The sequence below is a fragment of the Cyprinodon tularosa genome, unplaced genomic scaffold, assembly GCF_016077235.1.
Source record: "Cyprinodon tularosa strain WSP-4 unplaced genomic scaffold, ASM1607723v1 ctg109, whole genome shotgun sequence".
Classification (NCBI taxonomy): Eukaryota; Metazoa; Chordata; class Actinopteri; order Cyprinodontiformes; family Cyprinodontidae; genus Cyprinodon; species Cyprinodon tularosa.
In genome coordinates, this window is record NW_024037882.1 from 1700126 (window position 1) to 1844304 (window position 144179).

General features: G+C 37.5%; 4 protein-coding genes across 7 annotated transcripts; 1 reads left to right on the plus strand and 3 right to left on the minus strand.

The window, feature by feature from the left end:
- Positions 1-18754: 18754 nt before the first annotated feature.
- On the minus strand, positions 18755-22488 carry zgc:112294 (transmembrane protein 17A). Of its 3 annotated transcripts, XM_038293724.1 has the most exons (5): positions 22147-22488; positions 21502-21608; positions 20547-20660; positions 19351-19695; positions 18755-19316 (listed from the first exon to the last, which is right to left on the minus strand). In XM_038293724.1, the coding sequence occupies exons 1-4, from the start codon at positions 22271-22273 to the stop codon at positions 19375-19377; spliced, it is 669 nt and encodes a 222-aa protein (XP_038149652.1). In that variant the 5' UTR covers positions 22274-22488; the 3' UTR covers positions 18755-19316; positions 19351-19374. The 3 variants fall into 3 exon arrangements, with proteins under 3 accessions (XP_038149652.1, XP_038149643.1, XP_038149660.1); XM_038293715.1 differs by having other exon boundaries at positions 18755-19695; positions 22147-22486; XM_038293732.1 differs by having other exon boundaries at positions 18755-19695; positions 22130-22267.
- Positions 22489-22677: 189 nt separating this feature from the next.
- Positions 22678-25974, minus strand: selenoe (selenoprotein e). The gene is made up of 4 exons (XM_038293744.1): positions 25792-25974; positions 25424-25500; positions 25191-25269; positions 22678-23011 (listed from the first exon to the last, which is right to left on the minus strand). The coding sequence occupies exons 1-4, from the start codon at positions 25897-25899 to the stop codon at positions 22868-22870; spliced, it is 408 nt and encodes a 135-aa protein (XP_038149672.1). The 5' UTR covers positions 25900-25974; the 3' UTR covers positions 22678-22867.
- A 16293-nt stretch (positions 25975-42267) lies between these two features.
- Positions 42268-68359, minus strand: scarf2 (scavenger receptor class F, member 2). 2 transcript variants are annotated; one of them, XM_038293763.1, is made up of 11 exons: positions 67665-68359; positions 63455-63513; positions 63259-63360; positions 59799-60318; positions 58539-58757; positions 58329-58457; positions 57928-58031; positions 51412-51526; positions 51039-51136; positions 44874-45026; positions 42268-43819 (listed from the first exon to the last, which is right to left on the minus strand). In XM_038293763.1, the coding sequence occupies exons 1-11, from the start codon at positions 67772-67774 to the stop codon at positions 42597-42599; spliced, it is 2832 nt and encodes a 943-aa protein (XP_038149691.1). In that variant the 5' UTR covers positions 67775-68359; the 3' UTR covers positions 42268-42596. The 2 variants fall into 2 exon arrangements, with proteins under 2 accessions (XP_038149691.1, XP_038149683.1); XM_038293755.1 differs by having other exon boundaries at positions 44874-45029; positions 67665-68356.
- A 3534-nt stretch (positions 68360-71893) lies between these two features.
- prodhb (proline dehydrogenase (oxidase) 1b) lies at positions 71894-92416 on the plus strand. Its single transcript, XM_038293798.1, is given in 18 exon segments — positions 71894-71966; positions 74082-74340; positions 75855-75861; positions 76964-77022; positions 77025-77165; positions 82442-82474; positions 84837-84866; positions 84869-84959; positions 85094-85172; positions 85275-85378; positions 86108-86199; positions 86893-87053; positions 87371-87398; positions 87401-87516; positions 87673-87848; positions 88606-88705; positions 88837-88916; positions 92027-92416. Coding segments are annotated over 18 exon segments (1761 nt in total). The 5' UTR covers positions 71894-71945; the 3' UTR covers positions 92211-92416.
- The last annotated feature ends 51763 nt before the right edge of the window (positions 92417-144179 follow it).

Genomic DNA, 144179 nt, shown 5'->3' on the forward strand with positions numbered 1-144179 from the left:
TTTTTTTCAGCTTAACTTTGAGGTGTTCACTGAAATCAGGTTTTTTTTTGTAATGTTCAGGACATGTTCAGCAATACTTCAGCACCTCTTGTTGGTATGTTGGTTTGTTGTTCTTGAGAATGTACTTTAATTTGTCTATTGTATTTATTTATTTTTTCCTAAACAAAAATACAAAATCAACATTTTACAAAATAATCATTTCGTAAAGTTTCATACATAGACAACTTTTATTGTCATTTTGTATACACAGAGTAAATATTTCGTTTATTACAGCTTTTCAGATGGTAAACGAACATATCCATTCCATAAAGTGCAGCAGTGATCGAATGTAAACAAATAAAATCTAAACATTGAAATGAAAAAAAAAAAAAGTCCCAAGGGACTCAACAGTTCTTGACAAAACATTCTAATATATCCACCTCTAATCATAGCATATGTGACACACTAATCTGTATTCACATTATTTGTTTGATTTTAAGAGAAAGACTAACTTTGGGTAATAATTTGTTTAAGTTGTAGTTGCACACTCACACCAGAAGGTGGCACATTACTGAGGTAATAGGCTTTACTTCTTCAATAAGAAGAATTCTCCTGTTTCACAGGTTAGTAAAAGAGTATAAACCGGAGCATGTAAATGGGGCGGAGCGCTGCACAATTCCCGCTTACCGCTCAGGAGGATGTTCGCTCATTTGCTCCGCCACTCAAAGTTGCGCCAGGATGTTCCAATTAAAATCTGCTCTCCGCTCAAAACCTGCTCCGCACTCGCCTTTTTTTCCTGACGCTCCGGCGAAATTGCTCCACGCTTGCTTTTCAGGAAAAGGCATTTCTGACATTTTTCCTTCATGTAATTATGCCAGGGCCCTGGGACACACGGGTAGACTACATATTTTACTAACCTACATTAACAAAGGTCACTTTGCATCCCATTGCAAATGAGACAGTAGTTTATAATGCATGTATGTGATCCATTTTTAAAAAACCACAACGATCACTTTATGTAAATCCACTCTGTATTGTTGAGTATAGTTAGTGTATGTTTTTATGATATTTTATCCCACTATTTATCACACAATATGCAATCCTCATCTCGGCGATTCAGTGGTAAAGTTGAAAAATAGACTGAAACAGATTATAGGCACAGACTACAGCAAAGGCATTAGCCTAGGTTTTAAGTCAAACATGAATTTAAATACAGTCAGTACGAACTGAAGAGAAGAGAAATCCTCACTCCGGCCTTTGAATTGAAAACTGCATTGCGCTCCACCATATTTCTTCCACCTCGCTCCACCACTCGCTCCACGCTCCGCTCTGCTCACATGCTCTGGTACAAACCAAATGAAATGGGTAAGAAAGTACTTTTGAGAAACACAGCTAAATGTGACTTTATAAATCAGTCGATAAACACTATATTTTTGTAGAGTTTTGGGTATGTGAAAAGATGTGAAAAAAAACAAAGTCAAGGCAACGCCGCTGGTGTCATTTAGTCAATTTTGTGTTTGCTGTATATTTTATTGAAAGCTCCTTTTTGGTCATCTGCTCCTAGTTGTACCCCTACATTGTTTAAAGCGTGATATACTGTAATCAGAGATAAATATGCGTTTACTTATCAAAAAAAGCATTAAGTGAAAGTTGAAATTCGAAGCTAAGCCTGCCGATATGCATGTTTTACTACCATGGAGTTCATGAGCCGTTAAACTACATGGAGTTAAAGATAAAGCTAGTTAAGCTATCTGTTAAAAAGCAGCCCAGCTGTGATTGTAAAAAAGTCACAAGGGAGGCATGGAAAAACTTCACCTGCCGCCTGTCTCATTCTCTTGTTTTATAGGAACATTTAATCTGCCAAAGGTCTGTTACAAATAGCAAATTTAGTAATGATAACATATCCATCTCTACTTTACTGTTGATGCATATTATAACCTTTGGGGGAATTAAATATATTGGCCTTCCATTCCCCCCACCAGAATAATCAGATGCAAATTGAAATCATCCTGTTGTCAATATCAGCTCTGACTGTAAATACCGTATGTCCAATTGACAGTTTGATCTTGCATTCTCTGCTTGCTGTAAAGGTGGATATAGCACAAGCTTGAGAATGCTTGAGAATGATATTTTAATTCCATGGTTCAATATCAGTTAGATTTTTTGTCCTGGGCAATTTCTGGTCTGTATCTGTACAAGGCAATTTTGCTTATTTTGGTTTAAAAGGTATGAGCAGTTAGGTTGTGGAAAGAGCATCAGGTAATGGAAGAAACAAGATTCATTCCCAGCAACTGTTGAACTGCTATATTTAAGTGAACATTACCAACCTGGGAAAATAAGTGAGGTGGATAAAGTAATGTCTCTGGGGTTATTTTCCTCTATTTTGCTGGTACAAACAGGGTGGAAAGGTTTGCTATTAAATAAATTACTTCGAACTTTCCTGCATACCAAATCTAAGTTGCAACGTGCAGATATCTTGAAGCGGTAGAACAAGCTGAAAGAAAAACAACCAATCAATAGCATGTCCTTCCATTACAGGTGGATTTTATTTCAGGTTGTCAGATTACCTTTAACATTTGAACTGTGGTGGGCGGTCAGGGCCCTAAAAGCCTTCTGTGCTTGCCTAAAATCAATCACTAACCTATATTCACAAGCAAAACTTAAATTTTCTTCTGTCTAACCTCATTGATTTATTCCAAACAATCCATTTTCCTAATTCTGTAGCGTTTCTCCTGGCTGCGCTGCGTCCATTAGATTTATGTGGTTTCTATATTTTTTGTCCAATCAGATTCCAGCTAGTCCGTTGTTATGTCAATCAAATCTGCCTAAGGCATTCAGAATCAGTAGTGCTGGGTGTTTTGACCTTAACAATATTAATGAAGAACATTTTATTTTTTCCAATCAAGCCAGCTAGAGGGCTCGCCCAAACATTGCCATTCTGTCCTCTGATTGGTCAGTTAGAGAAAATAATTTACAGCCATGTAAATCTAGCGACTATCAGCTTTTTAGATTTACTTTTTTAAAAGGTTTTTCTGGCTTCAATGGCTGATACTAAATTGAGATACAAAGACAGAAAGATGGATTGTGTTTATAGATAATTAGCATCTCTGGTGAGTGTGATATATTTTTACTTTCATGCTTTATGCGCTATTTTATCTAGTAATTAGATGCATATTGAATCTGAACAGCTACTGATGATGTAAATATTTCAGAGCCGTGGTGATGGAGTAGAGGATTGCTATAATCTTAACTGGGCTTCTTGCTTATTTGATCTCTGTATTCACCCTCACAGATATCTTTGTCTCAGTTATACATTCGCTTTTTATATTTCATATTTAATACTATTCGTGGTTTCTTTATTAAAATGTGAAAGTGGTGATATTAAGAAGCAGAGTAAGTTGAGGGGTGGCCACTGAAGGCCTAGGTACCAGATGCACCACCCACCCCTCCATTTGAACTTGATGTACAGTAACGCTGAAGGTGTGTGAAAACTTTTCTGCATGCATGTAGTTGTATGAGGGTGTGCAGAGATCCTCCCAAGGCAAATGTAAATGAAAATGCGACTTAAACTCATACTTCCCATTACAGGTGCCATAGTAGATCTTGAAAAAACAGTTCCAGCAAGCTATATTTCTGAATATACACAACCATGCCTCTCCCTTCAGACCACCCATCGAAACCACGCCTTCAAAACACTTGAACATGCATGCTGTCTGTCGAGGTTTTCGGATGTTTCCGAGATCGAGAACGAAACAAGCCGAGACCGAGTGCTCGTGACACTAGCTTTACCAAGTTGAAGGCAGTCTTGACAGCGATGTTGCGATACAGGAGTGAGCAGCTCGAGCAGCATCGCTTGCGTTTTGCTAACCAAAGCCATGTAGGAAACCGAGCATAAACCTACCCAAACAAGCAAAACATATACCGACAAGACTTTTTTTTTTTTTTTCCAAAGCATTACATTTACAGCATGGGCTTTGATGGCCAAAGCCATGTTTACTTGAACATACAGTACTTACTTCATGGGCCGGAGAGTGAAGCCAGGATAACAGACAGGGGTGGAGGTGGGGGTGTTGCTTTGTAGGTGTTGAGCTGGGTAGTTGCTGGCCGATCGCATTGTCCTAACTAACACAAAACATACAAGAATCCCAATTTGTACCGGTCCTCGTGCCTGCACAAGCATTAAGGTGTCGATTCGTTCACATATCAGGGTACGCACACACAGGGGGGGAGAAGCAGATGACCCTGATTGATGAGTGAGGAACCAATAGTGTACAACAGACCGTGTTTTGTGATTGGAGGGGGTTAGTCATTGATTTCACACTGTAACGGGGACCATTTTCTTTCATTTCACTTCCAGACCTTCTATTTCACTGCTTGCTAAGCGGCTGTGGGGAGGTCTTCAAGCCACATGGTAAAAAATGTGTCAGAAAGGATCTCCTGCTACACCTTTAAGAGATTCTTCATATTTTTATCACTCTGTAGACATTGCCGCAATGGGATGCTAAACAGTTATTCTCAAATTTACTGTCTCTTTTTATTCATACTCTCTCTCTCTCTCTCTCTCTCTCTCTCTCTCTCTATGTTCGGAAAAAAAAATAGTTTTATTCAAACACATTGATAGACTGTAAATTTTGGTTTGCTTCAGAATTTAGAAGGGGACCTGAAGATAGTGCCCTAGATGGAGGCAGCTGCTCAGCTCTCCGAGCTTTAAGTGTTTTCATTGTTTTATGGCTTTATTTAGGTGGATTTAATCTTCCACAAGTTCTGTAAGGGAGCTGGAAATAATTTAGTAGTGGGTGCAAGGACAGGAAAGAATTATTCTTCCTCGCTTATTACCACCTAAACATAATAATCAAACAAAATTTACAGTTTTCTTTTCCAGCAACACATTTTACTGTATGGAAGGAAGGCTATATTAAGCTTGGTATTTTACAAAGTCTTACAGTAGTCATAACGGTTGAAAATACAGTTTTAATCTTTTCTATATATTAGCAATTATAGCTAAGCTTAATGTTGAATCTAAGTAAGAGTTTATATTCATGAATGAATGAGTCAGCTGGATTGTAGGTCCAAGGCTTCTTATAAGGATGTCCTCCTTTTACCCTTTTTTATATTAAGCTGGATTTATTTCACTGCAGCTATGAAAAACATTGCTTAATTTCTGAGTTTTAATCCTTTAATGGTTACATTGTGTATTTGCACATCACCTCACATTTTATGAATGGAAAGAACTGAGGATAAGGGTTAAGACTAGTTGTGCAATCCCATTTGGGATTAAGAGGACGGGAGCATATCCAACTGTCTTGGCAGCAGCGGTGAGCCACCTTGAAGGATTACCGAAACAAGCCACAAGGATGTCCCTGAGATGTCTCGGATATTGCATCTCACTGGTGCTTAACACAACCTAGACGGTCACATTTTGTGATTACCTTTGAGCTATACCCCGACATAATTAGCCTGATGAGAAGCTCAATATAGCCAAGTTCTACTTTCATATGTGGAAAGAGACTTCAGCAAAAAAACTTCAGCAAAAGCTTAAAAAGTGTTTGGGTCTTATCTGTCTGCAATAAAGGTTCATCATTCTTTAAATAAAAGCTATTTGACTAAGGTACATGATGTTGATTGATGCAAAAGAAATGACAAATGCTATGAAATGTATCTTTTTAATTTATCTTTTATATTAAAAGGCAAAAACATTTAATGTTGGATAGACAATGGGTGAACATGATGTCTTGTGTTTTGTTAGATTGAAGGAGAACACAGATTGTGTCCCTTTCCGATTAGTAATCACAAAGAAAGATGTCTCAATTCTCTCCATCATACTTAGTTTTTTGTTTGCTAATTGTTGATTTCAAATGAGAACTTGACCAAAACCAACTCCTGCAAAAGATATTTTGAATAGCACATTTAAAAATTTGAGTCAATATTTTTCCAGCTCTCATCAGGCTAGCCTTTTCTCATTTTCACACAAACTTTTTAAATATGCATGGATAATTGAGGTAAATATTCAGAGCTTCTCTCCATTTCTGGGGCCTAAAAATGTAATAAATGTCCCATTTTAAAGCTCAGCCTGTGGAGCTTACTTTGACCATGGAAATACACAATTTGTGTGAAACACTTAATACCAGGGGGGTTCAATCCTGGTTTCAAGGACCGGCTGTCCTGCATGTTTTGGTGTTCCCCTTTCCTTTATGCAGAACATGAATGAATGGATGATTAACAGCCTTCTGCTGCCTTTTATGGGTGTTGTGGATGGATTGCATTTATTTCATTTAGTTGTTTAGTGACACACCTAAAACATGGAGAACGATGAGTTCTAAAATCCAGGGTTGGAAAAACATTGCTTTCTAGTGTTGTGAATTCTTTAACTGAACGTGAATGACTCACATCCCTTAAAATCCTGTAGTGTTTTTTTTTTCTTTTTTAACAGGGACTATGTAGCAACTATCATATACAGTATGTATGAACAACACATTTGTAAAAGACAAACTGCTTTTATCAAATAAACTTCTAATTATGTATCCTCTTTACATTTTCAGGTTAATTTAAACAGAGTCAGTATTTATTGAAGGCACCATTAAGCCAATCAATAATACTGCAGTAATTGTGAATATCACAAATTATATCCCAACGATTTCTTCCCCCTTGTCCTTCAGCAGGTTAAAGTGAAAAAAAAAAAGTGTTAAGAATTTAAAGCAGATATTTCAATACACTACATGAAAAGACAAAACATGTTATTTTGCATCGGAATTGAATCTGTTAGAACATTTTCTGTTTTAGGTCTATTATGACTGATCACTAAAACTGTTCACTTTATACACCTTGACACATACCTCAGTTCTTTATAAAGAACAAAATTGTATGACTCTCTCAGCATTTTATTAATAAATCACTTTAAATCATAGATTTAGATCATAAGTTAAGTTACCAGAGAAGACAATGTTCTGTTGATTTTGTTGTAACAATTGGTGGATTTCTCTCAAGGATTTGGTTGTTTGATCTATCCGATTAACAAAGATTATTATGTTGCTTTGCTTAAGTACCTTTGTTTCAGGTCTGACTGGCACTCTAGCTTTATGAAAAGCCAATTTGTTGAAGTGTGTTCAGTTTTTGTGCTGATCACTCTTGCCCTTGTTTTCCTCATTATATTCCTGTCAATACTCATTGTATCTGTCTTTCCAAGTTAACCGTTCAGTTTTGTTTCATTACAGCTGAACATTTTAGCCAAATAATTATCCTTCTTTTAATGACATTATATTTGTTTCTATATCCTCATCTCCTAATAGATATGGATTTCAGTGCAGATAAACGGAAAAAAGTGACTTTGTAAAATCAGCTCAAAGTTAAATTGCTAGCATATTTCCTTGACCCACTGGATAATTACAATTTTTTATCTTATTGGGGTTTTTGTTTCTGTTTCTAGCTGGTTCTGCTCAGATCTAATGGGTTGTACTTTTTCAGTATTCTAGATCAACATTTTTGTTCCGAAACGCATGAAAGGTTTTACCTCATGTTTTCTGAATCCTGTTTGACCTCTTCTCTTTACTGGCTTTGCAGCTGTTGTCCATCTGTATCCTTCCTCCTGGCCTGCTGCCAGTTTTATTCTAGCTTCTCTATCATTTAAACTGACAAGTTCCTTTTGCTGTGGGCCTGATTATTAAATATTTAATGTCTTCACAAGTAAAAAATCCTGCTCACTTTATTTTAACCTGTAACAAATCTATTTGTAAATGAATTAGAAATGTGTGTGAAAGCTGCAGTTCAACACCTGCACCAAAGAATCTGGAAAGGAAAATATAAACATTTTTAAGCTACAAAATCTGATTGCTTAGAGGAATTGTTACGTATACATTTGAGTGCTTTTGATTAACACAGGAATAGGCAGAATCCCTTATTCTTAGCCCGACTGTGTTGTAAATTGACTCTTTTTTGCCCCCAAATCTTAACCCTAAATCTATTCAAATCTGATCCTCACAATATAATTAAACAGTACAATGGGGTCTGCAATCTTCATTTTTTTTTCTTTTTTTTAAATCATTGTGTCCTAACACCTGTGCAGCCCTGGGAAGAAAGCCATTTGTTACAAGTCATAAAACACCACATTTTATGGGCTTCTGGAACCACTGCTGATTATTATATAAGAAATTAAAGAATGAATTAAGCAAATTTTTTCCAAATGCTTAATAGTGGCACAGTTTCGAACATTGTTGTCTTGCAGGAAAAAGGTCCTAGCATATCCTGCCTATGGTCTTTTTCAATGCTTGCCATGTGCATTTGTGCATCCAGGCAACCTTAACAGAAAAAATATATATATATATTTGCTAGGTCTCGTCTCTTGGTTACACTAAATTGAAAATGTGTATATGTGTGCATGGTTTTTTATTCTGTTTGTACCTCTCTAGACAGAAGTTTGTACTTCCCTACACACACTCACACACACACACACACACACACACACACACACACACACACATATATATATATATATATATATATATATATATATATATATATATATATATATATATATATATATATATATATATATAATATCTATATATCTTTATTTGTATAGATATATATACACAGAGAGCGAGAGAGGGAGAACAAGACAGACAGACAAAATTTTTTTTTAATAAAGAGATAAATTATTAGACCAACTTAATTTTCCTCATTTCTTGTTCTAATGGTACTGTTTACTACTTTAAAATGTGCAAAAAAACCCCAAAAAAATTATGATGGTCCATTTCTTTTTCAAGAGTTGTATATTTTTTATTGAATCCATTCAATGTAATTCTTCTTAATGGTTGGCACGGTGGCTCCTGTTTCCTTAAAGCTATGAAAAAAGTGGTTTCAGCAACCTTTTTACTCTGCGTGATTATGGAGATGCTCTGTTTATGAATGCTTCAGCCAAATGTCATAAGTCATTTAATACTGTTTATCATTCGCCTTGAGGTTTGTAACTGGCTGCAGACATCTCACGCATCACTGTGAGTTGCACACCGAAGCTGATTGGCGTCCTCTGGGTATAAGGAGATGTATTCATCTGATGACTTTGATCTATGAAATTCTGCTTGGCTAGACTCCAACTTACTTAAACTCTCTCTCACAGAATAAATATCTAGTACTGGCTATTATCTTTGCTCTTACAACATTTCCTTTCTTTCTGTTGCAAGGGTTTGAGTCACAAAATAGAACAAAAACATTCATTGTTATTGCTCCTAAAGTATGAAAGTACACTATATTGCCAAAAGTATTTGCTCACCTGCCTTGACTCACATATGAGCTTAAGTGACATCCCGTTCCTAATCCATAGGGTTCAATATGACGTCGGTCCACCCTTTGCAGCTAGAACAGCTTCAACTCTTCTGGGAAGGCTGTCCACAAGGTTTAGGAGTGTGTTTATGGGAATTTTTGACCATTCTTCCAGAAGCGCATTTGTGAGGTCGCACACTGATGTTGGACGAGAAGGCCTGGCTCTCAGTCTCCGCTCTAATTCATCCCAAAGGTGTTCTATCGGGTTGAGGTCAGGACTCTGTGCAGGCCAGTCAAGTTCATCCACACCAGACTCTGTCATCCATGTCTTTATGGACCTTGCTTTGTGCACTGGTGCACAGTCATGTTGGAAGAGGAAGGGGCCAGCTCCAAACTGTTCCCACAAAGTTGGGAGCATGGAATTGTCCAAAATGTCTTGGTATGCTGAAGCATTCAGAGTTCCTTTCACTGGAACTAAGGGGCCAAGCCCAGCTCCTGAAAAACAACCTCACACCATAATCCCCCCTCCACCAAACTTTACACTCGGCACAATGCAGTCAGACAAGTACCGTTCTCCTGGCAACCGCCAAACCCAGACCCGTCCATCAGATTGCCAGATGGAGAAGCGCGATTCGTCACTCCAGAGAACGCGTCTCCACTGCTCTAGAGTCCAGTGGCGGCGTGCTTTACACCACCGCATCCGACGCTTTGCATTGCACTTGGTGATGTATGGCTTGGATGCAGCTGCTCGACCATGGAAACCCATTCCATGAAGCTCTCTGCGCACTGTTCTTGAGCTAATCTGAAGGCCACATGAAGTTTGGAGGTCTGTAGTGATTGACTCTGCAGAAAGTTGGCGACCTCTTCGCACTATGCGCGTCAGCATCCGCTGACCCCGCTCCGTCAGTTTACGTGGCCTACCACTTCGTGGCTGAGTTGCTGTCGTTCCCAAACACTTCCATTTTCTTATAATACAGCTGACAGTTGACCGTGGAATATTTAGGAGCGAGGAAATTTCACGACTGGATTTGTTGCACAGGTGGCATCCTATCACAGTTCCACGCTGGAATTCACTGAGCTCCTGAGAGCGACCCATTCTTTCACAAATGTTTGTAAAAACAGTCTGCATGCCTAGGTGCTTGAATTTATACACCTGTGGCCATGGAAGTGATTGGAACACCTGATTCCAATAATTTGGATGGGTGAGCAAATACTTTTGGCAATATAGTGTATCTTAAGTCTAAAGTCAAGATACTGGGTCTTATTTATTTGAAATTATTTCTCTAAGAACTTTATAGAGAAATTTCAATCAGATCATGCAGTGAGATTGATTTAAAGATTTCTATCTAAGAAAACCCAGCTGACTGCATCAAGTCATTGACTTTGTTTGATTTGCTCCTACTGGATGAGCATGTGGCAACAGTCATTTGCATTGTGCTTCTTGGTTCTACAGCAATCCCTCACACCAGGCATGCATGCAACAATAGCAGAGACAACCTCCCTTTTTAACTGGAAAAACCTCCAGCAGAACAAGGCTCAGTCTGCTTGGCTTTCTGCTGACACAGACTGGGAGTTCCAGGAGACAGAAGAAGACATACAATAGGAATATAGACATACGGATGTGTGGCAAGTTATGGAATGAGGGCCCAGTGAGGATTTGATCCTACAGACTTCCAGGTGAAAGTCATTCTCGTTTACCAGTAAACCAAAGGGATTCCCTTGTGGCCACAATAAGTCGGACTCCCACCACCATTTTCGAATCCATGGACCACTTACCGGCATTGCACATGGATCCCACTTCGAAGAACGAATTGTGGCAAGATGCTCAAAGGAGGTTGATTGGATTTTTGATCACACAAGAAACCTGGGTAAGAGTTATGTTTGGTCAAGTAGCCAGGAAGCATGATCAATCGGAGGCATAATGACAGGACCACACTGCCTCCCACTCATGCCTCTGTTCCATACCTTGACACATGCTAGAAAAGGTACTGTAACGGTAAATAAGCTCCATTGGTGGCTATGTCTAGGAAAGAAGTAAAAGTAGGTCAGCTTTGAGATAATGTTTTTATACAAAAAGGGATGAAAGACACCACATAAAGTTAGTAGCAGTAAAAGCTGAGCCCATAACTCTGTATAGGAGAGAAACAGGACGGCTGATATTTCATTCCAGGATGATGCTACTGTGATAAGAAAAAGCAGAGGGGACAGTAAGTTAGGAGTTGAACTAACAAACATTGCAGAATGGGAGAATGGAGATATAGTAGAATAAAACAGAATGATGAATAGTTGTCCCCATATCCTCCAGCAGTCTAAGATTATTGCAGCATTACTATAGAGATAGTCTGATAAATAAAGGATCTACCTTCCATTCTACTTTTACAGATTCTAGAAGCCTCTACTAAACCTGCAGATTGAGAATGAAGTGATCTGTAAGGAACATAAAAAAATATTCAGAAATATGAAATGGACCCTGGTCATGTAGAAATAATAATAATTATTATTTGTTAGAAGGAGGACTTTAAATTGGCAATCTCGATTTACCATTAAGCCAATAAGGGGAAACTAGACTAGGCGAAATGTGATCTCTCTTTAATTTTCATTAGAACTTGCTCCTGCTGAACACAAATCTGCTAATCAATGCTAATGCTCTTAAATTGTTTTCTGTAGTTTTTTCTTTCTTTAATTTTTGTTTAATGAGCCTAAAGCCTTGACCATGGTTTTCTGGGCTTGTTCCTTATAAACAGGCTCAGAAACCTCATGGTCATGTTTGATCACGCTATTAATAATCATTGTTTTCAGCTGATCAAGACATTGTCCCTATAATCTTAGAAATATCTCTTCAGTAAGAAGAATTGTTAAGATTTGAAAGTAACATCTATGCTTGCCTCTCATCTCAATTATTGCAATTTCATTTCCAGTTGTTTCAATAAGTACGCTCTGATCAGACATCAAATGGCACAAAGTTCTTGTACCAAACTTGACAATTTAATCTTGAATGTTTCACATCACTCAAGTTTTATCTGCTTTTCACAGACCTTCTGTCAAAATACATATTGACTTTAAAATTTTGGTTCCAAATTTCCTTGCCCTACATAAAGGAGTCAGACCCCTCAGTGCATCCCTGGCCTTTTGTGTCCCATTCTTCACACCACACCTTTTGGCCGTCAAGCCAGTTTCTCTTAAAAGTCAAAAAGACTTAATATAAAGCCCAAGGAAACTCTCCTTTCAGGTTGTACAGTAGACTGTGCAACGACTTTCCCCTGTTCCTTTGTTTGGCTGACTAAGACTTTGTTATACAGGAAAAACTTTGGCTGGTGTATTTCAACTTTTGATTCATATTTATTTATTGTCCCCAATATTCAGTCTTTTTATGCCATTATGTGATTCTTATCTCTGGAAAGGGCTTTACTGTATACATAAACTTTACTTATTCAATGGAGTTTTAATCTGAACAAATAAAGGAAATGAATGTTAACTTAGAAGATATTTCTTCCTTTTCTAAGAAAAGATTTTTGCTACCATAGTTTTCTAGTTACCTTAGTTCTGCACTAGAAAAGTGAGAAAAAATATATAATAGGTTATTATTTTTGCTTATTCTCACAGCTGCATTATTTTATTGTGTCCCTGCACAAGAGGAAGCTAGCTGGTTCATTACCACAATTGGTCCCTGTTTTCTAAGTTTTAAAGGTCACAGAAATGAATCTCAAATTAGGTTGAAAGGTGCTATGATTGCTGTATAGATTTGAGATATTCAGAGAATTGTTTGTTTGTTAGGCTTGTGAGAAAACATTATTAATGCTTTTTCAAATTTTGGGTTTAAGAAATTGCAGTGTCTAAGGTGTTTATCTATGATGTATACATTTTTTACTTTGTCTCGATTGTTTGTTTTTTTTTTATTTAATTTTCATTCCATTGAGAATCCAAAAACAACTGCAGTAGTTGTTTCCTACAGCTAAAATGAACCAGAAAAAGCATAAGATTTAACAAACACTGTAGCTCCAATATAAGCAACTTGTTAAAAGTTAGTGAATGACTATCTACTGTATTTCTTTTCTGTAATGAAAAAAAATTAGTAATCATTTTCAAGTGACTGAAATGAGCTTGTCAATAATGACAAAAATATGCAATGGCTTTCCATGTAAGCTGAACCTTAAATTTTAAATCATCAGATAATACATTTTGTTCTGCTGTAGAGAGGGCTAACCTTTCTTCCTCTGCCAGAGGCTTTCCCTATCTGGACATGTGCTGCATGACAATTCTTCCGCACTGGACTATGCAGCACTATCAGATGCTTCACCAACTTCTTTTGATCTGTGACTGCCACTCTGTGGTCATAAATATTTAACAGTTTTCCACACTGTCTTTGAAAATGATTTCTGCATCTCATGTATGAAAAGGTGAGCTTAAGATAATATACTATAAGTACAATAAAAGTGTGGATGTTTATTTCACTCTTGGTAAGTATTTGTTAAAAGTGCTAAGATAAATGCATTTTTTCTTTTTTTTAATACAACCTTTAATTTGACTAAATTTGTTAATTAATCACAAGGTCAAAACCAATAGAGAGAATGATTTTAAATAGTCTTCTTTTCAATTATTTCTTATGTTTTGTTTTTGTAAGATCTTCTGTCAGTTTTGTCTCAGGAAATAAGGCATATTGATCATGCAGACCATAGGGGAAGGTGACTTGTCTCTTTGTTGATTTTAGCAGATGTTTTTAATCTTTATCCATATAAATTACCATCAAAAATAGGATTACAAGCTATTCTGTTTCAGGGGTGACCCAATTATTATTTTTACATTTCTTGGCATTTACTACAGTTTAAGGTGCAAAATACTTTTAGGACATTCTTAGTGCTTTTTCTTTAGCACTAAAAAATCTCCACCATACTTAAGAATCCTTAATTGCTTTAATTCCTAACCTATTCTTTGGTGTTGACAAGCTCAATTGTATACCTATTTCACACTATTCTGCCTTTTTGCTTTAGTGATGTTGCTATTATACAACAAAGACATTTTGTTTTGTTAAACATTTAAGAATGTTGATCACACAGTTTGAATGCCACAGTGAAGTCCAGGCTGTCACATATGTTTTTGGGGAAAAGTAAAAAAAAACCCTGCCCTGTACAGTAAGAGCTTCATTCTCATACATGGTGTGAAACCTACATCTAGACCCCTGCTGCAGAATTAATACAACACAAAGGTAACAACAATGACTCACTGACTTTGCTTATCTCACACAATGGTTATTCAGATGCTTCATTCATCTTAACTTGTTCAAAGATTGAAACTGAAATTAAGACTGGTCTGTCTGTTATTGGGTATAAAAAAAGTAAATACCTTTAGTAAAAAGGTCCTGTCACAATGCAGATGCAGAAACTAAAGCAGATTGTCATGGTTGCTACCCTGATAGCTGACCTAATTGCTCATTTGACTTACCTGCCTAACTCTGCCCTGTTAACAATCATCACTAATCTCATCCACCTGCTCCCGCTGCTTTATATACAGCTCAGTCCCAGGTATCGGGGCCAGATCATTGACATTCAATTCAATTCAGTTTATTTATATAGCGCCGATTACCAAAACTTGTCATCTCAAGGCACTTTACAGTTCAACCAGATCATACAATCAAATTGATTCAAAGTTTTCTATCTAAGGAAAACCAGTTGATTTCATCGACTCATTGATTCGAAGGCAATCCCTCACACTAAGCCTGCTTGTAACGACAGTGGAGAGGAGGTAACACTTTCTTTTAATAGGAAGAAACCTCCAGCAGAACCAGACTCAGTGTGAGGGGTCATCTGCTGAGGCCAACTGGGCAACTGTAAACCAGCTCCACACGTGGCCTCGTCCAGGAAACACACAGCCAGTCAGACAAGCCCTGTGGCAGCTCCTATGTCAGAGGATGAAGAGAGCAATTCTAGTCAGTCATAGTCAGAGAAACAGGACTAATCTGAAGAACAGGCCTGTCTTGAACATCTATAAACAAAGGTGTTGATGGCAGCAGCAGCAAACTTAACAAACGTTGTTTGTTGAGTTTGAAGTTGAGATCATTACAGATTCCATAGTTCATGTTCTCATTCTTGGGGGCCAGAGGTTTTTAGTTATCGTAGTGTTTCTGATCATGTCCAGTCTCTTATCCAGTGAGCATGCCCTGGTCCTGTTCTTGGATCAGTGTAGGGAGTGAGTTTTAAAGTACCTTAGTTTTCCTGTCATCATGCCTTGTTCTGCCTCTCAACTACTGAGCTTGACTGTTCCCAAATGAATGTTCTGCCTGAACTCTTTATTCGACTCATGGAACTCTGAACCTGCCTGAACTCTCTGTAGATTTTAATGGTCACACGGAGCCTGGTTCTGCTGGAGGTTTCTTCCTGTTAAAAGGGAGTTTTTCCTCTCTACTGTCGCTACAAGCATGCTTAGTGTGAGGGATTGTATTTGAGTCAATGCAATCAACTGGTTTTCCTTAGATAGAAAACTTTGTATCAATTTGACTGTATGATCTGGTTGAACTGTGAAGTGCCTTGAGATGACATGTGTTGTGAATTTGGCACTATATAAATAAACTGAATTGAATTGAATTGAATTGAACTTACCTGTGCTCTCCCTAACCAGAGTGCCAGGGATGGGCGGTCCCCTAGCCTCCTCCACTGCCGCTGCAGATCCACAGCCCCAAGTCCTGATTATTTTTTAAAAAACTTTCTGAATTCGTCTTCTGGCTGTCTCGCCTCGAATACTGGGTCCTAATTTCCGAGCTCGTTACACAGATAAAAGGGTTGTACACATTTCAAAGTGTGTACTTAAATATTTTTTTTTTTAGTCACTTGAAGGTCATTAAACAACTTACAATTTCACAATATCTCAAGGTGCTGGTATGGACAGGATATGTTGGACACATGGAAGGTGAGATATATCCTGAAAGGAGTAAAAGGAGGACACTGGATGGACTGAGCAGAGAATTTAGCTCTTGCCTTACACTGCAAAATCTCGGAAAATGAGTAACCTTTTCTCAAAATAATTGTATTTACTCTTAATTTGAGTAGGTAAGTAATGAGTATGTGGAATGAGTAGTCTCTACTCTTAAATTACGAGTACTAGATATTTGGCATTTGAGTTCATTTTTCTTCTTTTAAATGTAAATTGTCTTATTCCATTTCCAAAATCTCTAATCTGCTCAGTTCAAGAAAAAATGCACTTATTTTAAGAAAAAATAACTTACTTAGATTTCAGTTGTTTCGCAGTGTAGAAATGCATTTTAATGCTATGTTCACACTGGACGCAGCAGGCGCAGCAAAATCGCGTCTGCTGCTTAATTTTTGCTGCTTGTACCAGTTAGTTCTGATGCATGGCTGAAGCAGCTTTGCTGCTCTGGCTGCGCGGTGCAAAAGTGGTCTGACATGCGTTGGGCTGAGCTTCAATCCTTTCTCTGCCTTGCAGCTATATTTGCGGTGATCAGTGGGAATAAAGTAGTTTTGATATGTTTTTAAGTGAGAAACTCCTCCTGAAAACTTAATCAGTGCAGTCAGTTCATCCAGATTACCATTTCTGTCTGAGCCACTCAGAGCCCCACATACCAGCGGTGCACTGTCAGTAGGAATCCTATTCATCAGCAGCCTCTGGCCTGGTCCCCTCCTCGCGGTTCACTGCGGTGGCTGGTAGGTGTTTTTCATCTAAATAATCCAAACTGCAGGCACCAGGATTATAAAAGCGAACATATTCTGCCGGCAGATTTCTGCATTTTAAGTTAATTTAGGCGTCAATAAACTGTTTCAGAGGAGTGATCACAGCGCTCTGTATCATCAGCGTTCTCTCTCCCAGCCAGCTCCCAGATCAGCTCCTCTGATTGGTTGATGCGGCGCGTTGACCAGCAAAAGTTCAATTTTTCAATCTCGAGCAGCAGCGCGTTTGCGGCACGTCACGCGCGTCAGATGCTTAAACGCTCCTGATGCGCTGCTTCAGCTGCTCAGATGCGGTGTGCCTGCTGCTCAAAAACACGCTGTGGGACCTTTCGCTGCGCCTTTACGCGCGCCAACCATTGACTTTGCATGTAAACTCGCTGCTTCTGCTGCGCTTGCTGCGTCCAGTGTGAACGTAGCATAATGGAGGTTCTATTGGTTAACCAAACCTTCTGATCGGAGGAGTATTGTGGAGCTTGGAGTTTCATCTTTTTTCAGCTAACCTTTAATTTTAAGCAGATATGTGGTTAATTGTGTTGATAGTGTTGCTCCAAACCTGTTTGCAACGTCAAATGTGAAGTGACAGACAAATATCCTTCTCGTTAGCAGGGAAAAGAGGTGGCTGCTAACCAAAGGGGATTTTAAATGGGGAAAGTCCAGCTTTAAATGAAGGGTGAGAATTATAATTATATTCCACCCAGGGGAGATGCTGATTCAGTTCACATGGATTGTTCTTCATGAGACAACGGGGGAGGCTTCTAGTTCCTGGTTTAGTCATTCTAAACGATTAAAGGTGGGTAATAACCTTAGGGAGAAAGACCTTTGGTCTGAATCAATGCAGAAACTGCTTTCTAGTCTGAGGGAGGAACTGGGGTCCACGTTCATACTGCAAACACTATCTACCTCTCTATAAATTAGTAAAAAGTCCTTAAAATAAGTGTATTGAACCTTAATTTGAGTAGGTATATAAAATGATCTGCCAATGGAATTAGTCTTTTTACACCTAAAATAAGATAATTAGATATTATTATCTTGGAATAAGATAATGCAGTTGTTTTTTTTTTCTTATTTCAAATGTACTTTGTATTATTCTATTGGCAAAGAGTCTCACTTACTGGCTTAATAAAAAAAAATTTACCTATTTAAAAAAATATATATATTTTTTGTAGTGTAGACACAACTTTCCCTGGCATGCCATTGGTCTGAATACATGCCTGATCAATAGTAGTAGTATGAAGAACTGAAGGAAGTCTGAAAAGATACCAAGTGGCAGGGTTTAGAAAAGTGGTTAGTGATGGTTAGAATTGTGGACATAAATAGTGATGTTGGAAGTCCAGATGTAAACTATACATCATTTTAAAGAGCTCTAAACATGCTGTGTTTCCTTAGTTAAATATCTATATTGTTTTGTATTATCACAGTTATTTTTATAAACTGGACCAAATGAAGATTCATAGCTACTTCAGTGGAAACTAATTGGGATTGTAATTAATAAATAAAAATGTTCTAATGACTGAAAAATAACGTGCAAAATGCTTTGATCAACTAAACTAAATGTTAAAGTGTAATTTACAAAAATGTTCTGATATCAACAAATTAAAGGTGGATTTTGTGTTTTGTTTTTTTACACTTTTTTTCTTTTTTTTTCCAGTGTTCAGTTATGCTTCTATACTGTTATTATGCATACCATTAAATGTAAAAAATGCAGGTAAAGAAAACATCAGCTTTTTTATCTGTCCTTGCATGTTTTTATTTTTTTTATTCAACTTTTAAATATTGTTACACAACAAAAATGCAGGTAAAAAAAAGACAAAACATCAGATTTCTATATCTGTTCTGGTAAAAAAAATAATAGACACAAAAATAAAAAATAAATGTTTTGGCAATTCTCCATCCTAACAAAATCTTTTCTCATGACAACACTGAAGTCATAACTATTTGATTCTATAGAAAATAGTCAGTGTACTGTTTGTAAATTAATATACAATTACATATATGTCCCCCCCAAGATAGCTGAATACAGGGGGATTAATATCTAAACAAAATGTGCCCAATTAACCAGTTTCTCTCCCTAGAGTCATGCAGCTCATCAGCAATTTAGTAGGTCTCAGGTGTGTGCTGATTTATTTTCTGTTGACAGCAAATGTACACTGTTACACAAGCTGCACACAAAGGGTCATATCTTTAGTGTTGTCCCATTAAAAAGGCATAAAATTATACAGTGGTGTACTCAACTTGGAAACTGTATTTAAGCACACCTTTACATCCCACACAATAATGATCTGTTGGATAAAACCCTTAAAATCAGGCAAATCAAACGCTTGCTAAGTATGTTAAAACTAAAATGATCATGCTGATTTCATGGGGTGACTTCCATTTTAAATGAGGATTGAAACTTTTATTTTTAAACCCAGTTTTCTTTTAATAAAGTCTTTTGAGATTAACTGAGAAAATATGTTTTATGTCTTTAATGGTAGATCTCATGGGTGGGTGATATTGGGAGCCCACTGCGGTTGTAAGGAAGTCCGTAAATCGGGCTCATCTCTGCATGCCTCAAGCTCTCCACTTTCCCAAATTGCCGCAGGTGGAAGAGAAGGGTGAGCTTTCGGGTCATGGTACGAAGCGCCAAGAAGGAAGCCAGGATTTGAGCAAGTAGAAAAAAGAGGTAGATAGAGTGGACAGCTCTCTCCAGAGGCAGAATGATAACGCCTTCATCAGTGATGAAGAACAGCAGTATTGGTGTTTGGAACGTCAAAGACAGGAGCCAGAAGGCTGCCAGTGCTGGGACCTGATGACAGGGAGAAAAGGGACTGAGCCTGGTGCATGGGCATTATTTAAAGATGTTGTTCTTATGTTACTTTCACTGTTACAAGCACACTAAGAACAGCACTATTTCAAAAACTGTGTACAATTTATTTATATAGCACTTCATTAAATCCAACATGTATTAACATCACTTAAACATCCCTAAAGTTTGTGATAGACCAACACAAAATATTGAGAAATTAAAGGGAAAACAATACATGTTGTATAAATGTGTTTACATATTAAACTGAATATAATTTTTTTTTTTTGGACTCTTTTGCCTTTTATTTTCAATTTAGTCACAGTTTAACTACAGCAGTTCGGCTTTGGCTTTACAGACTTTTTTTTACCAAGCATTACTGATTCATGGTAAGTTTAAGACTATTATGAGGGTTAAGATAAATAAAAAACAGGCATGGAGACAAGAAGCGAACAAAATAAACTAGTGAAAAATGACAAAACTAAGGGCTTAAGTAAAGTTAGATGTCTCCATTGAGTGGAACTAAATCTGTTTCCCAAAGATGAAAGGACGTTTCTGTCTAAGTGTCATAGTGGGGGCATACAATTGAAAAAAATCTAGTTTTTATTGCAAAGGTGTTTCTAACTATATTGAATCAGAAATGATGAATTTCTATAAACATTTTAATGGCAAATGTTTTGTTTTCTATTACTTTATGTTGGTCTGTCATCAAATTTTGATACAATGAAGTTTAAGATTAAAGCTTAATAACAAAGTGAAAATTTCTTTGAGGTATTAATACAGATGCATGTCAAGGCATACGGTATAATCAGAGCTTTTTGTTGTGGTTTAGAGAGGATCTGGCTCTAAAATACCTTTTCTTTAAGGTTGCCAATGTATCCCAGGTAGAGCCTGATGACTTCAATCACTGTAACAAGAACCAACCCGGTTATGAGCAGCCCCTGGTAATATCCAGGGAGGTAGCTGAACTGTAAACGGAAAAGAAAGATGATGAGAATATTTCATGATAAAAGAACAGATTATATTAGAAATCTCAGAACCCTTTGATTGGTCCCTTTTTAATGTTTAAAATGGATTAAAATTAACTGTTTTAATTTGATGAAGATTTACTACTTTATTGAACTTCAAGGCAAGAAATATACATAGGTAGCTAAGTTTAAGCTCTATTGTTTCCATAATATACTCGTCTTCTAGTTGTGTCAAAACAAGGGTTGATGACATGCATTTTTGTTGGTAAATTTTATCAGAATTTTAGAAACTATTTTAAACATTTAAACAAACATAAATTATGATATAGACATTCAGAAAATTTGATAGGATAATTTCAAAAGGTTATGTAAGTTTTGCAACTAAAATAAATGTTTATTTAGTTGAAGTGAGGGAAAGTGCACTCATATGAAAATTGTTGAGGGAAACCACTAGATGGAGCCAAATTTAAAGCTTTTTTTTCTACTTTAAGAATGCTTTTGGGGCTTTTTTCTACATTTAAGGTTTATGAATGTACCTTTTTTTCATCTGTTTTATATTAATATATTTTTTTACTTATTTGAAAGGTTTAATTAAGTTTATGTGACTTCAGGTTAAAGGTTTTCTTTATTTTTAATGGTGTCACCTGATAGATCTACAACTAAGAGTTTAGTGTCTGCAAAGCAACCAAAGCTAATTATGAGGGGGGATAAAAAAAAAAAAAAAAAAAAAAAAAAATCAAATTGATAAAAGAAAAAATCTAAATTTATCTTCCACTGATTTTACTTTGTAACTCTATCTAAAATATTCTCAGAGTATTGCATAGATTTCTCAATGACTTACTTTCACTTCCAACATGAAAACAGCAGAAAACCACCAACATGGAAAGTAAAACAAATTGAAGTACAAGAGCATTTGAAGAGGAAGATGAGAAACCAGTTCGTTGACCACTGAAAGACAATTATAAGGAAATTTCAAAGGTTTGTGATATATAAAAAAAAAAAAAAAAAATCAACTAAATAAGAGTAGTACTACTGTATATTATAGGTAATACTTTTTTAAATCATAACTCATATCTGGTGATAAGGATTGCAACATAACTCTCACAAAACAAAAGGTTGAAACACAACTATGGAAAGCTCACATTTTTCCATATGCCTAGATGGATTTAGCTTCTCATCAAGCACATAATATACAGTTACTGTATATATGTTCTCTCTATAGATAGATAGATAGATAGATAGATAGATAGATAAGCAGTGCATTGTTCTGCAGAACAAGCCTTTTTGAGATATTTCTTTGTGAGTTCAAATAAATAATTTAGCTAATATATACAATTTTCTCATATATTTGGCACTCCAACATACTTTAATAAACTGGTCATCTTTCATTCTTTACTTCTTAACTCTTGAACAAAATCACATTTCTGATACAGATTTAAATGTTGTAAGCTATTGTGTAAACTCTTAACTCAAATTCTGAACAAACCAGATGCATCCTCCTGCTCCCTTGTGAAGTCACTGTCTGCTGTCCTGTTGTTTGTGAACACGGAGCCTCCCACGCAGGCAAGGCCCATCTGCAGGTTGTCTGGTACAGAAGAGTAAAACACAGGCATGGTGGCTAAAGCTGATGGTCATGACACAGCTAAGGGCTCGCAATGTGCAACAATCCAAACACTTCAACTGTGGGTCTTGTGTCCTTTTCTGCTGTTAGTTCCTGCTGTCCTCCATAACATAAATGCAGTTGCAGATCCCCAGAGATTTTAATGGCTACAAGAGAGACAGATGCATATGTTGCTGCTAATCAGATTATGGTGAGGAAGGCGGGCTCAGGATTAGTCTGCAGCAGTGGCATTATACCTTGTCTGTTAGTGTGTATTTTGATTAGTAAATCTGTTTATATGCTTAGGAAATAAATTGGTGTTTGAGCTCGATAGGTCACATAGGAACACCATTTATTATACCATGGTGTTCTGTTTCTGGTGTCTTATAAACACAATATAAAGATAGACTTTAAATATTTGTTTTTTTAATAAATTTTATTAAAAGGTGTGAATAGACAGTGTGCCACAAATATGCCCAATACTCTCTGCGCTGCACCCAACCAGCAAGTCCTCAAAATGGGGCCTGACTCAACAGTTCAGCCTTTTAACCCCACTTGTCATTAATGCTACTGGGTTGCAGTCGCAAAGTTTGGCCACAAGGGGTCATCACAGCTCGTCCCTTGGGGCGTGCAGGGGGAAGTTCTTAAACTCCTCTGGCACTTCTTCCCCTTTTTGGGACCTCTTATAGAACCCCAGAGACTCCAACAAGCTGCTGATCTCGTCCGCCTTCATCTTCTTCACAGGGACAGTCTGAAACACATGGAAGATAAAGAAACATGGATTCCAGCATCACTACATGAACAGCTGATGGTTTACAGTTACATTTCATTGTCTGTTAAATCCAGGAATTGATGTCTGTTTTTTTGTGCTCTTTGTATAACTAATTAAAACTTACACCTAACTGATTATAGCAATTGAACAGGTAACAGATTTTCACATGAAAACAGTAATAAATGAATAAATATTTATTAATAAATTAAAACTTACATTGTTAGATCGCATAATATGATATAATCTAAGATTATATTAGAATTCATCAGATTAGATTGAAATTAAGTTTACCTAAAATTGTAATATACTACATGAAACTAATAAAATAATATTTCTTATCAACAACAGAGGTTTCAAGTAATAAAGTACAAATACTTCGTTACTGTACTTAAGTACACTTTTTAGGTATCTGTACTTTACTCCATTACTTTTTTTTTTTGTCCTACTTCTGACTTCTACTCTATTACATTTTCACATAAGTATCTGTACTTTCTATTCCTTACATTTTAAATATCAACATTACTCATTACTCTTGGCTTCGTTTAATGTTCATAAATATTTATTTCACGTCATGTGCGCCATCCAATGCAGATCTAGTGACACATCTAGTGAAAACTAGTGCAATTGGATGAGTCATATAACGCAAATGCCCTGCGATGGACTGGCGACCTGTCCAGGTTGTACCCCGCCTCTTGCCCATTGACTGCTGGAGACAGGCACCTGCACCCCTCGTGACCCCAATTGGGACAAGCGTGTAAGATAATGGATGGATGGATATAACACAAACACTCATTGGTTAGCTAAAGGTAATCATCAGAATCAAGCAGGTGTTCTTCAAACTGCAAATGTGAATTGTCTACGCCATGCTACGATGTCGGATTCAGAAAAAGATGTCAAATGTCTGAAAGGTCAGAAACAGGCCTCCGTCATCCTTGGCCCTATCTCAAATAATTTTTTTAAATAGTCGAAAAATTTAGTTTTCAATTCATATAGTGGCATCTGCCTGTTTTGTTTTTTTCAAAGGTTACTTTATACTTTTATACTTTGAGTAGTTTTTGGACCACATACTTTTTCACTTTTATTTGAGTAAAGAGGTCAAGTTGATACTTTTATCAGTGTTTTTAAACTGCAGTATCTATACTTCTACTTAAGGAACAAATGTCTCTACTTTTGACACCACTGATCAACAAATACTATGTTTTAGATTAGGTAATCATCTGCCTAACAGTTTTCCGCATACAGATTTCAACAACCTAGACATGGAAGGTTATCAATAAACAAACTGGCTCTATGCAAAGTGCAATACTCGAGCATATTAATGGAAAGTTGGGTAGAGGGTAAACATGTGGTTGAAAGATGTCCACACTCAACAGGGATAGCAGCAGCCATGTGAGGATTATAGAGCAAAATGGTTGAAGGGTTTAAGGGAGCTTCAGAAGAAGTAGACTGTAGCTGGAGTCAGTCGTTCATCCTCCACCACACACAGACTTCATTTGGAAATCAAGGAAGAGAGAAGAGGCAAATAATCCTTGTTGCAAGAGGTCCAGTACAGCGTTTACAGCAAGAGAACCACTGGTATTGCTAGACTGTCTTTTATTAAGCCTTAAGCTTAGACTTGGGAGCAATAAATACTTTTCCCAGCTCACATGTTTAAAGGAGATTTTTTATTTATTTTCCAGCATGACTTGGCATCCATTAATACTCGCAGCAATACCAACAACTGGTTAAATTACCATAAAATCACTGTGCTAGATTGGCCTGACCTAAACCCCATAAAGAATTTATAGAGCAATGTTGAAGAGAAGATGATAGACCCCATAGCTAACAGGAAACTTATTCAGTGTAAAATTATGCAGAAAAGGCTCTAATTTGAGTTCAGAAGGAGGAAAAAACTATATGCAATTCTTTTAAAAAAATGTCCCAAACAAAGATAGCCTGTTAAGTTTTCTTCATGTTTTATTTTGTTCTCTGTAATCTGTTTAAACATATTCATGTATTATTCATAATATGTAATGAATACATAAAATCAAAGCACGTGGTAGTTCTTATTTTGGCCTTTTCGTGTCACATAAGATTTGCCAGCCTTAAATTTGCTGATATCTTCTTGTGTTTACATTCATGAACCTCCTACTGTAGATAAAGCTCTAAAACATTTTACCTTTACCACCTCGTCGTTTTCATTGTAAAATATAAGACGGGGATTCTTCTCCTCTGATGAGTCATACTCTAAGTTATGGCTATATGGAAAGGCAGATCAGGGAAAACAACAGATAGACTTAAAATAATAACATCCATGCATTCTACGTGGCATAAACTTCTAGAAAGCTCACAAAAGCTGGGGCGAGGAGTTCGCAAACAGATTGAAGCTGTATCTCAGCAAGAAAAGGATACTATAAAGCCCATCGCTCCATGAGAAACTTATAGAGCTCAGGCATTTTCTTTATGGATCATCCAACCACACTGGGAGCCTGCAGAAAGGACAACAGACAATTGTTAAAACTGCTGCCTGTGGATGTTTGTGTGGTTCATTGTGCAATCACTGAGTTTCATTTCATATCTTAGGAGAAAGCAAATTGTCAAGCCAACCAACAACAACCTTTCTTGTTGTGTACTTTTCGGACCTGCTCATCGTAGTTACATATTCTGAATATCTGATTCATTTAACAAAAGGTTTCACAATAAAACGTGTTGACATAAAAAGAAATCCAGCTGAGGGTTTAAACTTCTCCACATGTATAGCATTTTACAGTCCAACTCACCATCAGTTTACCTCGAGCTATGACAAGCCTTTCTTCAGCTGCTGTGTTGTTGCTGCTCTCTGATGCTCCAGTAATGATAGCTAAAGTGAGCACCAACCAGGCCAACATCTTAAAGACTGTTTTGTGTCTTTGAGTCCCTCTGCTTATGCTACAACCAGCAAATTGTCACCTAGTAATTCTGCTGGTCAGGTCTAGAGGATGGATAAGTCCACCAGAATTTCATGTGGGGGAGTTCAGCCTCCCTGAGCTGAATTGTTGTATTTCTTCCAGTGTTTCTCTTATAATCTTTTTAATAGGCTGAGAACAAAATCACATATGTTGCCACCTGGTTGCATAAATATAGGTCAGTTGCCAAAATCTCAGTTGTAAGTCTGTTTTTGATTTATGAAGGCCCCCTGGTTATAAAGTTATAGTCTCCTTTACATCAGCAGGATTGCAGAACATGTGTACTGTTATCACATTTTCCCAAGCAGTACAGCTTTGAGAGGATGAGGCCCCTGAGAGCCAACCAGATGCTCTCATCCACCGACAACCAAAGTTCAGTCTTTTGTAATTCAGCTGATTCTCAATGATAATGAAAAATCTATTTGTCAATTTAAACGTGAAACATGCTCAACTTGTAATACCATCTTGTTTATAGTTTGTGAGCAATTTTTAGAAATGTATTTTTTTCTCTAACTCAAAGGTTTATCACCATCTTTGAGCCAGCCCTAGTTATGCTTAATAACTATGAATTGACTGAAAAAATGTTGAAATCAACTTCCTAGTCTGTTTCTCATTTATCTTATTTTTTGTATTTTACAGTGAAGCTTTTACACCACATTGTCTGAATAATAATTAACTTGCACCCTGGAGGCCCTCTGAGCTCTCCTTATGATAAAATAGTCAAAAGGGGTTTTGTTTTCCTTCCAAGGGACCACCTAATATTTTTAGAATTAAAGTAGAACCTTGCTTAATGTTTTTTTTACAGATATATCTATATATCACTCATTTTTTCTTTCATCTCATGCATAGGATAAAAAAAACTTTCCAAAAAAGTAAAAAAAAAAAAATAAAAAAAAAACACTGGACTTTGTTTCCAAGTTTGAAGACATTTCATATCCCATCCAGGCTTTTTCAATTCAAATGTCAGAAATAGTGTTGAGTTGCTTTATACAGTAGCACAACAAAGCCTTGTTTTTGCTTAGACAACATGCAAATTGAAACGTCCGTTTCATATCACGAATAAAGTCGTGATATTACAACAATAAAGTTGTATTAAAGTTGTATTTTATGACAACTCTTACAAGAAGCACTTTCTGCCCTAAAATGATGTGCATCATGTGAAGTTATACTTTGGCAATAACAAATAAGGGAATCTTTTAGCAACCAGCATCAAATTGGGCATTGTGTCAAAGTGGACTCAGGTTGCTGTTTGGTGGTGCTATTCAGCTGTCATATGCTGGTCGAAGCTTGAAGCTTTCTTTCTGAAACTGGTTGCGGTATAATGACTTCATTCATGTTATTTTTCAACTTAATTATCATAATAGTACAACTTTATTCTCCTAATGTTATGACTTTATTCTCGTAATGTTAAAATTTCATCCTTTTAAAAAAATATCTAATCTGGCCCTAATACTCCTCCGTAAAGTGTGACATACAATATCAATTTATATTTTTGCCTAAGTTTAAATTAGTTAAAATCTCATTGTTCAGCTGCTAGTGTTTATATCATCTGTTTGTTGCTTAAATATTTAGCTCTGAATATGGAATGGCTGCAGCCTGAGAAGATGAGTTCAGCTTGGAATCTTTTGTGTTGGTTTAGCTTTCTTCTCTTTTCTACAGAGAGGGCTGAAACAGATGTATGAATCACAGCAGCACAGAAATAGGCCCGGAGCGATGAAACAATAGATAGAGGTGTCGGCAACGGCAAAGAGGATCCAAATGCAAACTGTCCAAAGATGCATAGTGGGGCTGAAATACTACTGGGAATTCTTTGCTAGGTATGGGCAGGAGGTTCCACAATTAAACTGAGTGACACCACCAAGACAGGTTGAGAATAATAAGTCTGATATCCAGAGGGACTTCAGACAGAAAGACAGGTCATGGCTAAGCAAGGATACATTGTGATCTTAGACAAAGTAATGAGCTACAGTACAATAGGATATTGTATAAGATATTTTGGATATTCAATGCCAAAGTGGTGGCAGTGGTAGTAAGTGCACTCATCGCTGTGACTCAGAAAGCCTCGAAACACAAGATTCCAGAAGCAATTTATGTTGATAAGAGTACAGACCCATAAGTAGCTAAAATAATACCTGGAAACCTCAATCTACCAGGCCTCTCTTAGAGGGTATAGGCTTCAAGTGGAAACACCAGGTGAATACTGCTGTATAGGAAAAGTTTGTAATGTTTTGTGCTTTATGTTACCTATTAATGTTCACCTTTCTGTCATATGTTCCTCTAAAATTCTGATTTTAACAAGCTGCTATTATTATCTGGTACAAATCCTGCTGTATGATGCTGACCTGGGATTTAATTTTAGTAAAAAAATTACAATCCCCTCACCTTCTGGCCTCATCTCCACTTCAAATCTTTGACTCCATTGTTTTCTCTATAGGAGTCATGCCTTGTGACTCTGCAGCTTTTTTGCAGACTATAAAATCCCTTGTTGGAAGAGAAACGTCTCTCTCCACCAAGTTGAATCAGTCATTCCATGTTGAGAGGAGCAAATTCATTAGGTCACCACAAGAGGGTGGTAACAGCTGCTTGTAAGTTTACTGGCAGTCTGGCGGGTAAAATGTTCTTCCAATTTCTAGCCACAGACAGTTATGTTTCCAACAAAAATAAACATTCGTGCCTGGAATCCTGAAGCAAAACCATCTTGTTATCTCCAACTTTTCCAGACACAAAGCCGCACAGTTAAGAGTTTTGCACCCAACATTCAACTCTTTGGTATTATGTGTCCAAAGGCCATAAAACTGTCCCCCTGTTTAACAAGGTTTCCTCCCTTTGGCATGTGTCATAACTCTATAGGCTGTATTGTTCCGGTTTTATGCCCCCATCATTGTGATCAAATCATCTAATACTTTTCTCACAATGGAAGCTGAACCTTGAAGAATTTAAGAAGTTAATAAAAAGCATAAGAGCAGTTCAGCAAATAAAGGGGGGAGAACATACAGTGAGCTGTGGGGGTTGGGTGTTTCTGCTGAGTTCAGGTCTACACATGTGGATGTGTCCCATATGTGTTCACAATTAGCATGTTTTAGCTTACATCACATGTCGGCTGCCAAGAGGGGTTTGTTGTTATTAATGTGCTGACAAAGGAAAACTGTAGCCATTTATAACCAGGCAGTTATGGGGCTGAGACACAGATGATGAAAACGTTTATGAAGTTAAGACTGAGCAACTTTTTCCAGCAGCAGTTTTGGGTAAATTGCAACACTTGCAGCTGGAAAAAAGATCAAACACCTAAGCAGATCCTGCTTGCTTTTTAGAGCTTGTTATAAAGAGACACCCACTTCCTGCTTCTCAAAGGCACCGGATCCTGTCTACCAAAGCCAGCAGGGCATTGGTTTATGTGGTCAGTTTCCTATAATGTGGAAATGTGGGAGAAGAATTTAATCTCTTCTGTGTACAACTATTGGTTTTTATAAATATGTTCAAAATATTTGGAGAACATCGATTGATATTCACTAGAGGTATTTGCTGAATATGTCTGTGTGTATTTGTCTGTCTGTACCCTCAAGGCGTGTTTTATGTCTGCCTGCTGTTCTTCAGTCAGCACATCCTAAAGGAGTTACTTTAAATTTAAATCCAGTCACCTGAACTACCACTGTGATGACAAAGCCATGGACCTTTCTACCTTGAATTACAAAGACTTGAGGAAGTTTAACAAAACAGACAGAATTAACTTCATTACAGATCTCCAATTATCTAACTTCCAAATCATTTCGAGTTCTTGCATGGAAAAAGGTCACCAAGGTTGATTTAACTTCCAGTTAGCATGGACTTATAACATAATGGCTCTAGTTTTCTCAGAGCACGCAGTTGCAGTCTAGTCTTGCCAGCTTTGGGAAAATACATGTCATGTGTAGGCTGGTTTGATCTAGCTAACAAATTCACTTTTGTACTCTCTTCTGTTTAAAATAAACACATTTTCTCAGCTGTACTTTATAGTTTTTAAGATGTTAAAAGATCAATATTTAGATACATTAGATTGGTATTCAGGTAGGATATTTTGTGCTTTCCAATGTAAACTTTACTTGTAAATTCAATACAAGAACAATGATTCGTCCTTGTGTTGCATTCTGTTTACATAGACTCAATATGTAATATTTATCAAGCATTTTGGACTTTTAATAATGCACATGACATCTTTATTTTTTCTTACTGTAGTCACTGTAATACTTAGATGCTCAAATAATTGTCAAGACAGGAAAAAGTATCTGTATCTGGATTTTCTCTCAGCCACAACATCTCCAATATCTACAGTGCTGCATATATATACTGTTGTTCTTGTAAATTATATTTGAAACTTAAATGTTTCACATATGTGTTATATCTCCACCAAAACAATTATTATTATTTAGAAACTGCTGTTGTATTTTTGGCAGAAAGTTTGACGCCTCTTCTTGACATAAAAAGTAAATTATACATGCTGTATTGTTTATGCCATACTTTCAAAAATTATTCACAGAAATCCAACAGCATTAAGGTCAGGGAATTCTCTAAGAGCTTAATGTATGTTAGCTCCTTCCACTATTGATGTGTGCTTAGGATCCTTGTGTTGGAACAACCAGTTGTGTTAAATCCATGAAGTGTTTGTAAAAATGTCTGTTTCCTCCTTAGAGTGGGGATTCTATTAATTAGTGCTAGGGGGAAAACCCTGTGCCACGTTCTTGTGAAATGTACTTTTAGAGTCAAAAAAATAGCATTAGAAAGATCCTCTTGTTATGAACAGTATCCATCTGCTTAAATATATTTAAAAAAAAAAACAACAGAAACAAAGCAACTCAGGTTAAATATTAGAAAATACCTGAAAAAAAAGATTTTTTGAGAATGATTTCTTTTCCACAACTGTAACTAAGTCTTATGAGTAACAGAGGATGCAAGCAAGTTGCTGGAACTTTTGTTGGCTTCTGGCTGTGACGCTTTGGGTCCTTTGATGAAAGTCATTCTGCTGTTCTTGAGCAAATCGTTGTGATCTATCTTTGCATTGCTCCATGTCTGACCCTGACTTCTGTCTTCCCTCCAGAGAGATGAATCAAAAAACAATTTCCCCTCTCTAAGGTCACATACGTATCAGATTGCTAAAGCAACAACAAGCACCATGCCTTTGTCATCTGTCGTCAGTCACAAGGCGTAGCCACAGCTGCCTTACCAGCTATAGCAGTTTTAAAAATACAGTGACAGGTCTTGGCTCAGTATGCAGGGGAGTTAGGAACGACCTCCCCAACAGTAATCCTACCATTCAAAATGTTATTGACTGATGGACAGGAATGACAGGAAGTGAGACAGAGTTTGTTAGAGAGACAGGAATCGAGTAAGGTGGGTGACAAGCCTTTGCAATCATATATGTCCAGTTTCTGACCACATAAGAAAAAGCCAGGAGCCAAACAGACAGCAAGCTGTGCTCCACACCCTGTAATCTGTGTCTGGCTAATCAGGAACACATGGCTTCCTATAATGACTCTAGTGTTGTACCGTGAAGTAGAATTAGTTGTGAGGGTCACATATATGGTTGTAACATTGCTGCACATCCACTCAGACAAAACCCATAGTCATTAAAAAATTTTTTTAAATTTCCCTGTAACTGACCTTAAATTACTGTATCAGTTAAGGTATTTTTATTTTGATCACATCATAACCATATACTTTATTGTGTTGTATAGAAATTTTAAACATAATTGTTTAGTCATGAGAAGATTATATATTATAAACAAAATTTTACATTTTTACATTATTAATAATACATCCAAATTGCCCCTAAAATAGCCATTGCAATTGATAGCTTCCAGAGGTCAACTGAATATACCCCTTCTCTATAATAATAATAATAATGATAATATTAGTGGAGCTTTATTGATCTCCCACTGGAGAATATTACCTTTGCTTTTAACCATCCCCGTGGGAAGCATTGGGCTGCCATTTTGCGCCGCCCGGGGAGCATGGTCTTGCTCAGAGCGCCTGGGTGCAGGTTGTGAGGATTGAACCGGGTACTTGCAACCTTCTCAGAGCACAAGTGCACTGCTCTAACCACTAAGCCAACACTCCCCTATAAACATACAACCTTATTCTATGCATAGCTGTCCGAGTAGTTGCAATGATGTCCAAAGAATACTTGAGAAAAATCAGTGTTGTCTGAATTACAGAGTATATCAGGTTGGCGATAAAGGTCTGTTGTAGGGATTGAGCTTTAGGTTAATGTGCAATGTTAGTTGTTTAACACATAGCATATTGCAAGGACCAAGCATAAGGAAAAAGAACTTTGGCTCATGAGACCAGTGAACCCTCTTCTACATGTTTGCTATGTCTCTTACATGTGCAAACTACAAATAAAACTTCCTATAGCTACAGTATCTCCAACAATGGCTCTCTTCTTGCCACCAGTCTGTAAAGGTCAGATTTGTGGAGCTTATGACAAAAGCCTAATTCATACCTCCCCATCCACTCATACTGCCACGAGGGCCTGTAAGGACTCTCAGGGGACTCTCAGCTGTGCCTGCAACTTAGATCTTTTTGAAAGTCTCAACCTACAAGAATACTAAAACTAACACTCAAAGAATTAAGTAAAAAATAGATACAGTACAAGCAGTCGAAGCAGAGTGAAAAAAACAACAACACTTGATTTCACTAAATACATTTGGTAAGTGATGCAGTTATTTTCTAATTTTGGAAAAAAATTGCTAATATGTCAATCAAAATAACAAAATAAAACGTCTTGCCCCAGTAAGAAAGGTTCTTGCCTTCTGGGTTTTAAAGGTAGATCCAATGCATCATAAGAACTTTGATGTGGGGCTTACTTTATATATATATGAAAGCCCTGAAAGGCAAGTATAAAAAATAAACCTGGATTGTTCTAATTTTATTTTTCCTGATAAATAAAATTCAAAGTAAGATAAATAAAATTGAAGGCTAATTTTTCTAAGTCTTTGTTTTTGTGTTCCTTTTTTGCCTCTAGAGGCAGTTAGGTAAAACCTCTGACCTTCACTGATAGCTTTATTCTTCAAATGGACAGTCAGAGGCCTTGTTTCCAAGAATCAGAAATATTTGCTCTTCAAGACATTTTCTACACTTGCCTTTAAATGCAAAAAAAAAAAAAAAAAATACCTTTTGCATTAGCCGTTCAGGACAGGAAAAATAAAACAATACCGATAAAAAGAACTTAGAACGTCTGAGCTCCTGTAGCTACTGTATGTGCCAGTATAAATATTGATGTGGGCTTGTTGCTGCGGTTCAACTGGCACATGGACATGGAACAAATGTCTAACTCAAAAAGTTTTTGCTAACAGATTTGATTTTTCTACAGCTCCTCCACATTTTTAAAGGTACTTGTGGCTGTTTCTCTGATCAATGACCACCACACATGCAAACTCAATCCATAAAGATCTGAGGATTCGCAAAAAATATATTCTTAGGTTAGTGTTGGCCTAGTAGTTAGAGCAGTGTGCTTGTGCTCTTAGAAGTTTGCAAGTACCCGGTTTGATCCCCACAGCCTTCACTCGGGGTTCCTGTGCAAGACCTTTAATTCCACACTGCGGCACCCTAGTTGCCGCACAGTGGCAGCCCGCTGCTCCTCAAGGGGATGGGTTAAATGCAGGGGTAAATTTCTCCAGTGTGAGATCAATAAAGTTCAATTATTATTATTATTGGTGTAAAAATGAAAATACTTAAAATTTTAAAAACTTAAAAGTTTGCAGACCTTTTTGCTCTGTTTTTCAAATAAGTTGGTTTTTAAAACAATTGATGAACCTTTTCTGTAGTTTAAAAAGCCTCAACGTTTTCCGATGAGTTGTTTTGGAAGAAGAAAAACTAAAGCAAAACTTTGCATCTAGAAAAACAAAGCAGCTACAATACAGTCTGTTGGCCACAGACTAAGTGCTGGGACAGCTGGGGTTCACTGCATAAAAAACATAAGCCATCTGCTTATTTTCCTTGGTTTTGGGCAGACACATTGGATCTTGTGATCATTTTCCATGCAATATCTCCCCTTTGGCTGCTTTGGGATGGAGTGAGTGAGAAGTAGGGAGGAAAGAAAATATAAAAAAAAAATTCTGGGTAGAATTATGTGAAAGCTGAAACCTCAAGCCACATTATGAAGTTTAAAGTCCCACTTTGCTACACAGATATTGGATGGATGCATGCATGGAGGAACAGTGAAGTCCAGAGGGTGGAATGATTGAATGAGAGAAAAAATGACAATAGACTAAATACAAAAAGACATAAAGCGAGAGAGAGAGAGAGGGTGTTAAGAAGAAAAAAAGAGGAAGACTGAGAAAAAGCATTTGAGTGATCTGCTTTTTATTAGCCATCCAAATCTTCTCCCCTAATGCACTCGCTTGAAAAATGCTGACAAAGGGGAAAAATATGGAACAATTAAGTTCTAGGGAACTGTCTGCACATTGCAAGGAGAAAAGAAGAATAGAAAGTATTGGTATGGACTGCAAGGTATAGAATCATCTAATAGTTTTTTGCAGTTGCTTGCAAAAGTGTTTACAGCAACAAACATATTCCAGGTATAATCTAGTTGCAATAGAAATATTTTTTTCTAACTATAACTTTATATGATATACAGCATAAAGGTGCAGACCAGGAAGCAGAGTCATAGTTTAACACAGCTCTCTACAGCTTTACCAACTCATTACTACATACAGACAGTGTTTTGACAACAACCAAAATCGAATAAGTTAAAAAATAATCATAAAGGAGTAAATCACAATAATTTAATTAACATTAAAATAACTCCAATTGGGGAAAAAGTTAAAACTATTAAATGTAGTTTATCTAACATATGCTCTACTTCTTCAAAAAGTCTGTTAGTTAATGATTTGATTTGTGACAATAAAATTGATTTATGATGCCATATAGAAACTTGGCTGTAGCAAGAGGATTATGTTAGCATAAATGAGGCAACTCTCTCTAGTTATTTAAGCTTTCACAAAGCCAGAAATTCTGGGCGAGGAGGAGTAGCCACAGTCTTTCAATCTGACTTACTGAGTACTCCAAAGTCAGTTAATAATTACAACTCTATCGAACATTTAACCCTTAGCTTCCCTCATTCAAATTGCAAAGCATCAAAACCTTTTATAGCTTTGTATCGTCCACCAGGTCCTTATCTGAAGTTTAAGACGAGTTCTAAGAGTTCCTATTTTTTTAGACTCGATTTGCGTTGTTCAAAATGTGAGTACTTCCACAGTTTCTCATCTTCATACTTTGGACCTTACACTGACATATGGCACTGAATGTGAACAAATAACTGTATTTCCTCACAACCCTGTCCTCTTTGACCAATTTTTAATAAGCTTCAAAATAACTTTAACAGAGTTCTCCTTTCCCTAAAGAAGGTTTTACTGTAGGAGATCATTATAAAATAGTGTAGCTTTAATCTGTTTCAATATCTCTTTCCTCTGTCTCACTGAGTAGTGGTGCAGATGGCAAACATTTAGTTCATCCCCCTTCACAGGTTGAAGATTTTGTTGATGGTGTTGCTAGTTCTCTGTGTACTTCCTTAGACAACGCAGCCCCTTTGAAAAAGAATAACTTAAAAAACAGAAGCACAATGCTAGGAGGCTGGAGAGAAAATGGTGCTCTAAATGCCTACAGGAATCCTACCTGTTCTGGAAAAATAGTTTACTGCTGTATACTGTAGGATGAACACTCGTAAAGCAAAAACAGCATATTTCTACTCATTAATAGCAGATAATAAGAATAATGCTTAATTTTTTTATACAGTTGCCAAACTCACCCAGAATCATTGCTCTGTTGAACCATCCATTTTCCCTGCTCCTAGCAGTAACGGTTTTTATGAAATTCTTTAAAAATGAGATTGATTGAATTACAGGTGCTTGGTTCCAGGTACTCAGAGATTCACTTCCATACAGAAACCCCACATTCATATCTTCAGGTAACACAGAGTACATGTCAGACTTAATAATATTACTTTAGCGATAGTTTCAAGGTGTTGCTTTATTGTATATCTTGTACCATGTCTTTCGGTTGTGCTGTTCTTTTTTCATCTCGTTGCAGGTGATGAAGCAGACTGAAAATGTTTTGTCATTATCTCCTTTCTATCTCTTCTTTCTTTCATCTTTTCTCTTTTTTTTCCCTTTCTTCTTCTGTTTTTCTGCTCTATTTACATTGCAGTGTCCGTATAAACTGTAAAACTCCCTGCATAAGTATAATAAAGCATTTTATATGCATGAAACAAGTGGAGCAATATGGCAATAGCTATACTGTTACACTTGTGAAAGTAAAATCTGTTGGGCTCTTTTTGGCATCAAGACAATTATTCTTATTGCCACATTGCCAGACAGAACACTGTAAAAAAAAAAAATGAGATTGATTCTATGAAATTAAGATGATTGGCATCCCTCTAAGTATTACTGGTTACTGTAATATCTCTGGAAGGTGAGGATCTGAGGTAACTATAGGATTTGAACTGGTTTAAACGCTTTTAAGGTAGCTGTAATTACACCTTTACTTAAAGGTATAGTGGAGGATTTTCGGGAAGTTTTTAAAAGTCTCTCCACGAGGAGACAAGAAAATGCACATGCACAACCCTGTACCTGCTCCCGAAAGGAGCACCTATTACTGTAAAAGCAAGCGAGAGCAGGCACTGGCCCATTGCTCCTCATACAGTAGATGCTCTGTTTAAAAGTTGCTGTTCGTATAGCTCATACAAGGCTGCGTCTGAACGTCCGCCCTAACCCCTAAATCCCTCAATCACTATATAGAGCTGGGACTATATAGTGTAATCCTATTTCTTTTACCAGGAATTTGGTGCTGCTGACCATCTCTGCAGAGAAATGTTGTTGAGCAGTTGAGGATGGTTAGGCCGGTTCTTCCTGAAGTCGACGATGATCTCAGTCTTCTCCAAGTTCAGGATCAGGCTGTTATCTTTGCACCACCCCACCAACTGCTCCACCTCCTCTCTGTAGTCCTGGTCATTGTCATCTCTGATGAGGCCCACCACCATGTTGTCATCTGCAAACTTCTTGGTGTGGTTGGTGGTAAAACCTGGGGGCTCAGTCATGTGTCGTCAGAATGAACAGCAGTGGGCTCAGGATGCAGCCCTGAGGGGAGCCTGTGCTTAGGGTGATGAGCTTAGAGCTGTTCTGTCCGACCTGGACTGACTGATGTCTGTTTGTGAGGAAGTCAAGCAGCCAATTGCAGAGGGATTTATTGAAGCCCAGCTGTTCCACTTTGCCTATCAGATGATGTGGGATGATTGAATTAAAGCTTAGCTGAAGTCCAGGACCAGTCTCCACATGTAGGTGCTCTTCTCTTCCACGTGTAGTAGGCTCAGGTGAAGAGAGGAGGAGATGGCGTCCTCAGCTGGGTGGTTCCATTGGCAGTCAAACTGGGAGAGGTCGAACGTTGGCGGCAGACTGGAGATGTGTTCTTTCACCATCCTTTCGATGCACTTCATCATGATGGGAGTCAGTGCGACAGACAGACAGACAGACAGACAGACAGACAGACAGACAGACAGACAGACAGACAGACAGACAGACAGACAGCGGAATGATCTACAAAGAGTTAAAACACAAAACCATATATAAAATCAGATAGAGTATGGCACAACTTCAAACCTACCAAGAAATGTTCTTCAGTTATACCTACAGGCCAAGAAAGAAGATAATTGATCTAAGGAACAGCCAAGAGGGCCATGGAGAGTCACTTATTACTCCAAAAACACCACAGGCATAGTGAAACATGCAAAGGGTAGAAAAATAGTAGGACTTGATGGATAGAACCTTGACATTTGAAATGTTCTTAGTTTAGGGATGTACTCACACAAAAGAAAATATTTCAGGTTTTATTTTTTAAGTACAATATAACAGTAATGAGGCTTAAAGCCATATGAGAAATCTCAGGAACCATAATGGTGGCTAACCTAAAATGAATAGCAGCTTTCTGCCTCATAAATGACGTTTACAACAATACTTTTCTCCACCCAAAATAAACTCAAGCTTCAGCTGTTCTGACCCAGTTTCTAAACTTCGCCAGCTCGTTGGAGCAACTGTTTGGGAGGTCGCCTTGCTGTGTGGTTGGCTTTAATTCATGCAGTTAAGACACCCTAATTTAGCTCCATGCCAACACAGAGCAGTTTCATGTCTTATTATAAGGACAGTCTTAAATCACAGAGTGGGTAGATGCCACTGGAAATCTATGAATACATACAATGCTAGCACTGCGCCCCCTCTCAGCCCCCATCATTCTGGTTGCACGCTGGTTTCAGCTCTCCGTAGTTTTGGCTAAAAAAAAAAAAGCACCAGTTCCATTTCCAGTAAAAGTCATTTCATAGTTTCTGCATTTCCACACAACTGAGGAACAGCGTTTATCGTGTAGGAAGGGATGCAATTAGATAATCTTTCTCAGACTGAGTGCCGACAGGGAGAAGAGAACATTTTTTTCTTTTTTTAAGTCTCCTGTGGCTGTGTCTGATGCAAGGAAATGACAACATTTCACATGACCAAGCATATAAAAAAGCAACATAAAAACTGCATTGTTCTTCCTGACCCATTTTAATCAAAGGTAGAGAGTTTTATTTGAAATAAAACGCATTACTTAACTTGTCTGCCTTTTAAACATAACTTATTATAAATCTTGGGTAGGATTCCCTTCTTTTAACTAATTCTGTTGTTGAATTATTACTTTTAGTCACTTTCAAGTGTAATTTGACTCTCCTTTCTTTTTGCTTTGCATTGCAGAAAATATTTGTCTTTTTCTCCCTCACTCATAAATTTCCTTCTTCCTTTCCTTGCAAGGACTGAAATGGCTACCAGATGTGGCTCCAATCTGTTCTTGTTACTATGGAAACAGCAAGAAGGGGAAACTTTTTTTTTTTTTTGTCATTGTTGTTGTTTCTTAAGTCCGAGGCATTTGGCTGACTCATAGGGCCTGACTTCAAAAATTGCTGTTTCTACAGACTTGGCACACAGAGAGCCTCCAGAGTCTACCTCGTGTTTAGCCTGCCAGCTAAGATGTCAGTGAGCCCCTTTGCTACATGGCTAAAACTCTGACATAGTTTTTGTTTTTTACAGTTTCTCCTTTGTGCCCTTTTCTTTGGCTTGAAGTCAGTTAGTGAAAATGTCTCTCTTTGGACATCCATCAAAGGTAATTAGAACTGTTTTACTCTAATTATTTCAAGAAAAGCTGAATCCATAAACATGAACAAGAACTTAGACATTTCAGCAGCAGAGTTTACACAGTGACTTGAACATCTCCAGTCCAATGCTGTCCCACAGCATGTCAGGGATGAAAAGCTAGAGAACATGTGACAGTATACTATACTCAGCTGAGAATCTTATCCATCTGTGAACTGAGGACGAACAGATGGAGGCAGTTGTGTCAACATTCCTCTCCGTTCTGACAGTAAATCTGAATTCAAGATGTTGTCAGATTAAATATTGGACAATTTGTGGGAAAAAGTGGGAGAAGAAATCCAGTAAAATGTGTTGCTGACAAGGAGTACAGGCAATCAAAACCAATCCTTGTGTAGGTTAAGTATAAAATAATTTAGGAAAAAATGGGTCTGAGACAGATTGCATTCTGAAGTCTAACAGCCAAGGAAGTCTCTTTGTGAAGCTTTATGCTTCTGGATTTTAAGAAAATAATAGCAAACTAGAAACTGTGTACTAGTTACAAAGCCATATATTAAATAATTAATCTTCTGTTTTTGTTTCCTGTTGTTACAAAGGGTTGGTCTGATGCCATATTGTGTCAGGCAAATTTAATCTAATAAAGAGGGATATGCATTATTTTCCAGTGTAATGTTTTTCTTTTTTATCTAGAGACACAAAATACTCGTAGTTCAAGAAGCATGGTAGAAAGGCTGATACAAACATTATCCAGCTAGGGCTGTAGCATTTAAGGGGGTGCCCTGTGTGTGGAGGACAGCCCCAAAGCAAGCAGCCTGAGGTTCTAGACCTAGCATGGGACCTATATTTCAGTTTAGATAGCTGGAACAATTTCCTGACTTAAAAATGCCAATTAAGGGCACAAATATGCTTCAAATTGATAAATATGAGAAAGGATTACACATATCTATAGTGTGATGCAACAAATGTGTGTAGCCGTCAATAAATCATAGAGTATACCCACTTTTCTGTATCCATCCATCCATCCATCCATCCATCCATCCATCCATCCATCCATCCATCCATCCATCCATCCATCCATCCATCCATCCATCCTTCCATCCATCCACTTGCCCGCCTATCCATCTGTCCATCAGCTTAGTTTTTGCTATTCAAGAAAACCCATACACTGATTAAGTTTCAAGCACAGCATTTCCTCAGTTTTAAAAACTGTGGCCCCTAAGACTCTTTCAAAAGCTGGACTGATTGAAAAACATAGGGATTTATATCATGTTCATAAGATTCGACAGTTCACATTCAGAAAGGAGGTAATTATTTTTGTTGTATTGTAAATTATTCTTAACATGAATTTATGAATACTGTCAGCTTCACTCTAAAGTCACCACTTTGAATGAAATTCAAGTGTCAATGACCCAATCATAGCAAGTTTGTGACATCAATAAGTATTTTGTGTCCGCAAAAAGAAATTAAAGTTGAAGGAAGACAGAACTTATCAGGAATGTTTCCACTTTGGCTAGATGTATTGCTTCTTTATTCAAATAATGAATTGAAAACATACTTTTACAACCATACACTTTAAGCAAACAAAGTGGCACAAAAACAACAGAAAAAAAAAAAAAAAACGTACAGGCCCTGGTTTGGCAGTTTATTAGGCCCTTCTTTACAAACATAGGTCGTAAGGCAATTAAAACAGGCAAGGGCCAGTCAGGCAATATACTGGACTTAATATGTATACAGTATTATGGTTTTAGGTATATGTAATTATTACAACAGTGGTATTATGGAAGTATTGTACAATACCGTTTGTGTTGGATTTACTTATTGGAGGCTGTAACAACAAACAGAAAAAAAAGGATGGTTACAGATTTCCTCTGCAGCTATAATGCCATATAATTACACTCTGCGTCATGCAGTTAAGTGTTAAACAAACAATAACATCAACAGAGAACAATTATAAAGCCAATGTAAACTTTACAGAAGGAAAGTACTCTTACTACAGATTTGATTATGAGCCAAAAACAAGTAACATAGCAAAAAAAGCAAATACAAAATGAAAGCCAGTTCATTGACACAAAAAAGGAACCCACAAGGTCATATAAGCACAGCTTACAAAGATAATAAAAAGTACACAACGTATACCAGTAAAATGCTGAAAAAAATAGAAAGAAATGACTTGTACCTTGGTGAAGTGGGATAAAAAAATATTTTAATGTCCTGTTTTTCGTCTGAGAAAAAAATTCCCAAAGGCACATTTATTACCAATGCTTTCAGTTTAAGTTGTAAAAGCTGCTTTTCTACCTGACTGAATTAGTCTATTATTGGTATTCCACAATAAAACCCATAGATATAGATGTATTCATTTTGAGATCTGCACTTGGAGATAACATTTCCAAAATCATCAGAAATCTTAACAAGCAATTTGAATTTCCTCATATTTATTTGCATACCAGTTGACTTTACTATTCATTTGGCAAATTATGGACATTAAAATGTATCTCTACACAAAAAAAAACACGGGCATAAAATCTGATAAAAATAGTTAGCCATATTGGTTTAATTTAAAGCTTAAATATCAGACAATCTGCAAAAAACAAACAAAAAACAAACAGAAACTAAAAGGCTGGAATTATCCCGATAACCTTTGCTATGCCATGCATGCTGCTCTTATGAATTTAGAGAACACAGACAAAGTTAGTTTCTAGTCGTCAGAGCATACTTGATGTCTAATTTGCTTTAATTTGGTAATTCTTTTCATTTTACTTTGGTTGTTACAGACATTCTATGTGAATTCCATTCCAAGAAGCTTATTAAAAATGAATCTGCAGCAAAAAAAAACTATTGATGGAGTCAATAATTATTCTCCACGTGGTACTTACACTGCAAAAACAATCCAGAAATAAGTAAAAAATGGCTTAAATTAAGTATATTTAGCCTTAATTTGAGCAGGTAAATAAGATGATTTGCCAATGGAATGAGTATTTTCACTCTTAAAATAAGATAGTTAGATAATATTTACTTGAAATAAGACGATAAAATAGTTTTTTCTTATTTTAAAAGGAAATTGTCTTGTTCCATTGGCAAAGTGTCTTACTTACCTCCTCAAATCAAGGAAAAACACACTTATTTTAAGAAAAAATAACTTATTGAGATTTCTATTTTTTGCAGTGTACATATAATTGTGTGCTCACTGCAGAGCAGCTGAGATGAATGAACTTTTAAATAATTTCTCTGGTCAGAGTTATGTTCAACTTTAGACCAGGTTGTGCTGTGACTTCAATACATGTAGAGGCAAAAAGATGATTCCTGAAATGTAACAAATGCGTCATGGTTATCATAAAACCCCTTTCTCCTGTGGTGCCTTTTATCTCAAAGGTTATTTCTCAGTGGTCCTGGAGGCAATGCCCTCATGTTGTCCCTTAATTAAAAACCTATGTTGCTGCTAGTATGAAACAAAAACTTCAGTCTTATAAAAAAATATATGTTCAGAAATTCCTCAACCATTTACTTCACAACCTGTGGTGGCATTATGGCTGTTTTTTGCTGGGGTGTTTTACCATCAGGTGTATCAAGATTACTACCTTTGCCTTTGTTCCTTGGTGGCTTTTTTATGGGAGTCTTCTTTGGTGAAGGATCCAGCAGGTTCCCCATCTTGGAGCCGTTCAAGTCCTGCTTCTCCGGGCTCTTAGTTTCGGGGGTTCCAAAACTGCTGGTGATAGGTGCCACCATTTTCTGGAGGTTGCTTGTTGTGGGCAGCAAGGGCTTGGTTGAGCCCTGTTGGCTAAGTCCACTGGAGTTGGTCCTCTTGGCTTTTTGTGGTGGTGTGGGCTTTTCTTGATTATTTTTAGGTAGGGAGAGACCATTGGTCTTTGTCAGTCCTGTCCCCTCATTCCTGTTAATGCTCTGAGTTTTCTCCTTGAGCTGTGCAGCCAGTAATGTGGCCGCCTCAGAATTCATATGAGGGTGGATGACTTTAGGGCTCTTGGGTGGCTCTTTAGAGCTGTGTTTTGGATTTTCAACACTCTTTTTTTCAGGTGAGGAGCTTCGGAAGCTGCTTATCATCTTAAGGGCATTTTGAACAACACCATTGATGTGCTCCATGTGACTTGGACTGCTGTGCTCATCTCCAGAATTTTTACCTTGTATCTGTTTGTGTTTGCCAGGGGATCCATTTGCACTGGTCTCATTTCCATCATGTTTCTTTTGTTGGCCTCGACTCTTTTCTTTTCTTTTATTACGTTCCTCATTTCTTGACGAGCCATCACTAGAGCTCCTCTTTTTTTCGTTTGATCCTGCAAGTGCCCTATTTTCCCCTTGATGCTCTGGCGTTTGTGACCCTGTTGCATTTCCATGTATCCATGATACTTTAGGTTTAGTAGATGGATCTGGTGGTCTTGGCTTGGACTTGCCAGGGGAAGGGGGTGGTTTTCCATGACTCTTGGCTTCTGGTGTAGGGGTACCATCAGTATCCTTGCCATTACATTCCTCCTCCTTGGACTGCTTAGACGGACGGGCAATACAGGCATATTGGACGGCAGACTCAGACCCGCTATTTGAAACGTCACTGTCAGAGCACTTGAGTATAGACTGCTCGTTGCTTTCCACATTGGGTACACTTGTGTCTTTTAGACATGTGTACTCCCCTGCATCCTCATTGTACGGGTCATCCTCTGAGTCTTCAGCCACAGGGTTGAGACTCTGCTTCTCTTTGCTTTCACTTGTGGATTCTGTTAGTTTTTGGAAGAGGAAAAGTAAAGGACAGTAAGTTGTATTTACTTTTAGATTTCATTAACATAACCTTAAATTTATGAACTATTATAAACACGGGCAGGCTTTTAGCTAGGAACATTTTCATAGGGTCTACACCTTGTACCGGGGGTATCCTTTGCTGTGTCTTTCTCCCCTGCCAGCTCCCAAACGCAATATAGTGTGCTGATCAGAAAAAAATAATATTTTTCCAACTCCAGCATCTGCTGGTTGCGAAAATTAGGGTGTACCAAAGCCGTACTTCCCAAAAACAGGGCGTACAATTTCTAATATTTTTAGTAAAGGGCGTATAATGTACACCCGTATGCAGTTCTAGCTAAAAGCCTTATACTTCAGATTAACTTCCTATAAGCGACATTTAAACGGGGTAAGAAACTATTGCCATAAACCATAGAAAGAGGTGATAAAATTACTATGTGATTTTTAACTTACTATGAATCATTTAATGTCTTTATAGTATATTTTCCTCTATTCTTCTCAGCATTTATTTAGATATGAAATACAGCATATCACCTTTTCTGAACATAATCTTTACTAGTTAATTTTGTGCTTTTGAATTATGATTTGCTAATTATATAACTTAATCAAATTTATTATTTTAAAAATATAAGTATACAAGGACAAAGTCCCTTCAAAAAATGATAGAGTAGCAGTATCATACTGCTCTTCAAAAATAGAAACCAACATGACCAATTTTCCACCAAACTCCAACTCACCCATTGAGTATGTGCCATGCTGACTAGACCTTTTTGACTTCCTGTTTATACTCGACTAGTTCCCAAAAGACAACCTGGATCTAAACAGCTTGTGATTAGAAGCAGCTATCCTCACCTCATGTGTGAGTAACTACAGTATATGATCACATTGGGGAACTGAGCTTCTTTAGAAAATTTGTCCATCTCTGTGTTTGTGCATGCATGTGTGTGCTAAGATCTTCTATGCAAAATGCAAACTCTACATTTAACTGGGTCAATCCAGATAACCAACTGTTTATTTGCTCATTTGATGACCAACCTTCATGTGGAACACAGTAAACAGGCCCTTCATCTCCGCTCTCAAAGGAAGAGAAGGACTCCTGAGAGGACCATGACGAGGGGGAGGGCTGCTCAGCCACAGATGGGGGCTCAATGAAGCTGCAGTTAAAGGTGTTCTCTGGGTCGTGGTGTGCTACTGAGAGGAGAAAACAAAAGCAGAAACCAAAAAGTCATTTTACGGGATTTGTGCAGCAGTGTCATCTCACTCAGTTTTACCTTCTATAATCATAATACATTTTCATTAGCTCAATGTGAGAAGGGATTGCATGGTGTGTTGGGGTATTTTATCAAGTAGCTGACCACATTGTCAATTTGACAGTAAATGACTAACCACAAAATATTTTCAACTACATTTTCTTTCTAAAATTCCAGTATTAAAATTTCATCAATGCTATTACTGAGCATTTCTTTTGTATTTCTGCTAACCCTAAATATAATGTTTATCTAGATTGTGGACTGACTGGTACTGTTGGGTTGGCATAGAGCCTTTTGGATATTACTTTTGCTTTGACCATTATAAAGCAAAGTAAACAATGGTCCCCAAGGCTAAACTTTCAAGTGAATTCCAATCAATATATAAGAAGTAAAATATTCACCCACCTTGGATGATTTACAATTAAATGTATCTTATAAATAAAGGATACAAACCCTCCAAATTTAAGCATGATACAAGGGATAATAATTATTATAATATAAAATGTAAAGTATATATTCGCATAGGCATACACTGGCTTTAGTATATGTATAGAGAATACTTTGGCCTTAAAGACAGTTGCAACTGGACATGCATGATTTAGAGGCATTCTAATGATGTCTAATAAATTGCAAATGAACTGCTTCTAGGTAGCCTAGCAGATACCTAAGAGATACAATTATATTTTTTGTTGTGTTCAATTAACTTAGTTTACCTAAAAAAATATCAACTTCTGTAATTTATTCAAAGAAATATTATTCAAAATCTAAAACTAATCTAAATGCTAGTATAAAGGTTGTCCTATATACGAGCTGGATTTTCAGTTTAATCATTCTGTTAAAACTATTCTGGTCTTTGCTGAGGAGCAGTTTGCAACCTATATCAGTGAATCCTCAACACAAATGTAGGTCAGATCCTGTTTCCTTCCCTGCGTCTCCCAGCCCCCATCAGACATCATAGCATTCTGCTGACCCTTGTTTTCAGGACAGCTGTGGTTTCTACGGCATGCTTGGAGTCAAATCTTCCCATCTGGTTTGAACAGTTTAGTACAAACCAAAGCAGCATTCCCCATTAACTTAACATGAGCAACCACATCAGATGTTCCTGTTTACATGCCCAATGACACATTGGTCCCTTCATTTGTTAAAGTTCAGATAAACCAATGGTGGGAAGATTTACAAGAAGGTACAACAACTTTGCTCAAGATTAATTCTTTGCACTTGAAGTGTTTATAATAAGGAAGGAAAAAGACCATGGTGTGAATATAGAACATTTCAGAATTATTTACATGGAAAAGGGGATTTTTCCCTTTCTGACTGCCTCAGTTTGGATACATTCATTTTATTTGTGACTAAGGTTAAAAAACACCTTCTTTATTGTTGCTTAACATACTTGCTAACTCTCTGTCAGAAAAGGGAAAGCAAAGCAATAATATTATTTATTTAATGAATCTTTAAGTAAGGATTGAAGCATGAATAAAGGAACACCATATTATTGTATGGATACAGTGACACTTTAAAAAGATTAATTGTCTTGTAAAAGTATGTGTTGTCGGATAAAAAAAAAGGATAATTTTTATCTTAAAAACGACCAACGTTCACAGTTAGACATGAAAATGTTTATGTATTCCTTGGATTTTGTAACTAAAAATGTTTCAAACCTCTGAGCTGAATCTCAAATGAACACTGTATTTTTTAAATATCTTTACCTTTTGTTAAGTGCATAGAAACAGCAACAACAAACATCAATCATTACCTCAAAACAATCAGTCTAGTGGTAAAGAGAAGGCTGTTCAAATATTTTCCTGACGTGTGGTATTTTCCAATCATGATTTGTGGTGCTTCTAGAAAATTATTCTTGTTGTTCTGCCTCTCAACAAATAAACACAGTGGCTGAGGTCCTAGATAATCTATTTTACTTGAGGATTAATTTAAGAAAAGAGGATGTATGAAGCTATGAAAGCTCAATATATTTCTAAAGAATTGTACGATGGTCATGGCCCGTTGGCTTTGTATTAACAGTGTTTCATAGCTCAGTGGTAGGGAATAAAATGCATTCGGTTACAGTGAGACAGCATATACCCATACTATAATGCAGTATGATATACGTGAAAGAAAATTCCGAAACACATGACTAGCAGCACGTCCTTATCAGTTATTTTTTAATGCTCTTTACTGTAGTTTATAAAAGATTATTAGGACTTTCGATTCTTTTTCTTTATGTGTTTAGCACATTTAAAAAAAGAGTAACATGTATTAATGACACCTAGTGTTACAAATCAAAACAACACACAAAAGCCAGGTCCAGGAAGTAAGCAGGAGCTGCACACTGCACCAAAGAAGTCCTGCCCTGTACCTCCAGGTTTAAAAATAGACAAACTTCCCTAACACAATGCTAAAGAAAAGACCGAACTGTCAGTAGAGACAGTTACTTCCATCCCAGATTACAAATGAAAAGGATTTTGGTTAACTTTACACTAAATTAAGACATGGAATACAGCATATTTCTTAATTATTGATCCTTTAAGTTGAGTATCTAACAAAAATTTTTTTTGACTTATTTCAAAGCACATTCAAAAACAATCTTACGTATATATATGAAAATATTTACATAGATCTGGAGTACCCAGTATTATATATTATTGGTACACTTTATTAAAGTACTAAAGCTTTAAAACTTTGCATACAATCTCTTGCTAAAAATACACAGATGTAATTCTTTTTTTTTTCTCACTTTTAATAGTATTATCCTAGAACAGTAGATCTGTATAAAAATCATAAAGGGGGAACTGGCTTTGGATAAGTTGCAACCTGCTCATATCAGCAGACAGCAATAACACACTTTTTTAAAACTATAGTATTAAACATGCAGAGAAAAGAAATACAACAATAAACAAATGAGAGTGTTTTGTCTCCATAGAAAGATCTCTAGCATGGAAATGGACAGAGGCACTGAGGAATCTAGCTAACTTAAACAACACCTCAGCCATGCTAATCAACAAGTGAACACATGCATCATTGGGTGTATGCATTGCTGGACAACAACTGCCCATGAAAGCTGCTGTCTTAAGGTCTAGTTTAATTACGAACATTGCAATACAGACTTGACGCCACACTGATCCCTCTCTGCATGATAGCCTGCACATAGCAGTGCATTATTGACATATCACAGCTGCACCGCACCACCTTGCAGCTGCTCTGCAGGGCTGAGTTTGAAAGAAAACAAGAGCGTTAGGGTACAAAAAACAAATACTTCAACAGCCTGACAGATTGGTAAATCAGGATGATTGAGAATGTAATTCCAAAATTCACCTTTAAATTAAATTATGCAGCTTTACAGGGTGAGAAGGTTTGTCCCAACACATACTTTATCACATTAACTTTAACCAGCATTTGCATTCTAATGGTTGCTGTAAAACTTTCTGTGTTTTCTCTGAACAAATGAAGATGAAACAGCAGATGGTGTGGCTCATTGCGCTGATTTACAAGAAACAATCTGGACACAGAGGATGCAAGGAATGCCGGACAGACACAAACATGCAGGGTGTGGAGTAAATACACTCAGAGTGGATTGCTAACCTTCAAGCAAACAGCCTTAGATTGTCAACCAGATGGCAAACCCTTCATCTGTTTCTCTACAGCTAACAATGCAATGCATAAACTAATTTTCATGTTTTGTTTCATATAGCTTGAACTCATTATTCCATTTTAGGTTTTGCCCTGGCAAATTTATTGGCACTGACCCCTGTGTGGATAAATCACAACTCTGACACACACTAAAGTAAATTTGACCACTTCCTGTTTCCAGCCCCATTGGGCCCCTTCTGGAATGCATGTGCTCAGGACTGTCTAGCTCCTGACAGACTTCGTTTCTAAATGTTGCCAGATCACACTCCTGTGGGCAACTTTCGCAGAACGCAGAAAAAAGCACAACATAAAACAGAGCACCATCAAGAGCAAGAAAAAATAATGAAAATTCACAAAAAAGGATCTTTGATAAAAAAGCTCTTGTTTAAGAATCATTGGTGTATAATTAAGCTGTAATTTGGAAAATTAATTCCATTAAAAAAGTTTTTTTTGCAGGTAAATGTGTATAGCCTATATCCAGATTTCATATATAATTATATCATTTTTTGCTAAAAAAAAAACAATGTGATTTTCAAAGGGGTGATGCTTGAGTACCGTCTTTGCTCGAAATGTTTTTGGAAGAACATTTTAGACAGAAGGACTAAAACCACAGAAGCACAATGAAGGTACAGGCTTGCCAGTGATTTGATGTTAAATCTGGAATTGTAACACAGAGCATCGATTGGTCTGGTAAACTTCTCTTGTATTCCCCTCATTAAATGTAAGTCCTGCTGGTCTAACATTCTGTGTACAGAGACACATGATTTTAGACTCAAATAAACAAGCCTGCAATAGATCTTTTGGTATAAGAGCAATAATATACTTTTAAACATTTAGTGGACGGATTAAAAAATAGCACAGTTTACTTTTACTTTGTTCAAAAAGGGCTTTTGTTTTGTTCTGTTACTGAGTTGAACCTTTATTTTATTTTTATCTCCTGTGTGCTTGGAACGAGCCTCTGACTGGATGTATCATCGTTACTGTTGGCACATGCAGCCAAAGTGTTGAATAACAATCTGCGCGGCAGGTGAATGTGGATGGATCTCAGATGATTCATGTTACATCACAAGTGTTTGCAAACAAGTTGACAGCTGAATGAAGTTGGGAAAATTAGTTAGACTTAACCATAGACTGCAGGCCAGCTCCTTGAGCAGAAAAATAATCCCTTTTTTTTTTATAATTAAAGGTATTCTGTTATTAGATTTACTTTTATTTTTTCCAATCATGTCATACCATAACACAAAAAAGTAAGATAGTTGTTCTGGACTCCATCCTGATGCGAGAAATACTTGATCTAAATCTATGAATAAAATTTGTCAGATTATAAAATTAAAGCAACTGGTTGATGAAGGAATCCCAATCAAAGATAAACAAATAAAATACTGTTTTACAACCCCAAAATGAGTTTCCAGGTGTGTTTAAGTCACTGAAATAGAAGTGAAATACTGAATAAGAAACTACATTGAAAAGAAACAAAAATGCTGAAGTTTCAATAACCTTGCAGTAACAATCAAGACTTGTGTCTATGTGTGAGCAAGACTTTAGACCCAAACTCTATCTATTATAATATACATCCAGAACAGTCTTAGCTTATTGAATAAAGAAAATACAATAAAAAAAACTAATAAAGATGATAAACTGTTTGCAAGTGGGGGTTAAAAGATCAGCACATTCCCTTTGACTACAATGAAAAAGACTGCGGTCACAGACAGATCTGTCACACACACACCATGAGACCTCTGCATGGAGCTGTGCTGTCTACCCAAACACTGTGGCCTTTGATAGCTCGTCATACACCAGCAGTCAAGCCCTAGAAACAACCTCTTGCTATTATTTAACTCAACCTCCTTCTAAGTGGATGAAAAAAGAAGCTTCTTTCTTTTTTTCCTTTTTGTGGGGGGGTAAGGAAAAGAAAAAAAAATTACATGATTAGGGTCGTAATAATATGAACACATGGCATTTGAGTGTGCCAAGAATAATAAGTGTCTCTAAAACCATTGCATTCTTTCTAAATGAAACCCATACTTGCTTGCCAACCACCCTACACTTTTCAACTCTATTCATCATCTACAGAGCAGATGGAGGTAGCACTCAAGGAAAGGTCTCACAATGACACTTATTTTTTGCTGTCATTCTATGTATAAAGCAGGACACATCCAGTGCTGCAAGACACATTGGAAAGTCAGACACTGTAGCCTTGTTTTAGAATAAAACATATCTTCCTTTAAATCAAAGGGAAAAAGAACAACAAAAAATAAAAACAACATACAGCTTCTGACAAGGATTTGCTAGGATATGAGGGAAAAAAAAGTTTTTTGAGGCTTACCGACTACTTTGGGCAGTTTCTGTCGCCTCAGTGGAATACGGGGAAGTTTAGTGCTGATTCGGCTGAATCGTCCGCACAAAATCCTCTTGGCTTTTTTGCTGTTGGTGGAATTGTCTCGGTTAGCACTGAAAAGGGATGATGCCATGGAAATCTAAATTAATCTATAAAAGCAGCCATTTTAAACCTGACTCTTGGCCTCCTTTGAGTGCTATTGAACTGCTTTGTATACAAAAAGTCACGTCAACCAAAACGCCCTTTATAATGCAACTTCTACCTCCTTATATTTGTAACAATCATCTTTTTTTACGGGAAAAAAAGGATAAACATAACATTTCTACTTTTATCTCAATTATAATGTCTTTCTGTCACTCACTTGTGGTCGTCTTTGTCTCTGCAGAGGCAGCAGCAGCACAGTAAGGAGAGAAGAGCAATCAGTAAAAAGGAGACCAGGGACCCAGCTGTAATCACACCCATCCGTTGGTTGGGCTCTGAAAGATAAAATACAGTAAGTGGAGGGTGTGCCACATGTGTGCAGGAAATGCCACTTTCAAAAGTAGGATCCAGCAAACTCTAAAAACACTCAAAGTTAATTTGTTTTAGTGACACAATGTAAAATTACATTTACACAATACTAAGTATTGGAACTAAGTCCAAATTCTTGCACATATAGGAACTTTATTAATGTGACGGCTTGGTATTGGATAATTCCTCCCCAAAGACATTAAACCAATTAAACCATCACCAAGATTTCCTGCAACAACCTTCCTCCCCTCATCCTAAAACTCGTTAAATGATTTATCAGCACCCCTCCCTCTCTCGAATAGGATACAACCCAAGTATAATAAGTGCTGTATTTCACAAACATAGACAGCATAATGCACTTGCAAGGACAAATGAGGATTAAATGAGGAAAAGTTCGGAGTTAACTGACTGACATTAATAACGCTAAAGTCTGGGTGTGGCAGGTTGGATTAGTTGATTTTGAAAGAGGAGTTAAACAGGAATGACAAGGTCTCATAATATCACTGACCAACCTGCCACCATTCATCTTTTCCCCTGGCCAAAATCCCTGCTATCCTTGTGTGCTCTAACCTGATTTGCTTCATATTCATCTAAAAAAAGGTGATATCAAATTTCAAAATCAGCCCCTGCATTTCTTTTTATTCTGTCTCGATTGAACTTTCTCGTCACCTCATCGCCCATCGTTTTATGTGGTCTTTGTCCCCCCATCTTCCCTACTGTGGATGTAAAGGAATAGAGCCAAGAAAAGATTCATAAGAGGTATAGAGAATAAGAATCATAAGAATGAAATGTGATTTAGCCAGGAAATAAAATCAAGGACCCTAAATCTTCCATTAGGCTAATTTAGCCAAATAATTGATTTGCTGCCACTTACAGTTGTGTTTGAAAGTTTACATATCCTCCCATTAAACAAAATGACAAATTCACACTAGCAATTAAATTAACACTGAAAAAAGTAATCATACATTAAAAAATATCTAATAATAATTTTGTAAACCAAGGTATTGATTGAGATTTTATTATTTAAAAAAGTTTTGAAAAGAAATTCAGTGTTTTCAGAATTTTTAAACATCTGAATTAGTTGATGGCCTCAAAGTGTTGCTCAAAACATTTTAGATAAGCAGCCCCATCAGACTTACTTTTTATATATATATATATATATATATATATATATATATATATATATATATATATATATATATATATATATATATATATATATATATATATATAAATACATTTTTTCTTTTTAAAAGCAATGTCGTGTTTTCTATTCTTTATAATTTGTAATCATTATTACTTGTATTTATTAATTAGTATTGAATACAAACTTTCGAGCACTGTATTGTTTACACATTTGTTAGATTACTGACCTTTTTTTTTAATTCAGTTAATTTAGTGGATAAAAACTGTTGTTTTAATGGGAAGATGTTTTCCTTTTTTTCCCTATGAAGTTACTCTATTTCTTTGGGCATACTCACTTATAGGGTTGTGGGACCAACGCATCAGAGATTATGATCCATACTGACATGCTGGCATGACCTGCTAGCTGCACCCCATGATCTACCACATTTGTATAGCGCTGAGATCTGGTGATTGTGGAGAATGTTTGGGTAAAGTGAGCTTGCTGATATGTTCAACAACCCCCCCAGAATTATTTGAGCTTAATGACAGTTAAATTTCCTCTTGGAATTAGCTATCCGAATATTGGTAAACTATGTTCTTATAGAGATGGACATGATCAATAGTCAGAACTGATGTCAATCTGGTTATAAAAGGGTCAACGTGTACCAAGAATATACACCAAACATCATCACCTAAACATTGGGCCTACTGTAAGTCTTTACAAGCAGGAAGTCCACACAGTTCATTAGGGCTTTTGGCATACCAGTACTAATTTGGTACTGAGGTACTACGGCATTTAAAACCATATTATACTGCATTTTGCTGGGAGCGGTATTTGTACCTGCAGAAGCTCAGAAAGGACGAGGGGCAAGTTAAAGAGAGTTGTTGGGAGAGAGAGCGAGAGAGACACTGCTGTCGGCAAATTGTCGCTAGATTTAAAGTTTTTCCCCTATAGTGACTTTTTTTTTAAAAGCATTTTATAACTTTCCTCTGTGTTGTTTAAGTTTTGGGTGTCAACACGTCAAAGCATCGATATGTCAGTTTACTGTTTTTAGCGAGCAGTCAGTGCTGCTGTGCGCCATTCAGGGCCCTGTGTGCAGCTGTGTGCAGTTTGCTTGCTGAGAGAAGAGAAGCCGTTTCACTGCATGTCTCCATATGCAAATCCATGGATTTGCAGGATGTCAAAATATTTTTTTCTTTTACTGAAACGTTGTTGCACTAAAATAAGTCTTTGGTTGAATAGAAAGAGCAGTCTTTCCTCGATGTTAAATTGCTCTCCTGGGTTTGCAGTTGAAGCTAAAAATGGTGGAGCAGGAGTTTTCTATTGAAAGTCCAAACAAGAGAACATTTTTCCTGTATATTTTTTGCTTGTTTTTTTTTTTTTTTATTCTATTCATGGGTTTCCTGTTAAATTACAAATATAATTTAAAAATCCCCTTTTCAGATATAAACCCATTCATTATTTAGCTCCATCATAAAAGAGACTTATGATGTCAATCAGTTTCTTTTTCTAACAGAGCCCCTTCCTCCCAAATTGATCTTCACTGGATTTCACAGAATCATTAGTTTACATATCCTCCCATTAAACAAATTGACAAATTCATCCTGGCAATAAATAAGAAGAAATGAATGCAGATATTTTAGTTGTAAAGCTTCACTTCTGGGTAATCAGCTTCCAGTTTTAGTGTTGAAAACATTCTGTCTATTTTTAGGCCTAGGTTTAGAGCCTTCCTTTTTGATAAAGTTTATAGTTAGAGTAGCTGAGGTTACCCTGACTTATCTCTATACAGTAGTAAAGCAGCTTTAGACTTGGCTGTTGAAGGACATACGGTAATAGCTTCTATTCCTCACACTTCTACATTCTCCTACCCCTCTCCAATCTAGCATTATTTTCTGCTTTTTCATTTTTTGTTCTCTCTGTTTTTCTTATCAAAGAAAAAAACATCTGGATTGGTATTTAGCTATGACACAATATTGGAGGGGACGGAAGCTACTGATACCAAAAACGAAATGTTGTCCTTCCGTAGCTGATACTGTTTGGCATTGTCTTGTAGTGTTTAGCCATGTTTCTTATTTTGCCAAGGCCATTGAGTAAGCTATGTACAACTTTGACTAACCATATAGTATGTGTATATTTTTATTATAGGAGTGTTTTGCTTTCCACTTTCTCTAAATGTATGCTTAAGCCTGGTTTATGCTCAGAAACCAGGCCATCTGCGTATGTCGAAATATACGCAGATATGCTCGCTCCACCCCACCCCTTCTGCAGACACTCTAGAGCACCTCCCCAAATTTGTAGGTGACCACAGACAGTGAAGAGAGAGAAAGGAGGCCACTGATTGGCCAATTCTACATCTACTCTACACTATGCGTATTTCCTGTTTGGTACCTAATGGCAGAAACTCTGGCTGTAATGCGGTCCACAATGCCTGGCACACCTCAGACACTATTCCAGACACCATACAGCTTTGTAGCTTTGTGAGACTGTCTGTCGGTGTGCACCCAAAGCCAAAACACACAGCGCCACGGCAAGCCTTTCAGGAACACTCACGGGTGAACTGTGTGTCGTCCGGCGTTGGATGAGGGGTTGTAGACTGCGAACAAGCTCGTCAAACCGACACACAAACACCCACAATCCTAGCTAGTTCGTGATTGTTCCTTCCATTGTGTCGTGGAATAACATCGCAGACCATGCTTCAGAATTGGGCGTAAATCAGAAATATCTGTATACACAGATAGTTTACACAGTCCTTTAGTATGATGGCTTGCTACAAGGTCAACCAAAGAATAAAATTGACAGTCCACTGCTACATGATCAACCAGTAAGAATGAACGCCATTCGTCATCACTCAAGGTCTCCCCCTTCCCCCAGGGATGGGTCACGGGGCAAGCAGTCTCAGCAGATACTCCAAGACTTCCCTCTCTGGAGATCCCTTCTCCAGCTCTATTGGGGGAACTTAAGGCAGTCCCAGGCCAGTTGAGAGACATAGTCCCTCCAGCGCGTCCTGGGTCGTTCCCTAGGTCTCCTCCCAGTGCCTGAGACACCTCACCAGGGAGGCGTCCAGGGGGCATCTGAAAAAGATGTCCAAGGCACCTCAGCTGACTACTTTCGAGGTGGAGGAGAAGCGGCTCTACTCCGAGCCTCTCTCGAATGACCGAGCTCCTTACCCAATCCCCAGGGGAGTGCACAGTCACCCTGCGGAGAAAGCTCATTTAAGCCACTTGTATCCAGGATCCAGATCCAGATTTCATGACCGTAGGTAAAAGTAGGAACATAGACCGACCGGTAATCATTTTTATCTGTGATCATTCTTCCCAGTTCTCTCTACACTCTAACATAAAATTTGGATCTATGACTACACAAGTTTTTTACTGGATATTTTCAGCTTTTTTGCCATTTTCTTTACACTTAGCAAGAGGTGGCCGTGCATGAGTATCTTAGCTAATTAGCAGTTTATTAAATGCCTGGACCAGCCCATCAGGCTCTGACAACCACGCAACATTCAAAGCAACCTAAGTTCCTCCATTTTGATGGTCAATGTTAACATAAACAAATCTCAACCTCTGTGTAGTCTGCCTTTTTTTTTCCCAGCAGCGACATTTGTTGCCAGTCATTTCTTTGAAATCTCCTAAAGCTTTTTTCAGCTTTTTGAACCTAATGTAAGTTTTGGCATAAAAAGCATAGGTTATCTTTTTTAAATAGTACCAGTTTCATGTAACTAGGTGTACCATTGACAAGGCCTCTTTACTTCCAACCTGTACAACTGGAAGGAGATTTTTTTCTTGAACTGGTTACAAAAGAAAGTAGAAAATAACAAAAAAATTAACAAAACTGAAATATTATGTGCATTTATTTTAAAAGGGTCTTCTACTGGTGTATGAGTAGAATTCTATGCAGCGAGACTACATATTTATCTCAAAAGAACAGTAAGGTATGCATGGTAACAATTGGTGCACTAGCATAAAGCATGGCTAGCAGTGTTTCCCCCAGCATAGCAGCACTAATTACATTAGTAACTATCAGATGACTTGGATCTTATAGACTTTAACAACCCAGAAAGTACTGTGCACTATATCACAACAGTTTGCATGCTTAAAGATATGAAAATCAAAGTGACTTTAATGGTGACAGCGTAGAAAGACAATGCTCCCACACTAACCCTATGAAAAGCTTTGTGCTAGTCTGTTTTCTGTATCATGCTGGATTTACCCATCCAGATCCTAAAATGGACCACAGAACTATAGTCTCATACAGTTAGTGTACAACTGTCAGTCGCTTGCTTGATAGCCCAGCATACCATAATTAGAAAGAGAGAAGGAGATGTAAAAACAGCTAATTTCAGTAGAAAAAGACTAGTACGAGTGTGAATCTAGAAATGAAAGAGGTTTCAAATAACTATGTGGCTAGAAAAGAGGTGCTGGTCGTCTAGCTATACTTATAAACATACTCATTAGTGCCATGTTACACATTGTATATGTCAAAATAGGTGAAATAGCAGAGATAGCAAGCACCAGAGACGGTATCACAATATTCTGTCTGAACTAAGAAGGGATTTCCCACCACCAACAATTCCTGCTTAGGAAAAAAAAAAAAGAGACATAGATATGGAGATCTAGATATGAAATGTTCTTAAATGTGAATGTGAAATTCCCACACTTATTAGGTGGGGAAGAATTTGGGATTAAACAGGTTTTATTAAGTTTTTTGTTCTGAGTTTTTTATATACGTACGTCCATGGGGATTCCTCTCAAAAGCACTTTGACAGCTACTATAAATTGAGGTAGCCTTACTGTTCACAATGTTGCCGTCAAATTTGAGGTCCTCAGAAATACTAAAGTAATTTTACAACAAAGATACCATCTACATATACATATATATATATATATATATATATATATATATATATATATATATATATATATATATATATATATATATATATATATATATATATATATATATATATATATGTATTGTGGTTTTTAATATTTCCTATATCAACTACATATGGATACATAGTGGAGCTAAAGAAAAATCTGCCTGTTATGTCATATAAATAGAAAAAAAAAATAAATTTCCCTCTTTGTAACAAAAACATAAATATTAAGATTTTTTTTTAAAAATGCTGTTGTAGATATACTCTGGTTTAAAAAATCAGTTTCTTCAGCAAATCTCGACCAGCAAATCTTGACCAGGATATCTTTGACAAAAAGCAATAGAAATTCTCTTATAGTTTCTTACGGAGATAGCAGGCACCAGAGACGGGATCACAATTCTTGTCATTGCAGTAGCAGGTTTGGTTGCAGTTGACTCCATATTGGCCAGGTTCGCAAGTCTTATTGCAGCTTGAGTAATGAGGAGATACAAAAGAAACTTGTTAAATATATAAATGGAATAAAGAGAGATAAAATGTTAGTGTGTAAAACCTGTTTTCTCTGTTTTTTTTAAAACATTTGCATGATTAAGCTTTCCTATCCAATGAGATTCCTCAAACTGTAAAAAGTGATTGTAGACCAAACATTTCTGCTTAAATTTACAACAATGTCGCAAAGGTTAAATGAAAGTGATAAAAGCAATTAGCTATGAAGCTGCTGAGGGCATAAACATGCTTTTTTAACACCATGTGCTGTCATATAACTTACTAGGTGCCATAAAAGCCTGGGTCACAAAGGCACTCTCCAGTAACAAAATGACAGATGCCATTAAAACAGTGGCTGCAGTTGTTCTCGCAGTTCTCACCATACGTGCCGTTGGGGCAGCGTACCTCACACCTATTGTATATAGAAAAAGATACCATAAATAATGTTCTATGACTTATTACAGATTTCTTGTGGAAATTCTGCAAGTCTTACCTGTCCCCAGTCCAGCCAGGATTACAGTGAGAACACTTCCCCTGAATAGGGTCACAGTGATGTCCATCCTTACAGGTGGGACACACTTCCTGGCAGTTTTCCCCAAAGAAGCCTTTGGAGCAGAGCTGATCACACCGTGTTCCGTTCCAACCTCTATCACAGGTGATGCACCGTCCCTCTGTCACCTTACAAGGCTGCTGACCTTTGCAGTGTCCACATCTGAGAACGTTCAATAAAGACAGATGCATTATTATTACTTATATTGTCAAAATCTTAATCTCATTGAGATTTTGACAATATTGCACAGATAATTTGATGATTTTTTCTTTGTCCAGTCCAGTTTCAAAACTTTAAATGTGTTCTTTTTCTGATCTGTATATGCACCACAAGTAAAATCCACGCGGTCACATTGACGAGAACTTTCAAATCAGTTGTTATTAATGGAAGGTAATGTAGAGTTAGCTGTTGTAAACAACAGTAAGTATCTAAAAAAAAAAACTGCACCAAATAAATTACAATAAATATTATTTTCCACTAAGGTACTGTGGCTGTTTAATTAACTTCAATCCCTTTGTACTGTGCAACACACAAACAATTTTGTTTCAATATGGCTTTTAAAGAAAGAAAAATAATAATTTTTACTCATAAATAGTTTATTCTAGATGGAACCCTATTAGATATCACTAATTTTCAAAAATTTGCTTTCCAATTTCGGTTATTTCATACCCAACATTTTCATTAGTGGGTGACACACCACACCCCAGGGTGACATACAGAATTTGAAAATGTTTGCATTATATAAGGGTGGAGACTAAATTCTCTAACAGATAAAAACATAGGTGAACATTTAGAGTTGAATATGTTAACTAGCACTTGATGGCAGTTAAAAAAATCAACTCCATAATCTTTTTTTTTTTTGTAATAAAAAGACATTTCTACAGCAACTGCTACAGTATCGCAATGCACCTGGTAAATAAAAATAATGACCCTTCAATCTAATAAACATTTCTGTAATAACTTTGATGAACATAAACAATATTGAAGTGCATTACTTTTTTACATTATCTGAAAAGATAAATGATATGCTTTGCTTTGTTATAATGTTTATACATTTTGAAATCCAGCTTCCATTTGTTCCTTTGCTATAGACTGATACAAGTCACATTTCATACTATAGAACCAAACTACATAATGATATGGATCAGAAAACGTTTTTACTTTTGTTTAAAATGGTTAATTTACTTTAGGCTCTACCCCCACCTGTTTCTGCAGTTTTGGCCATAAAATCCAGCAGGACATGGTTCCCTGCAAAACTTCCCACGGTATCCTGGTGTGCAGGTACATGAGCCGTCCGCCTTGTTGCACTTGCCGTGGACACACTGACATAATCTATCACACCGCAAACCCCACGTCCTGTCCTTGCACTGGCAGCGCCCCGTGTACTGCTCGCATGGCGAGCCATTGCAGTTGCATTGAATTGCACAGTTTCTTCCCATCCATCCAGGATGACACAGACATCGCCCATTATTGACATCGCAGACAGAGTTCACACTGCAATAGCAGTTGTTGTTGCAAAGTGAACCCCACACCCCAGGGTGACATGCACATTTTCCTGTGTCTTGGTCACAAGTACCCTTTTGGCATTGACAGGCATTTTCACATTTGGGTCCCCAACGATTGTGGTTGCAGGTGCACTTGCCAGTCAAGTCATCACACTGGCCATTAGGAAAACAGCTGCATTTGCCTTTACAGTCAGGCCCCCAGAACTTTGGAGGACACTCTGTTAAAACAAAAAGTAAGCAGGAAATGTAAAACCTGTTATGACAGAGTTATTGTAATGTTATTGACCTTAAAGAGATGTTCAGTAGTCAGAGTTAAATCCTAATAGAATTAAAGTGACTGATTTACAGATAACATATATTTACAAGTTTAAAATATAACAATATGTTCAATGAACATCAATTCTTAACACAGTCATTCGTCATGGAGTCACATAAAGCCAAAGAAGCAAACTTCCTTCTCTTTGACTTGTTAACTTTTTACCTCCTTGACTGCTAACATTGACGCCGATACACATAACATCAATTTCAAATTTCTTGCATTGGTTAACATTCAATATTGGATACTTTGAACGGTCTTAGACCCACCCACTTTATCAGATTTCCATTTGTCCTACAAATACCTGTTACCAAGTTGCCAATACCAGGTTGCCAAGAAAGGCTTCTTTTTTGGTGCCAAATGGCGCAGTAAAACAAAATTTGAGGTGTATTTTTCTCTCAACAGCCTTCAGAGCTGAGGGCAGGTGACTTATACAAGCAAACTGGCACTGCCACTCAAAGCACATTAAAATTGCCACCCAATTTATTTGTGATCTGACAACAGGTCAACAAGTGAAACCCCATTAATATCTCTATGCAACAACACTACAACTTCTCGGGGATCACAAGGCATTTGCAAAAAATGATACACAGTTACCTACCTTTTCTTTATAACAATATTCACCAGAGAAGTGGGTACATTATTACTAATGTGTTCTCAACCTCTACAATCAAGCTAAAAAAAATTTTTTCTTCAAATTTTATTCCACTGAATACTTGATGCAGTGTGAATATGTCAAATTACATTAACTTCTGTAGGACCAGAAGGGATTTTTAGCGCATCTAGAGTTGGTTACAATTTTATCTAATGTATTAGCATATTTAAATTTGTTTAACTGAACTAAACTTACTGAAACAGCATTCCATCAAGGTTTTTCTCTTGAACCTCCTCTGTTATTTACTGAGAGCAAGAGGTGTGATATCATTTTAACAATGAAGTTCTTTGACATTAGGGCTGCAACTAACGATTTGATAATTTGAAAATCAATTAATCTGTAGATAACTGTTTTGATTAATCGATTAATAATCGGATAGCCAAAGTTGCCTTAAAGAAGATTTTTTATGAAATTAAACCAGATGACACTCAAACTTTTCCACTGGAATAGTTCTGAATAGAGCATATTGGCATAAGAAAAAGTTTGTTTTTTTTTTTGTCTTAAATGCTAAATATTTATACACTTCTTTTTTTAATTTACCGTAAAGTCTCTAATATTGGCCTGTATTCCAATAGCGGCCGGGTCTCTAATAATGGCCGGTCTCGCTGTCAGAGGAGGTAAATAATGGCCGGTCTCTAATACAGGCCGGGGCTATAAACGTTTTTTCTGGGCATACCTCAACATTATACTTGTGGTAGTAACATACAAGTACCACAGCCCTGCGCAGCTGGACGACAGGCCCTGCTGCTGCCCGTCTGCGCGAGGAAGAGAACAGACACGCAGCAGAACATGAGGAGCAGCGCGAGTGATGAGGAGAATAAAGGGAGAGATGAAGAGGAGGAGGAAACTGAGGAGGAGAATTAAACAGAATTGGAGGATTTTTTTTTTTTTTTTTTACTTCAAACCAAGCGAGACATGGTAACTGTACTTTTTCAATAAACGAACCTAGTGTTTTATAGGTTCAAATAGACACAAAATCTCATTTTTATTCATTCCACTGGTAGTCTGTTTTGCTCAAATAGCAATAGAGGCCTGTCTCTAATACTGGCCTCTATCCAATAAAGGCCTGGACCGCGATGCACTTGAGTGAAATAAAGGCCCGGGCCTATATTAGAGAATTTACGGTAGATATAATTACTGCTCTAAGTAAGTTGCTCTGTCAGCTAAAGACATATTTAAGAGTCTCTATACTCCAGTTAACGATTTATCAATTAATACATTAGTTGATCATTATATCAACAATAGATTAATTAAATTAATGCAATTAATTGTTTCAGCCCTATTTGACACTAAATTCTTTTTGAGGGAGACATAACCAAGACAAGATGATGAATGCATATTCTAAGGAAGAGCCTTAGAGAATTATTTTTTTTATCTTGGTTCTCTTTATATCCTTGTCTTTGTTTTCTTTTATTATTTCAGACTTTTTTTTCTTTCTTCACTTTTTTATCATAAATTGCTTTTTTTATATCAAATTATCGTAATCCCACTTATCTTTTGGTTAAGCCAGAGTTGGTTTTGGTAAGATGCCACTTTTTACACTGTTTAGTCCATTAACTAAAAAGAAATAGGATGAGAACAAGTTGGGTTTCTCCATCTTCATGGAGCACAGTGTAAAGCATTACTCTCTCTCGTCGCAACAGAGCACTGCCATTTCTCTGGCCGAAAGTAGTCTTGAAAGTACTACTGTATTATATAAGTTCATGTATTTGGCGATAGTTCCATTTGTACAAAAATTAAGACAGTTCCACAGACAACTAAAAAGAGATACCCAAAACAGTAAGGCGACCTTGTTTGAAAACTACAGCTTGCAAGTCTATTAGATTGCTGACTGTAGGATATCATCAGTGTTAACTGTGGTACTTTATAAAGACGAGAACAGCAAAAATTGGTACAGTGTTTAGCTAAGAGATGTTAACTGGAGACCTTAGAACTTTAGATCTCGTTGTATAACTGTTTAATTCTTAGTATGGAATAAAATAAAAAATGTGGTATTTAAACCTGAGATTATATTAGAAGAACCCATGCCCTTTTAATGCTTCCATTTTTATTGCAAGGCAATAGCTGATTTTCCTATGAAAATAGCTCATAAAGTATTTTTTAGCAACCCTAACAAACAACCAAAAAAAAAAAAAAAAAAAAAGACAGACAAGCTTTGCCGGGAGAGGCAAAAAAATAAGCTCTTACTTGCATCACAGCTGGGTCCAAAATATCCATGTCGGCAGCGACATTCATTTGGCCTGACACACACCTCATTTTCATTGCAGGTGAAGTTCCCTTCACAGATGGCTGGAATATAAAAGAATAGCCCAGATTATTACAGTGGCTCACACAACAAGCTGTATGACATGTTTTGATTAATGCAAGACCTATTCCAACGTACGTGTCAGGCATTCATCTCCTAGCTGCCCCCATCCACTGCAGCACACCAATCCTGATGACCTGGAAAGGAAACAAACTAAAAGCTATGAGACACAGAGCGAGAGGGCAAAGATAGAGCGCTGATCTGAAATGAAGTAAAACAAACACATCAAAGAGGCTGCATCCACACCCAGCTCACGTCTCTTTGAACTCACAGTTCTTACAGATTCTCTGCCAAAGTATGCAGGGACACAGATGTGTGGCACACTTGTTGCATAATTAGCCCAATGTGCTTATATTAAGACTTTACAAGATAAAAACACCCCAAAATCTCTAACATCTACATTTAAGCAGTTTATCCTGTTATCTCACTCTTCCTAGCCTGTGAGAATGATGCATGAATATTCAAAGGAAACATTCTGCAGACAGTTTTAAGCTTGACAGGAAAGGACGGATGTGTCTCCTCTTCCTCCCTCTCCTGCGACCTCTGTGGGCCCCTGCAACACGTCAGCTTCCTCTAATGCTTTGAAGATGGTGGTTCCTCTTAGACAGAATGAAGGGAGCAGGACTGTACTTCATCCTGTCCAAACAGGCACGTGCCTAAGACAATAGATCTATCATCTTTTAATAGGGGTAAGATAGCATTATTTATTAATATTACTTCAGCATGTAACATCCCCTGGGCACCTTAATAATACACAATTTGATCCATGTAACATTTAATAGGGGGCTATCTTAATTTTTTTTTTTGGAATAGATTTAGCAAAGAGTTTAAGTCTGTAATGAAATATGGATATTTAAAATGTGTTTAATACAGCAGATGTGTTACCTGCATGTCAACGGTAAGAATATCCTATTCAAACACCTTCTTAAGGTGTTCTATTGAAATGAGATCTGGTGGCTGAGGAGGCCATTGGAGCCTTGTTCAGTGGAAGATATATACACTATGCTCATAAAAACAAGGAACCAAGTCGAACAATAGTAAGGCTGGCCATAGCATTTAATTTACCATTATTTACCATAGCACCTCAGTGTTGTAGCCGAATTCGAAACTCTTCCCACCAGCATAACGTTTCCAATCGGTTACCGTCCAATTTTGGTGAGGCTATGCAAACTATGCTGAAACTGTATAAAACATGATGTCTACTCTTTTCCCTGACGTCACCAAGGCCTTTTGTTCCAAACAGCTGGCACTTACTGCATACTTTCTCATTTTGCAAACAGTTTGTGATGGAAAACATCCCAGCAGATCTGCAATTTATAAAATATTACTATCCAGACAAATGGGCACTATGCCACCCTTAAATCTGCTTTCTCCACATATATATATATATATATATATATATATATATATATATATATATATATATATATATATATATATATATATATATATATATATATATATATATATACTGTATATATATATAAAATTTAGCACCATGGAGTTTTCATTTATCAAATATTACTTTTTTTCTGGTCCAACCTGAATGAAAGGCACCTGCCTTCACTGTGACGCTGCCTCTCCATGTTTGGAGGGCAGGGTCCACCTATTTCATTCCATCATCACAGAGCCACTGCAACCTGGTATCGCCGCACTTTGGCTGGTAAGACTCTTTCATTGAAAGCTCGAGGGAAGTCTCATGAATTTCAAAAAGTTTAATTTCAGCATTTTAAGCACCAGTTAAAAGATCATAAGTTGCTGTCACAGTGCAAATTAGGTGCTAAAAGCGTCAAACCATGCCTGGCCTCACATCATTATGTTGTTTACTGGACAGGCCAGGCACAGTTAAGGTAATTACTACTGGTCTTACGTAAAACATGGAGAGCAACTGTGTAATCAAGGAAAGGGAGGACCTGCTGCTCAGAGAGCAGATTTTCATGTGGATTACTAAAACATGCATGGATCAAGAAAAATACTCATTTATGAATTTGATGAAGGAAAAAGATTAAGTTAAGCGTTAAAAGTTACATAAAAGCTTTTGCATGCGATCCATAATATATGGATTGCTCTTAAAGTGCCTTGCATTTCTAAAGTGTGATGTACTTGTTTGTTATTTGTATTTCCTAATAAAGTGGCGATCCACTTGCCTGCTAATATTATAAACACATTGTATACAAATTGTATACAATCACATCGAAAGTGCTTTAAAATTATGCTGGTGAGGATTCACAATCATCCAGGTCATAGTCATTCCAAAAAAGTTTAAAAACAAACCACTGGACTTTGTTTCCAAGTTTAAGATGTTTCGCTTCCCATCTAGGAAGCTTTTTAAATTCAAATGTCAGAAATAGTTTTATTGGCTTTACACGGTAGCCCAACAAAACCTTGTTTTTGCTTAGGGCACGTGCAAGTTGAAACAGATAAACGGGTCCACCCCTTTGGAATGGTGGTCGTTTGGCTTCTTTTCTTAGCCTGCGATGCCCCATACCTGTCTATGTCTCTAAAAGGGGGTCGTTAGAGGGAATTGTTGGCCTGGCTGACCTTTAAAATGATGCCCTTCATTTAAAAGGTCTACAAGCACAAGGTTTGGTGTTTGATAGATTTTTTTTATCTGATTATTACATTACAAACATTTAGATCATGGACTTCTATAGTTTATGATACTGACACATGTTAAGTCTCACAGCTTTTTGGTTCCCAAGAATTTCAACCACCCTAACCTTGGTTATGGTGTAATGTGTTTTGAAAGGCTGCATTTACAGCCCAGTTAGAATATAATTGCCCTTCCAGCTAAATTAAGCAGCTGATTTTGTAATGGGAGAGCATGCTGGAAATGCTGATGAGTGGAAATACATTCTTCATCACTTCCTCCTATTCACATGATTCAGTGGAGAACTTTTAAAAGTGTTTTAACCTAACCCAGGAAAAAGGAACCCGTGGTACCATTCCCCTACTCCTTGTTGCACACTCAATTTGAGATTATTTCTATGTATAAACTGAGGAGAAAAAGAAAAGCTATGAGAAGTAGCAACCTTTTCTTAATCTATTCATCTAAAATACAATAATTTTGTTGTTTTCCTTTATAGAAGTGGTCATAATATACCAAAACAGCGTAGATCAGAAATTAGGAGATTTTGTGCACTTTTTTGCCCTTTCTCCAATAAACTAAATTTCGGGTTCCAAATAAGTAAATACATCACTGAATTACATTATTTCTCCATCTGGCAAGCCATTAAAAACATTGTGGTGTGCCTGGCCAGAAGGGTGAAACTTTGAACAGAGAAAGTTGTTTATTTTTTAAATAGGATGTAAACACAACTTTAGCATAAGGAAAAAACAACTCTTGATTATTTAGATTCTAACGGCTTTAGAAATAGCTGTGAGGGCCATTTCAGATCAGTCATTTTCAGCATGGTTAAAGTGAGTCCTATTGATTGCACATAAAGAATCCCCTTAATCAACAACAGAGGTCCCTGTTTAAACAGAATAAACACAACTTTGAATACCCTAATTCAAATCTGTCTTTTAAGGTAGGATGTGAAGACGCATAACATTATGCTAAGCTTTTTCTAACCATTCTGTAAAAGTAAAAAAAAAAACAATCCACTGGACTTGGTTTCCAAGATTTGAAGACGTTTCGCTTCCCCTCCAGGAAGCTTTTTCTAACCAGCAGCCTTTTTTATAATTCATAGACATCATGTTTGGAGGGTTCAGTCAGTAATTGTGGAATTGGATGCTTTTCCATTTTCACAAGAGGCCAGATATGCACTAAAAGAGATCTGTACAGGGTGGATTATTAACATAAAGCTTTGGCAAAGGATTTATAAATGTCAAAGTTGACTTTTAAAATTAAACAAGTGTTACAAAAAGGTCTTAGGAAGGCCATCGGTGTACATTTGGAGCGCCAACTACAGATAAAAACACTTCTCCAGATGTTGGCACATCTGCCTTCTGCAACAGCCTACATCCCTCCTGCTGCTGCTTCAGTGGACAGAATTTTCCATTTTAAACCTACATAACTTGACAATTATACTACAATTTAAAAGCATTTAAAAGTTTCATGATTTTACACATTTTACTTGCAGACAAGTTGATATAAAGTTTTTAATGTCAGAGAAACCATTACTTTTACGCAAAATAAGAGAACTTATTTTTTCAATTTTTATCTAAAATTTTTAATGTCTGTTTTTGTTTAAAGCAGGCTGGGTTTGCACAAAAACTGTGAAACTGCTTAATAAAATCACACAGGCATTTTTTTTTTTTTTTTACCCCCCGCATGAACTCTTACCCGGGTGCTCTGCACACATTCCTGCCTTTAGCGTTCAGTTCCTGGCTGGAAACGGAGAAAAAGAAAAGACAAAGCAGCGCAACGGCATTAAAAGAGTTCTTCATTTCCATTGTAAGAGCAGCAGCATCCTAAAAGTAGACGCCACTCTCACTCCACATTTCCTTTTCTCCAGCTCTGTTTAACAGCGAGGTTTCACTTCTCGTTTTTCCACTATTGTTTCTTTCATAATCCAGACGTGGCCAGGGAATAAAAAAAAAAATACTTTAAATCCACGGTCTTTAGGTGTCCCAGCACCTAAGCTGCAGCAAAACCCAGCAATCCCGACGGTAGCTTCAATTATATAGACAAAGGACACAAAATCCAAACTTTTGGTTTTCTAGATGCTTCTTGTGCGTGAAGTTTAATCCATTATGATCCTGCAAAATGCTTAACACCCTATGAAAAGAAAACAAAAATCCCCTTAACTTGTCTACAAGGTTGTTTAGATTTTTGTCAAACTTTTTCTTCTTTTAACTAAGCTCAACAGATGAGTTCCAATATCCTCCCTGGGAAACGCGCCCGTGCGTAACTTTGGTCCTTCTCTTGCGCTCTCTGGAGTGGCAGAAGGGAAATTCCTGATTTGTTACTCTATCTTTGGCTTAAGCGCCATGCCTCCGCCACTAAAATTTACATAGGCCTGCATGCAACAGGACGCAACGCGGTCCGCTCCAATGGCACACGCTAAAGCACAAAGGCTAAATGATTTACGCATAAACACTAGAATATCAGATATCAATATATTTACTACTGTTACAGTTCTAAATATGTGCGTTAGGCCTAAATGTTTCACAAATACTCTTCGTTCCAATCATTGGTACAATAAACAATCTTAATAACTTCTTAATCATATATCTAGTGACCTGTAAAAACATAGAACATGTCTCAATAGATCATAATTTATAGAAAAGGGTCTTTGTTTGTAGCTGAAAGACAGAAGCGTTTCAAATGGTACAATAGCCCCCCCCTCAGGAATAAATGAAACTGACACATGGCACCTCCAGTAACCTTTACTGTGAATAAAAATGTTTCTCAGTGAAATGAAAATGTAGTTATTTTGTTACATCTGCATATTATGATATAATGTATTAGATTTAAAAGAAAACTTTGAGGACCTTTTTTTTTCCATGAAAAAGGCAAGTCGTTCATTTTCTGTATACCTGTTTAGAAATGGGAATCTAAAAAGTGTGGCAGGGATATGTCTCTATTAGTTTCTAACACAACTAAAGATTACTGCTTCTGCTTTCAATGGCACAAACTTGCAGTCAGTAAATAAACTGTTAACATTTAACTGTTGTTGAAATTTCAGAGTTAGCAAAACTATTATCTTCAACTTGTATGTTAGATCCAGTTCCAATCAAGATATTTTAAGAAGTATTCCATCTGATTTCTGTCTAATTTTACTTTCTTATCTGAAATTCTTCAGAAAATAGTTGCCAAACAAGTGTGTGACAGCTTACACCATAATGAACTTTCTGAAGAGTTTCAGTTCAGCTTTAGAGCTCATCATAGCACTGAAACCGCTCTGGTGAAAGTCGCTAATTAGACCTCAGTGCTGAATTTGATACAACTGATCATAACATTCTTTCAGAGAGACTTGAATGAGTGTTGGCCCAGTGCCACTTTTGCTCTGAGAAGGTTGCAAGTCACTGGTTCGATCCCCATTGCCTCCACTCTGGGTTCCTGAGCAAAATCCTTAACCCCACACTGCTCCTTGGGCACCACAGTGACAGCCCACTGCTCTCCAAGGGTAGCCTGATAAACCAGACTTAAGGTGAGACAAAATTTGTAATTTAGTCCAGCCCCGATGAATGAGACATCGGAAGATTGTTGATGAGAACAACCTGTTGTCTTTCAAACCATGTCTGTGCCTATTAGCCAATGCTTTGATCAATGGGCGCAACTGACTGTGACATAGTAAGCGTGACAGAAAGCTGGTGGGGTTGTGTAAACAAACAGCATTTGAAACAGCTCTCGTTAAAATGGCTAAATACATCCTTCTTAAAAATGAATGAGCGTAGAGCCTCTTCCTGCTCACGTTTCAATGAAAACCCCAAGTCTAATCCTTCAAAAACTGATTCCAAAGCTGAGTCCAACGACAACTGTTCATTAGTTGTTGCCATCTTCCTTGTTGTGCTTTCTCCAGCGTCGTGCAGCTTTGTCGTCACGCCCTCAAAACCCCACCCGCTTTGCATCCAAAAATTAAAAACAAATCTCTGCGTTGTGATTGGCCAGTTAGTTCTTGGGCCTGGGGCATTGATCGAGGCTAGATCACTTGCAGGCAAAAATTATTTTGGCCGCTGGCGGGTGGCGCTAGTTTACTAGGCTACCCCAAGGTGATAGGTCAAATGCAGTGAATGAATTTTCCCTAGTGTGGGACAATAAAAGGGATTTATAGTATTTTGTAGGAATTAAGGTAACAACACTAGGCTGATTAAAAGTCTATTTATCTGACTGATATTAGTTTATTCACTTTAATGATATTTGTTCATGCACCAGGGTTACCTGTGGAGTACCACAGGGATCAGTGCTAGGACCAATTCTCGTTACTATATATATGCTCCGAATTGAACAATCAGACAGCATTGGATTAATTTCCACAGTTATGCTTTTAATACTCAGCTATATCTGTCTATAAATCCAGATGAAGCTAACCCATTACATAGACTACAACAGAGGTCACGGAGTAGCGGACCGCAATCTGGATCTGGACCTGGACCCCCCAGCTGGCTAATCCGGACCCAACGTGATTTAAAACATTTATAAATGACAGCATTGCTAACGTTATGCTCTCTCTGCTTTTTCTTATCATATTAGCTTCAGCTGGTCTGTTCCTGTTTGGCTGTGACACCATCCTGGAGAGAAATAACAGCTGTGCTGCTGCCATTGACACATTTGTTGATAGATGTTGGAGCTTGGCCGGTTTTTCAGTGTAGTTCTGTTTCTCTTACTGTGACTAACTCTATGTGCTCTCTTTCATCCTCTGCTGTGGGAGCTGGCTTGGAGCTTGTCTGCTTGGCTGTTTGTTTCCTGGACGGGGCCGCCTGTGGAGCTGATTGACAGTTACCCTTTGTATGTTTCCGTCTTTCTACATGTCTGCTTCTGTCTCCTTAAACCGCAGCCGGCCTTGGGAGATCACTTCTCTTACTGAGCATGGTTTTGCTGGCTGGTTCTGGTTCTTTTAAATGTCACCATTTATTTTGCTAAAACTCCTAAAGACAAACATTAGGTCCTATCAAAATCCCCACATTTTTCCACGTTTGTTGGCTTGAGGTAACCTGCAATGATCCATTTTTTTTCCTAAACAATGGTTTCTTTTTGCCAATGTTCAAGAGAACACCACCAACGGTTATGAATACTTAAGTTGTGGATCTTTTCAGATTCTGTACCATTAGAATGGTCCATTAACTGTTTCTTTTATAAACATAGTGTTCAGATAGAAAAAAAAAACAAAACAAAGCAACATTTGAAGCCTTCAATAAATAATTGGATTAATACTGAGATTAATTACACATAGATGCTCCCTATTAACTGTCTTATTCCAAGAACCCCAAAGTTTACCTAGAAACAACAGATGAAACTTTAAGGATTTTTTGAAAATAATCAGAGATCAACAGGAAGCAACCGGCCACAGATTCAGAAACCTCAGGAGGGAGATAAAAAGGTTAGCCACTGGAGAAGAAATTAAAAATAAAACGATCTTAGGATCAGTAGAGCAGGGATACTGAAATTCAGCTTCTGCGGGTTTGACAGGCAATGAATGGGACTTCTTTGTTAAACAAGGATGCTTTATACAACTTTAAGGGTATTAATAGACTGATAAGAAAGTTTTTTGTACAGATATGTAGTCTTGATAAAATGTATTATACCTGGATATTGTTCTTTCAAACTGAAAAAAACCCTTAATGAACAACACTGTCTATTAAACTTCACAGTATATTTTCAAGATGGTGTATTTTTAAAATATTCAAACTAACTGATCCATCCATCCATCCATCCATCCATCCATCCATCCATCCATCCATCCATCCATCCATCCATCCATCCATCCATCCATCCATCCATCCATCCATCCATCCATCCATCTTTTCTCACTTTTTCTGTCAGGGTTGCACATCTGTCTCTGGCAGTATATGGGCAAGAGGTGGGGTGCACCCTGGACAGGTCACCAGTCATGTTTTCAGACTGTGGGAGGACGCCGGACTTTCCGGAGACACACATGCACAGGGTGAATATGCATACCCTATGCAGAAAGATCCTGGGCAGGTAATCGAAACTGGAAACTTCTCGCTTCAAGGCAACAGCGCTATCCACTTCGTCACCATGCATGCACCTCCTTGCATTTTCAAATTCTCTTTCTAAAATCAAATTTCATAATGTCATATTTTTAACACTGACTTGACCCAGCAACACAACTGCTTAAAACAACTGTTTATCACTTAAAATAGGCAGGCTGAAGTTGTTAAGGCAAAACTCAACCTGCATGTTCTTTTTTTGGGGGGATATGTCTTGAGCTACTTACTGATCTTGCAGCCTAAATAGAAACATTTTATCAACACCTTTTTTTCATAAAAAAATGTAAATGCCACCAGAATTCCTTTTAGTTTGATAGTTTGAATGTGTTTTGCTTCAGTATGTCCAAATTAAGCCCCATAAAAAACTGTCCAAGTGGAATTATTTATCCATCTATTAAGGTGGATTAGAAATTTGTACAATAGATAAAAGCTCAAATGAAGTATTGAGAAAGTAACATAAATGTTGTCACAAACCATAAATTTTTTTTTACATGTTCTCATGATACTCCAGCTTTATTAAAAATAGATGCACAATGTATGCAACTGAGGATGTGTTTTTAAACAAATCTGCAACACAAATAGCAAAAATGCAGCAATACAAAATGTTATAATTATTTTATAAATTCTATAATTATGATTTTTTTACAAAAGGGATTTTATTCCAAACTTCCAGATGATAGTGTGATTCATTCAATTCATTTAATGAATCACATTTAAATACCCACCAGTTTGGACCAACAGATACAAACACTCCTTTATTCCCTCTGCTGTTCGGCTGCTAAACTCTACCAGGAAAAGCAGATAGCCATATGTTACACGCATATAGGCCTATGCTCTCATTCATCCCCTGCACTGCATATATTTATTTACTTTTTATTTTTTATTTTTCTCTCTCTTTTATCCACCTTACTTTTACCTTTTTAAATATTTTATGTTTCTTGTGTTTTTTTTGTGTGTTTTTTTATCTGTGATTTGTGAAATGTGAACGTGTGTGTGAAAGGTGTACTGCTACTACACAAAAATTGCCCATACTGGGACAAATAAAAGCTACTGAACTGAACTGAACTCGTTGGTAGAATGAAGCAGATGATGGTTTGTGGGAATGTGAAGGCTGCTAATAGTCTATTGTAAGGAAAGCTAGTTCTCCATTTTCAGTTCTATACACATTTCAACCCTTACCTTTGATCATGATAGTTGGACCATAACTCAAGAAATTATATACGGAAGAAGCTGATAAAGCCTTCCTTCATAGAGTCTGCTAGTGCTGCTGCTCCTCCCCAATACAGATATTAAGATAAGTCAAGTATCTTTGGTGCATTTTTTCTGGTTTTATGTGGCAACAAATAGATTCTAGTGAAATTCTAGAACTTTCTGGTATAGAAACACCTTGCAATCCCCTATAAACAGAAGGAGATACAAATAATATTGATGAAACAAATATAACAGTCAGTCTATGAAAAACAAAACAAAGTTGTTTATAAAATTGCAGCGATTGTATGCTAAAAATCAGTCAGTCATCCGGGTCTCTGTCTTCAGAATGACACAGGCCACTGTATGTTATTTATGTTCTCGATAATAAGCTTTTCAAACACTGGCTACTTCTGAAATACAAAAATAATCTTTCCAAAGTCGGACTGACTTTGAATTCAAATGCAAAGCTATATTACCTTAAATTTTTATTTTTATGTTTGAAAACCTCAAAATACATTATTAGAACAACTGTAATGATGGCCGGTCTACATCAGTACATGGGCCATTATCAAGCACTGGAAAACCTTTGTCTTTGAAAACTGAGGTGAGAAGCTGCATTCAGAGCAGAGGCAAGAGCGTCACATGCTTTCCACCAATCAGGTGATTCTCTTCTGTCAAATCGACTTCTTGTTTATTTACACTGTAGTGTGCCAGGAAGTAGCAAGATGGTTCACTAACTTAATTGCTTCATTCACTTCTACCATATCATTACCAGTTGTTTTGTGTCAAAGCCATACCAGCCCCCAAGAGGGCAAATGCAGAAAATAACCTAAAGCTGTTCTTATTAAACCGAAGACTCCGGTCCATCTTTTTCTCCATCTCGACGACCCTGCAGGCGAACCATGCCCCAAGCTGGAGCAGAGCCAAGCGTCCATCGGCCTGTCTGCATTATCCTTGGAATCCTTGTGATTATCCTTGGAAGTGTGGGAAAGCTTGGGGAGGCCGCCGTAACTTTTCCTCCCCTGCTAACAAGATCTCAGTGGACTTTGAGCAAAGCCAGGAGGCTTACAGGAGCAAAGACTCATTAAAGCTGCTCAGAAGTTTGGTGGTGTTTCATCTTTGTTCCTATGACATCCTGGTTGATAACAATAAAGGTGGTAATCAGTTGGAGTAATAAAGAAATCAAGCTATTTCTAGGGATTGCAGTTCTTATTTGGTGGGCTCAGACTTATTTAACAGTATGACATTAGTAACTATGTATGATACACATATAACTCAGATTTGGATGTTTCTAAACTTCAAAGGGAGCAACTGGCAGGGACACCCGACCTACTTAATTACTGTCTGCAGGCATTATCCTGCTACACTAATTATGATTTAATAAAAAGACGTTGCTGATAACACTCTCTCCATGCAAATGTTCTGGTTACAATCACTGTAGCTAACTTAAAGCTAAACTTTAAAATATATGCTATGAAAACAGTGATAGGTTAAAACCATAAACTGAAAACCACTATATTGTTTAAACTAATTTAGTGTTTCAGCCTGCTAACCACCTAAACATCATAAAATACACCCTTGTCTCAAATTGGAACCTGTCCTTGCATGTTTGTGTTGAATAATGTAAGCCAGATGCTATTTATAAAACAGACTACAGGGTTCAGTATTAAAGTTTCTATTTGCTTACACTATAAAATATCATAGCATGTTATCCATCTTTAATCTATATTAAATAAAATAATTTGATATTTATCTTTTTTTGTCAAAACTGCCAAAAGTTAAGATTAAAGTCGAGTAGGGAAGCGGCTGTTCCAACGGTTGCAGTTCTGAATTATCGCGCGTGGTGCCCGACTTAACACGAGTGAACAAAGTGAATGTGATTGGTCATTTATCAAGGGGGGCAGGATTGTTGTGGGGGAAGTTTGCAAGCAAATTTGGTTATGGCCCATGTCTCGGAAGCATCTTGCTAAACAGTTAGTAACTTAGTGCTAGTAGGTTCCCAATGGGGAATTACATTGGGACCAAGCAGCATTTAGCAATGACGCTGTCAAGGAACGCTATGGACATATTCAACATGCAAGAGGAGGAGAGTTTTGTGTCGGAGGTCATGGAGGAGTCTCCTCCATCATGCATTTTTTATTTAGAGGAGGAAAGTGGGGATGAAGTTGTTGTGGAAGAGGACGCCAGGGTGGCAGAAGCTTGGTTGGGTGTAGAAGACTTGCAGCCGGCTTTTTTTTTTTATTAGAAATGTTCTAACTTTTGGGACAATATGGTCTGATAAAGAGTACATTTATACACATGTTTAAGCCAAAATTATTTTAAATTTAAATATGACTTCTCTACGACTTTAAGGTTAATGTTGACTTCTTGCAGTCGAAACAAAAGTATTGTCAAGAAGGTGTACTGTCTATTTAAATTTCAATCTGAAAAACTCACCTGGAATGAAAAAGTAAATTAGAAGAATTTTATCAATGAAATACTTTAGTCTTTGGTGCTCAGACGTCGGCAGGAAACATTAGTGCTTAATTTTGTTTGATATGCATGAACAGGGCTAAAGAATAGGGATGTTTCCCCCCTGGCCTGACACTGGTGGTGGAGTGGAGATAGATAAAGTTGGTCAGTCCATAGACTTCTGGTTGATGACATGGTGTGCTTGAGCTGTATGGAGAGATCCAGTGGACTGCGTGAGCTGATGCTAGTGTTTTACTTACAGACCTGGAAGATGAAAGTCCAACTTGGATAACACAGGTTGCGTGAACCTGTCCATGATAAGCAAGAATTAAGCAACAGTGGTGAGGAAGAACTCCCCATTGGGAAGTAACCTCTGGCAGAACCAGGCTCAAAATGGCGGTCTTCTGCAGAACCCATTGAGATGAGACAGAGGACGCAGTAAGAGTCCGGGAGGAATGACACTCTGATGAAGCTTCAGCTATAGTATACGATGGTGGAGGAATGACCTCAATGAATTAGGGTCATCTGAATCAAAGTGAGACAAAGCGCAACCACTGCCTGCGCTTTGGGTAGCAGACTGTGTTGTGGATTGGAGACCTTTAAAGATAAACTCTGGATGCTGAGTGGGCTTTCATGGAGGAGTGGTTTAAGCTGATTAGCTTGTGTCGGAGGCGGATGTAATGAGTTTTTTCAATTGAACTTCCGCCTAGGCTCTATTTTAAACATATATTAAATATATGAGTATAGGAATGTTTTCCAGCATTTTCCTTCTTCATGCACTTATGCAGACTATTGTTAGGAATATTATTTTGTGATGAGCTGACAATGCCATGGCCTATCAGACTTACATTATTTGTTGTTTTGGCAGAATCAAAATGCTGAATCAAAATCAACATATTTGCAGTTTTCTGTATACCATCTAAGTACTTTACCTAAAACTATTTTCACTTCACAAAACAAAATTATGACTAATTGTATTTCTGGCAAAGAGAGCATGAATGCAGAGTACTTAGGTAATTGGCTGACATTTATTGCTAATGACTGTCCACCCAGTGATATTTCAAGAATTATAAAGACATATTCTGCAGACATTACATTCTGGCGATTATCACAAACTTTATTTACGCCTCAGTGGTTTTCAATACTTCCGAATGAACATAACAACTACATCAGCTAAAAAACAGCAGTGTAATATTTGACACCTCATGGTCAGTTTTTATGTTTCTACGTTGCTAGATAAATAAACACAAATTGAATGCCATGCTTTCACTATATATCTCATAATCTAAAAATGAAGTAATGCTTTCCCTTTTTTCCTAGACAGAGGAAAAAAGGGAAAAAATAAAATCTTGGCCAGAAGGTTTTTAATAAGCTCATGAAGATGACCTTGGCCAGTTTGTTGCCTGGGACGATCACATATCCATCAAACCTCTGATCCAGATGAACCAGGCTTTTGGCATAGGCTCCATCCTGGTCTACAATGCAGTGGAAGACATCAGCCCCAAAGAAGAAAATCTGAAGGAGGAATACACTTTTTTTGTTTTATAAGAGAAAGTATTCAGTATAAGTTAGAGACTGATGACATATAAAATAAATGTAAATTTCAGAAATTATTAAACTTCAAAAGGAAAAAAAAATAGGAGTAGAACTGTTGAAGAATTAAGATTATGATGTTAACCATGATGTCTTGGCATATCTGTGGGAACCCCATTTGGACTAGCAGTATTGTGTCACTTGTTTGGTCACATGAGCAGCACAAGGCTGCGGCTATCTGATCTGATCTGCCTTCTAATATAAACTTGGTTGACAGTGAAATCTTTACCCAACTGCATTCTCTAGACAGCAGAAATGCTGCTTCAGTTTTTGCTCTGAGCGTTCATGCATATGTAAAATAACTAGAACATTTTCACAGTCCAAGATTAAATATGGACAACCTTACCAACCTCTCTGTTACTGGAGCCAGTTTTGTGAATAAAAGGAAATCTTTGGATGTGCATTTCTTAGAAGGTGAATATAAAACTTAACTTTCTTCAGATTTATTTAACATATTTATTGAGCTGAAATTCTGACCTTGTACATGTTCTATGAAACCTCATGTTTTAAAAGGTAAAAGGTAATAAAATGTTGTATTTTATGGCTGGGTGGTTAGAGTGACAACTGACTAGTGTTAACTGCAACATTAAGAAATTTCTGTTTTGGTTGTCATATCCATACACTTTATTACAACCTACATGCCTGAAATGTACAGTGTATGAAAGAACACTGCTCTTAAGGATTTATTTTCACAGTTTTTTGCTTTATGTTTGATGTATTAATATAAGACAGGGCAGAGGTACCATGATTTAAAATAAAAGGTTGCATTCAAAGTTTGATTTCATTTAGTAAGGTTTAAAAAGTTAATCTAAACCATCTCAGCCTTATATAAAAAACATCATTTTCTCTATATTACTCATGACTGCTATGCTTGGTTGGTATTAACAACCTACCATTAACTGCATCACTGATAACCTTTAATCAGTCTTTGGTATTTATGTAGATCATTTTGGCCCATCTTTTATGCATAAATGTATTACCTCAACTCCATTGTTGCTAGGGTCTCTGGGGTTTTGCTGTTTTTCTGGTGTAAGTGAGCCAGGTGCAGATATAGGAGAGACACACTTAATATGGTACACCATCAAGCGTTCCAAGGATTTTTATCAAAATAATAATTAATGTGCACAAATAAGGAATAGTTGTATCAACTATACATATACAACTAGGAAGGGAGGAACAGCCTCCGCTGTTCCTCCCTTCTTGCTCCTCTGCCCAAATATTTTTGTTGTTAATTTTGTTGTGGATTTTTGTAACAGGGAGGGATAAATAGCAACATATAATCTTTACATTTACATTTTATCAAAAACAATAATGGCTTATTTATAATGAAAAGCACAGCTGTATCTATGCACACATGAATAGAAAATAGGTTTATGATTGTGAAAATATATTCCTATTAGGTTTTACCATAACTTTATTAAAGGACACATTATTTATATCCTGGCCCTGAAGCTTATTTTTCATTCATCTATACATGTAATGACAAAACATATATTTTTGTTGTGGCTGCTTCAAACTGCTTATGAGAATGATCCAGATTAAATGATCTTTTTTAATGGCTGTAATTTAATCGGAATATAAAAATCTAACATAACTGTCTAATAGTGACACGGATTTTAATCCAGGCTGTTGAAGGCTACCCAATGCACTGCAGGTGTCCAGGATGCAGTATAAACAACTGAAGGCCATTTCTTTTTATAGATATCATTATGCGGAAAAAAAAAGTTTTTAAATTTTTATATATATAAAAAAGTTTCATTTTAATTTTTTGGCCTGTCCCTGAACCGAATGTTATGTTGCTTACAAGGGAAGAAGACAGAGAAGTCGGAATGACCAGATAGCACTAATAACCACTATCTATTGATTAATATTATTTATCTTAGGAAATGGAAGAGGCGCATTCCTGGATTTCACACTTGATTTTTGTTAGAATATTAATAAATAAGCAAAAATGTATGAAAACATTGCTGTCCCCATTTCCTATTTTAATTTTCGTAAAATGCATTCGTTTTCATCTATGAGGTGGAAATGTCCCCAGATTAGATTACAGAAATCTGGTCACCTTACTTCAGGGGCTATATGTAGATTGTGAGGGGCACTCTTTAGTTCAGAAATAAGAGTAGATAAATCAACGAAATTAAAAGGTGAAATAATAGGAAACTAACTGAGTTACCAGAAACAATGTTTTAAGAGAGGACATAATAACAGCAAGTAAGCCAGCCTCTTATTTATAATGGCATCTAATTTAGGGGCACTGACTGAAAACATTTGCTCTCTTTTCAACTTCCTTCTGGCTTTGGGATAAAACAACAGTAACGCATCAATATACCTGAGAGAGAGTGAGGTACTACACTTTTAAATCAGGTTTAACAGCTAATGAGGGACAAGACCATGTAAACACTTAAACAATTAATAAAACTGTATACTGTAGATGCGTTGATCCATCCTCATCATGTCTCAGATAAATTTGTCCTACAGTTCATTTTTAAACCTTTTTTGTTTTTCTTTCAGATCACTGAGCAGCTTTTTCTGTCCATTTTCTTCCGCTTTATCCGGGGTGTCGGGTCATGGATGCAGCAATCTAAGCAGAGATGCCCAGACTTTTCGATCCACACACACTTCCTTCAGCTGCTCTGGGGGGGACCCCGAGGCGATAACATGACCATAGGTGAGGGTGGGAACATAGATCATTCGGTAAATTGAGCAGCTTTCTCATCAACAGTGATGTTAAGTTCAGACCGCAAGCAGAAGAGGCAGCAAAATCAGCTAGTTTACATGCAAAGGAAATGGTTGACATGCATCAAGGTGCAGCAAAAGGACCTGCAGCACGTCTGAGCAGCAGAAGCAGCGTATATATATATATATATATATATATATATATATATATATATATATATATATATATATATATATATATATATATATACACTATATTGCCAAAAGTATTTGCTCACCCATCCAAATTATTGGAATCAGGTGTTCCAATCACTTCCATGGCCACAGGTGTATAAATTCAAGCACCTAGGCATGCAGACTGTTTTTACAAACATTTGTGAAAGAATGGGTCGCTCTCAGGAGCTCAGTGAATTCCAGCGTGGAACTGTGATAGGATGCCACCTGTGCAACAAATCCAGTCGTGAAATTTCCTCGCTCCTAAATATTCCACAGTCAACTGTCAGCTGTATTAAAAGAAAATGGAAGTGTTTGGGAACGACAGCAACTCAGCCACGAAGTGGTAGGCCACGTAAACTGACGGAGCGGGGTCAGCGGATGCTGACGCGCATAGTGCGAAGAGGTCGCCAACTTTCTGCAGAGTCAATCACTACAGACCTCCAAACTTCATGTGGCCTTCAGATTAGCTCAAGAACAGTGCGCAGAGAGCTTCATGGAATGGGTTTCCATGGTCGAGCAGCTGCATCCAAGCCATACATCACCAAGTGCAATGCAAAGCGTCGGATGCGGTGGTGTAAAGCACGCCGCCACTGGACTCTAGAGCAGTGGAGACGCGTTCTCTGGAGTGACGAATCGCGCTTCTCCATCTGGCAATCTGATGGACGGGTCTGGGTTTGGCGGTTGCCAGGAGAACGGTACTTGTCTGACTGCATTGTGCCAAGTGTAAAGTTTGGTGGAGGGGGGATTATGGTGTGGGGTTGTTTTTCAGGAGCTGGGCTTGGCCCCTTAGTTCCAGTGAAAGGAACTCTGAATGCTTCAGCATACCAAGACATTTTGGACAATTCCATGCTCCCAACTTTGTGGGAACAGTTTGGAGCTGGCCCCTTCCTCTTCCAACATGACTGTGCACCAGTGCACAAAGCAAGGTCCATAAAGACATGGATGACAGAGTCTGGTGTGGATGAACTTGACTGGCCTGCACAGAGTCCTGACCTCAACCCGATAGAACACCTTTGGGATGAATTAGAGCGGAGACTGAGAGCCAGGCCTTCTCGTCCAACATCAGTGTGCGACCTCACAAATGCGCTTCTGGAAGAATGGTCAAAAATTCCCATAAACACACTCCTAAACCTTGTGGACAGCCTTCCCAGAAGAGTTGAAGCTGTTCTAGCTGCAAAGGGTGGACCGACGTCATATTGAACCCTATGGATTAGGAACGGGATGTCACTTAAGCTCATATGTGAGTCAAGGCAGGTGAGCAAATACTTTTGGCAATATAGTGTATATATGTACAGTACAAGATCAATAGAGGCCATGGTCTACCACTCCAGGCAGGACCCCCGATGCAGACTGTGCAAAGATGCCTCTGAAACAATACAGCACATAACAGCAGGGTGTAAAATGCAGGCAGGAAGTGCATACATGGAACGCCACAGCCAGGTAGCTGTCATAGTGTACAGGAACATCTGCCATGAGTATGGGCTGGAAGTCCCAAGGTCAAAATGGAAGACACCTCCTAAGGTAGTTGAGAATGACCGAGCTAAGATCCTATGGGACTTCAAGATCCAGACTGACAAACAGGTGATGGCTAACCAACCAGACATCGTGTTGATCGACAAACAGCAGAAGAAGGCAGTAGTGATAGATGTGGCAATCCCAAGATCAAGAAGAAAGAACAGGAGAAGCTTGAGAAATACCAAGGGCTGAAGGAGGAGCTAGAAAAGATGTGGAAAGTAAGAGCAGCAGTGGTGCCAGTGGTAATTGGAGCACTGGGGGCTGTGACCCCCAAACTAGGAGAGTGGCTACAGCAGATTCCAGGTAAAACATCAGAGGTCTCTGTCCAGAAGAGTGCAGTCCTAGGAACGGCTAAGATACTGCGCAGAACCCTCAAACTCCCAGGCCTCTGGTAGAGGACCCGAGCTTGAGGATGAGACATACCACCCCACGAGGGGTGAGAAAACAGTTTTTATACATATAAATATATATATATATATATATATACACACACACTTGCATACATGCCATGGGGGTTGAATGCATTACTTATTGTATTCTTTGAAACATTTCTTCGCTCTAATTTTTCTGAAGCTCTCCACTAGTCGTCTTTGGCTCTGGAAAACTCCTCTGATAATTCTTTTCACTCAGTGATGCTATGAGATGAACTGAGGCTTTGAGGTGTGTGTCAAGTGGTGGAGGGGGCGTTCCGCGAAGCGTGTATTGAGGCTTGCTTCATGTAGGGGAGGAGCCATTATTGATGACGTCCGAAGCCTGGCTACTCCACCGTACCACATGACCATTTCGGATGTGGTTCAAATCGGCCGTCAACCTCAGCAGGGCATTTAAAAAGCCTCGGTATTCAGTTAAGATGTTGGAGTTTGATAGGAGAGTTGGGGTCTGTTGGAGAGAGTTTTGATGTATTCTAAGCAGAGATGGCAAAAGTACTCACTTTCCGTACTTGAGTAAAAGTACAGATACTTGTGTTAAAAAATACTCTGGTAAAAGTGGAAGTACTGATTAAACTTCTTTACTCAAGTAAAAGTAACAAAGTACAGGCTTGTAAATTTACTTAAAGTATAAAAGTAAAAGTAGAAACCACTTTTTTCATGCCGTTGCCTACATTTTAAATGGATGTCTGCCAATAGGACTAGATCTCCGTTGTGTTCATTTCTAATCATCTCGTCGTCCATACTACTATGCTAACGCCACCGCCACCAAGCTGCGATGATTTGCCGCGAATGAATACTGCCGAATCTGTCGATTCATCTTGTAGTGGTGCGTCAAATGCAACGTAGATTCCCATCCAATTAGATTGAATTTGGTATTGATGACGTGAAAAATAATAACGGTAACTCCATTGAAATGATTCAAAACTAAAGTAATGAGCCAATTTTTTAAAATGTAAGGAGTAGAAAGTACAGATATTTGTGTGAAAATGTAAGGAGTAGAAGTAAAAAGTCGCCATAAAAATAAGTAGTAAAGTAAAATAAAAATATCAGAAAAATCTACTTGAGTACAGTAACGAAGTATTTGTACTTCGTTACTTCCCATCTCTGATTCTAAGAATAGATTGGTTGGAAACACAACCAATCTAGTTGTTCAATGCTATTTTGGTTGGATTAAACAATGAACTGACAAGGGGGCAGGACTGCCTTACTACTAGGTGTTTTAGGAACTGAACTAATTGAATTTGTTTGTCCCAACTATTCAGAATGAAGGAGCTGAGTTACTGAGAGATTTCCGCTGGTGTCGTGGCTTTCCATACCTTTTTGCACCTCCCTTTCTTCACGTATTTAATATTTTTTCCCTGTGCCATTTCACTTTATTACACTTAACTCAATTTCTGGACATCTATGGTTTGATTTCTTTGTATGTGTTGACTGCATGGATTGTTACCGACATCTGGTGAAAATATCATGTCAATAGCACCTCTAGAAATATATTTACTGAGAAAAATGGTGATGTGTTCATTACTTACCACTGTATACTCTGGGGTCAATACAGACCTCTGGAGTACAATCTGCAAAGCATGTTGGATCAAATATTTACAGAGCCATGCTACCTCTCCTTCATCTCTCAAGTAAGCAAAATCAGTCATCAGTTGTCATCAAACAATTTCCTTCCAGATCAGCCTGCTCTCTCCCCTCAGACCAACCAGAAAGTTCAATTGACTTCCAGCGGTTCTTCGCTTCAAGATCATTTTTGCTTTTTGTAAATAAAACATTAAAACTCACTTGTTTTCCTGTTTGATTTTGCAAGTGGGTCAAATAACTACAAACTAACAAGACAAGAGCTTGCTGTTTTTCTCCCCACCCTTTTCGACTGTACCGTAGGTATGTTTTGCTTTTCTAAAAAGTTTTGTCAATTTTTTATACCTGACCTAATGGAATGCACTCCTTTAAAAGAGTTAAACTTTTATTTTGCTGGTCCACAGACTTTTTTTTTTTTTTTTAAGAAGTTTTAGGGTTCATCAATTTGCAATTTTATATAACCCTTTACGAACTTCCTGTTATTTTGTTAATTTTTGGACTTATTCTTTGGCAAGAGTAAAACATTTATTTAGTCAACCGAACCTGATTAGCTCCCTTGTGAGCTGAAAAGGGGGATGCTAGAAAAAGAAACAAATCCTGCATTAATTTTATGAGGGGAAAAAGGCAGTCATTTCAAGTATTTTTCCTATTTGATGTTTTAATGATAAAACTGATTACTCACTCATAATGTACTATAAAGGTATCTAAGCACATTTTGTTATTTCATGTAAATGATTTGTGTTTTAAGATATTTAACTCTTTCAAAGCAGTTTAGTCAAAGTGCATCCATTTTGCAAAATAAAACAAAGAGTTTAGTCAGCTGTTTAAGTGTGACCTCCGAGGAAGGGGAAATGGTTAAGTGAAGAGTGATGCTTCAAAGCCCAGTGGAGGGTCAGCATTGAACATCAACGATGTTCAACATAGGTTGTAAGGTTGTCAAACAGAATGACAGTCTGCTACACCACAAGGATGAAACAATAGTGATGTGGCAATTCCCAAACATTGGCCTTCTAATGTTGCCCCAATGATGAGACATTTAACTTGATTTTCTTAACACTCCTTTTTTAAATCATGTATATCTGCAAGGAAAGGGAGCAAAGGTAAGTGGGCTTGTTTTGTTCTAGTTATGAACAAAGCACATGATGCAATTAGATGAAATAGGCATGCAAATTTGTTTTCATCCCCAGGCGAGGGTTACAGAGAGAAAAACTATGAAGCAGCAAGCGGTTCGGTGGGAATCAAGAGGAAGTGATCGGAGCCTGCAAATATCTTGCTGATGAAACTAAATGTATGTCAAAGCTTCTGGTGTGAAATCTAAATTTGTTACATCTAAAAATAAAATGGTGGTATTTTTTTTATATAAGTCTTTATATTAAATAGGATTCTATATGTAATCCCATGTAATTACTATCTGATTTTTTTTTTTACTTCATTATCGAATAATTGCCCGTTCCATAGGAGGGAGTTCCATGGATTGTTTTTCTGCAGTTAAAATGACTGCTCTAGGACAACACCATTTTCTGGTAAGCTGCAATTGGCATTTTATAGCTCAGTGTGACAATCTGACTCAAAGAGTAGTTGCAGGAGAGAAGAATAAGATCTTTACTACTTTTTCTTCTGCAAAGCTCCATTTCTCGGAGGTCCTCATGAAACGGCAGCAATTTTTCAAATTCCTGGCATCTCAGCAGGGCAAAGATGCGATGAAGGCCTTGGAGCAGAGGATGGAGCTGCAGGGGCGATTCTTCCTCTTCTTTAAATCCAGATATGTTTTTATTCAGTGTCCTACAAGCTACATTTAAATGAAGTCAAATTAAGCATTTTATTGATTCCTACATGGAAAAGGATCAGTGTACTTGAAAAAAACAAAAGCACAAGCAGACTAAGCTAAAGAAAGAAGTACATGCCTAATGAAATTTTTCAAATAGGATAGCTTTGAAAGCACATTCATATTATCTACAATTTCTCCTCTGTGTTAAATTGAATTAAAGTGGGAAAAACTGTTTTGGTCTTATTCAAGGCTGAGAGTAACTTATTAGATTTTAGACTATAAAATTGTGTTATGAGCAACACCTAAAATGCAACACCAGTAGAAAAGTCAGAAGCAAACAGAATTTGACATATGGCAAATGCATACCTGTTAGCCTTTAGATGATGGTATCCAAGACTTCCATTTCTTTTTCTTCCTCTCATCTTTCCTGTGCAGAGTCAGAGATCTACAGGCACATTACTTCTCATTAGCATTCTTGATGCGCTTTGCATTGATCATTAATTGAAAATAAGGCCTAATCCAGGTGCGCTAATTTCCACAAGCACTGTGATTTATAATAGAAGGATGTGCATGTTTATTACATCTTATTATGTCCTCTTCAGGCACAAAGATTTCATAGCTTCTGTGCACTATTATGATTTTAATATATGTCATACACCTTGTTTCATGTATGAGGGCATAGAAAATTAGCTGTTTTTTGGTATTACAGGAATTGATGATCAAACTGGGTGCAAAAGGTGACTTCCATGGCTGGTTTATGTAAGAAAAGGGAGAATCAGAAGGTTAGGCACACTGAACATCACACTGAATACCACATCTCCATTTAGACACAGAAGAAAAACTTTCTCATAGTTGTTTCAATGGTAAGTAAAAAAAAAGACACCCTCACAAATATCATACCTCAATGCAGTTATTTAATATTCCTCCATTTCATTCCTGACAGGTGCATAGACATACAGTCTAACTGAATCAAGAGATGATACCAGATCCTCTTTTTGTTCCAAACATGAAGGTCCTAGCAGCATAATACTTTAAACCAGACTCCACAAAACACAACGGGTTAAAACCAATTTAGCAAGGAACTGATTCATGCATTTTATGCCTTAGCTTTAATAGCTGATTTTATCGGTCTTCCTTTATTGCAAACTTAATAAATCTGTAATTGATAACGTTGAGACACTATATGTTGTCAGTAGCACCAGGTGAACACATTATAGGGCTGCTGCAGCTAGGATTCAAGTATTTTTTAAGCAAGTTCTTAATTTTGATTTTCTCAAAAGAGAAAAGCAAGCACTGAGATTTACTGAGCAATATGTGAGGGAGTATGTATTAAGGTGACAAAATGAAAAAAACAACAATCTTTACATTTCATTGTATTTTTCAAATATATTTAAAATGTCACTTTAATTTTAGGTTTTGGAATTGAATCCTTTTTCTGCTGGTAGCTACTTCTGCGCCAACCCTTATCCCTTTAGTCTGGATACATGATGATGGGCTAATATCATGCTGTTATCCTTTCAGTCTCTTCTTTCTTTTTCCACAGCTCAGTAAACTAGAGCCTGTGCTGCAAATGTTCACAGTAGAGGATGAGAAACAATTAAAGAGGACCTTGCAGCGCCTTGATGTACTTGCAAAGGTAATCAGAAGTCAGATACAAACTCTACACTTTATTTCTTGTCATAAAAATTGTATGGGCACGTATCTCTGGTTAACATTCATCCATCCACTTGCCGATCTGTCCTTCTGTCCGTCCGTCCTAAAAAATAACAAAACAAAATGCAAAAAGTATGGCAATGCATTGCGTTTTGTAAGAAAAAACTAATTTCCCTGTCTCTTCAGAAGTCCAAATTATAAAAAAGACAAACACCAAACAAAAATACAGATTCTTATTGGAAAGAAAAAACACATTAAGGGGGAAATTAATTAACTTTAATGACATATATCCTGTTGCAGTTTTCATTAGAAAATAGTATTTATTTAATGGTGATAAAGAGCAAGCCTATTTCCAACCAGCAATCAGCAAACTTATGTTGGATTCACAGAGGATATACAACATAGAAAAGGCGGTTACTTTCAACACCTACCAGTGCTCCTTAAAGGTCAGAACCACAGGACATCAACACACAGTTACTTTCATGGGTTGGACAGAATTTTCAGTGAATTGGTTAGAATATCAAATGTAGAGTTCTAGAGGTGTAGTGGAACTGGTTAAACCTCAACAAAATCTCACCTGCTCTTCCTTTTCTATTCTTCAGGAAGCCTACAATAAAGTAGCTATGGATGTGGAACTGTCTGAAAGGGTGGGTGGGTGTTTTGCTGCTAAGCTGATGTGTTGAGCATACATGTTTCAGGAGCAAGAGAGAGCAAAGAAGTTGCAATACGAGGAGCTTATTAACCCTGACTATGGATCTACCAGCAGGATGTACTACAGGTTTGAGCCGGAGCTTGTTTCTTTGCACATTGAAAGCTTTCAGCTAACTGAATCCACTGTCTCAAACTGGATTAGTTAGTGCAAAAAAAAAAAAGTCACAATTTTACAAATCTCATTATAAGTATTGTGTAATTTCTCCAGCTAAATTAGAAACAGAAATTTTGCTTCCTAGTTTAAAAAAAGGAAACTGAGAATAAACCCAACTGTTAAATCAGAAAATGGGGAGAAGAAAAATAAGTTATACTGTGATAATCTCCACGTGTTGTTTTTTTAACCAGTATATTAAAAATAAATTTGACTTTTCTAGTTAAAATAACATGGTCTAATTTATGAAATAGTCATATTAGTAGCACTAATTAACAGTATTTACCATTAAAAGGAAAGACATGTCAGCAGAGGATATTGATACTTTCTAAATGAGAATTGGCCAATTAAGTAATTCAGCAACTGATGAAAATTGTTTCAAAATGTTATGTCCCTTTGCTGTTTCTCCTATATGGTGTTGCTTGCTCTGCCCCTGGTCTGAAACTTAATAGTTTTGGAAACGCATTTTGAAAACGCATTTTGGCTAGTTATGATTTTAAGGTGGTCAGTTGGTGCAAACATCATGCAAATCCAAATTTACACCAAAATCAAGAAGTACTACAGACTCAAAGAAATAGACAAGCAAACACAAAAATGAGACTCACAGATGGCATAATAGAAACTTCTACAGTCAATTCCTGTTCATATTTTTTTTTTTTGGTCCTTTGTCAAGGTGCTTGTACTATGTGCTTGATGAGATTGCTCTTAACAGAAAGGCCAATGTTATGGTTGCTTCTCATACTTAAAAAAAAACACTAATACACCCTAATAAGGTGAGATTAGATTTCTTCCTAAACGCATGGTGTTTTTAAAGCGTTTAAAAACTGCTATTTCCCTCTAGACCAGGTGTTTCAGGAACTGCGCTAATTTGATTTGTTTGTTCCAACCATTCAAAATGAAGGAGCTGGGTCCATTACCAACAGAGAACAAGGTGTTCTTTGGTCAACTACTGGGCATGTGTGATCAGATCAGCTTCCCACTGGGTGAGGAAACACACAACACTCTGTCCACTCTCTTCCACGGTCATACAGGGACAAGGCAACAATTCTTCCTGCCTTATGTAACAGTGGCTGGTGAGTTCCAGTCCAGCTTCTGCAGGATGTGCATTATCTTTTCTCCCTCCCCTGTAGCTCTCAGCTGCATCCGAGAAGACCTTCGAGCTACACTCAGGCACCTTATAGGTTACACGGACAAACGTTTCACATGTCAAAGCCATCCCCCAGTCTACAATTTGACATATGAACTGAGACACCTCAGTATTGACCAGCTGTCCTAACGAAGCGTCACTGTTACTTCTCACCACTTTATTTGTCAGTCAGACAGACACACTGGCAGGCAGTTGTCTGTCAATGTGGAGCTGAGGATAAAATGACCTGGCAGACACACACCTATTCATGTTGTTGCTTTCTAAAGAGAGAGTGCAGCTGGACTGGAATCATTGGCTTCCAAGGCAAAAATAAAAGAGGGGAGCTGAGATTTTCCTTATTTGTTTTTCACTAAAATTCCAAAATGTTTGTATTTTCTATGAAATTGTGTTTAAGGAATATTGCTAGCCTGGAGGATTTTGTCAAGACTTTGTTTTGCCTCAAGCTGTCTGGTTTGATGTGTTATACCCATGATTCTGTATTGAACATTCATCTGAAATGTAGACCCCAAGTGAAAAGAAAAAAAAATTGTTATGCTCAGCAGCAAACCTGACAACTTCAAAGTTAATGCAGCAGAGAGCTGAAGCTACAGCAAGAGTCCATTTGTCAGATTTCCTTTTGGGGGGAGCCTGAAATAAAAATTCAAACTCATGTTCTGCAGACATAGTCATAGTATCCTTATGGTCAGGCGGATCTACTGGGGTGGCATAGGGTGGCAATTGCCACCCTAAATGACAGCCTTGCCACCCCTGCTGCCACCCCAGTTGGCTGTAGGGGTGGCGAGGCTTATAAATTATTATTATTATGGATAATTTGAGAATTGCGACCGCTAATTTCTAATGTCGGACTGCAGTGAATGCAGCACGAGATGACGCAAGAGCGACTGAGACTGATTAGTTTTGAAAACCGAATGGGGCAAAGCGAGGGATCCAGGGGTCATGGGGAGAGGAGACACAGGATGAAACAGGTAAAAACTGATTAACTATCTATAGAGAAATGAAATCATAATGAAAGCACAATGTTGCTAGAATAGCTGCAATGCTGATTTTGAGATGATAAAAATCAGGTTGCAGAACGTTATTTCTCTATCTATGATGTTAGTTAGGCCTGACGTCTCAGGCTCATAAAGACATATTTGCAGTCAACTATGACAGAAAAGAGATTACCGGTATCAAGTTTGGTTGTACTCAAATCAAAACGCACAAAGGCATTGGATCTAAATAAAGTTGTGAAGCGTTTTGCTGAGCAACATGGAAATCACTGCATTCAGCTGTTATAGTCATGTTAACTTTATGTTATGCTCTCTGGTGAGCCTTTACAGAGCTGTTACATTTTGTTTTGGCACCTGAGAAAATCTGATATTTCCTTTAATAAAACCAAAAGTGTTAAAAGTAAATGTAAAAATGTGATACTGGTGTAAATCCTGCTTAATACGAAGCAGTGTTGTTGTTTCTTTTTTATATAGTATGAAACTATTCAGAAATGACCTGTATGAAGCTACTCACAAAATGTTTTATACTTTTACAGATTGGAAGAAAAAATTATTTTTATGTTGCTTCTTTTCAGATTTGTGGAGTTTTGGAGGTAACATACAGTACCTGCCTTTTTGTTGATTTGTTGATACAGCAGCTCTATCTATAGCAGATCTACATGCATGAAATGTCCCTTTCATGTTGCCTTAACTGCTGTATGTCAAGTTACTGAGGACCAAATGGGGTAAATGTGTGTTCAGAGTAAACATTACATGGATGTCCAGTACCTTGTTTGGGTGCCTTGACCCATTTATTTCTACTGTGTAGTTATGCTCACTTTAGTCCAGCTCAGTCCATAGATCTCTGATGGGTAACTTTTTCTTTCTATAGTTTCTTCTTGTGCAAATGCTGCAAAGCTGCCTCTCTGACAGTCAATCTCACACATCTGCGAACTCAGCACCTGTGTCTTACCTTAATACCTTTCCTGTCATAAGGCCCCTCTAGAAGTAGTGTTATCATTCTTCTATCTCCTATTAAGTGAGATCACATTGTACGATGTATTATGTATATGATAACTGTGATTAAATTCAGTGTAAACAAATGCCATATGTTGCCACCCCTCAAAAATTCCTGCCCCCCTCTCGCCACCCCATAAATATTTTTCTAGATCCGCCCCTGCTTATGGTATAATAATACCGTCTAAGAATACCATGGTTTTAACTTATTTTCGAAAAAATACATCTTCTAAGTTTAACACAGTTTCTGAAATTTACTTTTTTTATCTGCAAAGGCAGATTTCCCTCTGTCCACTACAGCTAGTTGGATGGACATAAAAGTTCATTCAGTTTAATCGAATAGCATCAATTAAAACACATGCAATTTCAAGGCCCTTTTTAAATACAATTAATTCTAATCATACAAGCAGAATAATTGAAAGTTTTCTTTCTAAGAAACCCAGCCGATTGCATCGAGTCATTGACTTTGCAGGATTTGTTCCTTGTGGAGGAGCATCTGTAGCAACACTCGACAGTGGTTTGCATTGTAATGTTAATATGTAGCAATCTCTTTTGCTGAGCATGCATATATCAAGAGTGTAAAGGAAAGCTTACTAGGAAGAAACCTCCAGCAGAACAAGGCTCAGCATCAACAGCCTTCATCCTAGACCGACGGAGGGTTTTAGCAGACAGAGCAGACTGATAAAAGGAGCACAGATGCACCGTTTCCTGAATATTCTAAACTTTAAAGAAGTAAAATATTAACTGCATTAAAATCTTGTATCATTGCTTCATACATTTTTCATGTAATATTATGAATTTAATGTCATGGACCCAAAAAATGTTGCTTTCTTTGTAATATTTATAAAACTATAAAACTTTTGATTAGTTTAAGACTACAGGCTCCTGGACCAAAAACAAAACTCAAGCATTACATGTTTTTATGCAATGATAGAATATCTCTTTTTTTTAATTGTCTTTTTCCAGGCAGGTTTCTCCGTCTACAAGTATTTCCCCTTTGGGCCGGTGAGTGAGGTGATGCCCTACTTGTCCCAGCGGGCACGGGAGAACCAAGGCTTTTTTGAAAGGGCCCAAAAAGACCGGCTGTGGAATCAGCTGAAACTTATACTTGTCTCTGGGGGGCTTCTCTACAGACCGGTGTACTGAAGACAGTAGAAGCAGAGGCCCGAGAGGAGAGTTTGTCAGCTTTTTCAGGGTTTTTTTTTTTTCTTTACTAAGCAGTAGATACCATGAACCATTCTCTCTAGCTTGATAACTACTATTGATGCAGCTGTCTGCTCCAACTTTCCCTTTGTGCATTTTCTGTTTTACAGTGCCCTGTAGTTCTTCCTAATAAAGTTCCATGGACTGTGTGGAGTTTTATTTTTTTCACACACCTTCAACCCATCCAAGGGCTCTTACTGTTCCCTATTTCTCTCTTTATCCACCCCAGGTCCTAACAGCATTCCTCATTTTTGTTACTCTACTATCTGTAGAGCTCTGTTATCCATCAAGGGGACATCTTTACAGCTCCAAAAGGACTCCCTAAAATGTCAACAACACTAGGGTGGACATCCTTCTTTATTACTCCATTTATCTTGGAGAGGGAAAACAATCATAAAAACAACTGACTGGATTTAAATTGCAGCAAAGGACGGATTCTATATTTGAAATCTTTCATTTTTCCCAGCCACGTATGCTGACGGCCCCTCTGTTCTGTATTTTTGTTTCTGAAGGGGCAATGCCAGTTTTAACACAAGGCTTGTTTATAAATCATCAAAGAAAACTAAACTTTGCAGAACATCCTTTATCCTTTCTTAAAGAGTTCAAGGGTTATTGTCTTTGTGCTTATAAGTGTTGTTATAAGATACAACAGTGAAACATTGCAGATAAAATCATAGAAATGGTGAATACATCTGTTTTATACATGGGCAAACCAGATAATTTTTTGTTCTACTTTGACACTGTTTTATTGACTTATTTGGAGTTTGATTAATTACACTGGCATACAATAAATACATTTGGAGCAATGTATTTAGAGTTTGAATTGCCAAAGATTTTCAGCTATATTAATCAGCTCAGTATTGATGTAAAAGCACACATAGTCGTCTGTGCATTTATATTCAGTTTCCACGTATCAATGCATTGTAGAATCCCCTATGTCTGCATTTTTAGACAGTTTTGCACATCTAGGGACTACATTTTTTTCCATCATTTCTTTGCAATACACTTTAGGCTCAGTCAAACTGCATGGTGTAATGGGTGTTTATGAACCCTGTTATATTTAATTTAGTGTTTTCTTTTTCCCTTATTACCTGCTGGTCCTCTGCACTCCAAAAAATAAAAAAAATCTAATTTAAGTAAGATTTTTTAAATTTTATTCTTGAATTGACCAGGTAAGTGAGAAACGTTGCCAATGAAAATCAAAAATTACATTTAAAATAAGAAAGAAACAACCGCAGTCTATTATTTCAAGTGTATATTACATACAGATCTTATTTTAAGGGTAAAAATAACAATTCCATTGGCAGATAATTTTATTTACCTACACATGTTAGGGGTTGATCCCCTTTAAAGAAATGTTTACTTTTAGCACTGTGTTTATGTACTGTTCCCATCCTGGTGTCATCCATGGGTTACTGTGCTCACTGGTTCCTGTGAGTTATTAAAATATATCCATCATCATGAGCCTGCTGATGTGCTGTTGCCTCCATCTCCACAAACCATGACAAATAGAGTTTTGCTTGTAGGCCAAAACATTCTGTTTTGGTTTGACCAGATCAAATTAAAGATCTCCCACATACTCAGAGCTGTACCTTCAACTAATTCTTGCAACTATCCTACGGATATGTGGCCATTGCACAAGTTTAATTCTGGACAAATGTACATCTAAGAATCTCCAATACCTTTTAATATATAATAATAAATGTTTTTGTATAACTTTGCAGAAACCGTGTAAGTGCAATTGGTTGGACTAGATTTAATTCAAGGCTACTATAGTAAAGGGCCCTGAATACAAATGCTCTCCTAAAAGTTACTTTGAGATTTGATTAGTGTTATATTTTCCATCTTAAAACAATTAATTCCAAATGAAACACTTGCATTTTTGTGTATTTTAGTTTTGTAGTGGTAAAGAATGATTTATATTTACCCCCAAAATGATAGAGAGGAGAGTTCATTTCAAGCTTAGGTATCACCAGGAAATATATTTTATTCAGTTATTGATACACAGTATTTATGTCCAAGGGGAAAATTAGCTTCACGGTAATTATGGCCTCGTCATTTTGTACGAGGAGTCAGTGCTCTGTAGACCATCATCATTTAATTACCCCTGATACTTCACTCAGTGCAGATCACAGAAATTGGATGCATTAATCATTACTCAAAAGAAATGTTAGTGACTGGTGAGTTTAAGAGAGACAGAGCACTGCAGAGCTGTCACTGTTGCTCCATTCCATTGGTTTAATTAAGAATCTAGATGCCTTTGATTTTTTTTGGGAACACCTTCTGGGTATATATTTGTCTATGAAATCCATTCTTACCGGTTGCTGGAAAGCTTCTCGGTGTGTGTGGAAGATAATGTGTCCCAATTTTCTAACAAAAACTGATTGAAGTTTTTTTCTGAATGCTTAAACCCTAAACATGATTTGATAGCACAATTTCTATCACTATTAAAAAATAGCAAAACCTCTCACTGAGTTTGCAAAACTGAAAGCATAGACACTCCTTTGCAATTTGATAAAACACCCTTTTCAAAACTACAATCCACTGCACAGCAGTCCTTTTGTGGAACACAACTCATTTCTTTACACTCAATTTCATAATGTTTAACACACTCCTAGCAAAACAATACACACATATATGGCCATTTTTCACACAAGTTTACCAACTGGAGCACATTGTCACATTTAAAACTGTTTTAGATAATTAGTTCACTTTGCAATCAGCCTAAGCAGCACTATAAATTAGCAACAGGTGAGCTGTCTCTGTGAAGTACAATGGAGGGAGCAAGAAGAGTGAAAATTAGAGGAGGAGAACAGTTACGACATCATATGGGACAATATCAGTTTCCATAGGGCTGTTTTGGTCCACAACTGGTTTACAGATCCCCCACTCTCCACTGCACTCAACCTCCCTGCATACGATTGAAGAGTTCTTCTCTGCCTGGCAATGGAAGGTCTATGACCGTCATCCCCATCAATGCACACCTTTTACAGGCAATGGAGGCAACATGTGGGGATGTTGACCAGACGTCATGTCAGGTTTGGATATGGCAGTCCAGGTGATATTTCCCCGGTGCCTTGGACAAGAGGACAATGTGACAACGCATGTGATGTGGATGAAGTCTTGTTGCCGGATCCAGAGAGACGACACAATGTCGATTTTTTTTCTCTCAGTGATTTTTGTTTTGACTTGGGAAAAAACCCACTAATGTTTGATTTGATGTCTGTAAATGAGCACCAATACAGTATGTTTGGGTCCCTGTATGTTCTGGATCCCTGTATGTTTACAGAACTATGACAAAAGTATGACCTCAAGCTGACATATCCTACCTTGTGCACAGCGAAAGCAAAAGCCAGATGTTTTATTTATACCATCAATGTGTAGTTGGCACATGTGTGCTTATTAGTGATATGATGGCTTGTTTTAACTGTTTGATACAGAAATACTGTTTTTGCATAGGTTTGAAGAGCTAAGTAAGGTTTATTAACTTTTGCAATAGAACTCCAATGTTTTGGTGATTTGGAGAAAAGTTTTTTTTAAATTTTTGTATAGAGTTTTGCAAAAAGAGCCAATAGTTACAAAAATTGTGCTTAAGACATCAGAAGAAATTGTAATAGAAATGCTTTTCATTTTCAAAGTACTGCTTGACTAATAAATAAAAAAAGAAATTAGTACATATTGAATTTTCATTTTCTTCAAGACTGTTATTTTTTGTTTAAATTAATTACATTTTTTATTCAAAAATGTAAAATTATTTGTAAAAATGTCCCAGCAAAAAAACAAGCATTTTGAAATATGAGATTTGAAAAAGTTTTTTTGACATAAATTACCCATTGATAACCCAAACTGCTTTTTGTTTTGTTTTTTGATTTTTTCTGCTAGATTGCTTATTTAGTTAATTATTCAAAGTATTAATAAAATAACATTCCCAGAAAAAAGAACAGAACATGAAAACGTTTCTTTTAATCCATTTGATTAGGAAAATATGTGTTAATGTTTACCTTTTTTATCATAAAGGCCCTACAAATCACTGCTCATCTAGAAATGAAGCAATATTGTTCAGGGAAAAAACATTCCTCTTTTTAAAAAAGAACAAAAACTGAGTGGATTGGCTTGGTGCTGCATCCCAGCTGCTACTTGGGCAATAATCGGGGATTGTGTGGCAATACATGAACTGACGGAACTGAATATAGTGGCTTTGAGCCGCTGTGGAGTATCATGTATTTTTATTTGTTGACAGCAAACTGAGAGATTACAGAAAACCATCCGCATTCTGTTTAAAAGCCGCAATCATAGAAAGATAATGATAGAGATTTATTACTCTCTATGGGATCACAGGTGGAGTCATCAAAATAATTTTTGTAAAATACATTTGAAGGCTGACATACAGTAATATGAGGTCTGAATGCAGTGGGATGGTTTTCATCCTTCACCTCACTGGATTTTATACAACTAGAGTCACATCTGTTTTCTCTCTGACGTTAACATTTTAGGTTGAACCAGAAATTATGCAAGCTGCAGAAATGTTACTTTACCTCTAACTACAAGCTGATTGACCTTTTGTTATGGACTTGAAAAACAGAACAATCCAGCTGGCTGTTTATTTAATTGACTGTAGTTTTCCAATAGTCCTACTCTGTAAACTAAAAAAATACACTCACCATGGACATAAAGGGGGGAAAAAACAGACTTACATTAATAGACAGCAGACTATATTTCTAAACATTGCACCAAAATTTCAAAATATATTCTACATGGTCAGCCAGAATCCGGAGGGCAGTCTAAGTCTGTCAAAATGCTACATGACACCTTGTCAATATTTAACAGCAACATCTGTAACTAACATGACTCAAATGTCAAACCAGGAGGAAGACTTGTTAAAATTCAGCAAGTCAATGACATTTCTCTGTAAAATAATTGGCAACACATAAGAAGGTGAACACAAAATCCCAAGTGATTTCAGAAGAACAAGAAGCAAACAAAGCTTAAACTTGGCCGGCACAAGCTAATCTTGGAGACATATACCTGTCAGGCTGTCCTTGAATGAATGTAGCCTTTGAAAGGAAAACAAAAATAATGCTCATAGTAAGTATAACATTTAATCTCCCAGACCTAACAAACCACACAATCATAGTCTGCCTGATGTTACATTCTTTGTGTTTTAGATACTTTATATCTTCAGCGTATATTGCTATAAAATAATGAATGATTGTTTAGTTAAACTAGTTTGTCAAGTTTTGTTTTGTATGTTAGATTATGAACCCTGGTTATGGACAGTATTTAACATAGGTGTTAAATAGTGCCCTTAGTTTCATGTGTTTTACATGGTGTGAAATCTATTACTTAAAAAAATAATAGTTTCATACAATAAAATTATTATCTATTTTATTTTTCTTTGCTTAATTAACACTTGACCTTCTGGGGATGAATATTCAATCATTTACATTTAATATGAGTTTCCCATAGCAGACAAAAAAAAAAAAAAGTAGGAGTTAGTCCTGAAATCGAAGGGTTGACAGTTCGAGCCACGGCTCCGGCTTTAAGTCGTTGTGCTCTTGGGCAAGACCCTTAACCTGCACTGTCTATTGATGGTGCTCAGAGGGCCAGTGTACAGCAGCCTTACCCTGGCGCTTCTGTCAGTGAGCCCCAGTGCAGCTGTGGCTACAATGCAGCTGCCATCATTGGTGTGGGAGTGACTGAATGTAGTGTAATGCACTTTGGTCAAGTCTCCTTACTTGAAAAAGCTCTATATAAGTACAGGCATTTTTCCATTTATCTTATTTAATGCATTCATCATGCCAAATCTAGTAAACATCAGTGCACATGGAGTATCTACAAAGTGTTTAATAAGATCTACTAAAATCAGTAAGTAAATGCATTTGGCAAGAACTTGAATGTATGAACTTGAGTTTAAATGTGTCCTGATTGGGTTGATTTAACTGTATGTGTATGTATTTAATAGAACGTTTGGTTAGTAGACCACAAAAAATAAAGTGGTGCCATATAAATACCTGAAACTAAATAATGAGGTAATGTCTGCAGCATTTAAGAAAGCAATTAACTAGGGCAAAACAAATCAGCAGGTTCTGTTGTATTTGCTTTAGTATCAAGTGCTCTCAAACGTTAAAAATTGATTGTAATTTAGCACGTCTAAATATTACTGGGTATTTGATCAGTCATGAATGGAAGAGTTGCTGTCAGTTACCATCACCTAATTGGAAATTTGAAGAATCATTGGACAGAGTTAACCCCTTTGCCAAGGCCCAGTCCCAGAGTGACAGAAGCCCCTCGGCGTCCATAATGCACTGATGTGAACCAGCGAGTAAACAAATGGGTCGTAAAGATAACAGATGGGAGCTGTGATCACTAATCTCATCGCCCTATATAGAGTGGCAGAAGCACAGATAATCAAGGGAGCGGGAAAAAAGAGAAAGCATGTTATCTCGTATGTCATGCACACTGGAAAGTTTGCACTTGACACACTTTTGTTTCACACACCAAAGCCTCACATAGTGCCACCTCCACCAGTCTCATCACTGAGCCATCAAATCAAGATCAGTGCAGACTCTCCTGAGTGGATCCGTCTGGCACAGTGTTGAGATTTGTTACAATTGTTTTTTTGAAAAGGAAGAACTGGGAGAAAAATGCTAAGTATCAAACACATCACATGCTTCTCACACCCCCAAAATTACGAAAAAGCTTCCACTTAGTCTGTGAACATCTAGATTATATTTCCAGTTTTGTTGACTCGAGGTGTACATAGCCATCAATGAAAATTTTGAAACGATAATGACCATCATTCCTTTGTCTGTAAAAAGCAGTTTTACCTCAACACACAAACCACTTATATTCTAAAGAAAGCCCACACATTATTGATCATCAAACCACTTTCATCTCTTCACTATATGCTTTTTCTTTTTACCTCGAAAGAGTCTTTTATTTTTGTTGCACCAACAGGTCATAGATTACCCATGCACAAAAAAGAAAGAATAGGATGGGGGGCTTTTCTGTATGTTTGTAAATGAACCAAAACTTCTCAGAGGATGATATCAGTGAAGGAGGAGGAAATAAAGCAGGCATCCCATATAGCAATGTTTCATTTATTTTACTGTACTTTGATGAGTCCCACAGTGCCCATTAATGCACATCTAACACATAAAAACACAAATGGATGTGTGACAGGGTGTGTATGGAACTACCCCCCCCTCCTTCTAAAAAAAATAAACAACAACAAAAAAACTAATAAGAAAGCAATGTTTAGCTAATCATTCACTGACTTACACAAACACTCATGGTAGGTCATGCTCACATTTTCCCCCTAATCAGATCCTTCATCTATCAGCGAGAGGTGAGAGATGATTTTGAGCGGCTCAGTGTTTTGATCATTAGTTTGGTCTCATGGAGTGCAGTAGCAGTGAAAAATGAGACCACTATCTCATGGCCACCTGTTCTTTCAATAAGAAAAAGAACAATGTCCCATCACAGCATAGATTGGACTTGATGTATGGAGGGGGAAACATGTTGGTGTGTTTCTCCAGTTTAGTGTTTATTTGTGCCTGCCTTCCTCCGTGTTCCATTCAGCCAATATGGTATATGATATCCACAACAAAGCTTGGTGGAGGATAACAGATGTTTACAGAATGAATATATCCCACCTGCCAGGTCACAAAAGGCAAGATGGCACAATTTTATTTATGTATGTATGATGTCAACATTTCAAGACTCACAGTGACTCCGCTTGTCTCATATCTGTTGTTATTATTATGCTTTTTCTTTAGGTTAAATGGGAATGTTTTCCTATCCTTATATTTGAGAGAGATCCTGTGGAGATGCCTGGGATTGAGAGACGGAGCAAAAAGAGTAGGAATATTCCAATTCAAACTCTTATTTCAGCTATTCCTAATGCAGCTGCTGTTAAATGTGATGGGCCCACAGTATGCAGCTATTTCAAATAGTAAATGAAAGGCCGATCATGCGCAAACTTAGAAGACATAAGGACACACTAAAAGAGTCTCAATGCAAACTCATCCAGATCACTTTGAATTTGCGTAAGCTGAAGCAACACTACACTACAAAAACCTTTTAAGAATGGAAATACAGTCTAACAAAATTATGAAAACAGATGGGCGGCTTATCTCTCTCGGGTGACCAACCCAAGGCTGTGATGGAGTATAAAGCTGTTTGATGCCTTTGCAGCTATTTAAGCCAGAGCATCTCCTTCCCTTTCAGCACTACAAAGTTCTTGATCTGACTGCCATTTGTTTTAGTGTGGGTATTTGCAGTGTGAGGTTTTTCCTTTTTCATTGTTTAGCCTCATTGCACACGTAACTGATTATTCATTGTTGTACATTTTTCTTATAATGCAGTGGATGTAGGCGAGCAGTCAAACAATAAGAAATAAATCATGTAATTATTCCAGAATACCAGATATTCTTCTTTGTGAACACTTTTCTGTTGGCTTATTTTACCAAGAGGAAAATAGCTTCTCATTTCGAGAACTTCAGACTAATTATAGCATTAACAAGGTCTAAGTTAGCCTGTATACCTGGCAATGATTTGACCTTACTGTACTCCTATGTTACATAAATTAGTATATCTGTACTATGAACGATGCAGACATCAGGTGAATGTCTGCAAAATATCTGCAAAAAAGTTGATTTTTCACAACAATTTTCACATCTTCACAGTTTTGTGCTTCATGCTGTCATGTACAGCTGATGAAGGTTAGAGCTTCCATTTTCACAGCTGCTCACCTCTGGCCTAAAGGGCCTCAGAAGGACCCTGCCTACATTAAGCAGGTCCTTTGAAGGATGCAGCCACTGAATGGTACACACTTTGCATCAGATATAAGCCTTTAAATCTTAGTGATCTCTTATTATTAGGTAAATTGTTTTTGAAGCATTATTTTTTATTCCATTTTCCATTATGTTATAAATATATTCTATTTTATTTTATTATTTGTGTGCAGAGCTGACCATTTTAAAGCACTTTTCTGTGACTACACCACTGCTTCTATTGTTGTATCAGACCAGACCTCAAATTATAGGTATTCATAAAACAATAACTGAAAGAGACTAAGAGCTCTTTTAGTATTTTTTTTTCCTGTCAACATATCAGTGTCCTGACTTGATAATTTTGATTAAAAAACTGTTTCGGTAAAAATTGTCGTTGGCACTTATTTATAGCACTTCTGTCTCCATGCAGGTACATCTCTGGTCTCTTTCTTTGTAACCTTTGGAATGTTATATGAATGCATTCATCCTTCCAGAGACAAAAAATATCTCCCTCTCTGTCTCCCGAATGTATGTGTGTGTGTGTGTGTGTGTGTGTATCTGTGTTTTTATGTGTGATAAACTGGCTAACCACTCAACCTCTCTCACTGAGGTTAGCTTGGATCTGCTCTTTGTTAAAGATGACAAATGGAGGCTGTGCTTTTGTTGAGTCAGGAGAATGGAACTAAAGTTAATCATGTTAAATTGTGACTTTATGCTGTAACCACACTGAAAGAAGTTATATGTTGTGTTTAAAAAACAATGTTGCATTTGGGAATACATCCTAATTTCTCCAGCTTTTGTGCAAACATTTTTCTTAGTCTTTAACCTATTCTGGATTACAGCAGGGTCCTGCTGTCTATTTAAACTGTCACCTTGCATAACACAGAATACAGTACAAGGATATTAATGTTCTAATCACGTCATGCATCCCGCCTCCTATTGAGGTCCGTGGCCTTAGTTTTTTTCTTATCTATTGTTTATCCAGTCTTATTAGTCTTGGTGTAAAATGTAAATTTCCAATATGGAGTCCTTGTATGGAACTGCATGTCAGCTTCTGACATTTTGTCCTTGCTCTGAAATAACAGATTCCTATGAGAACATCAAAGTTATCGCCCGGACAAGTGAACTGTAGTAGCAGTCTCTGATCCATGCCACAGTCTTTTTCAGAGCAAGCAATCTGATTGTATGAAATATTACCTGAAAACAAACAATGGATCTGCATAATATCAAATCATGTTGACATTTCATGTTTCCTGAAGCAGATCTTTTTCTCGGCCATCAAGAAACTCTATATTGACTGGAGATAAAAGAGCATTCATTCAAGAAAACAATCTTTTTTTATTAGTTTTTAGGCACCAGTGTCCTCTAAATTTTAGCAGTATAACATCATGTTGATTGACAAGCTCTCTTCAAGGAACAGTAAACCAGGGAATTTCTTCTGCTTTCATTGTTTTGGTAATGACCTCAAATTATATGCCACATTGTCAGACAAACGATTTCTACTAATGTCCCTGCAAGGTGAGAGGCAAAGATATTTTTCAAAAAATTTATACATAAAAAATTAATGTAGCCATGGCAAATTGTTAGGAAATTAGAGTCAAATTGATTTGTTTCTGTGTTTTGCTACTAAATTATTTAAACTGTTGTACACATTTTGATATTTAACACCCTTTTATATACTACAGTCAAATCCCATCCTGGGTCCTTGGAAACAACCTTGGTTGCTCAGGTTTTGCTGTTCTCTCTTTCTAGCCATAAACAAGTATAAGTTGGATGGCTAACAAAAGCATACCTCTAAACAAGGTATTTCTTTAACCTATATGGAACTAGTAGTAACCACCTTCCTTAAATTCTCCTGTGGAAAAACTTATAAAACTACTGAAAAAAATGACTTTTCCCCTTAATGAAAAGAATGACAGGTGAAATATCTCACTATGGACAGATTGTGACTTCAGGAGATGTGCCATACAGTGAATGCACAGCTCAAATGTAATAGAGATGACAGAAACACCAAGAGGAGGTTGGCTGGGAATCCTGTCAGCACTATTAACTTATTCAACCCCTCTCCAAGCAGGATATGAATAATTGCTTGTTTTATTTCAGGGTGATGAGTCACAGATTGCCTCTCTATTGTTATACAACCTCAGGCAGAACGTGAGGTGGCAGGCTGGGAGAGCTCTGATTCTGTGGATAAGAGAGTCTGGCGCATCCACATTGATTTCTCCCCTCCCTTTCATGCTTGTGTAAGCTCCGCCACAGAAGCTGGTGCATGAAGGTGGTGGTGGAGGGGGCAGGGACATCCTATGGGTTCTCGTTTCGTGTTTGACTCCCACATCTTCCTGGAAGCCATGATCAGGATGCCCACATAAGGAAGCTAATCCTACAAATTTTTTTCTTTTTTTGAGTGTCCAAACACTCAGTAGAGGTGAGCATCTCAGCGTATGGAGAAAAAAAATAGATTTTTTTCCAGAGGAAACCACAAGGGGGCAGTAGTAGTCTTCATGGCCATCCCTTGAACCAGGAATGAAACAGGGGATGTAGATAGAAAAAAAAAAAAGGAGATTCTCGACTGCATCTTCTCCTCTGAAATCATCAGTCCTAAAAATCCCTCTTAAAAGACTGGGTGAAAATTCGTTGTGTTTTCAAACTGACCTATTTTGGAAGATTGGTTGGTTTCTCTGAAGAGTTTTTTCGCCCTTAGTATCTTAGCTTTATGATTCTTTTTAGAAGATAGGCAAATACTGAGAGAATTAGGCAAATTAAAATACAATACTCTATACACTAAAAATAGACCTGCAATCTCCAATTAGACTCTTATTTTCCAAAGATGACCTATATTCGGACGTACACCAGCCATGCATGATCACACAACATACACACACATGGAAATATAACACTTTAATTTTTGCCTTCATTCAATTTCATAGCGCTTACAGGGTGCCGGAAGATGCAACCAGCCCTGGGTTAGAGCTGCAGACTTGCCCTGTGATAAACAAAGTAATCCCCTCCTCCATGTTTTTGGGATTAATATCATCTTTATTCATAAGCATGGCAGGAACATTACATGGGAAGAGACACTTCAGCAATACACACTTAAATTGAAAGAAATGTACAAGGAACAGCTAAATGTCATGTGGTCAGACACATGTGTTCGTGTCCTTTTTTTCTCCAGAATGACATGATGTGTGGGTGGCAGATTGCTTTGGTCCAACGAGACAGAAAAACAATCAGATCAAAGATGGGGAGGAAGTTGCGGGAGGAGAAAGAGCTAGGATGGTAGGAGGAGAGGGTGTTTGGCGTGGGAGTGAGAGCCAGAGCTCTTCCCCTTTGTCCTGATGGATTTATTTTTCATTCAAAGAGACAGACTTACCAAACACAGAAAAAACTCCTTTCTCTCCCCTTCTGCATTTCCTACTTTTGTTTTGTTCATTTAAACCCCACATTTTGCATTCATGTAATATTACCCTATATTTCATGTTGTACCTTCATGCTATACCTGACAGGTGTTGACCCAACATGGTTTTAAACAAAATCTACTGTGAATTTAAATCTAAGTGTTAAATTGCTTATATTAAATCTAAATCTGTAGTATTCATTAGGAGGAAATTGGTCTAAACATGGACAAGACAATAATTGGAATAGATAGTAAAACAAAGTTGCCAGATGGCAACTATAATAAACTATATTTTTAATTTAAGGATTGTTGTGACAATTCATTCAAATAAATTATAAAAAAATTCTCAACAGAAAAAAAATTATGATATATCACATGTGCAGATTTGTTGAAAATGATCTCACTTGGAAATTACTAACTAGATTAAAATTTGAAAAGTATCAGGCAATGATAATTTCCAGGGTGACTCACAAGGCCTGCAGTTTCCTTTGACCGTTACTATGAGAATACACCAATTTGAAGCATGATATCAAGCCCCAACAAACTCTCTTTGCTAAAAGAACACGGCAGGGCCACTGGAAGTAATTTTGAACAAGGGTCGCTGTGAACATATAGTTTTTGGACAAAAGACCTTGAGCCTACAGGCCTATTTAAAATACAATTGAAATTAATGGGTAAATAGATTCAGATTTAGTACTTTATTTTCATATACACTTCAGTGCACGAAAACAGGGTCTTTAACACACAGACATCATCAGTTCTCAGGTGAATGTATGCGCTATTGATCAAACTTCACAATAGCACTATAACAACATAGATTTGGTCAGCTGGCCTTCTACGGAAGCTGAGAGCGGTCGTGTCCCTCTGATACTTTTTCACATTGGTTTTCTCAAGAAAACTAGGTAATTTTTTCATCATCTAAAGATAGTGAAAGCAATTTTCACGTGATAACGAGATGACAAAAGCAGGAGAGGATTTATAAGTATAAGTCATGGCAGCCTATGTGTAATCATAATCCCCTGTTTAACTTTTAGGTAATGACACGACATTGTTGGTTTGATGATTTCCTCCACTTCTATTTCATAAGCAATTAGACCTATGTCTCCGGGTGTTTTCTGAACAGCCACAGTGTTACGCCTGTAACAGGTATAAAACGCATTAACCACCAAAATGAGTCCAGATTAAAGATTTTCATTAAAAAACAGTCGGATTTGTTGCTACTGTATTCTGTGCGATTATATCATCCACCACGACCTTACAATGAGTGTAAAGAAAAAGGAAACGTAAAAACTGATTATTTGCACACATGCGGTACCGCAACTGCAAACCTATGAGCACTGTAGAAATAGAAGGAATGGGAATCCAGGGCTGTTGGCCAGCCTCATTCATAACTCATACAGGTTAATCATCTCGTTATCTCAAGAAATCAATAACTGTTTTCTCGTGATGAAGAGATAATTATCTTGTTATCTTGAGAAAACAATTAATGGTTTAACATTGATACTGAGATACATATGTCATTATCTCGAGAAGGCAAAGGAAAAAAAAAAATGTCTTGGCTTCTATAGGCATGAACCTAAGTCACTTTGTTTATGTCACACATGACTATTAGCTCCAAAATCCTTTTAGGTGAACCACAAGGAAATTAGAATGAAAACTATTATACTACTTAAATGATATTGAACAGTTCTTCACATCCATTACACAAAGAACACAAGATCAAAACAACACTATAAAATGCTATGGTTACATTAAACTGCAAGAATAGTTATGAAAGTGCGTGGCGGAATCATGCTCCGACTTTGAGCTATAGGTAGGGTTACAAGTGTCCAAATGTTCAGGTGCGCTCTGGGGTTATGGAGATAAAAGCACACAAATCTGAAATGCATTTCTGTGCCATATTTCCTCCTTGTCATTAGACTATGTACATTTACTAGTCTCTTTACAAGCCGTGAGTAGGATACCACGCTCTAGCTTGCCTGACTTTGCCATGACAACGTCACTTCCCTGGACTTGTGTTGATTAGGCCTCAAAATAATTACATTGAAATCCAAATACAAGTTATAGTAAAATACAAAAAATCTAAATCATTTCCTTAAATATTAATAAGAAATAGTATTTTAATAGATTTTTTAAAATCTCCCTCTCACCATTGGGGTGTGCCCATTTACTGATTTAGTGCGTAATAAAAAAACAAAACAAAGTTTTGATGTTGAGAGGACCACAGCAACCACCAGACCTCCAAGAGTAACGGCAGCCGGGGCTAATTTCAGCCTGTCTGCTGCAGCTCTCTCTCAGCAGAGCCGTTTGTGAAGTACTGAAGGCCCGATGACGTTTTTTAAATTTTATTTGTCAAAATGTTAATTTTATTTGTGTTTACTGACTGTGTTCATTATTATTTTCCCACTAAATGAAAAAAAGTAAGTCATATTATCTAGAGACTATTAATAACAGGAGGTAAAATGCAGTTCCAGATGAGCTGTGCGAGTGGTGACGTCACAAGTACGCTTCTTTTCCAATTGACCAATATTTATGCTGTATGCTTCCATTCTCCCCAAGTCTATACTTTCCTGTGTTCTTCTTATGAACATACTTGGCGAGAACATACTTGAGAAGTCCACACTCTCGTTCTTGTGAATTGAGAAACGGCCAATATTATATTATTTTTCTTTCAAGCTAGTGTTCCAAAACATGTATGCACCATCAATAAACTAAATTCATGATATTTGGATTTTTCTCATATTATGGTGTTTGGCCCAACGGTTGCTCTCTGGGAATAATCAAGCAACTATTATGATATAATTAATGTGTTAGAATCCTAAGTTTCTGCCCACATAACTGTGAATAGTTCAAAATGCGTTGTTTACAGCTATGAAATAGACGTAAAAATGGATAAAAAGACTATTTGTTGATAAGTGAGACAAGTGAGCCTTGTTCCCACAATATTCCAACTCTGCTATCTTTTTTCTTGTGGACCTCAAGTGAACATCTCTCCTCACTTACAGACCATGATATCAGCCTTTTCCTTTTTTTCTGGGCAGCTAAGCTGGGCCGGGGATCAGGGGTTGCATTAGCAAGGACCAAAGTCGGTGGTTCCCATTACAGAGCTGGAGGAAGGGTTTCAGGACCTTATCTCTCTGATTGCCTATGTGATAAAACAGGAGTAGGGGGCTGTCATTAGAGACACCTTTTTTGTCACCATAGGTTTGGCAAGATGCAGACATGATTGTCCTCTGATTTCCTACTTTGCTGAAGCGAGATGCTGATAAGACTCAGTGAAAGTGCTCAGGACTTGAGTGTTTGTGAGGTGCCTTGGTGGTATTTTGTTCTTTTAATGTGTCCCAGAATGTTTGTTAGCTTGTGTATTTGTTTTGTAGTCCCAGGCAGGGATTACCTGAGCACTCATTATCACTCATGGTGAGATTGCCATTGCAGACTTGCCTGCTTCACACTGCTCCCTCAAGTCTCCAGCTACACACTTCTAATACATTTACTGATATACTGTAAGCTCCAGTAAGCAGCAAAGGGTTACACTGCACAGAAAATGAGCCTGTCTGGGAGGAATGTTTTACTTTCATCAGCGAAGAAAAAGCCAGATAACTTCAGAATATTAGTTGTAAGTTCACCAAACCCTTTTGGTAAAAGCTCTTCTAAGCTGGCAGATATATGACTCTGTCGTTCTTGTCGGTTGTGTCTCATCTGAGTGAAAGCTGCTTACAAGCTACTCCAGCGGTTTACAAATCTGTCCCCAGAAAACAATTTCACTTTCACAGATTTGCCTCACACCCATTGTTTTCTGTTCCTCTTGTCACATGTGGGTTTTACAGCCAGCTCACTCCTTGATCTCACACTCTACATCACATTTATTGCTACATGATTGGGCCTGTGTGGTAGATTGGTAGCTCTGTGTATTTCAATAATCATGATAACATTTCAACTTTAATATTTGTGTTTTTATCCCCCTTAAAGCAAAGGTTAAAATGAAAATGTTCCATCTGTGCCTCAAAGGTTTAGTATTGGATAATATCATACAAAAAAAGCCCAAACTAGGTTGAATAGATCACACTAAATGTTACTACAGTGAAGGTTGTGATTTCTGTTTACTTTAATTTGGTGGCATGTTTTGGGAGATTTCTGTGTCATTTTTCAAGAGGAAAAAAAGATCCTGATTGAATGAAGATAGTTTTCATTCTAATGTTTCCACATAGATAATGAAATTTGATTGTTATAACTGATTCTAATTATGTCTTATAATTATACCTTATTACGTATAAACTGATTATTATTTAGTTCATATTCATTTCATGAAATTATTTAGTGCTTCCAGAATATTGGTCCCCAAAGCCAGCATCCCAGCCAGCATCTTTGCATTCTTAACTTAGTCAGGGATTTGTAAAACTGCTTATTTAACCAGAGGGAAGAATTTTCACATGGATAAAGTATTGTATATATCCAACTTAATATTATGAACTGCTGCCTTTCACACAGTTCAAACGGAAGATCCTGCTTCAGTGAAAGTCTAAGCCCAATCTGTTTGTAGTGCTGAATGAATTAACCATCCATCCATCTTCTCCCGCTGATTCCCATCAGGGCATGGCTGGGCCTGTGCCTGTCTCTGGCAGTCAATGGGTGAGAGGTAGGGTACAGTCTGGACAGGTTGACAGTCTGTTGCAGGGCAACACAGAGACGCATGAAGATGCACACAGTTTAGAGAAGCCAATTAACCTAACAGTCATGTTTTTGGACAGTGGGAGGAAGCCAGTGTACCTAGAGAGAAGGTCCCGGAATCAAAACCACAAACATGTTACTGCAATTCAGCCGTGCTACCCACTGTTTCACCATGTAGCCCACTGAATGAACCATTTCAAACAAAATAATTCTCAATTGCAGAGGTTGATGTTCTCTCTTTTTTTGTTTTATCTTAAAAGGAAAAACCACATATTCTCTAGAAAAGGGGCAGATTCTAATTTGTTTATACCTGACTTGATGCGTTTTAAATACGCTTCTGTTTTTCCTAGCTCATGCTGATGCTCATGTAAGTGGTTATTTTTAAGATTTTTGTAAGTCATACTTATTTCTTTTGTGTGTATTTTTCTTCATTTATTTTTATCTATTTTATGTTTTACAACTGAATCTTACAACATCACCAATCCAACCAGAACATCAAGGAAATTCCACGAATCATCACAAAACCTTAGATTTTGCAAACTTCAGCATTCTGAATAATTTTTGGTCTGTGTATAATATTGGTGTAACCGAACATAGTAATGAATGATTTTGAGTGTAATTGTTTAATCTTTGACACCAAAATGCTGCTGTCTCTTCCTGAACACTTGATCTCTAATCATATTCAATCAACACTGAATTGGGTGCAGAAAATCACTTTCTGCATGACCTGGAGGTTTTGTGATTTTTCTTTGGAAGGTAATGTTTGGGCACTGCAAGTCTCCATGTTGGGCCAGGAATATATATGGAGAATACTGGAGATTGATGGAGCACACGCAATAGTTGGCTGCAATAACTATCCATGTAGCCACCGGCCTATTGGCAGACTCCATGGCAGACCCCATAACAGCAGTGCATATCCCGATGGAAGGCATTGCTTACACCATAAGATTTCATTGAACCTGATTCTGGTCCTCTTAATGCAGAAAAAAAAAAAAAGGAATGTTTCTGTTGTTGGTGGTGTGCTGTGTTTAGTTGCCCAATACTAACCAACAGGAGGAATAGTTTCCTATGCTTATTTGATATAGATGCATAAGGAGGATTATCAAAAGAATGAGCCTTTTTCCCCTGATAGTTTTACCTCTGCCGTTCTCCTTGCCAAAGGACTTGCAAAAAAAAATCTCTCCCCATGCCAGCGCAGCTTCATTCACAAGATGCAATGAGGTGTGGCTGAGGAGAACGCAACTATTTCTAAAAGCAAACATAGTGCACTCATAAAATATGGAGTTGCATCAGTCTGTTTGTCTTTGATCTGCCTTGCTGTCTAATTCTGCTCACACCCCCAAAATATTCTTAGTCACGCAAGCGTGCATATAAATTCCTGGCATTCTCAATCCTATCATCCCAATTCACGCTCCCTTTCAGCTGTTTAATCACTGCAGGGGATTGTGGGACACAGTGCTTGATAGACAATAATAACAACACAAAAGATATTAGTTGGCCAGCCGTCGACACAAATTTGAGTCTCAGCATCCCAAAGCCCTGCTGACCTTGGGCTGTGTAAGAGGAAGATAGAGAAAGCTGCTTCTCCGGCAATGGGCGCCTCATCTCCTATCCCCCACAAACAGGCACATGCATACATCCCTTCACCTATGCTCCCTCTTAACTCTGGTCTCTCACAAAACCAGCACATTGTTTCCGCTCGGCCATCCAGCTTTTACAGTTCTGTCCCACTTCCTTCTCCCTCCTCCCCCTCTGTCACAAAAAATCATACAAGACTAATCTCATCTATTCCAACACCAAGTAGAAATTAGTCTACAGCTGCCATAACTAACTTCCACATGTTGAACAAGGTTCTTATCATATATTGCATGATTGCTTGACAGTGAGTATTGATGAACGTCTCTGTTCCAATTCAATATGTTACATCTTATTCATCATAATGACTTAACCATATTTCAAGTGAAGATAGGCCACCTGTTTTCAATATACCGTATTTTCACGACCATAAGGTACTAAAAGGCGCACTCTCAGTTATGTGTCCCATTTCTGTATTTAACACACACATAAGGCGCACCGGACTATAGGGCGCGTTTTTTATATACAGGTACATGTCCTCTACTACCTTTAAATAGCTCTACTGCGTATTTAAAAATACAGCGGGGGCAAAACTGAGTATGACTGTGCTTTATTCATGTATTTATTACAAACTTTTAAGCAAACCTGGGAGCTGGCCGTGAGACAGACACATCGCAGATGACACAGCGCTGTGATCACTCCTAAATTAACTTAAAATCCTGAAACCTGCCGACGGAATATGTTCGCTTTTATTACCGGTATCCTGGTGCCTGCAGTTTAAATTATTTAGATGAAAAACACCTGCCAGCCGCCGCGGTGAACCCGGAGGCTGCCCAGCCTAGAGGCTGCTGTTGAAGGGATTTCTACTGTCAGCGCACCGCTGGTATGTGGGGGTCTGAGCGCCTCCGACAGAAATAGATAATCTGGATGAACTGACTGCAATTATGAAGTTTTCAGGTGGCCTTTCTCACTTAAAAACATATTAAAACTACTTTATTCCCACTGATCACAGCAAATATAGCTGCAAGATTTAGATTATTTAGATGAAAAAACACCTGCCAACCACCGCGGTGAACCCGGAGGAGACCCGGCCCAGAGGCTGCAGTTGAATTAAGTTTTCAGGTAGAAAAATAGAGCGGGAGCAAAACTGAGTATGATTGTGCTTTATTCATGTATTTATTACAAAGTATTAATCAAACCCATCAAAGTCATCATCCTCTGTTTCTGAATTAAACAGCTGTGCTAAATCAGAAATGCCAATTTCCCCTTCTTCGCCGTCAGAGTCACTTTCCGTGCGGGCGGCTCCTCAGAAATAATGCCAGCTTTTGCGAAAGCTTGAACAACAGCGCCAGCAGACACGTTAGCCCAAGCATCTACAATCCATCCGCAATCTGTGGCGTAACTTGCCCGGCGCTGCCTTCCACTTATCCTGAAACTGTGGTCTCTGTCGGCCATCCATCGCTCCCACGCCGCTCGCAGCCTTACTTTGAACGGCCGGTTCACACCGATGTCGAGCGGTGGAAGTTCCTTTGTCAGACCTCCCGGGATAACAGCGTTCTTTTGATTCACCTTTTTTTCACATCGGCAGTGAGATGGGCACGCAGTCACAGATTAACAGCGATGGTGATGCGTGGAAAAAACCACCTGGTCTCCTCACATACACCTCCCTCAGCCACGCTTTCATCATCTCCTCATCCATCCAGCCCTTTTCATTTGCTTTAATATCATATGTCATCAGAGCGCTGTGTCTGTCTCGCTGTCAGCTCCCAGATCAGCTTCTCTGATTGGTTGATGCGGCGCGTCAAGCAGCAAAACTTCAATTTTTCCATCTCGAGCAGCAGCAGTGCGTTGGCAGATGCTTAAACGCTCCCGACGCGCAGCGCCTGCTGCTCAAAACGCGCTGCGGGACCTTTTGCTGCGCCTATACGCACGTCAACCATTGACTTTGCATGTAAACTCGCTGCTTCTGCTGCACCTGCTGGGTCCGGTTCACACCGATGTCGAGCGGTTGAACAGCGAGCACAGCGTTAATTTGTTTCCCTATGTTTTTCACATCAGCTGTGAGATAGGCACGCATGGAGTCACATATTAAAGGAGAATTCCGGTTTTTAACACTTTTAGCCCATTTTCTGTAGTGTCCAGGATGAAATCGAATGATCGACACCAAAATTTTGACAATTGGTCCTGTCTCTGCTTTTTGGTTCATGCAGAATCCCCCCCTGGCTGCTTCAGAATGGCTTCTATTGTGCATGTCCGATAATGTCCTTAAAACAACCTTAAACGTTCTTTTTTAAAAATATGCTACTCACCGGGTCGTCAGCGCTGTTCAATGACATTCCAAAAAAAGTTTCGTGAAGAAAAACTGTTCCTGTCTTGTTTTATTTAGCATTTTGTAAATCCCAGAACTATTTTTTCCAATACATCACAACCGCTTATAAACGTCCGCTTCCCGTTCGAATCTGAAGCGTTGCACACTCCAGACCACTAGTTGGCGACAATGTCTCTATATACTCCTCCTCAGTATATTCCGGTTCAAAACGGTATCCTCTACCGTCAAACTCAAAGTCCAATATGTCCTCCTCAAGAATCCACCTTTCGTATTCCATTTTCAGAGTTTTTTAAAGTGTTTAACAGAGACGTTAGCACCTCGACGTCGGAGTACACAGAGTGAAGCGAAAAGACTACAACTAAGTGTAAACAGGCCCCATTTCCGTTTCCGGTGGCGGAGGGATATTGACTATTCCAACAGAACTCAATGGGATTTACAAAATGCTAAATAAAACACTACAGGAACGTTTTTTCTTTACAAAACTTTTTTTGGAACGTAATTGAACAGCGCTGACGACCCGGTGAGTAGCATATTTTAAAAAAAGAACGTTTAAGGTTGTTTTAAGGACATTATCGGACATGCACAATGGAAGCCATTCTGAAGCAGCCAGGGGGGGATTCTGCATGAGCCAAAAAGCAGAGACAGGACCAATTGTCAAAATTTTGGTGTCGATCATTCGATTTCATCCTGGACACTACAGAAAATGGGCTAAAAGTGTTAAAAACCGGAATTCTCCTTTAACAGCGATGGTGATGAGTGGAAAAAAAAACACCTGGTCTCCTTACATTCAGCCACTGTTTCATCATCTCCTCAATGAGGTGGTCTAAAAAGTCGCAGTTACATCACCGCACCAAAGGGCGCACCGCACATTTTGAGGGGGAAAAAAAGACGTTTAAGTGCGCCTTATAGTCGTGAAAATACGGTAACAACTTACAACTCCTCTGTTTTTTAGGCCACTGTCTTTAATCTTTTTCTTGACAATATTATGTAAGTTATCTACAAGATTTTGGTCTGGTGAGTCTGCTGGCCACCTAGCAACAGTGATACCATGGTCATTAAAGCTTACAGAAAGGTATTGGTGCTTTGAGTGGTGTGAGCTGCTGTTGGAAATTGAAATCCATATCTCTATAAAGCTTGTTATCAGACTGAAACATTATGCCCTCCTAAATGTCCTTGTAGATGTCTGAACTGACTTTCGATTTGATAAAGCACAATGGACTAACTGGAAGATCCTCAAATCATCACTTCCTGTGTAAACTCCACACTGGACTTTGAGCAAATTGGTTTATGTGCCTCTTCACTCTACCTACTGAACCTTGAACCTTAATTTCGAAATTAAATGCAAGATTTACTTACATCTGAAAAGAAGAATTTGGAGCACAAACCAGTCCTTTTGGTCTTTGCCCACATCAGAAGATTCTGATGTCTCTTGTTCAGGAATTGCTTTACAAAGCAGTATCTTGTCCTGAATATGTCTGTGTGTGCTGACTCTTGCACCAACTCCCACTGCAGTTCAAGCCTTGTAAATCTCTGTTTGCCTCCCAATGTTCCAAGCGGTTGCACTTGTCCCTGTTAATGCACCTTTTTCTACCACAGTTTTTGCTTTCACTCAACTTTTTATAAATATGCTTGGATACATCATTCTGTAAACAGCAATGACCTTTTGTAGCTTACCCTCCATATTGAGGCTGTCAGTAACTATCTGTTGGACAACTGTCATGTCAGCAGCCTTTCCCTTTTCAATCTCATTCAATAGTTTAATCTTCAGAAAATGTATTTTCATAAGGCTCTTGGTGTGTAATAACTCAGAAGCATTTGAGTTTGCCTTTCAGAACATTTTGTGATATTTCAATTCATTGAGATACACCTACAAAGTACTTCATCAATATTTTAAGAATGATTCAGGGTATGTCATAGGATTAATATATCTACCCGCTGGAAACACATTTCATTCATTTCAGTAATAATCACTGTTGAAAATTGACTGAAATGAATTTTCTTTTAAGTACTGTGCAAATTAATTCTAACAAAAGTTAGAATTGTTGTATTTTCTTATATATTGTGTTTACTTATAACAATATATAGAACTGAAGCACATTCATCTGGAAAAAATTGCATACATGTCACGTGTGTTCAATCCAATGATGTTTGTTAATGACTTGAAACAATAAAAAATGTCAATCCATATAAAGTCTGGTTCTTTTAAGATGTACATTTACAACATTCTGTTAGTTTTGTATGTTTTGAGCATTTTTAGTTAGATTGGTGTCTCTTTACTGTCCGTTGTTTGTATTTAGCTTTGTCATTTTTTCCTTTATCTTGCGTTGCCTTATGTTTTCCCAGTCAGTCAGTCAGCCTCCTTCAGAACTGGCTCCTTCTCAGCTGTACCACCTGGCCTCCGTTTCTGTAAACATCCCACCAGCTATATATATATATATATATATATATATATATATATATATATATATATATATATATATATATATATATATATATATATATATATATACCTTATGCTTTCCTGTTGGGGCTTAAATGCTTCCATGAATTCAGATTTATTTTTATTAAATACACTTTCCATCTGCCTTCTGTCTGCTCTGTGTCCCTCACCAAACTGCCACAAATATAAGGGAACAAACGTACTGCCATCAGCCATTAATGCCACTTAAATAATTAAGGGGTTTACTTCCAGCTTGTTTTTATTTACTTTTTTTTTTTTTTTACCAAAGTATAAAGAAAACATACTATGTTGGAAATGTCAAATACTCTAAATACTAAAAGGATTCTTCCGCCTACTGTCATTAATATGTCCTCAGTAGTCATACTTAAGATTTGGTCACAGAGACATACTGGGGATTGAAACCCAGATAACCCCCTCCTTTGCAGCATTATTCAGCTCCTTCTTGAGGATTGCAAGGCTTTACAAGGCCAGAGGGGATCTGTATTCGGTCCAGCAAGCTTTGCCCAGACAAACCTTGCAGATGATTCTCTAATCCCTCTATTCATTTCCTAATCAATCCTTCCATCTCCTCCTCCAATTAATCTGAGGGTATTTTCTAGATTTCACAGATTTGTCAGAATCTTCTTAACATTTTCTACAGAGCTGGTTGTGGTGCATTGATCGTTTAGTACAGTGGGCGCTGGTTGGAAATGAACACTTCAATCATGCTCCCCGTGTTTCACGAATTGCGTGAAAAACATGTGACTGCTATAGCCACTAGGTGGCAGTCCATTTCGGCATCCCATGAGTCAGGATTAGATGGATCAATTGGCAACTGGGAGGGGAGTTACCTGTTGTGAGCAGTTAGCGTAGAGGGTAGAGTGAGTGGTCTGCAGTTCTGAAGGTTGAGGATTTGGTCCCAGCTGTGGCCGAATATTTTTCTATTTTTTTTTAAATCACTTTTTTATTATTATATGTTTAAATATTTTTTGATATTTAAACATATTCATCAATCTGCTGACAAGCGTTTATGTAACCCTCAGCTCCTAAGTCCTTTTAATTTGACGGGCCACGCCCTGTGCGACATCACCCCAACTCTATTTACCCGCGGAGTCAGAGTGCCACTCCCTCCTCCATTCCCCACCTGTTGCTGTTGCATGCTCTGTTGGCGTCTCGTCTCAAAAAAGTTACTGGATCTTCCTAAAGATCTAATATTATAACCTGTCTTTTGGACTCGCTTCTCTCTCACAACTTGGGCCAAACCGCTCATGTTGTCTTGCAATAATACCACTACACAGACGGAGATCAACTTGTGTCATCCCTTCAACGGTCAGGTTTTTTTTTTATGCCAGAAAAAGGACATCACCCTCACTACAACCTGGTTCACAACAACTTTTTCTCTTTTCTAATTCAACTGAAGATGGCGAGCTAAGACCTCTACCTGTGCAGTAGGATACAGACTCTCTTTCTTATACAGTATCTAGATTAACAATAACCTTTTTTTCTGTCAACAGGCTGGATCTTCACTGTTTACTTCTGCCGCCTCACAGCAAAAAGGTCACTTGTTAAATTCTCAGCTGGTATCCCCCTGTATGGAGTTTTCAATTTCTCCCATCAAACATCCTAGATACTACTTCTTACCCCCTGTGATCCCTACACATGTATGTTTGTGTAAATGTTGTCTTTAAATTGCCATTGTAAATGTAAATGTGTGTTTTAATAGCTGTTTATCTTGATTTTCTGTGTTGGCTCTGAGACATCACTAAAGAATTTGGCTCTCCAAAGCAAACACTGCTTCCAAATAGTTCTTCATCTGGTAGACGTTTATTTAGCCTAACTCAGAAACCTTAAGCACAGTTTTTTGCTTTAAAGCCGGACCACTCGAGTTTCTAAACATTAGATCTTATAAAACACCTACGTCTAAAATATTTAGATTTCAGTGATGAAAATAAGTATTTGAACACCCTGCTATTTTATGATGTAAGTTCTCCCACTTATGATTTTAAATTGCCATCACAGGTGCATGTCCTCTGTAAAAGACATAATCTAAAAAAAAAAAAAAATGTATAGTTGTTTAACTATTTATTTGTATGATACAGCTGCAAATGATTATTTGAACACCTGTCTATCAGCTACAATTCCGATCCTCAAATACCTGACAGTCTGGCTTAAAACCTCTACCTCCACTCCATTTGCTACCCTAAATTAGATGCGGTGAGGTGCATCAACAGTTTTTTTTTTTAGATTATGTCTCTCACAGTGGACATGCACCTACGGTGACAATTTTAGACCCCTCCATGTTTTTAAAAAGAGATAGATAGCTTTAAGGTTTGAATTTGAAATATTTATTCAAATTTAAGATATATATTGAGAATTAAGCTATAGTTATTAGATGTAATATTTAGGTAGAATTTAAGATTTTGCAGTAAATAACACATTCATATATGGTTATAGGGTGTAGAAACAGATTTAGATATACTACTACCTATAGATTCAACATTTCTGATAAGTGTCTACTACTAAACTTGAGAGAAAAGCAATAAATTTGAAGAAAATTTGGTAAATAGAAATTTGACATCAGAATTTTTTTGCAAACATTTCTGCTAGGTGCAGCATTATAGGCAGCAATAAATAATGTGATTTCCCTTTAAAAAATTTTGTGTAGCAGACCGTCCATGCCAATATTTCACACTATAAACATTATAGTAACATGGAAATGCTCCAGAATCCTATTTAGTGCTTGTTGAAAACATTAAAATCTGATTTCTGTATTAAAGCTAATAATAGGAAAAAGACATTACTTTAGAAAAGATAAAACATCTAATAATGCTCTAATCATCCTCTCCTCAAGAGATATCTTCTGTTTATTTGCGCTCCAAACTCTAAGGATTCTTCCAGAAAAAGAACACCCTATTTGCAAAATTGCCCTGTGTAGATCTCAGCTTATAAGGAGGAAATGCTGCTACTGAGCAGGGTTGTTTCACAGAGTAATTATTGTCAGAATTGTACTTGGGTTAAAGACTCTCTAGCTCTTTTTGAAAAAGAAAAGCCAGAGTATGCAGGAACTTACTACAGCACACACTCTGGATTGCATTTAAACCTGCTTTGTGAAATACGGACTTGTTAAGTATATCTAATTTAATCTTATCTTTGGTAATATTTTCCCAACCAAAATAATCAATTCAAAAATTTTTTTGTAAAACAAAGAAAAAAAAAAAAAAAAAAACTATTAGACACCCAAATTTTTGCATAGGTTAAGAAAAATACAAGGTTAAATCATAATACCGGTAATATGAGCAGTAAACAAGGACAATACATTACTAAACAATAAAATAAACATTTAATAGCAAAAGACAGCAATCCTGATCATAATGTCAGGTGTTTAAAGCAAGTGGTAAAAGAACAACTTTTAGAAGATGTACTGTCTGAAAATTTTATAAAATATTTGAATGAATGCAGAACTACAGCGAACAAACTATATAAAGAAAGGTTAGTGTCTTTCGATGTATTGTATGATATTGCTAGTTAAAAAAAAAAAAAAAAAAAAAAACTTTTCTATTCTCGTTGTTTGACATACTGTAATGGTATGAGATTGTTGTCTATTATTTATCCAATTGCCTGCATCCTAAGTCCTTTGTTATATTGACCGCATGGATTTAAGCAGAAGAGTTTGCTTTCAAAGACAATAGCTTTTTTTTCCAAGGAGTTTACTCGTTCATAACACTTTAACTTGTACTGGATTGGCTGCTTAATCAGCATGCAGCACTCTTCTTATGTGTGTGTAACTTTACTTTTTCAGGTAGATTTCATTACATATATGTATATACTGTGGCTCATTTGAATTCATGTCACACCATGAAGGAAAACAGCAGCTAGTATACTTTTTTTTATGTATCTATTTGGATTTATTCCTTTTTACAATATGAACTATGCAAAAGAAACTGATTACAAGCCAGAATATTGCTTTGGTCCCTCAACAAATTCACTTCTAAAAAAAGGTTAACAATCAATGTAAAGTGGATAAAGGAGCTTTCGTACCTACAAATAGCATTGAAAAGGTCAACTGTTGCTCGGAGAAATAAAGTCAGAGCTGAGGAACAGGCATATGACATGGAGAGCGGGGAAAGCGACAACAAACCATATTGAATCCACAAATGTGTGGGATTGCACATTTGTATTCAACTGGCTTTCTCTGTGCACAGAGGAGGGAAAAGGGGGCTCTGCAGTAAGTGGGTGGAAGGTGGTCTGGCATTTAGGCGTTTGACAGTATCAGTAGTGTGTGAGCTAATGTCAGGAGTGAGTAGGTGTGCAAACTTGGGGGAAGGGAGGGTTGATGAGTTGCTGAGGTGGCGTGGGGTTTCGAAGCTGTTGGGAGGAGTTTTGGTTGAGCCAAGAAGCAGATGTTGCAGATGTGAGTGGGTGTTCTCAGTCTGAAAGTCGGGGGATCCATCTCCATCGTGCTTTCCATTGAGAATTCTCCTGCTTACTAGCTCATTAGCAGCCCCAGGCTTAGCTGTGAACATTTATAAAGCCTGACTGGCATATTGCCAGGCCACATATAGAGCAAAGTTTAGCATGGTGAAAGTACAAGCTTTGAATTCTGTGAGGTGCTGAAGTGATGCATCATCATTATCCATTGCTCATCACACAGTGGAGGACAGGGGTGAGATGTGGGAGAGCAAAAAGAAACGTTTGTCAGAGTTCAGCTTTTTCTAAAAAAAAAAAAAAGTATGGCATGTCAAGGTATTCTGCTGCTGACACCATATAAACCCGCTTTTATCTTATTTCTTACACAAAACCATAAAGCTAGAGCCAAAATATTTTGTGTAAACACCTCAAAGACCCTAGTGTTGTTCCTTAGTGTTGTTGTTGACTTACTCTATGGTGGCAAATATCCCCATCATTAATACATGTATGCACCAATTACTCTACAAATCAATTATTTAATCTCCCCATTAATTAACCATCTAAGCAATGAGCCACATATGAGTAAGTCAATCACCATTGATCTAATAAAAGCATCTGACAGTCCTCTCCTGATACCAGTCTGTCATTTGTCCAGCTCAACAGATACACATGATGTAGGGAACAGTATCGATGTTACCATTGATCTTCTCTCCAAGGGTGTTGCCTGGGGCATTTTGCATCTTTATTTCCACTCCTGTATTATAGAAAAAAAAAAAAAAAATCTTTCAAATATGGTCCAACATGTCAGCTAGAAGCATATGCCTCTTTAAGAGGGAAGGTTAATTGCAGGGAAGATTATTTTAGGAATGGATAATTGAATCTGACCAATCATCTCTTTAATAAAAATAAAAATTGTATTTAATAAAAAATCCTTTACGGTTATCACTGCATATCTAAAATTTTCACTTTAAGGGTACTATAAAAGCCAGTTGGAGGCAAGTTCACTGATATTAGTAAAAAGGTTTAAATGGAACAATGATCCATCTGTGTTGTTAAAATGATAATTTCATTAACATTTCTAAACGATGTAATGTTAGAGGCATAGAGTATAGAAATGCTTATTTATAATTCATTTTTTTTTTATATTTGGGCTTTGTTAATGTTTGTTAATCTTTTTTATCAAACATCCTAAAGAAGATTTTTTGGTCTTGCTTGCATTTCAAATGATTGTTGCTGGATGGTATGGAGGACCAATCCTGCCATAATTAAAAATAATACCGAAATAAATAAAAACTCAAAAAATAAATACCGGTAAGCGTACAATTAATTGCCCCCAAAATAAAATAAACAAATTAATGTAAGTAAAAATTAAATTATATAGTGAGACATAAACATATATATATATATCTTTTAATTAGCTTCCTTGTTTATTTGCCTTTGTAATAGTTACCTTATTTATTTATTGTCCGTTATAATCTTCGACTTTAATTATTTATTGCCAGAGGTGGCAAAAGTACTCACTTTCCGTACTTGAGTAAAAGTACAGATACTTGTGTTAAAAAATACTCTGGTAAAAGTGGAAGTACTGATTAAACTTCTTTACTCAAGTAAAAGTAACAAAGTACAGGCTTGTAAATTTACTTAAAGTATAAAAGTAAAAGTAGAAACCACTTTTTTCATGCCGTTGCCTACATTTTAAATGGATGTCTGCCAATAGGACTAGATCTCCGTTGTGTTAATTTTCAATCATCTCGTCGTCCATGCTACTATGCTAACGCCACCAAGCTGCAATGATTTGCCACGAATCAATACCGCCGAATCTGTCGATTCATCTTGTAGTGGTTCGTCAAATGCAACGTAGATTCCCATCCAATTAGACTGAATTTGGTATTTGTGAGAAAACGGCTTGCCAGCTCCCGTCTCACGTCAGAGGAGGAGTAAGCAGATGACTTGCAAAAAGGTGGTAAGAACCAGCGGACAACAAAATTCCAGTTCAAAAGCGTATAGCGGTTTATTTACTGGTGCAACGGTGAAGACAAAAAAAACCAAAACAAACAAAATACTTTCAAATAAAGAAAACAAAACCGGCCATTGCAGGCCATACAAAACACTGACAGCCTCACAGCAAGCTGACTTTAAATATAGTCTCTCTATGCAGACCTTCAAAAGCAGTTTCTCCAACCAGTCTCTCCAAGCAGCCCCCCTAAGCCATTGGGAGTGTGCCCGTTAAATAGACCCACCAATAATCAGCCAATTGAGACAGCCCAACTAAACAGGCAAATCGCCAATAAAGCACAGTTAGCATTGTAGAAAAATAAATACAGACAATAGCATCATTCATACAAAAACATACATATTTATGAAATAATTTAACCATACTAACATTACCATTTCACCTACTTATTACCATGCAAACAATTATTACATACATTGAAATCCCACTTAACACCCCTGGCCCCTAATAGTCTTTTCCAAAGCCCTGGGACAATGGATAAGAGACTGGCTCCGATGCGGTACGTGTTTCCACACGGACCAGTATGCTGACGGACTAAGGGAAGAGAATGTGTAATTTGACTGGGAAGTTTTAATGCCGACTACGGAATGTATATTAAAGCTGTCGCAGTGGGTACCTTCAGAGTTTGCTACGCTGGTGAGTAAGTTAAGTGTTGAATTAAAGGCGACGTTGTAATTTCGGAACTAGTGTAAATTACCGGGTGAATTGTTTGGAACTGCCGCCGCCATGACGGCCGGTCTGTGGTGCATGCTGGGAAATGTAGTGAAGGATGTGACGCTGTGTGTGATAGACGGCGTCTACATTTTGGGAACAGAGGGGGAAAACTGCTCCGTTTTCACAGTATTGATGACGTGAAAAATAATAACGGTAACTCCATTGAAATGATTCAAAACTAAAGTAACGACCCAATTTTTTAAAATGTAAGGAGTAGAAAGTACAGATATTTGTGTAAAAATGTAAGGAGTAGAAGTAAAAAGTCGCCATGAAAATAAGTAGTAAAGTAAAGTAAAAATATCAGAAAAATCTACTTGAGTACAGTAACGAAGTATTTGTACTTCGTTACTTCCCATCTCTGTTTATTGCTTATTTCTTTAAGTATTTATTTATGTGCATGTTATAATATTTTTGTCTGGTTTATTCCCCCTTTGTATTTTTTTACCCTATTTATTTCATCCATGCTATTTATTTCTGCCTGTCGTATTTAAATTTTTGTATGCATTTCTGCCTCACTATGCAAATGAGTAGGGGGTCAACTTCTGCCCATTGGTTGGTTAGCAGCCACCAGCCACAACAAAGATGGCTACCTACGATGAAGTTGTCAGTGAGCTGAGGCATTTAGCAACTGTTTTTGAAAACAATGCTGACGTTATAAATATTTACTTTATTATTGGACAGAGCACATGTTTCAGTTAGCGGCACAAGTGGACACAGATGTCGACAATGTCGTTTTTCAGAATCTGGAGGATAACGGACGTTAAAGAGAATCTTCTTAACTCGGTCGCTAACGTTAATCACACACCTGGGATAGCTGGTCGCCCTGCTTATATGCTGCCTGTGGACGACCTGGACCACGGTGAAGTTGGTTTGAAGTTGGATATTGGATATTCAAGCTCCGCGGAGTCAGTGGGAGCTAGCAAATGGTTGATCCGAATGAGTGACTCCGATGTCGGCCAGCGTCTCTCAGCTGCAAGTCTTTGAACAAGCACTCTTGAGAAACAAAATCAACAAATTCCTTATCTTATGACCAGCTAAGATGAAAGTAATATAAAATCATGCCAACAGATAACATTATTTATCATTATTTTCAATTTGTGACCCACCGACTCCAAATCTATGTCAAATTGTTCTACTACTTTAGCCTGATGAGGGACACTCATTTTTATTCCATTTTAAGTCTTTGTTCATTTTAAAAGATTTTTTATGATACATTTTTTTATATTTCTTCAATAGCTGCCACACAAATAAACACTTAAATAAATAAGTAATAAATAATTAAAGTTTAAGTTTATAATGGACAATAAATAAATAAGGTCATTATTACAAAGGCAAATAAACAAGAAGCTAATCAAAAGAGATATGTAAATTTATGTCTGACTTTATTATTTATTTCTACTTACATTTGTTTGTTTATTGTAGGTTTGGGGGGTAATTATTATTTATTTTTGGAGTATTTATTTATTTCTGTATTTATTTTTATTTATGGCAGGTTTGGTCCTCCATAGGATTGATTTCTGAAACAAAAGGAGCTGAGTGCTGCTATTGGCATGATTTTTTAAAAGGTTTGCTTATATTTATTAAAACATGAAAAATGGTTTGCAGCCACAGAGCAGATCTTCATATAAGTTGTATGTATATAAAGTAAGTGATATATATGCCTGTGCAATTCACCAAACAGCACATGCAAACATTTTTTTGTTTCTCCACGTATTGATGAATATGCAAATTAATAGGTGGAGGATATCCAAAAGTAAACATGACCTTCAGAGCAATTTATCAAACCTAAATGAGATTTGGAGCAGATTTTTTGGTCTATACTGTACATAGAACTTCTGAAAGTCACACACATGCAAACATTTCTGCTGTCATTGCGGCCAACATGTAAACACATTCGGACAGTTCACCCCCTTCATCACTCGAGGTTGAGGGAGGCTTTGCGGAGCCCAGTGGGCCGAAGCCTTATCAGCTCAAGCCACTTGCTTCAAGGCACTGACTCAGTGATGTCCAAACCTAGTGTTGTCGAGACAGTGGGGGACAGGAGCACTCTGTATAGAGGCATATGTTTAAGTGAGTTGTTTTTGTACCTTAACGCTATGGACTTTGGTAACCTGTGCTGTGACAAAGACCTGTACCATTATATCCTATATATCCTATTAAATCAATGGACAAATTAACCAACAATTGATTTTAATTTTTTATTGAACTCTATCAATTTCATTTTGGAGAGGTTAACCTCTGTATTAAACCCATCCCCTTAAGAAACAGTGGGCTGCCATCATGGGGTGCCCAGGGAGCAGTGTGGGGTTAGGAGTCTTGCTCAGAGAGCCAGAGTGGCAGTTCGTGGGAGTGGAGCTCGAACTCAGAACCTCAGGATTCCAAGCTCTGTGCCCTTACCTCTAGGCCTCCACTCCGCACTAAAAGTGAGCAACGCTTGACGAATTTGCTTGCCACCTTTTTTAATCACATCAGTACAATCCAGTTGATTTATATAGTGTCATCTCACAATATATTTCATATCAGGGCACTTTACAAAGACAATTTAAGTAGATCATACAGTCAGATTGGTTAAAAAATTTCTATCTAAGGAAAATTAGCTAATTGTATCGACTTAGTGACTCGACAGCAATCGCTCACATCGAGCCTGAATGTAGCGAGTGGAGAAGCAAAACTGTCCTTTAGCTAGAAGAAACATCCAGCAGAACCAGGCTCAGTGGGAGTGGACTTCTGCAAAGGCCGACTGGGGTTCAAGGAGATAGAAGCAGACAAACAATAAAAGAAACAGAGATATAAAAGGTAAGTGTTAACTAGCCTCACAGGTGGCCCTGTTCAGGAAAGACACAGCCAGGCAGACAAACTCGAAGACAGCTACCATTTCAGAGGAGGAAATAAAGCACATACAATAGGTCACAGTAAAAAAAAGGCAGACTAAAAAAAAAAAAAAACAGGCCCAACTCCTAGATCTATATACAAAGGTGTTGATGGGAACAGTACAGCTGATATTTCTCTCCTGGATGGTCTCACACCCAAACAGGAACAGACCAAATGAAGCTACAGTGATGAGAAAGGCAGAAAGAGAGCTTAAAGTTAGAGTTGAACTAACAAATACTGTAGAATGGGAGAATGGAGATAGAATGAAGCAGAATAATGTAAAGGGGTCCCTACTGTATGTCCTCCAGCGGTCTACGCCTATAGCAACTAACTATGGGGGTAGCTGAGGATAACCTGAGCCTGTCCTATATTAGATATAAGACAGGAATTGGTTATTTAGGACTTTTTAAGTGAAAAGGAGGATTTCAACATCTATGGAACTAACATATAGCAATGGACAGAATTTAAAATAAGAGAAATATGATCTCATCAAATATAAGTTTCATCATGACTCTGGCTACAGCATGGTGAATCAGCTGAATGCTTTTACCAGTTTGTGGACTTTCTGATAACCACCGAAAACAAATAACCTTAAAAGATACAATATACATTATCTATCATCCATCCATCCATCCATCCATCCATCCATCCATCCATCCATCCATCCATCCATCCATCCATCCATCCATCCATCCATCCATCCATCCATCCATCCATCCATCCATCCATCCATCCATCCATCTTCCTTCATGCTTATCCTGGTATACGACAGTAAGAAAAAAAATGGTCTAATATGTTAAGAATCCTTGAAAAGGGCCACATACTGATTTTAGAACTTAAGATGCATCATAACATAGATTTTCTAATGCACATTATGAAGACAGAGATAAAATGCTTTATACAACTCCGGTGAACTGATAGGAGAGAGAGCTGCCACTGATGAGCACAGATGTGAGGCCTTATAGGTGAAAAATAATTCATACTCACCCCTGCTGTTTTACCCCCAAAGGAATGTTGTTTTTTGCATGATAACCAGTACCTTTATGCTGCACACACTGCAGTATAAGCAGCTTTAAAAGAAACATTTTGAAGTAAACAACATATTACTATCATTTGCACTTCTGATTACTTTCAAACTATTACAAATTATTTTAACCATTTAAAGTGCGGAATGGATTTATATCTAAAATTGTCCCAGTCGTAAGTCACAATAAGTAATACTGTACTTTAATATCAGTTTCAGATGAATCAGAAAAATAATCTTGCAAATAAAAAAAATTGTAAAAATAGTTAAAATTCTGAATTAACTCACTTTAGTTTTTTAATTGTTTAAATTTTAATCATTTAATTTCATTGGGCAATTTATCAATTAAAATAATAATTTTCTTCATGAATAGCCTTGGATTGCTTTGAATGTGTCCTTGCTTTTATTAACAAGAACGCTAATTAGTAAAGGGGAAAACTTAAACAGGTCTAAAATAACAAATGGTCACTTATACATATGGAATTTATTCAAGTTGTAGTTACACTCAATGTGTGTGTGTGTGTGTGTGTGTGTGTGTGTGTGTGTGTGTGTGTGTGTGTGTGTGTGTGTGTGTGTGTGTGTGTGTGTGTGTGTGTGTGTGTGTGTGTGTGTGTGTGTGTGTGTGGAGGGTGGGATAAACATCAACAGTACTAGTTGTTTTTCTTTTGTTTTTTTTACTCATTATCTCCCTCAGTGAAGTAGGTTGGCATGGTTTTAGTAAAATATAATGTATATGTGTATCAAGTTATAAAACATTGATTCAAAAAAATCCTCTCAATTATGGGGATGTTCAAAATAATCTGCAAAAGGAATTGTCAGCAGCTCTGATATTAAAGATTCTAACCTGTGTCCAGTGAAGACAATGAACTATTGTAAACTTGAGTACTGTATGTCATACACAAGTATGAAAATATTGAGAAATAATTTATTCTTCAAAGATTTATTTATCTACGTAATTGAGCTCCAATCTTTTCCACATTGTTCATATCAGGTTTGGAATTGAAAATATCAAAAAGATCTGGACATGGAAATGAAGTAAAATCAGTATTAGATACAATTACAGAAAGTGAGTAAAAGTAAAAATCAATATCTAAATTGGTACAGAGAATTTCAGTAAATGTCTAATAATCACATTTCAAATGAAGGAAATATATATATTTTTTTTCTATTAACTTTTGGGCTGTCATATGTTGTTCTATTGACACAGGCCCAACTGGCCATGTCAGGGGGCAACAGATGAAAGTGGGAATTATGCTTAAATCCTTCCCAATTAGTTAACTCTGCACACATGTGGAATAGATTTAAAGCAACTCCCACAAAAATATACTAATGTACTAACAAAAAACTTTCAATTATCAAAAATAGACACAAGAAAGTAATTGAAATGGTTGATAACCATTTAATTCCAAATAATTCAATTATGTTGCATTTCTGCATGGATTATTTGTTTGACAACCAAAGTTTATCTTGAAGAGTTTGTAATTCAATAACTAAGTAATTTAGATCAGTTGGAATGTATTCAAACCATATCATCCAAGGAGGTAAAAAATATTATTTGTTAAAATAATATTTATTAAATGATTTAATAAAATCAGTTTTAATGCGCTTCTGGAAGATATGTCAGTTTTAACTTGCTTCAGAAGGAACAGAACATTTCTTAAAATCCCCAGGTGTTTAAGAGATTTAACAGGTAAAATATATATACTAGGCAGCCATTAAAATAACACTGTAGCTATTAAAGGCACTAGACCTGCAAACTCCAGATCCAGAAAACAACTGGAAACACTGCACTGAGGCCAAAGCAAACAGTCTCTGCCAGTGTTTTGAAATCTGATAACAGATCTTTTGGACCAGCAGACTGAGAAGTCATCGAGTTGCTTGTAAAGACAAAGCCACATTCACCCCTCTACTTTAAATCCTCCAGCAAAGCCTTGGCAGAAGGGCATTCACAATGAGACAGGTTCTGAATAAGGTTTCTTTCCACTAGAATGACGTTTTTCATATCCAACATTGATGGGTATGTACTCTGTGTGACGGTTTGCTGCAGAGTCAACGACAAATTGCAAGCTCTACTGTCACCACATGCTCATCCAGGAGGCGCAGTCTCTGCCAAGTCAATGACTTGATGCCAACAGCTAGGTTCCATCGAAAACTGTCTGTATGATTTAATTGACTTGCCTTGCACGTGTTGTGAATTTGTGCTATATGAGTTACCTGAATTTAACTAAATCAGACAGTAGTAAAAAGCACTTTTGAACAAATTTTTTTTGACTTCTTTCACTGAACACTTTTATGGGACCCAAAACTCAGCCATGGACAACAAACAGAGAGATGTTTAAACAGTTTAATCAAATTCAAACTCCAGCAGCAGGCACAGGAACCACTATGGGCAGAGGGATCAGGTTAGGGGGAGTCAAACTACTCTGAAAATGAGATTAAACTCCATTAATATCCTCTGAATTGGATCCTGAATTTTGGCTTCTCAATGACGTAGGTTCAAGATTGTGCAACACTCAATAGAAATGTCTGAATTGTCTGTTTCTAAGAGAGAAATCCTGAGAGGTTTTAACAAGAAACTGGCAGGGATCAGTGGTCCCAAGGTGGAAAAGGGTCAAATCCTGAGAGGTAGAATTGGAACATAAAAGCCAGAAGGGAGATCAACAAACGATAACGAGGAAGTTAGGTCAGAGACAGAGTAGAGTTAATCAGTCCAATCCAGGGGGAAAGCAGGAGACAGAAACCAGGGGACAAAAAATAGCCAAGGAGAGGTCCATCAGGAGCAAGTCAGAGCAGTACTCCTCCAGGCAGAGAGAGTTGTGATAGGACATGCAGGCAGGTGACATAATTTTGTCTAAGGCTCGGACCCACATGCAGTGAAACCAAACAGAGAGACACGGATGAACGGTTTGACGGGTTTTATTGAAGATGTTAAGCTCGGTGCAGAGTTTCCCTGAACTCTGCTCAGCCGGAACTGGAAGGCGAGGGGAAAAAAGACTGTTAGTTGAGGCTCAGTGGGAAATGTGATTCGTTGATCTTGAGGGAGAGGATCTGATTGTTGACTCACGTTTCCAGAGAAGTGAAGAATCCTTGACTCCAATCTGTGTGTTGGTTTTCCAGTGTATGTCTGATTTGGCGGAGGGTGGAACAGGGTTTACCCAGAACTCGGACGGTGTAGGTGAACGGAGACGCTGATTGCCACTCAGATTTCCTGCTGTACTTGAACGGGTCGTGGTGAAGATGATTCCCTTGCTCAGAGAGTAATTTTAACTTCCTCAAAAAGGAGACTGGATTCAAACCTTCTGTTTGAATCCCTGGCTCAGCTTAAGACTCAGTTGATCCCTTCTGGGAGAGGAGGTCCGAAAAGGTCCAGTTTGCAGGATGACTTCCTGCCGAGAGGCAAAGACAAAAACAAAGTTAAAACTCAGGGAGACAAGAACTCAGTCTTACTCAGAGAAAACTTAGCTTGGCTAGAGTACCAAAAACTGGCAAACACTTTGGCGTCGAGGTAGTGGCAATCAGCAGCTTAAGAGCACTCCGTTAATGAGGTAACCGTCAGCAGGTGTGTGAGGAGGTGAACGGGAACCAGGCGCCTCCTGTTGGTGGAAGGGAGACAAACACAAAAACAAACACACAGACAGGAGCCCTGACAGCAGGCAGGCAGTAGGAACACCAGGGGAATGTGGCAAGGCATATGGGCAACCAGAGACTACAACACACCTTCCCCCCATGGTAGATGCAGCTAATACTGACTTCCTAAAGGAACTAAGTTCTTTGGAAGGTTTGAGGCACTATACAGCACTCCACCTGTGAAAGCTGTTCCACACCAGGGAGAGGAGGCACTCAACCTTGACATAGCTGAAGTGATGAAAACTCTAAGGAGAGTCAACCCAAGAAAGGCCCCAGGTCCCAATAAAATACCTGGGTGAGTGTAAAGCGAATGTGCAGGTCAGCTGTTGATAAAGCCATTTTTAACAACTCGCTGGACCAATCCATAGTGCCAGCATGCTTTAAGTCTGCCACCATCATTCCGGTCCCAAAGAAGCCTCAGATCACCTCACTCAATGACTACCTTCCTGTTGCACTGACTCCTATCATAATGTAATACTTCTAAAGTCTGGTAAAAGAACACATTTTCTCCAGTCTCCTCTCAACACAACCCATTTCAGTTCGCCTTCAGATCAAACTACTCCACTAAGGACTCCATCTCCTCTGCTCTTCACCTGAGCCTAACGCAACTGGAGGAGACAACACCCACGTGTTCCTGGACTTCAGTTTGGCTTTCAACACCATCATCCCACGGCATCTGATAGGAACACTGGAACAGCTAGGCTTCAATACACCCCACTGCAATTGGCTGCTAGACTTCCTCACAAGCAAACCTCAGTCAGTTTGGGTTTGGCAGAACCTCTCTGATGTCATCACCCTAAGCACAGGCTCCCATCAGGGCTGCGTCCTGAGCCCCCTCCTGTTCACCCTAAGACACATGACTGCATCCACAGGTTTACCACCAATCACATCATGAAGTTTGCAGAAAACACTACGATGGTAGGCCTCATCAGAGATGACAATGACGTGGAATACAGAGAGGAGGTGGATAAGCTGTTGGGCTGGATAAGATAACAGCCTGATCCTGAATGTGGAGAAAACACTGCTCACCAACACTGCTCATCAAAAAGCTCAGCAGTAGAGGTGGTCAGCAACACCATATTCCAGGGGATGCACATCCCAGACAACCTCAGAGAGAAGAGTAGTGAGAACAGCAGAAAAGGTCATCGGGCCTCCTCTTCCCTCCATAAAAGACATTTTATCCCAGCGCTGCATGGCCCGAGCCCGTAACATCATCAATAACCGAGATATATATATATATATATATATATATATATATATATAATCTCTGAAGCAGCATATATCTGAAGCAGCCTATTGGCCCGAGCCCGTAACATCATCAATAACCGAGATATATATATATATATATATATATATCTCGGTTATTGATGATGTTACGGGCTCGGGCCATGCAGCGCTGGGATATATATATATATCCCTGCTACACTTTAAGGAGTGCAAATGTCATGACAGCCGTGCAAAATTATATTTCATTTTGTATACACTTCGTGTAAACAAAATGACAATAAAAATTGTCTAAGTCTGAACACCAAGCACTGTCAAATAATCTGGCAGAGTCTTTCTGCCAGAGAGCTGTATTTAAAGGCTGCATAAGAGATGCATGGAATTAACTGATTGCAACTGTTGCCAGCAAAGGTGCAATTGGAGCTTAGTAACGTCATCATAGAAGAGCAGGAAAACAGATTCATGACACTTTGTCTTTTCATACCATTGAATTCAACTGCTTCTCTCTTTCTCAACAAAGCTCCCTATGTGTCAGTTTTTGTGTACTGAATGACAGCAAGCATGAGGTTATACCCTGTGGCCATAAAGGACAGCAACAGAGGCCTGATTACTTCAAACTGATTAACAGAAAATGCTCCACCTTACACACTAACACATGCACACCCTGCCAGAGGCCAGAAAATGAAGCAGCCTATTGACAAATGACATGCTGATCAAATAAAAAAAAAAAACAGCTTTCCGCATGGGGGCTTAATGGATGTTGATCTGCTCTCCCTCCATTAAGTCCAAAGCTGTTCTGTTTTGTGTTTGACATTTTAAAATTCTCCTGCACAGATTTGTTTTGACTGATGTTTCTCTCTTTTCACCTCTTTTGAAAATGCACCCATGAGTCTTATTCAGTTTACCAATAACCATCAAAAAAAGGGCAGCTGCACTAACGCATATGTTAAATATTAATTCATCAATCCTACAATAATATAGAACAAAAAAATATATTTATGTACATGATTTTTACCTTAACTGTACCATCAAATCTGTCAGACAGATTAAAAGACGACAAACAACCATTTATGCTTTTTTTTAAAGAAATTTGGCTCATGGAGAGCTTATGATTTCATAATTACCTCTCATCACAGTACAAAAGAATGTATTAATATCATGCTGAACAATTAACTGATTTTTCAGTTGCATCTCTTCTCTTGACAACCAAAGCTGTGCTGTAATCTAATCTTTGAGTGGAGCACTGTGGTTTTAAAAAATAGCAATGTCAATATGTGTTCCATTAAAGAGTTAATCTATTTTGCATTTCTGTCTCAGCTAAATTGGGCCAAGCAAGAGTTGCCAAGTTATGGCCATGTCACCAAATCCTATTCAGATTTAGGCATTGACCACAACTTTATTTGGTGTTTTGAGGTACCCTGACGCAAACTATAGATCATTTTTCTTTCATGTAATGGTTGTTAAATTTAAGATCATAAACTGATGAGCAGACATTCTTCTATTATCCTATTAGTTATACACCAAATTGAAGTAGACATACATCCTATAAAGTTCCTCTACTATCCTTATCCTACCATCTCTTCCCAGTGTATTTTCATAAAGCTTTGGCATCCTAAAGATTAACTTTTCTGCAGATATTGCTTCTGCCTTTGTGTTCATGTTGGTCAGCAGTACTTTAAGCCTTGAAACTCTAAACATAGTGTTTGTCTATTCATTTTTTTCTACTAACATAATTAAAGCATGCAATGCTTTTTCTGTTGTCTTGGGCTGATATGACATCCATGTAGTTGATATGTATTAATAGTCATTTGGCTTTCATTGTGCTTCTATAGAATACCAGAAGCTTAGAAATAGGTTTGTTATGATTTCCAGACTGATTGTTGACTTTTTTTTTATGTTAGATCTTTTAGGCTATATCTTGTATCCCAGCTGTCCTATTCAAGTGGCCTCCTGATTCTAAAGGTCAAACAGTAATCAGGCTTGAAAACAGTTATGAAGTTAAACACAGCAGTTAAAATTTATGAGGATTCAGACTGATTTGACATGGATTTTTTGTCACACAGCTAGAGATTGGTATGCTTTTTTCCCCTTTGTGTTTTTGTTTTCAATTGTCTGTCTGATATGGACATCTGTTTTAAGACCTGAAACGCCTTTCAAGAGTGACAGAAAGCACAATCAAATTCATATTAAATCTATCGAGGCAATGCTTTTATTTTACAATACTGTCGTATAAATATGGTTATATTGCTGAGGATCCATCATCAGGCGTTCAGACTGAGAGAAACATGCAATGGCCATAGAAATCTCCTGATAAAACGATATGCTAGGTGTTTTTAAAACAAAACAAAGAATACAGAGGAAAAAACATTATAAAAGTTTTAATACAGCTATATAATACAGCTCTCTCTATTAAAATCTAATGAAATAACTTTGGGTTTTCTGACAACCAAAGTATCTATTCACATATTTTACTATACTACAAATGAAAGGAAACTCTCTAAAGCAAAGCAAATAGTTCTAACTTTGACCTTTATAAGGCTATTCATAAGATATATCTCTGCCATAAGATTAAATAAAAACAGCTAACAAAAGTCTAATTCAAGCCTCCTGGTGCATAAAGCCTTGTACCTCTGTAACTAGTTTGAGTATACTGCAAAATACATGTATTGTGCTCCCATCTTTCCTTAATTATGTATCAACCTTTTGATCTACATTTTGTATCACTTCTTAACAGGAAGCATTTGCTGGAAATGCAGCTCCAGTCCCTTGGATGGGTCTTTGTTAAAGTGAATAAGAGTCATTCAAAAGGCTTTTTTCTTTTGTTTGCCCCAACCAAATGCAAGTAAGCAGCTCACTGTGTGATACATTTAGACAATTATATGCCTAAAATCAGAGCTTGTTACCCAGGAAAAAATTGACTCACTTTGTTGAAAGCATCTTAGCTTGCTGCAGGTGTAGAACAGTGGTGAAATACAAGCAACCCATATCACTCTCAATATGAGGAGTTAAGGTAATGACACTTTCTCAGATTTCTTAACACACACAGTTCTGTCTAGCAGCTTTACATCGTCGGTTATTTCTTTGCTTCTAAGGAACCAGCTTTTCTTCCAATATTTTGAAGTCTTCTTTATTACTATTTCCCCAGATTCAAGGGGGTCTTTTAAAGTTTTCAGTTAAGCTTTAGCTGTTTGCATCTATTTTCTCACCAGTGTGCTAAATATGCTTAACCTTAAGTAAAGAAAACAAATTGGCGTACTAATAAAAAGGGCGAATTTCGAATCAAATCAACATAATTTGAAAGTCATGATCAGATTTTTAAGTAATTGGAAAAATAAATCCAACAAAGACCAGACCTTTGTCTGACCAGATAGATTACAAAGGGGTTATTGTACATATTAGTCATTAAAAGAAGAACAATTTGCCTACTCTTATTGTCATTAAACATATAAAACAACTTTTTGCTTTTTGCATCAATAAATCACACAAATGTTAAAATTATATTTTACATTCTATGATGTAATGATCACAGCTGATAAGCAATTACAAAGCCTACGTTTAAGGCTAATTGGTAAACAGAACTTTAAAGATACTCAAATTGTGTCTTGTGGCATAAGATGCACTTTAGGATCCGATCATGCATTAGACAACAGCAGAGGCAAGGGTACTTGCAAATAGGGTGCTTTTAATATTTAGAAGAATTAAACTCCCCATCTAATCCAATGGCTTCTGTTGTCTCATCTTATTCCTTTTCTTTTCTGCATTTATTCTCATAAAAAAGGATGTTTTGTGAGATGCCATATAAAATCTTGCAATCCTCCATTTCCATAATGATATTTTGTTATCCAGAGAGTCAAACAACTCTTGAGAAACTGATTTGTGATACAGTTTCAGCAGTTTTGACATTATGTTGACTTTTCGATGTGATTGTGTCTCTTATTTAGAATAAAAATATGTTTATTTCTATTTCCAAAAGTTGAAGACAGTAAAGCAAGTTCCAGTGCCATATCTAGTGTTTGTCAAAATGCGCTTTTATCCATGATGGCGACGACCAGTGTACCATGCGAAGCAGAGAGTAACGGATTAATGACATGTTTTTTTTCCCTAGCCAGAAGTTTAATAGCAAATCCTCCGTCTTCAACTTGGCAATCCAATAACGAACCCGTCGAGGATCATGACTCGGAAAGGTTAAATAACAATTTTTTTTTTTCACTTTAACCCGATGTATTACAACATCCAACTGCCATGCATGTGGGAATTTTCAGTTTAACTATAGCTCTCGCGAATTTCAATAGTGAAGTCCTCTGGAAATCTTAAATAATTGTCGTTGATTGCAGATGTGTCTAGTAGTTCGGGGAGAGCGGGGAGAAGTGGGGAGAATGGTGCTCGGCTTACCGCACTGTGACGTCACTGCCAGGAGATGTCAGGAGTGAGGTGTCACTATATTTGGGCAAAAAAGGCCGGTTGCAGAATCAGTGATCGCAACGAAAAATATATTTTTTATTTTTGTACTGATTAACACTAAATTCATCAGATAACCGAGAACTTATTAGTTTTAGGTATAAATGATGACCCATTGGTTATTCGTTGCTGGCTGGACTTTTCCTTTAATATGGTGAACAAAACACATCTATGATGGATTTGGATCTGTCTTTGTCACAAATGGAATTTTTTACACACATAAATTCTTTTCACTGGTGCAAAAAGATGAAAATCTCATACATTTGCCAAAATTCCTTCACAGCTGTCATAGCAGCTTCGTTTGGTTTGTTCATATTTGGCTGTGACTCCATCTCGTAGAGAAATAATAACTGTGCTGCTACAATCAACACCTTTGTTTTTAGATGTTGGAGCTTGGACTGTTTTTCAGAGTAGTCCTATTTCTCTTACTGTAACTATTTGTATGTGGTATGTTTCATCCTCTGACGTGGGGCTGGCTTGGGCCTCATCTGCCTGGCTGTATGTTTCCTGGACGGTGCCGCCTGTGGAGGTGGTTGACAGTTACCTTTTGTGACATGATCTCAGCACTGATGCCTGGCCTGATTACTCATTTCACTCACATGCTTAGCTCCACCCAATTCTCATTACTGTTCATCTAATCCACCTGCTTTAGTCTCTATTTAACCAGCCTTCAGCCCAATCATCAGTGCCAAATTTTTTCGAGACATTGGTGAGACTTACAGCATTTTAGCATACCTGTGTTCCGACTTTCTAATCCTGACCCGTTCTACCTTTCGACCACTCAGCCTGCCTGTTCCCATCTTATCTGTTTGCCTGACGTGTCTTCTGATTCCTGCCTGATCCCTGCCTATTTCTGCACCGCACCTGGAACTGTGACCCGACTCCATCCTAGATTCTCCCTCGGCACCTCATCAGATCTCTGACTACCGAGCATGTCACCGACATCAGCTCTGACCCTCTGGATTATCCCACCTACTTTCATCTCCTCAGTTCTTATCTCCTGCGTTTCCTCCAACCAGTGGTACATAAACATCTGGGACTCACCTTCAGGGCTCGGACTAAACTATAAGACAAAGTTAGTGACTCACACGTTTGTTATCATCCACTTTCAGAAAGACATGGTCACTAATCTGCTCTCTCCATCTGCAGAGGTCCCTGCCTTAGACACCGACAGCGCTCACTCCTGTTCAGTTTTAAATAAAGGTTTTGAGAAATCTGTTTGTCCACGTTGAATACTGTATCCTTTATTTCTGAGCTTGACATTTTGTATCTTTGCTTCTTTTTCTATGTCTGCTTCTGTCTCCTTGAACCCCAGTCGGCCTTGGCAGATGGCTGCTCACACTAAGCCTAATTCTGCTGTAAGTTCCTTCCTGTTAAAAGGAAGATATTCCTCTTTAATGTCAAAACATCATGCAGGCTTGGTTTGAGGGATTGCTTTCAAGTCATGTGTTGATACAATCAGCTGGTTTTCCTTTGATAGAGAATCAATTGGACTGTATGAGCTTGTTGGATTGTCTCTGTAAAGTGCCTTGAGATGAGATGTGTTGTGAAATGGCGCTATATAAATAAACTGATTTTAACTGAAATTGAATTGAACGAAAGTTTTGATTTATAAATGCAAACTCTAAAAGTTAAAAAAAAACTGAAAATTGTTAGTTTCAAAGCCCTTGCCAAGCAAAGTAAGCGGCCTCTCTAAAGATTCTGGCACCGCTTTTACATCAAGTTGTGTTGTGGACTTGGAATGGCCCATTTTAACAAATTTAAAACAGCAACTAATTTTTCAAATTTGACAGTTGACATTTAAATAATATAAGAAGCAGACAGTAGGTGTGTCTTCAAAACAAAGCTGGAAAGAATAAAACTAGAACAAATCAGGTCAGATACCTGTTTTTTTAACTTGTAACACATACATTATTGTAACCTACTTACATCTGAAATGTGGAGATGTGTTTCCATACTGTACATTTAAATTACATCACCTGAGAAATAAATAGCAAGGTTTCAGGAAAACTAAAGAAATTTAGGATGTATAAATGTCAAGAGTAGTTACCAGATATTGGGATTAGGTATTTATAGATGAATTGCAGATAAAACAGTAACAGAGATTTAATCAGCATTGAAAAAGTACTGTAATGGAAGAAAATGACTGAGCATTAAAAAATGAAAAGTTTAGCTAGCTATTTGGTTTAAAAAACACAAGACTGATAGAAGAAATTAATCAACATATTAGAAACATATACAGAATACAAGGATATAACAATAATACATAAAAATACCAAGAAGAAAGATCAACTAATTAAATGGATATTTTATGGATTAGCAAATGTGCACAAGTTGAAACAATAAAAAAAGAAAGAAAGAAATCTGTTGATCTCACTTTTAATTTTTACATTTTGCAAGTCTTACACATTCATCTACTCTTTCCAGCACCATTCAATCATCCTTTATTGTCTGTTGTATACTCTTCCATGACAGTTATCTTGTAGCTGCTACGTCTAATGTGTTGAGAATTCTCCTTAGCATTTATAACTGCAATAAAATGTCAATGTGTGCTATTTTTATATGACCTCTATGCAGTTAGGGATTATTGGGAGGCATAAACCTGCAGATTCATGTTAATGCCATAGGTAAAGGAGGTAATCTAGTGGTTTATTTGTTCCATTTAGGGCGACAGTGGCGTTGGATGTAGGAGTTTGCCCTGTAATCGGAGGGTTGACGGTTCAAGCCCCGACTCCGACTTTCATTGTCGTTGTGTCCTTGGGCAAGACACTTCACCTGCATTGTCTACTGATGGTGGTCAGAGGGCCCGGTGGCGCCAGTGTACGGCAGCCTCGCTTCTGTCAGTGAGCCCCAGGGCAGCTGTGGCTACAATGTAGCTTGCCACCATGAGTGTGTGTGTGAATGGGTGAATGAATGTAGTGTAAAGCGCTTTGGTCAAGTCTTCTAACTTGAATAAAGGCGCTATATAAGTACATGCCATTTACCATTTAGCTTTTATGCCTCAGGAAAAACAAACAAACAAATAAAAGTAACAAAAAAAATTTTTCAACAATAAATATTTCCATGTTTCCAGCGACTGCATGTCTTTTCATCTCTTTTAGAACAAAAGCTGTGAAAATTAGATTTCTGTGGTAAAAAGCAAGTAGGACAACTCCAAAGGCTTTGTTATATCTTTAGCACATGAAATAGTAGCTTTATTGCATTTAATGCTCTCGTGTCCAAAAAATAAGTTCATTAAAATAATGTAAAATTAAAATTTTAGGGATGGGATGTAAAAAGATGATGACACACTTATGTCACATGCTGTTTTTTACGCCTTTCACACATTTACTTTATCTAGATTGCAAATCATTTAACTTGTCAAATCTGTCTTTAGAGCAATGATCTAATGAATAATTAGGCACTAACTGCAACTGATAAGCATGTCTGCTCAAGTTGATAATATTTCGGTCACCAGCTGTTATGAGAACAGTCTATAAACATACTCTATCAGTACCATGTTCTGTGCAGCAGAGCGCCATGGCACATTTAAAAGACTGTTAACATTTTAGATATACTCACAGGCTAAACAGTTCTCTATGTCTGCAAAAAAGTGGTGGCTTCACTGGTTTAACCAAGCTCTAAATCAAGATTACTAGCAGCAAACAATATCACATTCTTATGCAGTCAAAGAGGCCTGCAATAAATAACCCCACCCCCCTTGGGGAAAACGGAATGGGCTACATGCATTATATTTTTACAGCAATGCAAATATTCTGCTTTATAACTTTGTCAATACAACATAGGGAGTATACTTGGAAAATATCTGGGTCCTTCTGTTCTAAATTACCCTAAAGTTTATTTCAATTCAATTGATCTGTATAGTACCCAATCATAACAAAAAGTAATCCCGTGGCACAGTGAACAAAAAGATTACATTTACATACATTTACTAATTACATGCATTTAAACTGACCAATGAAAGTATGTAACAAGTGACTACTTGATATATCTTGATAGACAGTGTTGGGTATTCCAAACCTGCACCATGTGTCAATATAGAAGCAGATAAAAGAATGGACGAGTCAAAGGTGGTTTTACCTGAAGATAAAAGGAGAGCAGAGTTACATGAAAAACATCTTAAGATTGTAAGCAGATAAAAAAAATATTGTTAACAGCAGACAAACAGGTGACAACAACAGGAAAAAACAAAAGAGAGTACTTTTACTTTCCAGCAACCACTCCAGGCACACCTGATGGGCACCCTGATGGCATATCTTTTGGCTGATTTAGACATCTTACATTCATTTTCTGTGACATTGAGTTTAGTAGCTTTAAAACAACTCTCCCCCGCAGAAGGAGGAGTCACGAAGGGCAGCTGAAATGTAGGATAAGGACACTAATCAGGCTGATCTGCCAGCAAAGTTTAGTTAAACTTTGATTGACAGCCCTCAGCAAGAACATTAGAAGATAATTTTACACAGAGCATCAGAAATATTTGAAGGTCCAATATTCCTTATCACAAATCTTTAATCAGAGGTGTCAAGTAACAAAGTATTTGTACTTCGTTACTGTGCTTTAGTACACTTTTTAGGTATCTATACTTTGCTCCATTACTTTTTTTCCTCCTTCTTCTGACTTCTACTTATTACATTTTCACACAAGTATCTGTACTTTCTATTCCTTACGTTTTTAAAACAAACGTTACTCGTTACTCTTGGCTTTGGTTTAATGCAGAGGTCCCAGATTAGCGGACAGCGGTCCGGTGTTTTGCCCAAAAGTGCATCCCTACCGAGATATGCATCCTCAGTCCAATGGAGCTACTCGTTGTTATATTAATGATATAAAAATCTTTAGTATTCCTCTCGTGGGAAAAAATTGTGGTTATTTGGCAGATTCATCTACAAAAGTTTGGGTGTTATGAACAACATTTAATCCAAAGATTTTGTCTGAGGTAAAGCTGATTTATTTGTTGTAGTCTAATTCACACATAACAATAAACAAGATAGCCGACGAGAGTTTTGAAACTGCAAAGCTTTGTTTTAAGCGGAAAATCAAACGTGCTTCTACACAGCACAGCGTTCACAGGCCAGTGTGATGCATTCACAAGTGCCAGATAGCTATGGTGCATTCAAGAGCATGGGACATTTTACACTAACAAGGAAATAGGCATGAAGGAAACATAACTCACACAATAATGTATTTATTCAGAAACAGTGTGGGCTTTCTTAGAATACTGAATGCTCTATAATTGTATTTCTGTTATTTTTTGATTCTGCACATCTGCTAGCTTTTTATTCTAAAAAGCTATAATATTACTGCAGCAAATTATCAAAGATTTTCAAAAACCTGTTTAAATGCTCCAAATGAGGCTTCGGATCATACAGAGACAATTGCGCGGTTATGTTTTACTGGGCAGAATTTGCATTTGCTGACCCTTGTCCTTTAACTACTGATGGACATACAGGAATACAGTCATACAAGTGTCAACTCCTCTGAGATGGCACGGGATGCAATTTTTGGCAATTTCTATTTGTTTTTGTTATTTTTGCTTTAGATTCAATGTATAACATGGATGCATAAATACCTCATTTTATTTCAGTGTTAAATTCTGTTTAAAGTAGCAGATCATTAAAAATGTCTCCGGACCTTAAACCCGGGCGTACACTGTGCAATTTGTTTCCAATCGTTGCACGCAGCTACGGGCTCACACTGTACGACTGACCGCAGGGTTTAGTCATACAGTGTGAGTTCACAGCTCACGATTTATGTTTGGCCCAATGCTCTCATGTGATCTACCTGCTCACACTGTACGACTAAAAACCACGTCGGACTCAGCTCCGTAGTGAGATGGAGATGCTCTGACTCGTCTATCTGGAAGCCAAACAAATAGAAGAAGAATATGAAGCTCACTATAGTGAAACGCACTGCCTTGGCAATTTGTGTAATTTTGTGCTGAAAGCCCTAAAAATAAAAGGCTACAATGTATTTGGAAAAAAGAAATGAAAGGATGAGCAAACGTGTCTACTACGGTCTGTCAATTTTACAGACAGAACTGCATTTCACTCATTGGATCCCTGCCATGCTGCGGGGAAAAAATAAACCATGTTTGATTTTCTCCCGACCTCACGATTCCTGTTCGGGAGGTGATTGTGAGAGGCTGATCGGCCCTCGTAACCCCCTGTAAACTACACGATGTGCAATCAGGCTGACTGTCAGCCCGATCGAAAGATTCTCACACGACTGGAAAATCGGCCCGAAAGTCGCACAATGTACACTGGGCTTTACTGGTTGATGATTTTCTTTATGCAGACCCGGCTGATTTTATGTTTGGATCATCCTTTAACTGGATCCTCCCTGCGTTCACGCCCAATTGACATTACACACAAGTTTGAAAAGTCCAGATTGCTACAAATTAATTGCTTTAAAAAAAAATATATATTTTTTCTTTCAAGGGGATGGAACAAATGCAAAATTTCTGTCTCATCTGTAATGGCAATGACATGGGTAAAAAAAGACTTTTTGTTTACATTAGATAAAATTATTTTAGTGTCCCGTGTATTGTGAATAAAAAAGGTTAATACTTTGAGAATGATTTAAAACACTTTTCTCAAGGCAAATTTTTTAAAAAGTCCCCTTTTGGTAGCCAAGTAATCCAATATAAACCATACAAAACCAACACAAATCCTCTCTTTCACAACAAATACATCAGTCTTCAGTTAATTTAAATAACATAATATAAAATTAGATCATCTTGTAGAAGTTTGAGGTCATTCAACATTGTGTCAAGGAGTTAGATGGACAGTTTGGGCATTACTGTCTGCTGTATGCCCACACGTGAGATGTGGAAAGTGATGATTAATAGCATCTGTGTTATTCCAGACTGCCAAATTGTTCCCACTAGCAGCTTTACAGAGAGAGGTTAGTACAATTTAACCTCTGCTCATTGCCTTACTTTCCAGACCACATCCAGCCTCGGTGAGTCTGATTAGACCCAGAAACATGCATAAATCATATTTTGTCAATTGTATGCCAATTCATTACATATTGCACCATACTTGGCTTAGCAATTACATTGATTTACAAAGGCCAGTACAATGAACAATGGTCTGTTTGCACTCAACATTTTCCATGCCAATAGTAGTTTACTGGGCTGAATGATTGCAGGTATTTTTGTTTGCAAATTTTTGTCTATGCATCACTATTACATCAGTCTTTACTCTTCTATTAATTTATTTCCATCAACATCTTACTAATGTATGAGTATACCTTGTTTTTTTGTTTTCCTTAAATACACCCCTCCTCTTCTTGGGGGATCAACAAGGGCTAACATTTCACATGGAGCCAATTAAGCTGACAGGAAGCTGCTGTGCTGGCATGAGCATATGTTTACTATCTCATTATAAACAGTCTTCCTTGTCCTGATAGGGACCGCCTCATCATTATTCTGTGCCAAGGGTAATTCCCAGGTCCTTAATTTGGCATGGCTCTGAGCCAGCCCACCAAGATTGGTTTGCTATGTTGAGACTGTTAGTACAGTGTACCGGTGACTCAAAGGTGGTGATTGATTTCTTTTGCCTTCTGATAGTGAAGAAATAAGGTAAGATAAAACATATTCAGAATGAGTTACCTTGAAAACTGTGTGTTTATTTATTTTAAAGCAGTGGTTCCCAAAGTGTGGGGCGCGCCCCCTAGGGGGGGCGCAATGCCATTGCAGGGGGGGCGCGGGAAGCGGTATGGATGAATGAAGAAAAAAAAAACAAAAAACAGCGCTTGCTTGACTGAGCATAATGGACAGTTGTGACACTGCAACCCAGATTTGAGAAGATCTACAGCAACAAGCAGGCTCACTACAGCCACTGAAAAGATGGGAGGATGAAAGTACAAAGAAAAAACTCTCAGGGAGCTGTTCAAAGTTTTCACTCCATTTTGCACAGAGGCTTTTTTAATGTATAGATTATAGCAAAGTTAAATATTGTTACAAATAAAAAAAAGAAATATGTTTAAAATAACACAGACAACAAAGAATCCTCTTCTAATCTACAGTATAGAACTATGAAAAAAATACAGTTACACAAAAGTGTTCCACTGTAAAGATGGTCTGTAGTTTGTTTTGTTGCAACCTGAAGTGTGAAATAAACTTCAGTGGAGTTTGAAAACAAAATACAGGTGCTGGTCATAAAATTAGAATATCATGAAAAAGTAGATTGATTTCAGTAATTCCATTTAAAAAGTGAAACTTGTATATTATATTCATACATTACATACAAACTCATATATTTCAGATGTTTATTTTGTTTAATTTTGATGATTACAAATGACAACAAATGAAAATCTCAAATTCATCATATCAGAAAATTAGAATATTACTGAAGACCAATAAAAACAAAGGATTTATAGAAATGTTGGCCAAC

Coding starts and splice junctions, on each gene's coding strand:
- scarf2 (XM_038293755.1), bottom strand. CDS start 67,774: ATGGAAATGAAGAACTCTTTTAATGCCGTTGCGCTGCTTTGTCTTTTC. Junction 58,032..58,328: donor CCAGGCTTTTATGGCACCTA/GTAAGTTATATG, acceptor TCATTACTCAAG/CTGCAATAAGACTTGCGAAC. Junction 51,137..51,411: donor AGAGACAAAGACGACCACAA/GTGAGTGACAGA, acceptor TTCCACCAACAG/CAAAAAAGCCAAGAGGATTT.
- zgc:112294 (XM_038293724.1), bottom strand. CDS start 22,273: ATGCCTGTGTTTTACTCTTCTGTACCAGACAACCTGCAGATGGGCCTT. Junction 20,661..21,501: donor TTTTCATGTTGGAAGTGAAA/GTAAGTCATTGA, acceptor TTCCGTTTACAG/TTCAGCTACCTCCCTGGATA. Junction 19,696..20,546: donor TTGGCAACCTTAAAGAAAAG/GTATTTTAGAGC, acceptor CCCTGTCATCAG/GTCCCAGCACTGGCAGCCTT.